Genomic DNA, 101,698 nt, shown 5'->3' with positions numbered 1-101,698 from the left:
ATCCGATTCGTGTTCGTTCACTCGTGTCAATCATTTGCATCTTGGATAGGTATGAACCCGTTGTTTTCTAGCTAATTGTGTTGTTATTCAAATCGTTTATACAGTAGTACTATTAAAACAAGTGTCCAGGTGACCGTCTAAATCGAGCAATAAACTATTCCAGTCAACAATGCACTATTCTTTCGTGGGCCAAAACTGTCAGTTATAAAATCACAAATTTATCCACTGTAGATAGACATCAGCCGTAAGCATTAACGATCAAAGGTCAGTTATAGTTTAGACTACATTCAAACACTTCAATACTCCTTTCTACAAAAATTTCTTATGTGCCAATATTTATTATTACAATATTATCAATAAGCATTACAAGAAGGAAGTTACAAAAATCTTTTGATTAATTTGTTTGATAATTAACCTACTTCTGAGACATACCTTATGAAAATATTGACAGTTTCAATGATGTGACTAATTACTGTACAATTTTTATAGCTGATTTAACATAAAGTACAACAGATCCTCTAAATGTCCCAAACAAAGGATATGAAACACACATTATCAATGTCGTCAGATTTGCTGCCACTTTCTTAATTGACATAAAAAATGAAAACTTTTTCATTTTATTTATATGAGTTCATTGTCCAATAAATCTCTGAAATGTTCAAAATGTTAAGTGATCAAAACATTTGTATAACTAAGAATAGACAGCTTTCAAAAATCTTCAGACATATTTGGGAAAAAGTTGGTTTTATTTATCAATACATGATAACTTGGGTGTTTGGAGATGAAATGGCAGTCTTAAACGTCAGTATCTACCCTACTAAATATGAGCAAACATATACATTCAACAATTACAAAATAATAAGATACAAAACACTGCTTTGAAAGTTTTTTAACTTATTGGTGACTAGAAAGGGTAAAATGAGAACCTTTGTAGCACCAAAAAGAGTGATTATCAAATACGAAACTTGGTTCTGTATCTATTTTTGGCATTGAATTTTATTTAAAATTGTTTATTATAAAGTTTCCATCAAACCCTTTTTGCTTGGTATCCTAAAATAGGGGACAGGAACAATCGTAGATTTCTGTTCAAACATAAATTAAAACAAAATACAAAGAGATCATGAAAAATAAATTGCTTTACCACATCATTCTGGTTTTAGCTCAAAAGAATAATATAGTTTCTCTCAGTGTTTAAGCATTTTTACTTTACACATTTTGTACACAAAACTAAATTTAAAGTAATATAGTCAAAACCAGTCTCTGTGCCAAAATGTAACTTACTTCATGAGGCAATCACGACAAAATAGTCACTTATGTACATCTCCAAGCACCCACATAAATAATTTATGATACAAGTAAGGTAGTAAACAATAATAATAATTATTATTACCTTGCATGTATCATGAAGATGCTAAAAAAAATTAACTTTGTGCAAAACCCTTTCATCTCCAAGAAGGCAAAACACAAGAAAAAATCTCTACTTGGATTTTCTAAAATGATGACAGAAAATGAATCAATGTGAAAAACTACTCTGAAGGAGTGTCATTTGAATGACAACAGCCTGGGATTTTTTCCACATCAACTCGTGTTCCCATTTATATTATTTACTTTTCAATGCAAGGGTTGAAGATTGTGATGGTAGCTAGCATCCCAAAAAACTTACAAGGTCCTTACATATAGCACCAGTTTTTTTAGTTAAATATGAAATGCCTCATTTTCTATACCCATGTGTCCTTCTAAGTAGAGAGTAGCTGTAGCTTGTGTGGCAGAAATTTGAAAGGAAAGGGGATTCCAGGTGCACAAGAAGCTGTGACAAACGGCTCCCTTCTCCCTTGCTCCATCGTGCCTGGTCTTGCATCAAAATTCCCTTCCCGTTCCCTTTCAAACACCTGCCAGAAAGGCTAGAGTAGCTGTTACAATGGTAACAGAATTCATAGACTGCTGGCAGTTCCATGTTGGTCCGTTGAGAGTGAAAATTGTGACAGATATTACAAGAAGGAACGATCAAGAAGAAGATACTAATCCTCAGGAACTACTAGTAGTGTACAGAATTCATTGTGGGTTATTGTTTCCTTAATTCTACTAACCTTACAAACTGTCTGAGTACAACACTGAAAGGTTGTTGGATAATCTGCTGCTGATTATTTTATAAATGGTTTAAAAACTATGTCTTATGCTTCATTCCTATTTAATATTCTAAGAAATAATTTACATAGTAATAGCAATTAATTGAAAATGCATTTCACAACACTGATACATTTTAAGCAACTGAACACAGTTTGAATGGATTTGATAACTTGGCTCAGCAAGTCAACAGATAATATAAATATCTGTTACAACAATGAAAGCACTGTGGGATGATCAGTAATGTTTTAAAAATGTCCTTTTCCAAACTTACAGCTTATTTTATACCAGAACAAAACAGAGCTCAAGCGTGGTGTGCAATATATCGTAGAAAAACAATGAAAGTCATAAAGTACTTATTATTATTTGAACATGTACCAAAAATTTAAGCTTGATGACACTTTGTACAAGTTTTATCACCTCACCATATCATAACAAAACTGCAATGAAAATGCCTGACTTTTGAATAAAAACAAACAGAACTCCAATGATTTATTTTAAACAGAGAAAACTTAAATAATTCAGAACCGAAGTCTTTAGTGACAACCTTGTTGATTGGTAGACCTTTGCCGAAGTCGCCTCTAATATTCATGGTTCAGAATAATCTCAATCACATTCGCTTCAGGGGACATACATGTATATGTCACTTGGAATACAACAAAATGACTCCGATAGCCTCACAATCAATGTTGTCATCTTTTATTTGAGGCTTAGGAGAAATATAAAAAACTGTTGAACTTTTGCTGGATATCACAGATATGCAAGTGCAAAAGCAACATAACTACAGTTAAATGAATAAATAGCAAAACTTTACATGTTCCAAAGATAAAGTTCCCTGCTAGCAGAGTCGATCCCTTTTATTGCCTTCTAGACAAGTAGAAAATAATGAGACTGCTTTGACTAATAACTGCTGTCTGTGATTGTGGGTGGAATTAGGCAGTACAATACTTTGTTACGGCAAGAGAGTAGGACCCACCACTTAAAAAGGAACCAAAAAAGAGAAAGTTTCAACATTCACTTGTAATATTACTAAAGACAGCCAAAGAAGATAAGTAATCTATTTTGTGGATACCAGTGAAGATAGCCTTTCAACACGTTCAGATTGTAGAGCACAGCAATCAGATGGTGGCCTGGGATTGAGTGAAATCGTACATGGGGAAAACAAGGGGAGACTTTTCTCTCTAGCCTCACCTCATTTTTCTTTTCGTATCAATTTTTTGCCTGCGCTCTACTATCTGAACACCTGGAACAGGCTACAGTGAAGGTTACATTATTGGTAGATTTTACCATTTAAACTGACAGGAAACATACACAAATGTACATGTAGCACTACCACATGCTCAACACCACAAATAGAATGAGACAGAGGACAGTCTCCTTTTCTACTCATCCAAAAGAGATTCTGCAAGCAGGAAATTATAAGTTGCATGTCTATGTTTAAAGCCAATAAAATGAATCCCTCTAATAAATTAATGTTGCTTGAAGAGTGATGTTTGTCACAAATTTTATATTGTAGCAAAAAAATTAATTCTAAATTTTTTCCCTGGCTAAGTACTTCTCTGTTAACTTTTAAGACGGAATCCACCAGGAAATTGAGTAATGTTAATTTTCAGTAGACAAAAACCTTGTACCAGAATAATTTAAACAGTACTGCATTCTTTTCTCTACACTTCTCAAGGGCTAATCTAGAGACATAATTAGTTATCTGTAATAGCACCAAAGACAATTACTCATGGAAACCCGAGAAAATAAATGTCAAATTACACAAAAATTGTGAAAACACAGGTAAAATTCAGCAAATTTCATGTGTACGATATCATTTTGATGGCCTCCGTCTTAAACTCTTAGCTGTGACCTTCCTGGACACTATAAAGTTAGAGTTAAAATCTGAATTTTACTTTTTCTTCTAAAATGTATGATTAAGTAAAAATAATGGATTGCACAGTACTTCTATAGTTTCTCTAATTTTCTGAGAATTGCAGATCTTGTATTCTGTGAAGAGAAATGCAATATTATCAGTCTGCATAACATAATGTGATCGTATAAATAGACCTATGTATCCGACTAAGCACATGTTGATTGGTTGAAACTAGGTAAAAGATAAACAAAATGCAATAACAGAAGAAAAGTGGGCAGGGAAAAAAAGGGAGGAAGTAAGGTCGTGAGGGAGGAGGAGGAGACTCTACTCTCTCCCTCTTCGTTTCTTCCACTTTTTCCCCCGCTTCATCATACTGACATATAATTGAAAAGGCTTTATATCTATATCTTACATTTACAAGCTTTTATTAAACCTTTTCAACTTATGTATTCTGAAAACAAAAAACGGGATTCGGGAAAGTGGTGAAAACAGTGTGGGATGCAAGATTTTTATGAAAAAGGAATGGGAATGTGAGATAAGGAAAATGGTCATACCACTAAAAAGGGACAATAAGACTAGTGACTTTAGTTGCTCACATTTTGCATGAAATGCAGTGTGCTACACACGGTCCACTTGCTTTCATTAAAATCATTTCCAGGAAATGCATACAAACTGTAATTATCTTAGCTCATTACTGATGATCATTATTGTAAAAATAAGAAAATGCTGTTTTTCATAGGAATCTTTCTTTATCATTTTTTGACTCAATTTAGTGTCCCAAAATGTTGAAAATGGCATTTTGGGGCTTCAAAAATGTCAAAATTTTCTGGGAGAGCACACCCTCAGACTCCTCTCATTGATACCCTGGGTTACTCTAATTCACCTGCTGCCATGCTACTTCAATTTTTATTGAAAACAAGGAAGTAATAATGATATTTTCAACCTTTACTTACCCTCTCAGATTTTAAAAATAGCTTTTTGCCAGGAGCCACTTGGCACCCAACTACAGTATAATATACATGGATTTCAAGCTTGCGGGCAACTGTAGTTCCAAAAGTTAACCACTAGTCTCTTTTAAGGAACAAATAACATAGTTTTACCACTACTTTAAGAGTTTGCCCCTCCAGAATTTTTAGTTTTTGTCCTGCATGATTCAGCAAATAGCATACTTTACTAACACCTGATACTTATCTTCAAGGTGGTATATAATTATCAGGATTTCCATGGTGACCAATACCAAAAACTTTATGCATTTTACTGCAAAACCACAGAACACGATTTCAGGGTTTTTTTTTTTCATTGAATGACTCACCTATGGATCCAACTTCTTGTAATTAGGCTCTGTTGAGACAAAGTAGTCCTCTAATATTGATTGAAGATAATCAAATGTTGGTCTTTCCCACTCATTCTTCTTCCAACAATCAAGCATAATTTGGTAAAGAGCATCTGGGGTGTTCATGGGCTGAGGCATCCTGTATCCCCGCTCCACCTGGGCCAGCACCTCGGCATTTGTCATACCAGGGTAAGGATTCCGACCATGCGTAACCAATTCTACCAGCAGCACGCCAAACGACCACACATCAGATTTTATGGTAAACTTTTGGTAAAGAGCAGCTTCAGGAGCTGTCCATTTGATTGGAAATTTGGCTCCTTGGTGAGCGTTATACTCATCATCTTCGATCAGTCTTGCTAGGCCAAAGTCAGCAACTTTGCAGATATTCCCCTCACCAACTAAGATATTTCTTGCAGCTAAATCACGATGGATGTAATTCATCCGTTCCAAGTAGGCCATTCCAGCAGCGACTTGTGCCCCCATGTCAATCAATTCTGGTAGCTTGAGATCTTTCCCTTCTCCCTTCAAATATTCTAGCAAGCTTCCATGCCTCATAAGCTCTGTTACAATGTAAATTGGCTCCTCCTGGGTACAAACTGCATAAAGCTGTAAATGCAAGTACAGTGTAACTGGCATAAGTATTTTAAAGCACAAAAGGTTTAAAATTAATTCTTTATGATCAAAACAGTTTATAGGCAACAAGCCCAGGGACAAATCATGCTACATTGCAGCAACAATTTTTATCTTTGTGTGTAGTGGAGAACTTTTGTGAAAATCTTTTTCTCCAACAGAATTTTTTGTCGCTGCAACAAGTTACACAAATTCAGTCTGATTTAATAATAATAGTCTTTATTAATTTATAAGATAAACACTACATAATTATCTTGTATCTTATGAGGTTCTACAGCATTATCATAGAACTGAAGGCTCAGTAGCCCACAACATTAAATTTTGGCCACACCACAACTACATGTCAGGGTTGTCATTAATAGCCAGGGGCCGGGGATTTTCCCCAGCTACTAAGAGAGTGGCCCCCAGCTACATTTATTGGAAAATAGAAGAAAAATAGAACCAAAAGAAATCCCTAGCCGTTTGATTCCCTGTCTACTTGTTGTATTTACCCAGCAACTTGAAATCTTAGTGACAACCCTGCATGTAGTTTCCCCATGAAATGAAATCAGGGGAACAAAATTAATGCAGAAATTCCACTCATTCCACATTAGTGTATCTACCCCGATTGTTTGCATTTCATTCTTCCTTAAATGAGATTAAATGAGAAACAGGATTAAACAAAAATTTATGTTCCCATCAACATCTGTTGAATTCTCATTATATAAAAATCTACGTAGGAATACTTCAGGTAATAAAAGCTGGGAACATCTGATTATAATAGCTTTTATGAGCATTTTATTAATGTGGTAAGCAGTGTTTCTATAAAATTTAAAGTATGCAGCCAGTTTGAGCAGACTAAAGGATAACTGACTTTATCTACAAGGTTTGAAAGAATTTTTCTGTTGGATATGAACTCAATTTGTGACCAGATGTTTGTAACCCAAAGTATTGTAGCACAAGACAGTAACACCAGATTGACACCTGTCCATCTATTGCATCAGCCCACATCATGGTATACTGTGTGCATGAACGTTTTGGTTGGAATAAAAACTAACCTGTGCTGTGACTTAAAGTTGGTCGTATCCACCGAAGAACTATGGCAACATTTGCAACACTTGCTTTAATATTACCACAATTTAGGGAAAATGGTCTCTGACATCTCTGAGTGAAGTAAAAAATACCTATCACTGGCCAAGTTGTTTTTCATACATTTGATGTTTTCATAAATGCAACAACAATTAAATATCAAAACCAATATTAGGACAACCATTTCATGACATACCTGTATAAGATTTTGATGTCTCAATTTCTTCATGATGGCTGCTTCAGTTAAAAATGCCTGCGGTGACATAGTTCCTGGTTTAAGAGTTTTCACAGCAACTGGAGTTGTTCCATTCCAAAGCCCAGCCCACACTTCGCCAAACTGTCCAGCTCCCAGTTTGCTCTGGAGAGCAATTGAATGCCGCGAAATTTCCCAAGCATCTTTAGTATTGTAAGAAAGCCCTGAAGTAGCTGGCTTCTCTGCACGACATGCATAGACAAGTCGACAACACAGGCCATCAGCATCCAGACTGTAGTGCTCCACCAACTCTGACAGGCTTGTGAAAGGTGCTCTTGTTGTGATATAGTAGCCTCCATTGTCTAGCTTGCGTATACGATAATGTCTCACACTGTCACCATCTCGTATAGACAGTGAATAATTTCCAGGCATTGTTTCTGAATCACGAATGAGATAGGTACCAGAGGGGCTTCCTGGCGCCAGCAGTTTCTTTTCAGCTTCAGCACGCTTAATCTTGCCAAAGAACCAGCTGAGATAAAATATAGCAAATAGGATTTTAAAACTGTTAGGCATTTTCAACATGTGAAGTTCTTTAGAGAATCCTTTTCCACGGTCTTGCTCAGTAAGTCTCTGATTTAGCTGATGGCCAAAAGATGATTTGAGGGCTCAGAAGCTTTAAAAGCTGCTGACTCTAGACTTGACAGTCATATTATTCAAGATAGCACCTTACAAATTGTTAGTATTTAAAATGGGTAGGGTCAATAAAACTTATCAAACATGGACACAGAGATTAAACCTGAAGAGGTTTTGCCAGCCAATCACATTATCTGATGTATCATCATTTGCATACACATGGGAATCAACTGATAGCACTTGGCTACACGTACAATAGTTTCACAATTAAGTAGACTATTAACATGCCATGGAATTTCACCAAAGTAACATTTCAAACAAATAACTTCTTGAAACATGCATGCAAATACTACCATTTTCACATTCATTACTATCATAAGCTACATACACCAGATTGGTATTTCATTTTGTGCATACTTGATTTTGCGATTTTGGCAAGAAAGTATTTCACAGGGGTTTTATTTTCATGATTTCTTAGGTAAATATGAAAAAAGGGCATTGCATTTTGCAATTCAAGAGTTGTCAACTGTTAAGTGTATTGTTACTTGGATACACATTGTCTCAGTATGTACAAGTACTTTGCAACAATATCTCTAAACATAATCTAAAATTTATTTAATATTGAATATCTTCGATTCTTCAGGTGGCACTAGTTATTACATACAAATTTTTTTCTGTGACTTGAACTGTCTGTATGAGTACACACCTGCGTGGAAGGCTAAGTCAAACCTCGCTTTACGGACACCACCTCAATACAGACACTCTCTGCGGCCATCTTAGAGTCTGTGTTAATGGGATTTGACGGTATTTTATTTCCCGTGTTTGAATTTCATGAGAATTTTTATTTGCAGGTCTTAATTTTGTGATTTTGAAAATTATTAAAGACATGTGAAATTAGTACCAATAAGATAGTAGCTTGGACTATTTGCATGAAACTACAAGAGACAGCCAAATGACATCAGGTGACAGCAATCAAAAAATGGAGTTAAGGCAGATGTTATCAGTACAAGAAAATAAATAAAACTTACTAGCAAGTCTGACCCAAAATACAAAAAAATATATAAGAAATTTTAAAATATTCAGGATGTATCAGTTACATTTGTGCCAAACTGATAATTTCTTAAAAGAACATATCGCCAGTAGTCTTGACGGGGTTTAGTTTCATGAATAGGAAAACAAGATTGTCAATTTAAAGAGAACGGGAAAAAGTTGAAAGTCCGGAAGAAAATATTTATTTGTCTGAAACACAAACATTCGTCCAAGAAAAAGGTTAACGCTTCGCACAAGTTACCTCCCTAAACAAAAAAAGCCTCGTCTGAGGAAAAGTGAACTTTGAATTTCAAAACCACAGGCATTCTATTCGTTTGATTTGCATTACAAAATAAAAAAAGGCGAAGAAATTAAACTTTGAAATGACAACACGCATTTCATCCCGGAAGTGAAAGCCATAAATAGTTGGGCAGACGATTAAAGATCGGAAAAGTATAAGATATAACTCGATCAAAACAAAACTTGTCCAGCAACGAGCTAGAAGGTCGATAGTACAGATCAGGAAAATCGAAAATAAAAACGAACTTTTCACTATCGCACGCGTGAATCAACTGGATTGATATAAATTCCTCCCCACGCGCAAGCTTTGTAGCATTCCATGCTTCAAGCTTTAGTTTTAAAGGAACAAACATCTCCGGATTTATTCCCCCGATTTATTTAAAATAAATCAGCTACATTATTCACGTGAAATGAGTAAAAATTGTTCGCTCGGAAACAAACTAGCGGAAGTGTCAGAATGAAGCTCCAAAGATCATTAATTTAGTACGCGACCGACCGAACGAGAATTCAACTATTAAAGTTATATAAATATCTTTCCGGTGATGTTTAGCACACAGACTACGCTGTAAAATAGAAAATATTTACTTACTCTTGGGCATGAACACTTAGTTCAGGTGCTACATAGTTGCTCGGTATGTACCCCTCATTGAATGTGGTCAAAGATTTAGCCAGCCACCAGTCGGTATCCGTGTTATCGATAACTTGAAGTCGCTCGCCTTTCCGAAAGCTCAAGTCTTCTTTGGTCCGCGCATCGTAATCATACAGGGCAATGAACACCGTTATGCCTTTAGATGGCTGCATCATCGAGTGACTCGACATAATGGACGAGGGTTGGTGAGCATTTAAACCGTCCATCGGACTAGAAACCCGCTTTGGTTCCATTTGTCGATCATTCGCTTGACCGTTCGGTGGCAAGTTTCTGCCGCCGGGTTCGTCGTTGGCTGCATACTTGTCTTTCTTCGACTTAGCACAACAGCAACCCATGGTTGCCTTGCGAATTGGGAAAGAAAAACTAGCTCTTTCCCGTTTCAAATCACGATTTATCTGCTGACTAAGAGGCTAAGCTGAAGGAGAGAGAGCTGAAATGACTTTTTCTCGCAGTGTTGATCTCGAGGGAGGAAACCGAAGGCGAACGCGCAGAACGAGTCTGGGAGGGGAACTAGTCACCAGCTCATCTCTGCCTGATATGGGCAGTTGTCGCCTGGGCAAGAAAACACAGGTCTACCATGCGAGGTGCTCCTAACCATATTTGCAATTTTTTTACTTTTCGGAGGTTGAGTTTTTTTTGTTTTGTTATGATGCGATTATTGTTAAAAAAAGAAGGTCTCCAAAAAATTGCGGTGGACGAAAAAACGTTCACTAAAATCTTTTAATGAAATACGGCTACTCGATGTCCTCGGAACATTCGACCGGACCCGTCTAGGTGACTAACAGTTTCGGATGAGACGAAAAAGTCACCAAAGACTTTCGAGACGACCAAAGTTCCTTTAAGACTTCTGAACAGAGACAGTTTTTAGGGTAGCTCCAAATTAACGACACAGACTTCTAAAGCATAGAGAACACCATCTGAGACACTCCTGACGTACTTCACGCTGTGGCCCGTCAGGCGGGAAGGGTCTTAAAAAAACTAAATGCCAACATTCGACCGTTGGGCGCCCCTGAAGTTATTAAATAGGGACCTTAAGAAGCCACGACGACGACGACAACGAGAACGTCAAGAAAGCGATAGGTTAAATAGTCAAGACAACAACGCTGCACGTGCATCACGCTTTTTTGTACATTTCTTTGCCGTCACTGCACGACCACGAGGGGAAAATGCCTAATTTCACGTTTTATCATGGACGTAAACAAGCAACGGCTAAATTTTCTTTCTCTTTCTGAACTTGATATGGTTCTTAGGAATTCGGCTCAAAGGGGTTCGCTTGCATTTGACAAAGTAAATGATTTGGAGTAATTGCGATAGAAATTGAAAGAACGCAGATTCACTTTTCAAGCGACGTTTTCGTGGCTGTCGCCGTGGTGATATAAAAAATTCCCTTCTTCAACTGGAAGTGGACTTTGTCATTCTTCAGCGGTATTTTTGCCAAAATTTTTGGTCAAAAAGCAATACAAATTTGGTAGCGTCAACAAGCGCGTAGGTGGGGTTTAATGGGAACTATTTGCTAAACGCTGAAAATTAACAGCTTTTATTTGTAGTCATCCATCATTGACTTGCAAAGGGGGTTCGTTCGAACCCCTCGAAACCCCCCCCCCCCCCCCCTCCTTCGCGCCTGGTCAAGGTGATTTAAAATGAAAAAGATCTCACTTTCGGTTGACGTGCGTCGGTCAAAAACGCCTTTGCTTAAGCTCCCTATTTCATGCGTTCGAGACTTCAGTATATTTTTGTTGGAGTTTTTTCGGTCGGATGAAAAACAAGGTAAGAATTGTCATGAAATATATATTCATGTCATTCATCGTTGTCTGATTTTTTGTCTCTTGTTGATGGCGATGTTTCAAAAGCGTACTTATGGCCAGTCTGAGTGCACCGCGCGCTCACACGCGCTCTGTTAGACAAGAATGGCGCGCACGCTGGCTTCCGCCTCCTGTTAAAAAGTGAAACTTCCTTAATCAAGGAAATCTTGAGAAAAAAGGTCAAGGAGTTTCAACCAGTGGACTGAGAAGCTCTTCTTCAAAACGTCAATGTCTGTCGTGTTAAGAAAAGACTTCAAAATGAGTAGGTCATTTTGCTTACTATCTTTTGACCAAACATTTTGCGGAGAAAAGGCTGAAAATACCGTAAAATTCGGAGAATATGCCCCTCCATTTATAAGGCCCTCCAAATATAAGCCCCCCAAACCGGTAACGCAAAAAACCCTCCGTTAAATCGGCCCTCCAAATATAAGCTCCCCGGGGGCTTGTACTTGGAAAATTGCCCTCAGATACAAAGTAAAACAAAGCAAAAACGGTAAAGTTAGTTCCAACTTTAAGGCTAGCCCAATCGATTTTGAAACGCAGTTAAGCCCCTCCAAAAATAAGCCCCTCAAAAAGGGCCTTTGAACAATATAAGCCCCAGGGCTTATTTTCGGAATCAGTTACGGTAGCATTCCAGAGCATCCCTATATAAAATTTGAAGAGAGGGAAATACTGGGTATCCTTCAGGAGCCCATAACCCTTATGGGCTCTTGGTTACGTGGTATCCATTTTAATTTGGTGCTCAAACTGTACCTAAAGCAAGTTAGGGACGTAAGTCACGTAAGTGCCTCTACGTACATACCTGAAAAGATTCCGCAGGGACCGCGGAGGGGGAGGGGCTGGTAGGGCCGCGGCCCCACCACTTTTTTGCGCCCCCGCCCCCACTTCTTGCGCTAAAAAGAAAAATAATAATAGTACAAGTTTTTTTCCGTCTATATTCCGCTATATTCTCTGTATTTTCTTTAATTTCAAACGCCAGGCATTTTGTGGGGCTCCTGTGCTTTTCGCGGTAATTGTGCCCTGGGGCCGACTTGCCCCTTGATCAAACGCCATGCCTTGGCCACCCCTTCGCTTCGTTCGGCAGCGTGTTTTGTACTTCCAGCTCCGGCAGAGTTTTTTTTTGGTCAGATTTATCAGACGAAATAAAGAAAATGACTAGCTTTTTCAGGCCAAACGAAGCTGAGTAGTTGTTTTGAGTTGATAAAAGTTTTATATTTTGTCTTTCTCCTTTCGAATCAATGAAATATTCGATGGCAAGAACAATTACATTACTTGAACAGTGAACACTAAACGGCCATAGTTAGAAATTTTTGAGATCACTTCAGTGTAGTATTTTCTATACTAAAATTGTAATCGCGTCTTTTCTTGCATTGAATCTGAACTGACCGTGTATGTTGGTCGTTTATTGAAAAATTATTTTCAATTGTCAGCCCTCCCACTTTTCACCTTGCTCCGCGGTCCCTGTTCCGAAGTTGATAAAAATATAACAAACAAAAATATATAAGTCAGAAACAAGTACTGATGGCAAAAGAAGAGTGCACTGAAGCTCAACAGTCAAAACTGCCAGTTATAGGTGATTTTCGAAAGAAGAGCAACACAGAAAAGAAAAGAGAAACTTTTGCGGTGAATTTTGGGGAAATTTGCGAAGGATAGTACTTCATGTAACCAGCTGCGGCGCGTGCAGCGTCGCACCCACAGGATTGACGTCCTGTGCAAGTCCGAGAAGGCCTGGTTATAGGCTGGAGGAGGGCGCAATCCCGGAACTGGTAAAAGAAGATTGCTGAAGTTTGAGCACTTCTTTAAACCTTCGATCTTTAGGTGGTCGTGTCACGATATAATCAGCCTTTTAGCAACTCTTCTTAGCTCCTTCTACGTCATGGGTTGCTGCTTGGGAAAGAAATCCCATGCAGGCGCAAACGACACCGTTAAGAAAGGAGAAAACATCGATGTGAAGGACATAAATGCCGAAATCATTGAACATTCGCAGACACAGGGATCGAACAGATATGTACCTGAACCGCCAACTTCTCCGGTTCCAACAACTCCAACCGTGTTAAGATTGACTTACATCGCTCTTTATGACTATGATGCTCGAACACAAGAAGATCTCAGCTTCAAAAAGGGTGAAATTCTCGAGGTAAATAAGGAAGACTTGGAAAACGATTGGTGGAGAGCTCGTTCTCGCGAGACCGGTGTGGAAGGTTTTATCCCCAGTAACTACGTTGCTCCTCAATTATCACTAGAAGCTGAAGAGTAAGTTAAATTTTTCTTGTATTGTTAAAGGGTAGTCAGTCATGGTGAATAAATGCGATAAGAACCTTGTCAAATCAAAATTACTGGGTTTGGAATTTGCTCATTTCTGGATTGGCCAAGAGGTCAGGTTCGAAGTCGTGGAATGCATGTTGAAGCTCGAATCAGCTTTATTGTTAGTGTCGTGCTAAAAGCGATAATTTATTTCTTTGATTTAGCATTGCTTTAAGAATGTTCTTTGGCAAACGCGCAATGAGGGAATTATGAAATGCTCACTGAAAGGGAAAATGCAGTTGGTATTTAATATTTCTTAATCTTTGTCTTACTCAGCACCCGGAAACTACTGAAACTTGCCTTGAGCAGCATTTGTTTTGTTACGCATTTTACGTTATCCATTATTCGTGTTACTTCTTTGTTTTGGAGTGCTTTTCTTCAAGTCCAGCTTAGGTGTTATAATAGTTATAAATGACTACTTACCAAGTGTCATAACTTTAAAACTACTTTGATCGGTATCAGAAAAATGAAATAAATATCTTCTTCCTCTTTGAAAATTGATAATCTGAAACATGACTTGGGATCAAATAACAATACTTGGATTTATGGTTGCTCAATATGTACATTGCCAGTGCTCATTGATAAATGCCTTTTTTTAAAAAAAAGTATTGACAACAACAAAATAGTATAATTAAGTTTACTTCATTTTTCTCTGATCTGTGATCAAGTATCTCATATACATTTTTCTTCCAATGTTTCATGGTTTCTCTTGGAAATTACTGTATAAGCCTAAGCTCTGATGGCCGTAATAAAGCATGTTGATAACACTTTTTTTAGCCTGCCTAGCAAGCATTTCCAATCGAGTCATTGCGTGAAAGTTAGAGCGGGAGCAAAAAATAAGGTGAAAGAGGGACGGGAGGGGAGAAGAGGAAACGCTTGTCCGCAAACCCCACGATTCTGGAAAACGCCCTTTGATACTTCACGGTCGGTTCATTTGTAAATTGACAGCTTGTCAAAATAGAAAATAGTGTCGAAACGTTCTCTACAATACATGCCGCTAAATTTCCAATAAACAAAAAGAATCTTTTCATTTCAAAAAGCTTACAAATCGCTTGTCCATGGCGGCTTTAGCTAGTGTCAAGTGCCAATGTTCTGATCTATGTTGATGTCATCTCCAATAATTCCAGTGAGATCCGCATGCCATCATCCTCAATAAATTGGCCTTCCCTAGTCTCCACTGCTCGATCTCCAATTATACTTTGAAGACTCTGATCTCATAAACCTTCGTACAAACACGATTCAAATAAATATCAGTCCAAAGCATTTGTAATGTGTGACCACAAATCAGATCTTTGTCGCACGTATCAAAACAAAGCATACCTGGTGTGATTGATGTTTCGGGTGCTTAGTAATCAACACTACCTGACCGCACCAATCAGAAGCTGCATGCGTGGGCGAACACAGTTTTTCAAAATCTTAGGGTTTGCAGGCAAACGTTTCCTTCTTTCCCCTCCCCCTCCCCCGTCATTCATTCTTTTCTTTGCTCTTGTGTCAACATTCTCGACGAACTCACAAGGAAACGCTTGCTATGCAGGCTACACTTTTTTTTCTGCTCTACTCTTGTTAGTTTCTTCAAGAAAAAAATCTTGATAACCTTTTCAAGAAGAAAGCAAAGAAACATTTTTTTATTTTGTATTAAACAATCCTTGAGGTTGACTGGCATCTCTGTGGGGGTTGTATCAGGCCTTTAATGGTCTAACAAAATGTAGAGCCATGATAGTAGCTTAAGTTTATTAATATAAGATCTTGTTCAACTGAAATATTAAGTGTTAATGAACACTGAGATTCTGACCAGCTGAGCAAAGCCACACAAAGAGGCACACATATAAGCTGGACCATCCTTTTTATTGGTATCGATGTCTTGTAGAGGCGGGGTGGGGGATGGGGTACTATTTCTGTGTAACCAGGTGGCACAAGCAGTCCAACCCCACCAACGGCCAGAGGCCAAAGAGCAATGGCACAATGACATAAATCCTTTAGAGGCAAGGAGCAGGCTAAGCGGCTGATCAATTTAAAAATGGATGATTATTTTTTAAAAAGCAAAATCCTGTTACAAGAAAACTGACTGTAAAGCAAAGTAAAAGCTAATCTAAAGTGAATCAACACTAATATGGCACAAATTAAAACAAGGAAATAAGGCCAATTTATTTTTACCTCATGTATTTAACTAAACTGAAGAAGCTTGTATATATGCAATGATAAACACAATAGTTACTTGACAGGGGATGAGTAAAGAATAGTTAGTTGACATCCTGATTGTAAAAATAAACGCCCAGGCTCTTCCTAACTGGCAAATAATAGGTGGTGAAAGAGGGATTAGAGAGAACGAATAATATAAACCATGCACAGGAAAACAAACCTGTGAAATACCAATCCTACTCATAACTAAAAGATAACTAAATGTAAGACAACAGAAAAATATGTGATTAAACCTAGCAATAGAACAGGAAATTGGCACTAAACAATAACTGGAATGAGACCAAATTGCACAATAAGCTAAAATAGTCAATAGAAATTAGAAAAGTGAGGCCAAGTGACCTGCTCACATCTATTTTACCAGGATTTTAAAAAATTGAAAGTTTTGTCTGGATAATGTAACTATTATTGCCTTTCAGAGGGATCCATGTTTTTCATAAGAAGGAATGTACTATACCTGCCAACTTTCTTTGTTTCAAATGCGGGAGATTTTTTGCCTTGTCATGAATGGGATTTCCAAAAAACCTCACAGCAACTTCCAAAGATTTTGAATGATTTTCCAAAGACTTCTCAATTGCCGAAAATGTCCAGAGATGTTCTGACGATGTTTGTTCACCTCCAAAGCTATTTGAAAGACGACAATTTTAGTGTGTTTTAATTTCATTAGGACACAAAGCCATCATTCATCATTAAATTGAATTTTCATTATTAACCATGTGTAAAAGAGGAATTTGTCCAGATTTGTGAATGAGGGGTGAGGAATTGTCCTTAATGTGTGAGATTGATGTCTTTAATCTGCATGCATGAGACTCACGCATAGTGCATGAGATTTGGCAGGTATAATGTTGTGGCTGAATTTGTTGCCCTCTTACGTTGTAGCTGGTACTTTGGTGAAATAAAGCGTCCAGAGGCAGAGAAGATCCTGAAGACAAAACCAAATGAGCATGGAGCATTTCTGGTGCGTGAAAGTGACAAAGGGGGATTTGCTCTTTCCATGAGAGATGGAGACACGGTCAAACACTACAAAATTCGCACATCAGATGAAAAAACCTTCTTTATAGCCCACAACAATCAATTTGAGTCTCTTGTTGAACTGATTCATCATTATTCTCAAAACGCAGATGGTTTATGTGATGTTCTAAAGGTTCCTTGTGTCAAGGTAGGTTTTGACCGATCGCAAATGACTTGAGGTGCTTCCTGTTATGATAAAATTTCCCAAATTTCAGTAGCCTGTGTAGCAAGCGTTTCCGTTTGGTTTCGGAGCAAAGAAAGACCGAGGAATGGCATTTTTGGTTTTGGCCATACGAAAAATGGAACGAGAGCTTACTTGCGCCATTTTTCATGCAGTCTTTGACTCGTGCTGGTCATTCTTTGCTCCAAAACAGCACTGAAACACTAAAATTTCAGTTGAAGCGTGAATGTTGAGGGGTTGAAAAGCTGTACCTGTACACCAGTACACATGTGAGTACTTGAAAAACAATCAAAGATAAATTAAAACAAAATTTAAAAAAGAAACAAGCAATGGAACAAAAGCTAAAGGATTGCTGGAAAGCAGAACAACATTACTGTGTATATTTATACTGCCCTAAATGTAACTGCTTTCAGATAATTTTGTCAAAACAAAGTGTTGTGTTTTTCCCACACACAAAAGCCATAACTCTTGCCTAAAATGTTCCAAGATCGAGTGAGATGATTGCCTCAGCATACTGATAAGAAATTTAACTTAATTAAGTAACCTGCGAGAAAACAATTTGGGAGATGAGGTTGGGTTGATTTGGAAAAATGTGCATACCTCTGGGAAATTTATAGCTACGTCCTTGATGGTTTTCATGGATAAAGATGGTCTACACTCTTTGACCAGTTTATTTTTTATTATTATTTTTTTAAGTTGAAGTTTATTTCTGTCATCAGTTGTTTTGGTTCAACCAAAAGTTACCAAACTTACCGTACAATTTTCATCTTGCTTTACTGAGAAGCAACCAGTACTTTAATCAAAGTATGAATGTTATTATTATACTTCAGTCCAAGGGCAAGTGTTCTTTTGATTAGACAAGGTTAAGTTCCCTTTTTCCTTGGTTAATTCCATTGGTCTCTGACTGGTCAGCCTGGCGTTATAAATATTATTGAACACACCCTTGGGTTCTACATGGATCTTTTGAGTTTATGGGAAAAATCCTCTTGTGTAAAAAAACAATGTTAAGGCTTGTATTGAGCTCTTTGATCCTAAGAATTTTTATGAGTGTGAGGGTTGACTAATATTGTTTATTGTTACCCTTTTGTGAAGTATAATGTTGGTCAGAGAAGAAACTCTGTTTGTGGCCAGGCAGTTAGAGTGCTAAAATGTTGTAATCTGAAGGTCATGAGTTCAATTGCTGCCCAAACTGCTAGCTGGATTTGTTCTTGGTAGTCCCAGGTTCAACTCGTCAGCAATGCTAGTAAATACCCAGGTTTGCCTCTGGACAGTTGGGTTTCTTAACTCGCTGGGCCACAATGAAAACTACTGGTAAATACCAGTAACTGTGTTACCCCTAGTCAGTCTTTTTTGTGAGGGTATCTCACTTTTTTGAAAAACACTCATATTCATGTTAGTGTTCATAGATATAGTTTACAAGGTCATTAACAAAATAATAAGTGAGTCACAAATCACAGAGCAGTTGTAATCAAGCCATTTCTTACAAAAATGTACCCTAATATAATTAAGTTGAATGTTACATATTCAGAGCTGCAAGTTATAGAATATATGATATGGGCTTTTGACAGTAAATAATTTTGTCTCTGACAAAATTCTACTTGTGATCCAACATAAGTCATTGTCTCAAATTCAGGCTACAACCTGATGACTTTCATTTTGAAGCTGAAGATTTTTATTCTTCACTTTGTGATTATAGAAATTTATTGTCAACACAGTATTCTAAACCCTCCAATAATGCATCTGGTTTGTCACACTCAATTGGTATCTTGGTCAAACAAATGCCTTTTTTGTCCTTTGCATCCATAAGATATGAAGGGAAGTTTGAAAGAGACCATAAATAGGTTTTTATTGTACAGTGGAACCCTGCCTTACGGCCACCTCAGTAATACAGTCGCCTTGTTATTACAGCCATGTTTTTTGGCTTGGCAAAACTGCCATACATTTTCGTACCAAAAAAAAACACTGTTATTGCAGTCACCTATTAATACAGTCAATGGACACGTTATGAAATCCCAAACAGTGGAATCTCTTATAATTGCACCCCATTTTTATGGCCACTGCTTGTGCATTTCAATAATAATTTCATTGAACTCTGTTATTTAGTAATCAAACAAGTGAGCTGGTTTGGGTTTTCTTTAGTCAAAGGGTAACGCTAACATGCAGATGCCCTTTTGCGATTGGCTGGAATGTAGAACAAGCCAGTCAAAGCTCACCAATGTTTTATTTTTTCACAATCCTGAACATTATTGCACGAAGTACCTGTAAAAAAAGTCAGAGAGCTCAGGACCTCCGTTTTCAGAAGCATATTATGCTGAGCCTGTATTTTCAACAGTTTAATAGCCAAAAGTGTTTTTTGTTCTAATTGAAGTTTCAGGCAGGGCAGTTTTTACAGTTACTGTTCTTAAATCTGCATTCCCGTTATAGAGTTGTTCATTATGGCCCTTGTTAAGTTGTGAAGTTTGACTTTGCCTAAAAAATAACAGCCACTCCATTAATACAGCCTGTTTTTTCACTTATTGGTGACGGTATTAATGGGGTTCCACTGTACTTAATCTTTCCACTATGTTTATGTCATAAGGTTGAGAAACCCCAGACTGTCGGTTTATCACATGACACTGTTGATGCCTGGGAAATACCACGAGAAACACTCAGACTTGTCAAGCGTCTTGGGCAAGGCAACTTTGGAGAGGTGTGGGAGGGTGTGTGGAATGATACCACTGCTGTTGCAATAAAGACATTGAAGCCAGACACAATGAATCCAAAGGCATTTCTGGAGGAGGCAGAGCTGATGAAAAAATTAATCCATCCCAAATTGGTGCAGCTCTATGCAATTTGCTCCAAAGAAGAGCCTATTTACATTGTGACGGAACTGATGCAAAAAGGAAGCCTACTTGAGTACCTGCGAAGTGACGAGGGGCGGAAGTTGAAAGAAGCAGATCTAATTGACATGGCTGCCCAGATTGCTTCAGGCATGGCTTATCTCGAAAAGCACAACTATGTCCATAGAGATTTGGCAGCAAGAAATATTCTGGTTGGAGAAAATAACAGTGTCAAGGTAGCAGATTTTGGCCTGTCACGTGCCGTAGAAGACTTCTACGAAGCACATGAAGGAGCAAAGTTCCCCATAAAATGGACAGCTCCAGAGGCCTGCCTTAAGAACCAGTTCTCCATTAAATCTGATGTGTGGGCATTTGGAATCCTGTTGACAGAGTTGGTGACATATGGTAGAGTGCCTTATGCTGGAATGAACAACAAACAGGTGAGAAGAACATGCCCACACCTTAGGTTAATAAACCCTTCCACGTTATTTTTTTTTAACTTTTGATGAAGAGCAGTAAGCGAATATCCATCATCACTTCTAGAAAGAGGGCCTTAAAATAATGCCACTTATCAAGTTTAAAGGTGATCTAATGTTCCACAAAATTGCACAATTTTTTATTGATGTTTTTTTATGCTGGGAGCACAAACTTGCCCCCAACCTTACTAGCCTCAGCTGTAAAATTCTGCAATTTTGGGGAACTTTATCTTCATATATTTTTATTGCCTAAAGCTCTTCTTTTTACATGGTAATCCTGGATAAGTATTGGACTACCTTTCAGCTCATGATGGTTTAAGAGTCTAACCTATCCTAAATATGCATAAAATTTAATAGACAAATCAGGGGCACCCAACAACAATTTTCGGAAAATATCTGTTCAGAAGACGATTTGAGATCTAGAATTTTTGGAACATTTTTTCCAAATTTCTTGCTTGTCTGCCTCTCCTAGGATTTTCGAACATCTAAAAAATGGTATAATTGCCCATTTTAAATGGATTTTTACCCTAAAAAGGTGACCTACTATTTTCAGGAGCCTTTTTTCTGGCTGAAATTTTCGAATCACTAGACTTTCAGCTAGGAAATCCAAACAGATGAAAAATTTTTAGGGGATAAAAATACGCCTATATCTACTGTTTTAATTCTAAAATACGTTTAACGGTGCTATGTTTAAGTGGTTTTGAACTATATTCTCGTTGGGTGCCCCTGATAAATGCTGTTGGTGAAAGTAATATGACTAGAATGGAGTTGAAATCATTCTTAAACACGTACAGCACTATAATTTTATTGTTGTTATTTCTTAGGTTGTTGAAGAAGTTGACCGAGGTTACAGAATGCCAAAACCATCCCTTTGTCCTGATAAGCTGTATGATCTAATGAAGGCATGTTGGAAAAGTGAACCACTCGAACGACCAACATTTGAAACTCTAACATGGATGCTGGAAGACTTTTATCAGAACGATTCAAAGCAGTATAAAGAATTGGCCAATTGAGTGTATCAAGGTGACCAATTTATACATTGTTCACGGAGTCAGTAAAACTCAATCATTTTTCCCTGTATCAATCACACATGCAGAAAGGTTGCATGATAACATTTTAGCTGTATAATTTAGAAAATAGTTGATAGCTTGCATTTTTAAAGCAATGATAGAGAGAAGTTTTCCCCAGAATTAAAATTTTTAAGGAGGTGCAGGTACAAAATTAAGGACTATTGGTAAACTAACAAGAAAAGGTGTTAAGTTTTATTGATAGCACCTCATAGTGGTTGCCCCAAGGAAAGAAAGCTCACATCTTACAGTGATGCCAGGTCAAGTGTCCCCCCTTAAATTCCATTAATGAATTGATTATGTTAAAAATCAAAACTGTTAGTCATGGCCACAACAAGTATGAAATGCAAATATGCATTCCTGCATTCGCAATGAGCAGTGAATTTTTGGCTACAACTTCTTAATATTTGGCACGATAAAATCTTTGAAAACATTTATATCAACTTCAAGAAAACTGAGCTGTCAGAAATTTTAGAACTACCTCAAATGTAAAATTAACTGCTCATTATGAATGCAGGAATGCAGATATGAATCTGAAATTTACAACTACTAATGGATTCAACTTTCAAATGATGCATTGATTAATGAAATGTTGGGGGTACGATTGACCTGGTTTGACTGTAATGTATTGTTATTCATTCAAAATAATAATATTATTTCCCAGTTTCTGAAATATGGCTTAATTTTGCTGATTTTTTAATAAGCCAATGGTGGTTAATTTTGAAAGTTTTTTTGTTGTTTATCCAATAACTGGAGTAATTATACATTGTTCTCATCATCTGTCTTCTCTTTGGCTAAGAGCCCAGAGATAATTTTATTTTGGAAATTAGTGCAACCTACAATACAGATTAGTCAGGTATCTGCTAAGAGATTACTGACTGATCTCTAGGTTGCGCACATAATGGATGATTTCCAAAAGCAATGTCAAACTGTTCCATGTGATGCCGTGTTTGTCCTTATTCTATTCAAAACAATATCTAAAAAATTGTTATTTGATTAGGTTTTTGTGAAATGTGGAATAATCAAGGTCTTTGTAAGTGTCATCAACCTCAGCCTTTGGCTCGGCTGATAACACTTTCTTCAACCTTGATTAGTCTGGATATCACAAAAACCAAATCCAATAATTTTTTTTCAAGTGCTCCAATTAATATTGAAGAGAGGCAAAGGGTTAGCTGTGAGCAGCAGTAAAGTAAGGCAAGAAGCTGGGAGAAGGGGAAAGGAGAGCTAGCCATGATTAGTAAACGATTCTTTTTTCAGTTATAACCATGAAAAAATATGACATCTGGAAGCTGGTTGTCAGATAGACACACTGCCAGTTAAGCACACTCAAATGGCAGCAGGCCATGTGGTCAGCTTTACCAATGTTGAAACCTCATTGTAACCTTGTTGTGAGGAGCCTTTTTTGAGATTTTTTTCTTTGAAGTGTAAGGTCAATTTTGCATGACAACTCAGTGCAGGTGGTATTATGTATGGCATACATTGGACTTGCTCTTTAAGCTTAGTCTCTTATGAACTTGCCTGGGAATAATTTTAATGAATAACTGAGCAATATTATAGTTCAGTCAATTTCTTGCCCTATTATTTTAGTGGTGTTAGATGGTTATATCTATGCTGCAGACTATTCAAACTATTTTTAATGAGCTGTATTCTAAATGTTAATGAAAGTAAGGAATCATGTTTAATACAAGAGTAACTTAATAGCCTTGGTTTGCATGGATACTCCACGTCCCATGTCGGCCAACTGAGGTGATTTTACATATTAGTCTTTAATGTAAATACATTGTACCAGTAAGGCATTTTTTTTTTTTACTTAAAGCATAAAATATAAGAATAAACTTAAAATTTCAGTTGCTTATTAAGCTTTTTTTTAGCAAAAATGTAGTTATTGTTAGTTAATAGAGATGAGTATTTTTTATTTCATATTTCAGTTATGCTGTTTCCAGTTACTGTTATAGTGATGTAATTCATGAAGTAATGCAATTTTTATTACTATCAAACTGATTGTTGTAGTTCAGGCAGTTTATTATATTTCTGGAAAATAAGAAAAACCAGATTGTCAATGAAGGCGAAAAAACTAATGTGCTATTTTCTTCCATACATGAAGAGCAAAAAAGCTTTTGAAGGATGGTATTATTTGTTTAAGTTTAAGACCAAGTGAATGCAGTTTGAGTTTGTATTGTTGGCTTATGTTTCTCCATTTTTAAAAGCTGTAGACTAATGCAAAATGAAGTATTTTTTGAAAATATTCCTAAGCATTCTATTCAGACATGAATTTAACACAGTACTGGGTATATTGTCAGTTTGCAAGGAACACAGTGTTTCAAGACATCATTACAGCTCTAAAATCGTGGTCAATTTGTTTGTTGCATGTAAGGAAAACGTTCAGCCCAGTTGTGTTTGTCCGAGTTGTACAAAAAAATGTGAGGTAGCGGATAGTTTTTGAATTTTTTTAGTTTGTCTTTTTGCTGTCTGTGATTCTAACAACTCTTTGAATTTAATTAACTAACCAACCATTTGAAGCTTTCATCTAGTACCATATGATGATGTCCTTATATGGTCGTCCTCCTAATGTTGTCAGTAAGATCATAAAATAATCAATAGATCAGTTAAAATGAGTTGGGCGACACAGTTATCACATGATTGAAGGAATTTTTGCTTACATATAGCAGTGTTTAAATAATGGAATATTGTGCATTTACTCGTATACTATAAATGTACGTTATTCTCAAAATGTCAGGAGTTTAGTTATAAGATTGTATACAACACAACCTTCATAAGTAAGTCATTAGAGGATCTATTGTTGTAATCATTTTACTTTCTTAAAGAAGTGCGTTGTCGCTTGTGTTTTTCAGTCACTCTGCAAAGACTTTCTTCTGCAGCAGAGGGGTAATGTTTTTTAGTGCCAGAGCTATAAATCTTGACAGTTTTCCCTGGCCTACATTTACAAAATTAGTAACAACTGGAACGACATTGTAGTGTAAGGGGATTTTGTTTAACTTGGTTGACCAGCTAAGTGTGTAGTGTTTCAAGAGGCATGGAAGGGCTTAAAAGTGACAAAAGGTTGTGCAATGTTCTTTGAAACACATTCAAGTATCACTGAGTTACAGAGTTCAAATTCTGTTATTACTTATGAGAATTTAGCAGTCAGTGCGAGTTCATTGGCATTCAGTGTTTCAGTGTTAGACCAAACTAGTTTTTGCACAGAAACCCATCATTGGGACTTGGCTTTTCAATTCCAGTGATAGTGAAACCAGAAAGATTCTTAAACATTAATTTTGATATGATATTAATAATTTTATTAGAATATGGTAGTAGGTGTTCCAGTGACTGACGCATTGCCAATTCCTGGTTTGCACGTGACGTCACGGCGGCCATGTTGGTGATCAGTAACAAAAGCATTTCTCTCCACTGGGAACTAAACTCTATTTTCAAGTAAGTCTTCGAAAAGAATTTTGTTGTAATGACCACCAACATTACTGCCATGTCGCGTGCTTGCAATCCAAGAATAGAACAATCTACAAAACGATTGATTTTATTGAATACTAAGACTTAAAGCTTTTAGCCCAATTTTAACATTTTCCATTGGAAATATGGACAGTCGAAAGACCACCTGGTCACAACTTATAGTTGACTAAAAAGTTGTTGCAAGGTGGTCAATTAGAGTGGTTTTCGTTTGAGTGTCGTAAAACCAAAACCAAAGTAATTACTCTGGCCAATCACATAGGACACAGACAATACATTGAACCAATCAAAACTCGAAGTAATTACATGTGGCTGACGCAAAGCGCGGGAAAATCGTGCGAACGCGTCACAATTGGCTTTGGTTTTACTTCTGATTGGATGAAAAGGTGACGCGAATCTTTTAAGCCAATCGCATCGTGTAGAAAGTGCCAAACCAATTACTTTTCGACACTCAAATGAAAACCGCTCTATTGTAAGTTTCAGACATTAATCCACAAGTGTCCAGCTTTAGTTCAATTGGGCCCAACTATATCAGCTGAATTGAAAAGCGGCACATAAGTTATGGTAGATTGCAGTTTAAATTTGACGGAAAGTAAAACCTGACAGGTTTTGGCCATGCAGTGCTAGTTGTCCGAAGCATCAGGGCCAAACCTGCTGACTATCTGTTAAACCTTTAAGCCCCAAGATCCTCATACAAATTTTCAGACTGATCAACATACGTTTTCTTTATGACTAGTTTAGAGAATTTGATAAAAGATCATAGCATTTTCCCTTTGATGATCACTTTGTTAATTCTTATTACCTTCTCTTTTGGTGACATGTTGATGTTGTTCGGAGAAGACTTACGTCGATCACTATGTCGATCACTCTTGGGACTTGAAGTCCCAAGAGTGATCGACATAAGTCTTCTCGGAACAACATCAACATAGTCCTCGGTATCACGAGGATCTTTTACCCCAGTTTAAGGATTAAAATGAACTTTTTCCTTCTAATATTAAAAATGATAAATATCTACTGATTTTTAATCAAGAGTGATTATGAGCGTAAGGGGTTAACTGAGCTATACGTGTACCTTGGTTGTAAAAACAATGTGCAAATATCTTACAACATACAGAAACAAATTATTGACCTGAATAGTGCGCTGGCTAAGTAAGAAGAGATACAGAAATTAGTTTTAATCCTTGGGATTTAAGCCTTTTACTTTAACGACAAGTATGCATTTTTGTGTTTACTTAGCTCAATGATTCATTCCAAGGGAATAATATCTTTGGAATTTTGTTTAGGAACATGGGGGATAACAGATATTTAGATGAGAAAGCTCATACCATGTCTAGGAAATAAGGTGAAGGCATATATGCTAGCAGATCATAGAAGAATAATTCAGCTTCACCGTTTTGTTAAATCAATATTGACTACGTACCATTTGTACACTTAGATACCTGTCTTTAAGATTTATATTTCAGTCAATGTATTTTTATATCACTTTGTAAATAAAAGAAAATTAGATCATGCTGCCAGAGTTGTATATTACATTTTGGATTGCTTTCCTGGCTTGTGTAAACGCCAGGAATCTTGCGCTTTCTAATTTTATTTAAAGCTTTGTGTGCTCGCCGCCTTTCTTAGCTCTGTTATTTTTCGCACCGTTAGTGCTGTTTCGGGTTCATTAGCCGTTTATCGTTTGCGTATTTTTTGCGTTAGATTTTTTTGTATATCGTATATTAAGCTTTGCTTGTAATTTTCGCGTCATTTGGTCGTTGTACTCAGTGGGCAATTTACAGTTTGTCTTTTTTGGCCTTTGCTCATCCGCGAGTTTCGTGTTAGTTTTCGCTATGGTCTAGTAAGTGCCTTTCTTGTTTTATTCGCATTTTCAGGTTGCCTTATTTCTTTCGTTCTGTTTCGTGAGTTGTTTTGTTTTATCTTGACTTTGTATTTGTTAATAATTATTTTCAGTGCCGCTTCCCCTCGTTTCGCTTCGTTTCCGTTCGCCGATATTAGAAAGTCTAGAAATAAAGTTTTTTGTTTGAAATAGCGCGTAAAGGATGCGACTACAACCTGCATTCCCGTCACTGGATAGAGCGTTTTCTTTTTTTCTCTCTCTCTTTTTTTTCTTTTTATTTTGTTACAAAAACAAAAACAAAAAAGATAGAGCGTTTTCACTCAAGTGGCCAGCATCTGTGCAAATTGCCGATTTCTCTAGCATCTGTGTCTTGCAAGATTATGCAATATAACTGTATATACCGGCACATCATAAATCATCTTGATTCAAATCCTATCATAATACATTATCTACACGGCTTCAGACAACGGCACTCTCGCGAAACCCAACTGATTGCAGTTCTTGAATCATTAGGAGGTAACCTTGACCTTGGTCAACAAAGTGATTTGTTGTTATTCGACATCTCAAAGGCATTCGACACTGTGCTCACCGACGATTGTTGAATAAATAAGATTTCTACGGAATTCATGGAAATCTCAAGACATGGTTCGAACAATGGCTAACCACCCGACATCAAGGAGTGCTTGTTAATGGTGTATCATCATCCGCTATTCCCGTGAGATCAGGTGTGCCCAAGGGGACCGGCTGTGTTCGGTCCACTCATGTTCTAGCCCGCGACCAAGCTCTCTTATTTGGGCGAGCAAAGCGAGCCTCGCGAGAGCCCCTTGCGGCTTCGCCGCTCGCTCGCGCGCTTTCGCGAGACTCGCTTCGCTCGCCCAAATAGGAGAGCTTGCTCGCAGGCTACTTATGTTCCTACGTTATCGACGAAAACACAAAGGCGCAAATTGGCCTTTTCGGGGACAGCGCGGTTTTGTATGGTGTAATCAAAGATGGTAATGATTCCAAGTCATTATGGCAAGACCTAAACACACTTGTACACTGGGCGGACACATGGCAAATGTCGTTTAATGCAAAGACGTGCACCATCCTAATAGTCTCATGCTCGAAATCTCTAGTTGAATACCAGTGCTCCATCCACAGAAAAGCTATTGATCACAACAAATAAATCTAAATTGGGATGTTCATATTGCTAGAATTATAGGCAAAGCCAACAGATCTCATGGCTTTATAAAAAGAAATCTAGATAACTGTCCAGAAAACGTAAAAGAGCAAGCCTAACATTCAAATAAAGATAAAGGGCATTGACAGTGTGCAGAGACGAGCGGCTCGTTTTGTTAAAAATGAATATAGCACCACTCCTGAACAGCCACGATAATTCTGAATGATTTGAAATGGCCAGCACTCGAGAAAAGAAGGAAAGTGGCACGACTCATAATGATGTTTAAAGTAGTTTCTAGTCTATCAGCTATACAATTTCTACCCTGCATATTGTTTAAAAGGCGACCGGGCACAAGGCAATCTCCTCCCTAAGAAATTCATTCAAGTTAGTGCAAAACAAACAAATAACAGCACAGTTTTATTGCACGTACAATCAGAGACTGGAACTCTTTGCCAAATAGTGTCATTGAAAAGCACTTAAGGGAGTCTTTCAAAATGGCCACCACGTGCCATCTTTAGAAACGCTGACCCAGGAGCTTTTGTTATTATTCTCATTTACTTAACACTCGCACCATGATTAAACTTTAACTTTGGCACATGCCCATTTGCACATCTGCCGTGACGGGATATACCCTTTTGCAGATTAAACAATTATAGTTAGAGCTAGGGCCTGTTTACATGGGGATTGGGGACCTCAGGTAGGCGAGGTAACCCGCTTAGGTGGGGTAACCCGCCTGTCCATATAATCTCTCATTTTAATTTGATCGCGTTTACATGATAGGTGGGGTGACCCGTCATATGTTACCTCACCTATTTGGGGTCCCCCACCTCCATGTAAACAGGCCTAAGAGTTTAAAAATTTATCGGAACAAAAGAAAGCGTTTACATAAGAAAAGAGATCAACTCCCACAGGACTGGTTTGGAACACCAATATGGCCGCCGTTTCGCTATTCTGGAACACCAATATGGTCGCTGGTGATGTCATGTGAGCTGAAGAAGAAAGATGAAACTGATAGATTGGTCGTTGATTTTGGAAGATTGAATTCAGTGACGCTTAAAGATTCTTATCCTCTTCCTCGAATAGACGACGCATTAGATGCTGTCAATGGTACTAAGTATTTTAGCTATATGGATCTGATGAATGGTTTCTGGCAGGTTGAAATGGAACCTTAATCGCCTGGCCGCACTGCTTTTATTGCTTATGGTGGGCTTAACGAGTTTGTAGAGCTTCCTTTTGGCCTCACTGGAGCCCCGTTTACTTACTAGCGATTAATGGAGTGTGTTTTACGAAATTTGACTTTCAAAAGTTGCTTGATTTAGCTAGATGGCATCCTCGTCTATTTCAAAACCTTTGAGGAACATTTGCATTTGATAGACTACGTCATGCAAACCTTAGACCAAAACCTTCAAAGTGTAAGTTTGCCTGTCCACAAGTTAAATATCTAGGACATGTAGTTTCTCCTGGAGGAATAGCCCCAGACGACGATAAAATCGCAGCCGTAAGACTGATTTTCCACATTTCACAACGTTAAAACAATGCGATCGTTTCTAGGTCTAGCTAACTATTACCGTCGCTTTATGATAGATTTTGCCAAAATTTGGTCACCTTTAAATTAATTATTGCGCAAGGACAGCAAATTTGTTTGGACTGATGCTTGTGAACGAGCATTCCGCAAAGCTTTAAAGGATGTACTTTTCAGTGCCCCTATTCTAGCATTTCCAGACTTCCAGGAAACATTTCATTTGTACATCGATGCATCTAACGAAGGCATAGGAGTCACCTTGGGCCACATTCAGAACGATGGCGAAGTAGCTATCACTATATTCCGTCTACTCGTATTTTTGTTTTGGGTCACCTACTTGGTCAGTTCCACAAACGTCTTAGGCGTCCCAAACGCTGCGCAATGAACCTAAAATTGAAAGAATTTCCTCTCCTTTTTCACAATCGTTTTATTTTATGTTTAAAAGCACTGCATTGTAAAAAGTATTAATATTCTGTGTGAGTTAGATAAAAATTTACTTGACTTGACTTGACTACAATTGTAGCTTCACCCCAGTGACTTTCTAAGACCTAGGGACAAAGTTTTTTTTTTATTTTGTTTTATTATCATTTTGCCATTTTAAATTAAATATATACATACAATTCAGAAAGATGAGGCAAGGAAGCCCAAGGAAGCCAATAAGTCTTACGAAAAGGATCATCTTTACAAATATATGACTTAATTAATAAATAAAATACTGGCATAGGCAAGACAATTTACCTGAACACATACAATTTCTTAAAAACAAAGACAACAATAATTACATAGGATAAAAATAGATAAGGCTGAACGTACAAGTGCAAAAGCAAAAAAGAAAAAGTAAGATAAGATAATGCAAAATTACGAGAAAAAAGCGAAAGAAGCGAAAAACTACATACAAGTATTAAGAGAAGTAAAGGTGCTTATACCAAGAAAAATGACTTTAGTTAAAAAGTAAACACAGCAATACTAGAGGCATTCTGAATTTCAGAGCTAAGGGAATTAAATACTTTGGGCCCTTGAAAACGAAGTGAAGATTTCCTAACATCTTCCTGTTTCTTACCATCTTACTGTTTCCTGCCGTATAAATGCCATTTTAGCAAGTTTTAATGTTTTGGTTTCCCCCCTACTAAGATGGCATTCACAGGGCAGGAAAAAGTAAGAAAGCAACACAGACACAACTCTTCATGAGGTATGTATACTTTAATAGTTGTTTGTGTACATTTTCACTGTTTTATCGATGTTATGATAAATTCCTATACAAATCCGTATAATTTGGCTTCCGGTAAGCTGAAGTGAGTCTGCGATCTCCGTGATGTCTGCTAAAGAACTTGAGAAATTACTTGTAAATGACAAAATCACTGCTTTGTGACAAAGAAACATATCCCCCAAGTATAGTGTTGGAAGGGCAACATTAGCCATCACCAGAAGCAGCAACTGTAAGACTGTGTTGACATCTTCAAATATGAACTCCTTCCATTTAATCAATGACCATTAAAGATCTACTGGAAGATGTGGACTTTAAAGTTCATAATGATAACTTAGGCCTTGGTCCCTCCGTAACTTTCACTTCCTGACAATCAGTAACAATCAGATTACTGTCCTTAATCAGACCATTTTTCCCAAATATTTACACTGGCATGGGTTGGTCCTGTCCTATTTCACTGTAAGTTGTTCTGACAGGAAATCTTTTCCTCTTTGGTTTGTAAACGAAGATTGCCATTCCAAGAAATAACACAAACAGTCCAATGCTAATTCCGACAGTTATGTCTGAAAATGAACAAATATCTTGTTAGGTTTCTAGTTAAATCATTGATTGTTTCAAATGTGGTAAACATCATTGTCAAAGTAATGCTAGCCTGAGAAAACTAATATTACTACTTACTGGGGTGAAGAAAATCGTTTGTTACACTGAGGACTTCATTATATAGAGGTTCGTTATATCGAGATATCGAGGTTCCACTGTATATCATTTAACTATTTCTGGGAATTTTTAAGCCTCGGAAATTCAGCATGGAATTTTTTGGGGGTTAATTGATCCAGGGATGTTTTGGGGTTTGGATCTTTGCCCCCATTCAATCATCCCCGACACTTGAAATCCATAGTACCCCCACCTCCAAATTGGGTAGTGCTTCTGATTGGTTGTGCTGCATGGGAAATTTGCTTCAAGCAATCAAGAAGCACTACCCAGATCTAGGTAGTGATGCATTATCAGTATGGAATTTCTGCACTCTTTTCTCAGACATCTATTTGCGGGGAAAACCAGTGGTGGCATCACCCAATTTCAGCTGTTTTCTTAGGCTACAGCAATGCACAAAGTTAGACACCTCGCCCCAGTTGTTCAAAAGGTGGATTGCGCTATCCTGCGAATAAATCTCTATCCAGTGGATAGTGCAATTGGTTTCCCTAATACTTACCCACTAGTGATTTATCCAGTGGATAGCGTTACCCACCTTTTGAACAACTGTATGGGGCCTGGGCTTTAGTCTGTAGTCCCTCATTTTCTCTCTTCATTTATCTCTGCACAATTCTGGGTGGTTATTTTTATATGCATTCAATCTACTATCCCTGAGGAAAGAGAGGGACAAATACTTGCAGTCTAGCGGGCTCTAACAAAACTGTCTAAAAGGCAGTATTAAGCATAACTAGAAGTAAAATGTCTAAAGAAGCCGGCCTGGGGATGGAGAGTGCTCTAGCCCTAGCCACAGCTGTTGAAAAAGTGGATTATGCTATCCAACTGGATAACACAATTGCTTTCCCAAATGTATCTGCATGATAATGTTTTATCTTGTGGACAGTGTTATCCACCTTTGAGCAACTGTGGCCTGAAACATAAATGCACCTATTAAAGTGTGGTTCAGACACTGTACTTTAGGTGGGCCAAATCAAATTCATTTAATTACGTTTATGTGAAGCACGGCATCTGAATCAGTTCAAAACAGCTAATTGAATTTGGTTTGGCTCAGATGTTCTCTACAGCTGGCTCAGCCGAGAATGACAGCTGTGGACCAGCTTTGATTCAGATGCCAAATCAAACATATAAATCTTTATAATGAAGTTTATTTTGTGATTTTTCCCTTTTGAAGTTAGTTCGGCTAGATTAAAGATCGGCTTCTGAATCAAGTCACCCAGCCTAAAGTAATCTGAGTCGGCTTAAATTTGAATTTGATTTGGTTCATGTGAAGTAAAGTGGTAAGATTTCCATACAACCCCATAGATTTATGGCACCGAAAATTCCAAGTGTGCCCATTCCCCCTTTGATCAGAATATTACAGATTTTCTATAAATATTCATAATGAAAGCATGGAGTTGTATGCCAGGGGGGTACTCCCTTATATGGCCTATACAGGGATGTGCTGCTGGACAGGGTTACGATATGGTTTTGACTTCTCTGTCCTAAACAGGGTATACAATTTCGAGTGAATCTGTCAACGTGGTATTGCCTGCACAATTGATTTGATTTGCTAGATGAATTATGTTTGTACTCCAAGTATACAAAGGCAATGACAATGACATGAATTTGCTCCACTGCAATTGCTAATAAATGGCTTTAAAACAAGATGGGATGCATTTTGTCCTTTGTTCTAAACAGGGTAATACAATTGAGGGCGTTGTCCTAAACAGGGAATGTGGTTTGGGAATATTTTGTCCTAAACGGGATCAGGGTTTCAAACCTTTAGCGGCTCATCTATACCCAAATATAGGTCGAGTACCCACGTGCGCACCCCCCACCCCCGCCCGCATCCCCACCTCCCCTCCCAGAGGTTGTACGGAACTCTTACCCTGTACATAAATTTTACAGCTCGTTTTTAGGATGAGGCTGTTGATAAGGGGCCTTGCCATGCTTAGAAAAAAAATACATGGCGCCGATGAAATAAAGTATCCAGCAAAACCCGTAAAGTGAGCTCAAGATCGATAGATTTTGTTGCCTTTCTTACCAAGTTTAGGCTTTCCCACTATGGTGTTAGTATCTGTTTGTGAACTTGAATCACCAGCAGTTCCTTGAATAAGACAAAAACAAAAGAAAATCTGAAATACAACGGACGAAACCTTCTCTCTAACCATTTTGTTCGCTCGGTTTCGTTTCGTTTGCTTTTGGAAGTCAACTCATCCCCAGTGCTTTCCCCGTGAGAAAGAGAGAGACTGGAACGAGATCCGGGATATCGAATCTAAAAGAGGAAAAGATGGCGGCTTCTCTCCGAGTATTGGCAAACGGAAAATTGTCGACCATGCAACCTACTTTGCGAGCTATAATCACCAGAACAAGCCCATTGGTTCTTTCTAGAGGAATCTCTGTAACAAGTGAGCTAAACCTTAGATTCTTGTGGTATATTTTCTGGTGGGAAATGAAAGACAAGGAGTTGAATCGCCTTGGCCTTGCAAAGCCGGGTGGTCATATTGCATTGCTACGTTATTGATCAGTTTTTTTAAAAAAAAAGTAAATTGTTGGTACTCTCAGTACAACTAAACTTAGTCCTCGGGATATTTTAAGCTTCATTGAAGTCCCTTGGCGTAAAAGCGATCGATTTATAATTTGCCACGCTTAAAATACCGGTAAGCCAAAGTACAGTATTTGTACATGAAGGAAGTCATGTGTAACTTCGTGTAGATTTTTGTAAGGAGACGTGATCTGATATAGACTTGGTGATATTTCTGTTCTTAAATTTGTGGCAATAAAGGGAAAGAAATCTCAGTTTTATCCAAAAAATAGACCAAAATTGAAATTGAACATGATCTGAAAACGCTCTGCAGTGAAGTTTAAGGTGCAAGTTTTGTTGATGCATAATTTGCACCTTTCAAACATTGGGAAATTTAGTGAAAGGCAGAGGTAGAGATTTGATAGAACGTATAAAATTTGATCAAGTTTTCATGGATGGGAACGTTTATGTTGATATTAAAACAGGGCTTCTGATATTTCGCGCGGTTGCGGACCCGCGAAATTCAGGTATTTCTGCGAAATCCCGCGAAATTCCCAAAACAACGCGAAATACCGCGAAATACGCCAGAAATATTTCCAAATACATGTCGGCAAAACATATTTAATACTTATCTTGACTATTAGACCTGTTTTATTCACCCCAAACGTTCAAATGTATCTTGAAACTTCGTCACTGCAACTAATAAACAATTTCCCAAAACTACCAGGCGTTTTTAGATGAACGTTGCGAAAAACTGGGCACTAACCATAATGTTAATGGCTTTAGCATTCGCTCATTTTTCGGAACGAACTGTTGTTGAAAGTGCAAATGATTATCCCTGTTAAAACAACGCTGGTCATATCAACGCAAAATTGATTGATTTTAGCAAAATTTGCCCAAAAAAATCCAGCGAAATCAGCTGTTTTTTTACTGATTATTTCTTGATGAAGTTTCCCCCCGAAATTCCCCTGAAATCGGCCGATTTTCTAAGAATTTGCCCCTGAAAATCCTTCGAAATTTGACTTTTTTCCCCTAAAATCCCGCGAGATCGGCTGATTTTTCTGTGAATTTTGACTTTTCTCCTGCGAAAATCCCGCAAAATCGGCCAATTTTTCTGCGAATTTTGACTTTTTTCCCGCGAAATCGGCCAATTTTTCCTCGAATTTGCCCCTGAAAATCCCACGAAAATTTGCTTTTTTTCCGCAAAATATCAGAAGCCCTGTTAAGAGGAAGTTTTTTACCTTTAAAAATAGAAACCGTATGCACTAGAAATATTACTGGAATATTTTTGTGCTGTTCAAGGAAAAAGCCAATCAGGCAAGAAAAAACTAAACTGCAACTAGCAGTGGTTGTTAGTTTGTTGTTGCTTGCTTGAGTGTCCTTATCTTTGTTGTGATTGGTCACTTTGCAATGAACATTCATGAAATATTTCAGATGTTTACAGCTACTGAGTTTGAAAGTTTAAATTATTTAAACTTTAACAATAATAGTATTTCAAAAGTAGGTTGAGTTTGATCGTCCAGGTGAATATAGTCCTGAATAGGACTGTTGTTGTTGACAGTGACTATGTTCACCCGGACGATCAAACTCAACCTACTTTTCAAATGACTCCTGGGTTCAAACCTTTCACAAAAATAGTATTTATAACCATTGGCCAGACATGTAGCTTAGTTTAATCAAGTCCCCTTGGAAACATGTGCCATGCAACATTTTACTGTTCTTCATACAAAATATTATGTCAAATTATTAATTTGGCTTGGTATGTAAGTTACAGACTTATCAGGAAGTTAAACTTTTCCTACTTTTTTCAGTCTTGTGCATGTACAATGATTCATATTGGTACTCCTGCATGCTGCAATAATGTGCAGTTTACATCACTAATGTTCCTTTTTTACACCTTTTGCAGAATCAATAACCTTGCCTTGAAAACAAAGCTAAAATCTAACTTGTAAATGCTGAAAACCTTGCCTTGAAAACAAAGCTAAAATCTAACTTGTAAACGCTGAAAGAGTCCTTGATTACCTACAGGAATTTTTACTCAGGGGAATGTAAAAATAGGGACTTCGTCTGACAGTTGAAACAGGGTTTTGTGAAGGTGGCCATAAGTAGAGCTGTTTACTTATGACAGCATCCATTTAGAGAGCTTCCAGAACTGTAAAGATGTTCAGATAAATTTCATCAAATCCTACGAGTTGGAGGCCTTCACTGTTCCTTGAGAACATGGAACTTATCTAGTCATGACTTACCTACAAAAATCAAAGGGTACATATACCTTCTCAAAGGGCAACTTCAGCATTCCTAGTGCCTGCAAATAGCAGGAAAATCTATCAGCAATATATATATATGCATCTATCTATAATAAAGCAGTGTTTGTACCACATATAACAGGTACCAGACTTGGTCGTATTCCCACTGATGCAGAGCAAGCCACTGGTTTGGAGAGAAAGGAGTATGAGGCTATGGCAGCTGGGATTGAGGTAAGATAGTACTAAATCAAAGTGAATTGATTAGTTTAATTCATCAGTAGATTGAAAATCAGTGAGTGTAATCTTAAAAAAGGGGGTCACAGCAAAAGTACTGCTCGTCTTGAGTCATTCTGGATTGCTTTTCCTTTTGTTGAGTTAGCATGAATTTATTAACTGTGTTTTCTTTGTTTTTTACTGTCATTTATGTCTTTTAACTTGCTCACTAACCATGTTCATAATAACCACGTTGTTAATAATTTATTGCAGGATCCTTTCAACATGAAGCCACAACGAGGTCCTCCAGGAACTAAAGACAAACCTACAGAAGTTCTGTCTATATATGAAGACAGAATCATTGGATGTGTCTGTAAGTGTCCATGATGGGAATTTTAAGTACAAATTAAATTGAGTGTCAAGATATTGCACAAGCTGCAAGAGCATATATGTTAAAATTAGGTAACCTGTAAATTTTCAACCATATATCTCAAAAGTAGTGATTGCAATGGCTGCCGAAAATCAGAAGGACTCTTGCCCAGGGCTCAAAGTTAGCGACTAACTGGTCACGTATGCGACTGGATTTTTGGTTGTGCACCTAGAAATTCATGTGTAATCACACCTGTGCACGGTAAAACCCAAAGCACAGTGCGACTGACTTACTTCCAACCACATGTATACTAACTAACTCGAACTAGAAAGACAGTGTATGTTTAATAATTGGTCTTTTCTCCCAATGGATTCTACAAACTTGAATGTTCTTTTTCGTTTCGATGTTTTACTCCATCCCAGACTCTTCTGTTTTGTAATAAACACGGCTGGCACATGCAAATATATGCTACGAACGAAACACATACTTTTTGCGCAATGGATGATCATGTCGAACGTTCAGTTTTAACGTCAATCAAAGCAAAAACAGTGTGGATTAAGAGCCTTTTTTTTCCAGGTAAGAAAGTTTTTTAAGTCATATTCCAGTTACATGTAAGTCATTGCGCATTTAACAAATTCATCAAAGATTAATTTTCATTCGCGTTCAACACATTCATTGTTGTCAGTTTTGAATTGTTTTTCAAGTGTAAGTTTTCTTTAGTCACAACTGTACAGTCAAAAAGAGAAATTAATTTTAAAAATCACAACGGTATTACTGCGTAGCAAATCAGCTGTGGTTTATCAATCACAGGAGTGAAGTAAAAGTAACAAACTGAAGATGACAAATAAATGTGGCACTGTTAAGCTTTTTACTTTCTTTTGAAATAGATGCTCCTAACATTGTAAGCTGTACTCCTAAAATTTTCAGCTGTGCGCATAAAATTTCGGAAGTGCGCCTAAAAATTTACATCTGGTAGCACAAGTGCTCCCAAACTCAAATTTAAACTTTGAGCCCTGTTGCCACCCAGTCATACTTGAGTGGTCTCCCATACAACTCCTTGTAAATTCTGAAATTTTTAAACGGTTGTTAAATCTTTTTCTTATGCATTTAAGGGCTCAAAGTGCCTGTTATGAATTTAAAGGAGATTTGAGCCCCGTAATGCTTAAGGAAATATTTCACAATAAGGATTTGTATGAATATCATTCAAGCGTGACTTGGTGGCAAAAGTTGTTTTTCTCACACAAATCCTTCTAATTTTCGGCGGCTGTTGCAATTGTTTCTTTTGAGATATACAGTTTAAAATTGAGAGGTTACCTAATTTTAATATGCTCTTTCAGCTCCTGCTAACAAAATGTTTCGAAAGCGGACTGTTTTCGTGTTTGTCGAAAGTTGATCACATGATCAACTAATGCAAAAGGCCTATTGATACAAAAGAAATTCCAAGCTGTTTGATCCCCCACAGACTTGTTGTATACTTGGCAACTGGACATCAAAGTGAGATTCCTGTGCTTTCAAAGGAAATTTATTGCACAGAATAATATCAATCTGAGTTATAATACAAGCGCAGCTACATATGGATGTTGTCACTTCTGGTGCCCTTATCCATGGAATAAATGGTGAAGACTAGTACATAGTGTATACATTGGTCAATTGAAATTTAAATGTTGCATTCAAGGAGCAACTCTCCTGTTACCATTTTTTTTTCTATTTCAATAAAATTTTATTTTGTTTACAATAAATTCATGTAATTTACAATGTTTTACACATTGACTCTTATGAACACGAAAAAAAAAAACAAAAAAAAAACAAAAAACAAACATATTTACATCACACACACACACAATAAACATACTGATAAACACACCCAATTACATTTTTCTCTTTTTACATGAAAAATTAATAAATGAAGTAAGTGGTGAAAGAATTGTATGCTAATCTGATTTTACTCCATTTCATATTGTGGGTCTCCAACTTGTTGCGAGACTTAGCAATCATTGTTTCGAGTAAGAAAACTGTGTTAATTTTGGAATTAAGAACTCCAATGTAGGGTGAATATTTGTTCTGTCTACAAACTGTTACCATGGTTTGAGTAGTGTTCCCCCAAAAATGGTTGAAGTACCTTACAAGAGGTGAACATCCACAAGAGCACTTTAACTGGGAATATTTTGATGTTTTGGAGATCGCACGTGAAGGTCCAACATGTCATGTCATGTCTAATGAATATGGACAATTGAGTCTGGTATTTTCATGTAATTATTTTCTAATAACTACAAAATTAACCACAGGCGAAATGTTGTGTATATTTTGATGATAGGTGAACCAGATGCAACTTCTATTGTTTGGAGGAAGTTGAAGTTGAATGAGCTGACACGTTGTGACTGTGGTCACTATTTTATACTGAAGAAAGGAAATCCTATTAACATTCCTCTTGATGAACCTGCACATCATTAACAACACAAGACGCATAAAAAATTTTTGGAATTGTAACAAGAACAATCAGTATGGTGTGTTTATGGATTACTTTGTAACATTTTTGGCTTATTTTGTGATTTGCTCAGTAAAGCAATGTATTCATGTAAGCTGTTAAAAGTTCTTGATTGCCATTAAATTTAATTTTTGAACTTAGACTTTGAATGATTGTAAGTTTTTGTACCCATCAAGAACGGAGGCTCATTGTCATGAGTATAGGGTGCATGCCCGGGTGGGGGGAGGAGGGGGGGGGGGGTACTGCCATATATGGGCTATATAGGTATGTGCCACTGTGAAGGGTATGGTTTTCAAACAGTTTCTCAAGGATAGGGTATGTAAATCAGAGCGCTTGGGTCTAGAATAGGGTATTATTTTTCAGGAAACTGATCAGTTGGTTGAAGATTTTATCTAGACTAGAGATTGTGGTATAAGGTTTTGTTTTGACTAGACTGTGCTAGTGACCTCAGTAGTTTCTGGAAAACAGCTACTCTGGGATAGGGGGGATTTGGGGAGTTTACTCTAGTATAGGGTAGCAAAATTCAGCTGAACTAGCTCTGGTATAGGTTAAGGATTCCAGGGTCCCAGCAGCACATCCCAACCCAGAAATTCCTAAAGCACCCCCCCCCCCCCCCCGGGGGGTGCGTGAGTAAAAAACTGCCTGACCCATGTACTGTGATGAGCTTGGTGGGTAACCATGACAACCATCGCCATGGCAACAACTTAAGCACCATTTTACTAACACTATGCTCGATTTCTGCCCTTTCTGCTGGGTCCGGTTTTGTTCCTCCCCAAGAAAGAGCGGAGCGCTGGCTCATTTCCCGAATAGCAGCTGGTTATCAAGCCTACAGATTTTCGAGTTGCCGTAGGCCTCCTCATAAAAGCGAGGCAGGTACAAAACCATCCACGCAACCCCGTTCCCAGGTTCTCTCTCCTACCCGTTGCCATCCAGGTGAAGTCAAGCAGTGGGAAACTGAGTGAAACATAAAAATGACTGGTCAAACAAAAAAAAATGTGTAGATAACACAGCAAATACAATGAGATGAACGGCTGGACAATTGAAACGGACTACAATGGTTGCAGTTACAGTGGTTTTTGAAAACTTATTAGCCTAACAGTTTTCCAAAGTTCATTTCAATGTGACGCTTAGGAAACATGTTTCGTAAACGGAGCAAGTTACTTCTCTGTTAACTTGCGGAAAAAAAACGATTTTGTCAGTGTCAAAGAGAAGTGATCTGTTAAACAATTTCTGCAAAGAATGCTACTCGTCATGTGGATCCCGGTTTTGAGGAATTATAACATTCCGCAGGAAAGCAAAGCGGTCCATCCTCAACAAACCTCCACACCCATGGAGCCCCTCTACAACTGGTGAAATCTCCTCTCATTTTCTTTGGCCCCGACGCATAAAAATATCAGCAAGCAAACAACTGCGATTTGCCCCTCAGAATACTGGAAACCGAATTTTCGGGATAAAAATTTCAAAAATTTCTGATAGAGCGTGTCCCCGGACCCCCTAGATAAAGTCGATCGAACCCCACTTTACGTACACCCGCTTAATACTGCGGACAACTCGTAATTACGGACAGTTTTCTTTGAACCTGGGGAAAGTCCTTACATTTTCTCTAAATTCAACTGCGCTTAGTACGGACAACTTGTTTCTTGCCCAAAAGTTTTTTTTTTTTTAGATATTCCGTTGCCAACTGTGCCGCTGTAATAATCCTTTCCTTTTTGAAGGTGGTCGCTTACGGGAGGATAAGAAACAAATGAAAATTCTAAAACCGTCATCCGGAAAGTTTTGGTGTTTTGGAAAGGTGGTCGCTTACGAGAAGTGGTCGCCCATGAAGGTTCGACTGTAAAAACAAAATCTTCTCTTTCAAACTAAACCGCAACGTAACTTTGGGGGCGGGACTTGAACCCGGGGACTTCCGAATTGCAAATCAAACGAGTTAACAACTCGGACAAACTAAGTGCCTCCCTTGCTGTACGGCTAGTAGTGGCAAAATGCTAGTTAAAAAAAAAAAAAGCAATTTCTTCTGGTTTATGTTAGTCTTTATTCTGACTGTTTGAAATTATTGTAGAATTGTATACGGAGAAATTGGGAAGTTGGGTCCTCTTGAGAAGCAAATCAAAGATTACCCTAAGAGCGGTTCACTCCCCGAAAATGGCGGTCAGTAACCTCTGCTCACAGGTTAGTCAAAGATATAGCTTTAACAAAATAACCTGAACAACGCATGTATTTTGATCACAAGTGATCCACTGAAGTATAATTTCTTTATTTACTTGTTATTTCTGAACTCTAATTTGTAATATTTTTTGCGAACACATTTTTAGCTTAGAAGCATTAAGCCCATCGCTACCCAAAGACCCAAATAAAAAACTGAGAGTACGTCCAACGGCTTCTCTTATAAAGAAATTCCAATTTGCACAAAAGTGATTTTAAGGATTTCTTAATTTAAACTTTTATATTTACTATTTTTTTTGCTTAAAAGCCTTATCATTTATCAGTCAATTGGCAAAGGAGCTTCGATGCAAGACGTTTTCCCATCCCACAACCAAAACCAATTATTCACTTTCTTGTAAGAGAAGGTTCATATAGCTAGTTCGCTTTTGGCGTAACACATCGCAAAGAATCTTTTAAATAACTTTTAAATAGAAAATCGCGTTTTGTGCAAATCAGTTCTCTCTCTTTTTAAGCAGAAGTTCGGTGCATGAGGCGTTGATTCAGAAGAAGAAATGAAACCGTTTGTTAACCCTTGAAGTCCCAATATACAAATTCCCCCAGACTGATCTCCACACATTTTCTTAAAGAGTTAGTTGAGGTGGAATTTGTTAAAAAAATCAAAACACTTTCCCTTTGGTGATCATCCCATTGATTCTCATAACTTTTTATCTATACTCTGTACTGATTGTGTTAGGAGAAAATTGATGTTGATCACCGTTAGGACTTAAAAGGCTAAACTTTAAACTCTCAATCGAGAGTGTTTTAACACAAAATTTATGATAATTCCTAAACCAGAAAAAGGAATAGCCTTAAGCGCAAATGCAACCTACGATCACGCGAACAAATAAAATGTCATAGGGCCTGAGTGTGGGATCATAGCAAAGGATTATTCTCAATGTGCAAAGAAACCATTTTGATATATATATCACAAGAATGTTAAATAAATATTTTACAACGCAACAGCAAAATATTGATAGCAACTGGAATTTTAAAACATAACAAAAAGATAATTTCTTGGATCACTACACTCCTAAAAGGTTGCCGAGGGTTTGGACGAGGCCAACTTGTACCTGGAAATTGACCAAACGTTAAAAACTGTCCGCTGCGGATGAATATTGCACTGCTATAAAAGCTGGATGAAAAGTAACTAACTGCGAGCAAGCTCTCCGTGTCCGGCGAGGGAAGCGAGTCGCCAGAAAACGCGCGAGCGAGTGGTGAAACGTATCCTTTCTGTGCAGCTCACGAGAGACTTCTCGCGACTCCCCCAAATGCAGAGCTTGCTCGTAGGCCATGTGGAAAGCATACAAACTTACGATTCAGGTCCACACTAACGGATATTTTTCAGTCTTTAAAGTGGACTGCTCCAAGCCCTCAGTTCGTTAGGACGAGCGAAAAGAAGAGCGAACGCCCTGGGATCGGAAGAGCCCACAGTCCAACCCGCCTTCTCTTCCTCTTTCTCTTTTCTTTAAAATCTAGCTTTCTCATTTTTCTTTGTCTTGAGAGCATGGAACAAGCCATCCTTAGAATGGATAAGTTCTTAAGGAAACGTTTAAATTCATGCGAATTTACCAGCGTACAGTGCACGGACTCGAATGGAGGCAGCCTCAGTTGACTGAATGTTTAAGAATAGCTAAGAGTTTAACTGATTTATTACAAATAGCCACAAATATATTGTTTTCTGAGATTTAATTCCTGGGGGATTCCCCTTAGAAAGGGCGAGGATGCCCGTGGTCTTGTTTAGGAGTGCAAATTGCTTATTTTAGTTTCACTTAGAGTGTTCAAAACGCCAGTGGTTTTACCCACATGGGTTTTGCTTACGGCTGTGCGTCAGGAAATAAAGAAAGAAAAAGAAAAAATCAACAACTTCTTTACCGCAGTTAAGATTGCTATAGCTCTATTTGGCTCTCTCTTTTCGATTACTATCTTTTAGGAGAAACAATAAGTTTTAGGCACTCCCACAATGTTATCTTTTCGGGGTCTGATTCAAATTTCCCGACGAGTATCCCCGCATTTTCCACATGGGAGTTCCCCCTCCGGGGGGGATTTACCGACCCACCCGGTCACTCCTCTGTCCAGTCTATTACTGAATAGAGAAAGTAGCACATTTTTCTCTCTGTCGTTTATGATTATAATATATTCTATACATGTTTAAAGTCCGGGGACAGTGGCTTCGTATGCCAGTCGTTCTGCAATGTAATACACTATCTATGGGTACAAATTTAATTTCTTCTCTAAATGTACAGTAACTGTTGATAATATATAACATCCAATCAGGCCTCGCCATTTTTAACAATATTTTGATTTCTACCTCCAGTGTTTCCACTCGATGGGACGTTTCCTTCATGTAATTTAAGCAGTTCACCTAAGTATGCTTGGAAAGCATTCATGGCGGCATTAATAGCCGGCGACCCAAAACCGTGAGTCACGAGTCCAAACTGATTAAGGCTTCGTAAGATGGAGTCCGGTAGATTACTGTTGGGTAGCCTGGTCTTAGGGTAGGGGTCTTGTGCAAGAACGTCTTGAAGTTCTTTTGTCAATTGTCTGAAAGAAAGGAGATACATGAATACCAAACATTGAGAGAACTTAACGTTTATTTCAACATCGTATGGTGTAGTGTGACATAGCATTCAGTTCTCCAAATTTTCAAATAGAGAGAAGTAAAAAAAAAGGAATACCAGGGGCTGATCCAGGATTTTTTTTAGGAGGGGGTGCACTCGTCTCTTGCTCTACTTCAACACCAATAAACCACATAGCTTTTTTTTTTGCAGAATACCAGTTGTATTAGAAAACCGCAGGTCATCTCAGGGGAGCGCAGGGGGGGGGGGGGTGCGCACCCCCTGCACCCTCCCCCTAGATACGCCCTGAATACGAAGGCAAATGAAAGGAGTAAAACGGCAATGCGGAGATAGATGAGAAACAGAATTAGCGGGCATTTTGCATTCCTTTAGAACCTACATGAGAGCTTTTAACTAGAGAATCATACAGCGACTTAGGCTATTTGAACACTATACTGCATAGCTTTTGCGCCGCCTCGAAAATCAGACCCGCCGGATAAGGCTTCTGTTTACGCACAAGAACAGTTGGGGAGGCGCGATTTCTGTGACGGAGCGAAGCTACGCCGAACCGATCTCGAAAGTGGAGCGTCACATATCGGATAGATTTTGTGCCATACTTTCCTACAGTGTGAACACTGATCCATTCGGCCCGTCGCGGAAGTAAATAAGTTGGAGCGAGGACTAAAACCCACTGAGAGAGAAGTAAATATTAAGGAGTGAAGACTACAGTTTAGTGCTCCAAAGCCTCTCGGCCAACTGTGCCGGCACAATGTTCGATGTGTGTGAACCACTTGTGCGACCCCGGGCCGTTGTTGTTCATACCGTATGCCGGGTAGCTTTTCGTGGCGCCGGTATAGTGTGCAAATCCTTAGTTACTTTCTAATTAACTAAAGAAAGAAATACGTACTTGGCCGCGAGTATGGCGTTTTTCCTAGATTGTTGCTGGGATGGTTCTGCGTGTTGTCTGTACTGTCTCTCGGCCAGCTGTGCAGCAGGAAATTCAGATTCACATACGTAATCAAAATCTGCGGCTAAATGAGCTGCCTCGCCTACAATAAGATCAAACAAAACAGACATCAGGACTGACTTTATCGGAGTCATCGCCAAGTTCCAGACTAAATTTCACTTGAAAAAAACAACTTTTAAAGGACAGGAGTTTTTACTTCCAGGTACCTTGCAATTTAAACAGGGGTAAATAAAATCTTCTCTCCTATATTTAAATATTTAAAGGAAAAATTATCCAACAGCTTTCTTACAGGTGACTATAAAGGTTATTAAAATAACTCTGAAAGTAGTTACTGAAGAAATGGCGATAAAAAAACAAGAATGCAACGAGTCTCTTGCTGTAACTATACCACCTCCCTGCGAATAACCTCTTATGTCTATTTCATCAAAATTCACGGCTTATACCTGCTATACACCGCTACCAAACCCCCTAACAGAAATAACAGTTTCAATACTTACCTTCTACCAGTGATGTAAGTAGCGTGACTTGTGCTGCCTTCCTTCTCCCTGCCGGAAGTGACAGACCGATCTTCTCTAGCTTGTCACGCAAGCTTTTACCCCCATTCTTAGACTTGGCCCTGGCAAAGAAAGAAAACAATTCAGTTCCTTTTCTCTGTCGCAAGCTTGTCATCTGACGATTTTGATTTTTTTTTTCATCAATTGCCGTTGATCACGCACATACCTCCGAAGCACTCCACCCAGCAGCGAAGCATTCAGACACTCGGGGTGTGAGAGCCGCCTGCGGATTTCGCCAACTGTGACCTTGTACTTTGATGTAGAACTAAGAAGAGACAGCCTGCCCGGTACACAACAGAACACATCTGAAGGGTGAACGGGACCGTCCGAGTCGACTTCTTCACGAGAATCACGCTCCACGTGCTTCTGTTTGTGACCTATTACGAAACAAACATTTTTAATTTCGGAATACAATCTATTTTCGTTGAACGGTTTCTTTTTAAATGAACCACTCCTTGTGTAAATCACACCACTTAATACTGACCAGTTTTAACGACATCAAGTTCACAGTTTAGGTCGTACACGTAGGTAACATGCACCTAACTTTGGATCGTTCTCCATTGCCTCCACTTTAATAACGTTTGTTTAGGATACTTTTATTGTGCGGCCTGATACCTGTTCTTTTTATTGCCGTGCTCTATTTCTCATGTGCTTTCTTTGCACGGTTCAGGTTTTTTTTTTTTTTGAGGAATAACAGTGTGCATTTACTCGCTTTTTCGCCCCTTCGTGACTGAGGGCGTTTTTACTTAAACACCGAGCCTGTGCTTGTAAAAACAGCATTGGTGCTACCGTTGATTTCATTTGCCGAAAATTGCGGGATCTTGTCTGTCTTGAGAGGTATTTTCTACGACATGAGCTACAAAAACGGTTTCCGGCATGCTACTGATAAGTCGTCTGAACTGTGGTACTTATTCGCTCCGAGGAGCATCGAAAGGATGGTCAGAATATATAATCAAGTGACTTAACACAAAAGATGACCCACATCACCACACAAAGTCTTCACAAATAAAACTTTATACAAAACACGCAAAGCTATTTTAAAATTAACTGCATTGCTTAAATAAAGATGCTAAATTAACGAGAACTAGACAGATTTTAGAAAAATTTCAAAGAGGAACCTCTACCGGGAGAGCGCTGAGTACAGATTAACGTCTACATATGAAGTTCATACGACACAACTCAAGATTTAACTAAAAAGAGAAGTTTTTCAGGACCAGCACGTAACCCAAGTCATCTCTTATGCTAGAGTTGGATCCCAAAAGGAATTTTTACTTTTTTTTCAACTAAAGAAACTACAAATATAACCAAGGCGGTTAAAACGATCGCGCATTTCGAACAAAAGCTTGGTTTATATTTTTAGTTAAGTGGAGGAAAATTTGGCAAGAAACGAGTTGGCTCAGTCTAAAACCACACAGAAAGCAGCAAGATGCAAGAATTAACATGTACCACGTGAGCTTGTTGTCGGAACAACATTTCAAGGTACTTAAGAAAAAAAGACTGACATTGAACCTTATGCACGGAAATAACTTTTTACCAAAATAAAATGGCGAGAAAATGCAGCTGAAACCTTCAGTCGCTTAAAGCGAGCGACCTGGTCTTACACTAATCCATATAGGCCAGCATTATTAATTTTTCCTTTATTAAAGAGGAATTAATAAGTTAAGACGCTTTTGGCTTAGGGTTATCGCCCGCCCATTTGCAGCTTTTAAATCTGCCAAAATTTGCTAGCGGCATTTATATTAAAGGTTAAGCATCAACGCCTCTTTACATGCTTATAAACAGTTTGTCCTGATTTTAATAAAGTTCTCGACGCAATTACGGTTATGTTAAAGCATCTCGGCATCCAAACGACACTAAGTCCCTCGGAACCGGCAGATCAAGAACAGAGACAAAGTACAGAACTGAGGCCGAGATTTATCATGGCCTTGACAGACACTAAAAAGCTAAGATGCGGATATGAAAAAAGAGCTCTTTAAGGATTACTCTTTTAGAGATAAACAGACCTATTCGAATGACTAAATATTGTATTCTCATTTTTTTCAAAGACTTTGCACTTATGAGAAATGAAGTAAGATTACTATTTTTAATTTATACTATTTCTTTTCTCTTAATTAAAAAGGCTGCTGTTCTCAAGAAAAAAACGGATCTTTAAATTAAAGGACTTTCTGCAAAGCGAACCAAATTAATCGTCAACTTTCCCGTTCACTAACATCACTTACAAAAACGTTTTCGACCTCTCCTAACAAATAACTGTTGCTCAAAGATACAATTTATAGGAGCGAATTTATCTCAAGTTGGTTCATAAAATGTGTTTCTAACAAACAGTCATGTCAGAGAGTCAAATTGTAGCGAATTTTGTACAATAGAGGTTGAAGATGAGCATAAATGACGTTCTCTGTGTATTAAAGTAGCCGTGATTTGTAAGCTCGTGCCAAGTCTTACTCAAACAAATAAGGCCGGAACATGCGAATTAAATCAACCAACTTTCTCTCCTGTGTTTGGCAAGGGCATGTCACTCATTTCATTTTTTGGATTTTGGGAACCATTCTGAGTTACGCAAATACACCCGATAACTGACAGCAAATGTACATTTTAGCCTCAAAACTCTTTACCTTGAAGAACAGTCATCTCAACTTTTTTAATAACAGAGCGCGTATAACTGAACTCTCCAGACAAAAAACGGTCATGATAGCTGCGAGGCACAGACTACTATGGTTTAAAGCGAGGATTAAAAACTCTATCAATTTAGCCCGCGGAAAAGTTTCTGGTAGAATTGCGAAGAACAAATGGCGCGTGTTGAATAATGTTGGTTTAGTAATGTAGGCCCGCTCAAAGGTCCTGAAACAAACCACAACTCAGTCAAGCGTCAAACACTGCATAGATTCAATGGCTGGGACACTTATTACGTCCCTGGCAAAGTGCGCTTGTTGCAATTAACTTCACAAAATATAAACATAAATAAAGAAAATCAAAACAAGCAAGCTGTTTTAACTACATATTCACTCGCATTTGTAAGAAAACGTCCAACCAGGGCGGTCACAAACTGTGTGGTTTGCAAGATTCTCTTATATAGAATTGAAATAGACACTGTATTTTAAAGTTTTACACAGATAAACCGTTTGTTTTGTTTCGTGATGTTAAGGAAGAAAACTGCAATTTTTGAACGCCCATTTTCATGAGCGGGCCATTAGAGACATGAAACTGCTATGATAGATCTCAACTATAACGACAAAATTACCGATGCACAAAAGATGCCGACATCTTAAAGAATCTGAATAAACGTTAGGTTGGCGTCACTAAGATTAAGATGTTTTATTAGAGTATTTTTAGCGATGTATGGTTTGATGGTTCATAGAGTTTTCAAGTGACCCATTCTGATATCTGCTATATATATTTAACACAACTGAAGAAAGTTATGTCGCAAACAATTAAAATGGAAAGCAGATTTTCTTCGATATTTGCCAAACTACTATTACGTTTTTATCTGAGTCTGATGTTTTGGTCACAAAGTTACGAAATAAATTAGTTTCTGCTGAAGCATTTGCCACAGTCTTACGTAAACAGTTCCTTAAATAAGTAGTTTGATTCATTCTCGATGCGGTTCTGCAAGTATTCTTATTTTGCTGCCGTCGTAAACCGAACAACATATTTCTTACTTTGCACCCTTATTCTGCCGTAGATGACTTAAAAATATATCTTATCGAAGTTTATCTTCCGCATTTTTCAAAGTGAGAACAATCTTTAAGCAATCCGTTATGAGTAGGTGTCTACAGAGGTTTAGCGCATGTTTGTGTATGTTGACCCCTGCTGGGAAATATATTCACTTAAAAACTGTGTCATTGATATGATACTAGAAGTTGTGTTTTTCAGACCATATCAGACCGCGTGTCCGGTCAACAAATTCTTATAACAGAACAAAAATTATCACCTTAAAACAAGAAGGGTATTTGAATTTCAAAGAGAAATAAACATAATATTGCATGGTATAGGATTTCACGAGAACAAAAAGCTGTCATGACAGCAATAATCGCTGGAAACACGCCGTAAAGTTGGTGTACTTTTATCTTTTGTTTCCAATATCAATTCTGCCACCATATACTGCGGTTGATGACACTTATTGACTGACTGTATGTGAAGAACAAGCGGTATATGTATGTATGACTGCGTTCTGCTGGCTTCCCAATATTTCCTGTAAAACTACATTTTTTCATAAAACATTAACATAAGAAAAGCATTCACCTGCTCTTAGTAATTTGCACCTCAAGAACAGCCCTTTCAAGCTTTCTGCGTAACTTTTATAGCAGATGTTTTTTGTCGTCAGTAGAAATTAACATTAGAACGATAATAACAATGATGAAAAATAAATATCATAATACAAAGAAAAGTAACGAAAACAGTATAAAAACTGTGTCCGCCTGCCTGCAGAAACATCGGAAAAGCTAGAAAATAAACTACAATCGCTTCATTTTCAGAAAAACAGCCAGGTTTTGATCAGTGACATTTTTGTTCAAGGTAATCCTTTTTCTGACAGCATCATTTCCCCCATTTTCCAAAGCTTGATTCAAACCTACTGAAAGAACTTTATTTCCGAACAAAATTTTCCGAGACCGTTCAATTGATTAAAACGGCAGAACTGTTGACAGCTTAAAGAGTTAGTGTCAGAAATTTGAACTTTAGTCGAGCAAAATAGGTAAATAAATAAGCATAAACTAACGCGGAACAAATATCGTTAATAGCTATAAGCAATGTTAATGTGTAAATGTGGGAACACATATTATTGGGACTAAATAAGATATTGCTTAAGTCTTTCCAATATAGAACTTGTCCCCTGGAAAAGTACAGAGATATGTTTAAATTCAGGCTGAATGATGTTTGTCATTTTACAACAGATATTCTTTTAACAAAATGTAGAAAGAAAATATGAATTTAATGAAATATTACTTCCTCGTTTGACATTCGTAGTTTACTACAATTTTGAGTCAGCCAGAGGCATTTTCTAACAAGCCTAAACAAACTGTAATTTTCCAGTAGTTATTAAGTTGCCCTATCCAAGTACCCTGCGTAGCTGGTAAAGGCCATGAAATTAAATCTGTGCCGGCAACCCGTGGCCGAACATGTTCGTTTGCCCAAACAGTTGTCCTGGTCAGCAGGCTCGGGGCTAGAGTTCACTGCTGTGTAGTGAAACACAACCCACGAACACAAATGAGTGCAAGAAGTAATTATCGTAATAACAGTAACATGAAAATGGGCCAATTAAGCCTTTAAAGAACGAAGCAAACTTTCAAAATCAGTTACGTTTTCCAGCCTGAGGTGATATGAAATAAATTAAACGTTCTCTTCAACAAACACGATTTTTTCAGGTCAATAGATGGCTCATATTCCTTTATTTTTCTATATTTTTGTTAACAGACAACGAAAAAAAAAGAAAAAGAAATGGAAGAACACTGTTGGATAAGAATTGTACTCACAATAATGCACGGCTTCAAATGAACAGTAAAACAAAGAGGAAACCACACAAATCTTATTCTTTATTGCAATTTGAATTTCGTTGAATTGTTTTGTGACATGGCCAGTTATATATTTCAGTTCTTTCCATTTATTGTCAAAGGCAGATTGATGACTCGAGCAAAATATTGTCTCTCCACTAATGATGGAAAAGATAAATAACTTATGCACATTTGCTCAATTGAAAATTCTATATGATCCTTCTTTGTCAGACAAGGTACATACGATGTACTCATGGTAGAAAAATTGATTAGTGAAGCCATTTTGCACCGATACATCACCCCAATTTTAATCACCTACAAACGAAACCTAGTTTCTCTACACTTTTAAAGGAAAAATTCATGAAGTAGAGGTTTAAGCTCTTCGCCTTTGTTTGGGTTTTAAATCCTTCTTTAATTACGAGAATAGGACGAACGCGCTAAGTACTGACGCAAAGAGATAAATCTTTCCGTTTCCTCTCTTTTTTATCAAATAAGAACTCGCAGAACGCTTTAATGATTTGAAATCGAGTAAGATTATTCGTTTTTTTTTTCACTATACATGTGAAAAGCGGCTTAACTCTGGCATACTATACTTTTTTTATTTGGCAGGGTGAATGAATTGCTGTTCACTGCCAATATCATTGACTGACTATTCAAAGTTTAGCTGGTGTTCAGAAAAAGGAAATGTCTATTTCTAGAACAACCACGCTAAATGTCTGCTGACTATGAAGATCTTTTACACACCTGCAGTAAAAGCTTTTCTCGGCGATTTTATTAGAAAATAAGGTGATAAGGTTTTGCCCTCTGACTAAAGTAAATTAGATATTTTCTTGTCTTCATAAACACGATAAGAGCTGATTTGAAAAGTTGGAAAGTTACAGGGGATTCAGTCTTTGGCGAACTGCTCGTAATCCTTATTACATTCCCCTCTTAAGATAATGACGTTTATGGATACAAACTAGAAGTGTGAACTCATGATTCTAATGAAAATCGTTGAGTTGTACTTTCCTGTAGTGCTGATGTTATATTACGCAACATGGATCTAAAGTTTTATTTTCTGGATCAAAACATCAACTGTGACTAAAGAAAACTAGAAGACAAAGCCTTTGCATGTTGTGTCCCTTTAAGCTACATTTTTAAACAGAACAGAGTCGTTCAAACGAAAAATTATAAAGTTCTTCACTTACCGTCTCGTACACTGTGGTGATTAGGTGTTTCTCCATTTTTATTGTTTAATCCAGATCGATGATTCTGTAAGCGCAAAGAAAAAAAGATAATAATGAATGCTAGATAAATATTTAGGTGTCTTTGTATGGCGTAGCAATCATTTCATTCGACATTTTTTAAGAGACAAAGAACACATCCTTGTTTAAAAGTCGGCCAACGAAATTTTCTTTCTAATACTGTTGGCTATTCTTTTGTTTCAAAGGGATCGTTTGAATTGAAAGCACCCAAGCTGTGAAGGTGTAATCTATATACTATGGAACAAGTAGTCGACGAAAGATGCAAAAAAATTCACCAAATTATCAAAGAACAAATGTGTTGTTGTGGGCTTCGAAATGGTTTTGCTAATCGCTACGTTTTTATTTCAAAGCCGCAGATCTATTTAATGCCTTCCGCCCTTTCATTGTAATTTTTGCTAGCGAGGGTTGGCTTGACGCCCGACAGTTGAAATTTCTGTTGGCTAATTATCGCGAAGCGAAGAAACTCTTAGTCGGGCCTGTTGTCAAAGGGTTGATCAATAAACGCCTTGGCTAAGTCGCGTGTTTGAAAATCACTTTGAAATCTTAAAGTAAACTAAGCAAATGAGATTAGGAAACCTGGAGTGTTTTACACCTTTACCAATAGGCTGTAAAGTGCTCTGGGGTCAACATTGATCCGCCGTGAAAAGAAACGTGAAGATAAACCGTTAAATACAGCCGTACGATCGTAAACACTGGCAAAGAGACTGAATTTTTTGATGAAAAGTTCCTAGAGGAGTTTTTCCAGAAAATACAACTTGGGGAAAACGTCAGTGTTATCGGATACAATGAATAGAATGTTCGACGGAGCGAGCCACTCTGTGGTTGTTTTATAATTGCTCCCTACTGAGAGCTCAAAAAGGAAGACGTCTAAACACAGAAGACCACGATATATTGATGTATTGCCTATTCAAAAATCTAGGCGCCTCGGCAAGCGGCTTCTTGCGATTGCCAAAAAAAAGTCATTAAATGCAGTAGAAAGGATTCAATGTATTGTTGAGGTGCATTTTAACTTCAATTTCCTACCAACAGACATCAACCCTCTCGCTTCCAACTTTTCATGATAGTAACAGCGACTTGTGGTCAATGAGGCGAAAATGAGAAGTGTTTGTATATATACTGCGACCGACTCGTCATCACCTTTTTTCGTCGACTGTAAGATTTTGTAATTGAAAAACTCTCTTTTCTCACGAAGAATGCCCTTTACGGTCCACCTTTCATAATGTTTAGATCTCACTGTGGTATAAGAGTATTGATAGACGAATGTTTCGAATTTATTTATGTCTTCTGCTCCACATGGGGTGTTTGAAAACTTCAAAATGGAATGATTTAAGCTTTGTTAAAACACCTATTCTTCATAAATAGGTAACCCGTTTCCCAAACACTAAAACGCTAGGAAGTCATGAAGAAGGTGTCGATGGTAATTTTTATGTGTTTAGCTCAACGCCTATAAATTTTCACCTGGAGTGACACTTTCCCTTGCAAATGATTTGTTCGGTTTTTGTTAAGAAAGTAGTTAGCATTTTGAACTCTTTGTTTCCCGTATAAAATAGCCCGGACAACCGTTATTCATTAACTTCAACAGGGTAGTCTAGAAAGCATTGTTAAAAAAGCTAGAAAAGAGATATTAGTAGAAGTCTTCCGTTTCAAACCGCAACACCTCACGCTACTCAAGCGCTTTTTGTCTTAGGGCTTAAGGAATCCATTGTCATACGTCGCGCTATCGTGACTTTTTCTCGTATTTTCATGTTATTGATGTGGGCAACTGTTCCACAAAAACACACACATTGTTCAAAATTGTAGGGAGCAAACTTCCTAGTTATCAACGGCGCCGGTTAAAACTTGAAAACAAACCACTTCGCGCCACATGACTTTGCGATCGATTTTCGGCTTTGCTCCGAAGGAAGACTTGATAAGGCAAATAAAGGCAGGGTGGTATATTGCCGCGGACTTGAAAGGCAGTTGAATGGAAAGGAAATTTAGCTTGAGTGTTAGCTATAAACAGCACTAGGTATAACGCTACAGGCTTTAAAGATAATATTGACCGGAGAACTCAAAATTGTCACTTGTGACCTTGAAGATTGGCGTATCTTAAGATTTAGTTTGCTCACACGCTCTATAAGGAGGGTGTCAGTCAGCACCTGAATTTCAATGATCACAGATGTTTAAGACCCACAACGGATGCTCGTGGTTATCTCAAAAACCGTAACTGGCATTACCGACTGCTTCATGCCTGAAAGGATAAAAAAGCGGCTTCCTCTGATATTTTCTCTACAGTTTTATTTGTTCTTTCGTTCTGCCCTCGCACGTTGTGATGCCGTTGCGTCGCATCCCTAGCGCGTGCAAATGGCGGAGAAGAAACCGAAGCTCTCTGAAAAGTTCGAATTTTTTTGGCTTCAATTTTAGAAGAACAGCACACTGTGACAACTAAGGAAAAGAGCAAAATTTGTGTCATTTACCTGCGCGTCCGGTATATTGGTCGTTGATAACATATCGAACATATCAGGCCTACGTACGGCTGAATACACCTCTCTTCTCCTCGCGTGTTCCATGGCCGCTCCAGCAAACTGATGATTTATGTGCGCTTGTTGCAAAGCTTCCACATCGGACGGCCGTGTTCGGAGAACAGGATGGCGTGCTTGATGCTGCGACACAGGCTGTGGATGATTAGGCCCGGCCATAGATTGATGAGGCGCCCCGGTAGTTGGGTGAAAGCCTGTTGGTCCATTGCTGTATTGCTGTGAATGCGCTGTTTGAAACGGCTCTAGCGGATGCGAAAAGTCGAACCTTGGAGGTTGCTGCTGTTGAAAGTGTAACGGATTATACTGCGGAGCGTAGTATTGATGAGCTTGAGGTTGCATCGATGAGGCGAGAACCTCACGGAAGTCGTGAGGTGGAGTATGAGACAGACGAGGTGCACACGACACTATACCTGCACTTGTAACATTGGCGGATGGCGACGATACGACGCCCGATCCACTGACTGTGCTTACTCCATGGAGCCCAAGGACTCGTTCCTATCAAATGAAAAGGCATATGGAGTTAATAACCCTATTATCTTACGAAAGGTAGCATGCGCTGTGGTATACCGGTGTGACACACTCTCACAACATCGATACCGTCAAAACTGGCAGCGATGATTTTCAAAGTTATGCAAGGACTTGGCGAATTTTAGCCTACCGCCATATATGACGAAACGTCAGGTTGTTGAGTCGATCACTTAGCTGAACGAGCGACTTAAACGCGCTAAAGGATCAAGTGTATTGTGACAAGTGCAGACAGTGATCGGTTCACTACTTGACTTGGTTTACAATGTACTTATATGCTTACCTCGGCTTCGATCAGCTCGAAGGCGGATGTTGAAGTCTCACTTCGTTTTGAATGAGATGCGGATGGAGATAGAGGAGTCAATGGAGGCGACAAGTCACGAGTTTGTGATCGCTTTCTTTTACTACCTGATTGTCTCTGTACTGGTTGAGTTGAAGTGTTCGTCCCTAAAGGGCCCAACTGGGACGTCATAATTAAGCTTAATTCACGGTCGGTGCTAAATGTTTTATAACCCCGGGCTCTCTACCAGTCGGTGGCGCAAAACGTTATTCAGTCACGGCAGTTTTTGTTTTGCTTGGCCTTACTCCACTCCTCTGCGGTAGAAATGGTCGAGTTGCACAAATGATCGCCGCAGGGAGATACGAAGGTGGTACTCCACGTTGCACTTCAAGCGTACACGGTTTAAATTTCGTGCAGCGGCAGGGCTTTGAGCTTCGTCAGGTCGCAGCGATCACTTTTCAAAAGATGCTTCTGGGAATTGACAAGACTTGAGTGGCAAGCCAGACAGTTTTTAATTATTTTCTGTCGAATTAAAGTTTCCAATTATTTGCAAATCAATTGAGGCCCCCCGATGGTTTATAGTACTTGTGTACTCTTCACCTTGTTGGCGATTGGCAGATTAAGAAAGCAAATCGTATAATAATGCTATCGAACACCCAATAATCTATGGTATATAAACAGGCAGGCGGAGCTCTGTCACAATTTTCACTGAGCCTTTTGTGTGTTCGCTCCCTTTGTTTGCCCAAAGTAGTGGGCGTGAGGTTTCGATCAAAAACGTCTTCCGTGGCATTTGTCTACCCTGACTTTGGCCCTCCGTTTTCAAGTGGTCATAACTGTTAAGAAAATCTTTAGATTTGACGTCTAAATACAAGAAAAAAAATTCGCGAGATTCGAAATTTGAATCGACCACGCGTGATCGGTTTGGAAAATGAAAAGCGACAAATGCTTCCTGAATCGTGACTAAACGGACGGGAATGGTTTGTGCTCTAAATTATACCAGATTAGATGGCGGTTCCCTTTGAAGTTTCTTTGCGCATCACAACAAGATAAAAGAAAGCTCTGAAACTTTTAAACGCGGGTCACAGTAAATTGAAAAGGCCCCATAAAAACGCCCACAAAAGGCCCTTTACCACATGTTTATAGGAGTTTAAAACGATCGTTTGTTTTAGACCTTTGAAGGGCTAATGCAATGTTTATACGAGCAATACCGAGGTACGCGTGTGGCGCGCGATCAAACCTAAGATCTACATGAGGTCAGCTATCTGTTGTATCTTTATTTTGAAGTGTTTGTAAACAAGAACGGTACTTGAGCTGGAAGGTACAGTATGCTTCTCTAACTTCCAGTCTAAATGTCCAACAGATTTGATTAATTATTCATTAAATAGCTTCTCTTATTTCATTATGTCACCAAGATGTCTTAATGACTTCTACACTCAATGCAAGAAAAAGCGCAAACTGTAAGATAATCAAATTCTCCGAAAGGGAGAAAACCACGAAATCCGGCCTGATGTTCTAGTTGTTCGCGTGGTTAGAAAACAAACATCTGTCGCAGACTCTAAAAATGAAGCCCAACTTGCTCTTTTACGATTACACTTGAACCAAAGAAAGCGCTCGGGCAAGTTTACTGCTTGATCACACAATAATTGTTTCTTGTTTACATGTACTTAGAATTTGGAAAGCCGAGAAAATTGCTCGATATAATTAACACCGAGGCGTGAGCCGGATATTTTCAACAAAAAAAAGGATCAATATTGAACTGAAGATCGCCAATATTTGAGATTGTGTTTAGTTCGGCGCAATGCCATTGTTTGCCAACATTCACTTAAGTGATTTTTTCAGTAAACATTTTTAAAAACCTTTCAGCGATTTCGCGCGTTTTGAAGATGTTTCGCGCGAAAACTTCTATAACAACAAAAGGCGCGCGGAAAGCAATAATTGACGAGCCACTTGCGTGTTATTCAAATTCTTTATGTATATTCAAAGAACCCTGCAGATGTCGGTCTTTGTCTTGAACCTGCAAGATCATGTTATTTATGTTTTAAGTCATGTAAGGGAATGAACGTCATGCTGTTGAATGGTGGCTACATTAAATTCTCCAACAAACTCACGCCACACTAACTTCCAAGAGATAACTCTTTCCGCCAAGGTCGTAAAAAATTCGTTCGCTTTTGTTCCTCTCCCGTTATAGAAAATTACAAAGCGGCAAAGTTTCGTAAAAAATCATTTATATGCTAATTTCACATTTTCGTTTGGCTACATCGTTTGCCTAAGTCACGAAACCTGATACAGGCGTTTGAGGGGCATTTTTCAATAAGTCTGATTGACAAATGGCAATAAAGAATTGATCGCAAAGTACTTCTGAGAAAAACTAAAATGAGAAAGCAGTTTAGTATTTGAGAAATCTCGCATTTTCGAACCTCGGTTTTGTTATATTTGCATACGTCTCCGACACAAAGACAATAACTAAAATGTTTGGGCTTTTCTCACAGAAGCTGGTACAAAAAGAATTCAAAAATGCTTTTAGTCCCCAGTTTTAAGAGACTATTTTTTTGGTTTTATACGATTTACAAGGTTGATTTCTCTTCGCTCAGGGAAAATAGAGAATAATGATAATAATAAAAACGAAGAGCCTACACTTTTCAAAAAAGCGACCACCATTGTTGATATCGCCTTCATCAGGAAACTCGTCAACTAACGGTCCGTTTACACTGTATCAATCGCCACATGGACCACAGGATAATATATTATAAAAATAAATTTTAGCAAACCTTTCTTTATAGAAACAAGTCATGGATCATGTTATTTATGTAACAGTCCAGTCTGTGAATTACTGAAATTCTGCGGTCGATGTATGGCTATGGCTATTCAACTAAAAGGTTTTTAGATCGATGTGCATAGTGTGACAGTAGTGTTAGTACTTTGTAAGAGTTATTGAGAAAGTGAAATTTTACACAGCTTTTTGTGTTAATTTTCAAGTGCTCGAAGCTGTAGGACTGGTTTGCCGTGATGATTTATGTTAATTGTTTTTTATAGTCAATCCTCTTACGCGACAATAACACTTGAAAAGAACCTTCGGGTCGAAAACCGCTTAAGCTGAATTGCAACCATGTGCGCTGCGCCGGATTCTCAGAGTAATTGATACTTTACTGTATTTTACTGGGCCCAAGCATAAACATACAAACGAGTCTTTCAAAGAAAGAGGTGACGGACTATCACCTTTCGACAAGTTGTCTTTCATCAAGCCTCTTAAGTTTCAATCACGCTGTCATGCCATTTGCCATATAGAACGCTTCGCTGACTTGCATTATGAGCGGCCAGTTTTAATGCACATTTGTAAAACCAAGGCGATAATATGTATCGGCTTTTATTGCTTGTTCCTGATCGTTACACAAACAAAGGCTTAGCTGATACCTGTCGCAGGAAGAGGGGGTTACTAGGTTAATAGTATCATATTTCACCGAGTGTTTTCGCCGTATTGTTTGCCTAACACTTGTTGGCACTTTGTAATGATTATACAACAAAACAACGAGAAAATAATCGAGCGCAAATTATGTGAGAAAAGTCAACGTGGCGCGCACTAAAGCGCGAAAATTATGAAACTTGCGCAACGAAAAAATAAAGATATATCTTTCAAATTTTCGCTACGAATCTAAGGTATTTGAATACCAGTCAAAGATAGAAAATTCTGGTAGCTGGTAATCTATATGGAAATAAGGCGCTTTCCCTAAGCGACAGAGATACTAAAGTAATATGTGTAATTTGTCTTCCGAGAAATCGTTGCCCAAGACAACGGTAACCTACACTGAACAATTTGTATATTTAACTGAAAAAAAAAAACACGTTTGTATGAAGTGATTATCTAGCTGTTGATTTAAGAGGAAAAAATATTTCGAACGACGAATGGTGCGAAGAATGAAAAAGTAATCATTATTTTCGTTCATGTGAAGGTTCGATTACGGGATTGATCCATTCGTTTACACAGTGTTAATAAAATCAAACATACTTTAGAATATTTTCATGGCTTGAATAAGAATAGTAAATTCAAGTCCAAGTGAAATGGGTATGTACCTGTTGCTAGAGTAGTTTCGGAAGCTTGTTTGATTTATCTTTCGCATAGAAGTCTTTGTCAATCTACAACTCTGCGGCCGTCAGTCAGTCATGTAGAGTACGAAGGTTAAAAGGTCTTTTTCAACATTTCATTGATCTTTCCTCCATCAAACGCTTCGAAGACGCTGGTTTATTTTTATAGTTAGAGACCACAAGAAAACTTCAATATTACCTATTAAAGCGCGCCATAAACTTGGTTGTCTAGCCGTATCCACGCTAATCAAGATCCTAGCAACAACGGTTTTCGGATTAGGGTTGGGTTAGGGTTAGTCGACACCGAATTTCAACGGAAATCAAGATCACTCAGACTCTTTGTTTAAATAGCTGCCGCAAATCCACTTTTTATTCGGCCTTGACATAGTTGCGGTTAAAAACACTCATAAATTATGCTTCTATTGAGTCATGGCATGGAAAAAAGTTTCGTTAGATGAGTTATTTCTTTGTCGGCATCAACTAGTAACTCAAAGAATTTCCAAACTGAATAGTCTTGTCATTTGCAAAACGTTTTAAATTCTATCCAGAGGTCGAAAACTTGAAATCGAATCCCTCTCCAGGCCTTTCTTTCGTAGTTTAAGTAACTTGATTGTTAATAGACACCCGGAAAACACAATACTGCGTGACCAACCAAATAACTTAAATTCTATCGCCTCGAAGGCATTTTAGGCTTGAAACTATCGATGAATGAACAAGAGTTCTCCATCAATATTTACCCAGGGAATAGTATTTGCCGGCCAAGGTGAATAATCCGCAAATGCCACAGAGTTTGTTCTTTGGCTGTTGGCACTCGCCAACTAGACAAGTCATGAATAGGGAGTCGGTTTACCAGGTCCGACAATACATGATAAGTATACGTAAGCCTTACATGAGCAGATTAAAAGGGACACGATATTATACGCTTGCAAGTGACCGCCAAAAGGAAACATTTCCCGTATTTTTTAAGGCTGTAAAACGACAGAATCATTTTTCAAAGGTTTTCTATCAGCACTAACCTTTGTCGGGATCTTCGAAGCTTTCATCGACAGCCAACTCTCAGCGGTGCCAGTATCGCAGGCTCTTCGTACACTTTCAAACATATCTTCCAGCTGAAACAAGAAGTGATGATTGATAACAATTGCGACTGAGTTCTCGCATATGCATCTACTTTAATGGGGCTACCTTTTGAGGATGTTGCTGTTTACTGTCAATTCTGCGCTGAAGTCATTTTTCTTGCCTTTATTCATATACCAAAATGTTCCTGTACAGTTATAAAGAGGATATACAACAAATTTCAACAGGGAGCGCTAACAATATTAATAGCGTTTTGGTGAAGGATATAAGTAAATTTTGAAAAGGTTAGCCCAACTTTTTCAAGTTTTAATAAATGTCCATTCTAGCCATCGGTGGCAACAGACAGCAGGAAACACCTTCAACACCAAGCTTTAGTCTTAAATAACAAAGCTGTACCAAAATTTTTGGATTTCACTTAACGCAAAAAAGTTTTATCTTTTTAGAAAGATAGCAAATAGCGTAACCGACATAGTTCCTTTAACCCTAATATTACCTGCTAAGTGAGTTTTACTTTACCACACGTGAGCCAACATGCCTTCACTAAGGAATCAAAAGATACTGAAAAATTAACACCGACAAATATATAAAAATGCTTTCAACTGGTGCCCGTCATGAAGTAAAATAATGGTATCATTTTTCATGCATGTTTATCTCGTCATCTATCTGGTTCCTTCCTACACAGGTGCCGTTAATCTTACGGAATTGATGCAGTTCAATAGTTAACGCCTTCATTCAGTCATTCTTTTGAATCCCTTGTTTGTAAGGGCTGCATCCGACATCAGGTTCCGTTATCCAACAATATGATGTGACTCTACAAAGAGTCAGAATTTCCTCATCCCCGTCAAAGAGGAGGAGAGAACAATCGTTTCCAAGCTCCGCCTTCCAAATACCCTCTTCAGTTAAGAAAGTAGTTAACACATCCTTTGCACAGTTTCCTTGGACTTATTTGTTGTTAGTAAGAAATAACATGCAAACTGCGGACATAACGTTAGTAAAACGTATAACGGAAAAAAATATAACTTTTAACTTGACGTTTCGTATGCATCAACATAAATCTTCAGAAGTAACCGTACATGGAAGTAACAATAAAATTCAAACGGTTAACTCTGAAGATGTATGTTGGAGCATACGAAAAGTCAAGTTAAAAGTTCTATTTTTTTCCCGCCATAGGTTTTTTTTCAATATTTCTTTCATTACAGTTTCTGCAGTTTGCGCGTTACACGTATTTTGTTATCAAACTACAACGGCCAAGGAGCAAGAGTATTTACTAGTTGGTGGTTCCAGGAAGAAACGTTTTTAACAGCACTTCAGCCTTATGTGATAACAGTACAATATAAACTATCAAGATTTCTGAACTGCCAGCTCATTACCACTGAACTATACACAATTCACGGCCATGAAACTACGCGATTTCCCCCTAAATACTCTTAAAACCTTTTTTTTTTCTATCCCGAGCTTTTGGATCTCTAGAAATACCTTTAAGCGGCGATATAAAACTATGTATTTGTTCGACCTTGTTCAGTCATCCTGGGGCAACATGAGCCTCTTTGAATTTACAAGGGGGGGGGGGGGGGGTTAGTATTATTTTCCCGAAAATTTTAGAAGCAATTTAAGCTTAACGAAGGTGGGAAATGGTTTCCTGATTCCCGCTCTCTTCATCACATCTGCCCTGCGGATCCGAAAATTTAAGGTTTCCTTTTCTTGCGAATAATAGCTAAACCAATAGGAAGGAAGTATCATCAAACATCATCTTCGGAAAATAGGAGGGAATTTACTAGATGAGCTTCGAAAATTGTTCATGAATGGAACGCTCATTGAGATGTTTTAAACCGTCCTCAAGCTATAGAAAATTCTAGGCAATATTTGCGTCTTTGAAGCCCATATTCTACAGAAAGCAGTCGTTGCGTGCCCCTGACGAAAGTTCATTAGCTCACTGATGTGCTGTCGGTTGGACAAAAGGTTTAGAACGCAGGTATTTTTCAGTCGAGATTTTGTCATGTATTAAAAATTCATCCGAGTAGATATCTAAGAAATTGTGTGAACTTGAAGCAGTATAATTCTATCTGTACAAACTGAAATTTGCCTTATATTTTCTTTGAAAGTTTATTGTGGACATAAAATACGTTTTGCTGCTGCTGTCGTTGCTACTGTAATGCGCATCACCCGTGTCAGTATTTGTGAGAAGGTTTGGAGACCTCTAGTTCATGTCGGATTCACTGGCGAATAAACGCAATTGTTTGCAGCGGTAGAATGAACCATCGAAATAGTCCAGTCTACGGGCCAAGGTGCGTTAATTCCTGCCAAATCCTGGCTCTCATAAGCTACTCATGACACTGATTTCCGTCTGCTTGGTCAGCCTGCAAAGTTTGGGCGGTTGAACGAGTCAAATAAGTTAATACAAGAAACTTTTTAGCAAATATGGTTTTGCCTTTTCTTTCTTAGTTCTGGTTCGGTTTTGGTCAGGTAACACACAAACCTTCATTAAATCGCTTTGCTCATACTGCAAGGAAAAGTAAGTTTTAAGAGATGCTGTGTTTTCGTGTGGCTGGGCATTTATGTACTTGAATGTCAACTGATACAATTGAGGTATCCTGTTAGTCCTGAGAAAAGAGCCGACGCTACCACTAGTTTCCCCGCCAAATAACGTTTGAGAAAAAAGGGCAGAAATTCCATCCTGATGACGGGTCACCATCCAGATCTAGGTATTGGTAGTGCTTCTAATTGGTTAAATCACATTTCCCACGCGGCACGACCAATCAGAAGCACTATCCAGATCTAGGTAGTGACTAGCCTGCGAGCAAGCTCTCCAGGAGAGCTTGCTCGCAGGCTAGGTAGTGACGCGTCATCAGTATGGAATTTCTGCGTTCGTTTCTCAGACGTCATTTGGCGGGGAAACCAGTGGTAGCGTCGCCAAATGTCGGCTGTTTTCTCAGGCTAGTATCCTATCAAAGGGGGTGTTTACATGACACCGGGGCGACTTTCGCTCCTGAGCGAGTTCACTCCGGTTCCCTCTCATGGCTCTATATTTGTTTACATGATACCACCACAAAATGTTATGCCGCCGCGAGTCACCCCGGTTCTCGTACCGGAGCGAGAATTTCACTCCGATACGAAATCTCGCAACGGTATCATGTAAAGCCCGAAACGACCAAACGTTTCGGTGTGAAATCGGTCTGCCGGTAATGTTTACGATTTTGAATCTTACGTGTATTTTATCAACATGAAGTGAACCTTTAAATAACGAGATATGAAATGACCCAGTCATAATGTAAACGCGATACGAAATTAAAAAAGTTATCCAGGTATGAAACTCACGCCGTTGCGAGTTTTCTCATGTAAACACCCCCTAAGAATCAAAATATATAAAATATCAGCAAGTCCACAGAGACAAAACCACTGGGTGGCGCCGGATCTCCCAGTTGTAAATATATATTTTTTGTTTAATTCTTTTGTTTACTTCCTCATCGCCTTGCAGTAAGGATCAGTTTGCCGTTTCATGTTTATCTAAGGATCACTCAAGGAACACAATACCAACAAAGGTAAAAATGATACCTTATTTAAGTACGTAGACCCTCAAAAGCAATAGCCTATCGGGAAGCACATACCTAACTATCCCATATATGGGAGTACCACTCCCCTCCCCCCCTCCCCTCCCGCCGTAAGGGAGTATTAGTTAAACGTAACTTGAATACCCGAATAGCAGAAAAACCATGCGGTGTACAAAAGTTAGAGAAAAATAATACTAGTAAGCATAAGAACGAAAAGGTTTACATAATGATGCAGGAACTCGGGTTGTATCAAAACAAGGAGTACTCCAGCTTCGTTTTCATTTGTAACTGTAAAAGGGGTTATTCACCGCAAAAAGCAGCTAACATCCCTTTTTTTGGCATCACTCTTAACTGAAACTACTCAGAATAAATTAAGGAATTGACATTGAAATGATCCGGCCAAAAGCAGAATATCGAATTTTTAGGGAAATTAAAGAAAAGTCTGGCGAACAGCTGGGAGAACTGAATACAGCTAAACAGGTTCATATGACATTGGCAAGGCAGGTTACATACAATAAGGACCCGTCTGACTTACGTTATCTTTATTTTTGAAAATACATTTAGTATTTTTGAAAAACTGACTGAGGTCACCGCACCCAGCCGAGTTAACTTAGCGCGTGTTCGATTGACTGTATTCCTAAATAGGAATAAATGGAATATAAACTCTAGAAGTCAGTTGTTTTGGCATTCATTGCACTGCAATATTTAGCAATCTGCTTGAAATAAAATTTTCTGATGTAAGTATCGTTTACGAAGTCCAAAGATTACGGTACAAGAGAATTATGGTAACAAAACTTTTTCGTGTTCTTATACCCTAAATACGATCAATCTAACACACCCATAAAAACACCCAACAAACCCCTCTGCCCGATACAACAGCTCTCTGCCGGGTATACCCGGCTGGGTGAGGGAAAGTGTTTATACCTTTTTTATATGGAGAAACTTTGGCTCGGCTAGGAGGATGATCCTCCTTTCAAAAAGGGAGACCCGCTTCTATCGGAGCCAACCTTTTGTTTCTCATGTTACCGATTTGCCAAGTTTTGCAAGGTGGGGAAAGGTGACTCGCACATGGTAGCTCAGGAAGGCTAGGGACCCTTCTACCAGGACGAAGTTTTCTCTATGGCTTGCAATTTGATAATATATTTATTGTTGACCCAGTCAAGATCTACCTATCAAACTCTTCATATTTATCTTATCATGATATTAATATTCATTTTATTGATCACGTTTTTGTTTGGTTTCATTAGCTAGTCTGAAGTGCAGGCTTTTTCTGGGGGCACGATCGTAATTCGCTGGACAGGTGGTGGACAAGTCACCTAATGATCGCATTTTCTGCTCTTCCAATCTTCTACGGTTTTTAAAATCTGAAAATTGGAGACCAATGTCTCCCTTTGATTTGAGCTCTGGTGACTCTTCCTTTATGTGAAGAAATTCATAAGACACAATTTCCTTTGAGGGGTATTATACCAAATCTCGCCTCGTAAAATGGAGATTAGTTCATTTTGGTGTGATAATGACTGTATAACATGTTACTTTTTCACCCTCTCGCTCATTAACTAGAAATTCCCTTACTTACCTACTTACGTATATAACAACCTACAGACTTCGTCAGTTGTATTTTTTTGTGTGTGATAAATTATCTAGCGGTCCTTTTTTGCGTTTTTAAGCTTCTCAGAGGCTGTCTCGTCAGTTTAATACGATTTTTTGCGTATTTTCAGTGGTTTACTGCATAGATTACAAACGGTCCGTTAGCTCCTGCATCATGACTTATAAACCCTAAGGGTCCGGATGGTGGAATGATGACTTGACTTCTTGTGCGCATGTTTACTTTTGGTTACTTTAGCGTGGGATGGAATTCTGTATGAAAAACAAACCAGAGAGACAACTTTGAATTAACATACGAAGTAAAAATGCCTCAAGGGGGCATTCTGGTTGTTTTTTTGGGGGGAAATGATGTTGTTTTGAGAAGGAAATAAGTTAGAGTAGAAAGGTTATACACATAAACCATTTACAATAAAACCTCGATTTCACGAAGGGCCAGGAGACTGGCAAAATCGAGGTTCTTTTTCATGCATTTTACTATTCGGCTGGGGTAAAGAAAATTGTTCGTTATACCGAGGACTTTGTTAAATAGCTATAGAGGTTGCAATGTATCCGGCCAATAGCCTATGGGCTCAGGTCCTCGTTGTTGTTGTGGTGGACTATATGGTATTTGTCTACCTAACTTGCTACACAGAAAGGAAAGAAGTCGAGGCAAGGGTTTAAGGTCACACCTGGGAATTGGACGGCTCGAGACCTCTCGCACAGAAGGTAATACACTTACCGACTGTTCTAATCCTTTGCGCTTGAAAAAATATTTACAGCTATTTTGATCCACTAACCTGTTTTTCTTGAGTGTGGTCCCAGGCTGCGGACTGGTCCCTGTATTTCCCGTGTAGCTTTGAACCGACACCTCAGGGGTCACAACTCCCTTCAAGAACAAAGAGCCGAGAAATAAATGGAGAACTTTATTTATCTAATAAATATGGATTTTCATGCTGCAAGTACTAGAGTAGCCTAAGAAAACAGCCGACATTTTGCAACGCCACCATTGGTGTGATCACGAAATGATACCTGAAGCTACTTCCACACGAATCCGCCAGGACATTTTTGAAACCGCACACCTTTTTGCACGAATCGGCCTTCCATCTACACGAAACCAGTGAACCCGGGCACCGAAACCGCATTGTTTTGAAACCGCTCTCCAGAGCGGTTTAAGGCCCCGTTCACACAAATCGGGATAAAAAAAATATGCGATTTATAAAATGTCCAGGTTCTTGTGGACATGGCCCGATAAACGCGCGCAGAAATTTCATACCCAGATCTGGGTAGTACGTATGATTGGTTAGAGAAAATTTCCCGCCAATCCGACGCACTAGCAAGATCTGGGTAGTGCCTCGCCATCAATATCCATGGAATTTCTGCGCTCGTTTTTCAGACGTCATTTGGCGTGGAAACCAGTGGTGGCGTCGCAGAATGTCGGCTGTTTTCTCAGGTTAGTACTAGAATGGTCAAATGAAATAAGCTTTTGCTGTAGACAGTAAAATATATTTGCAAGAAATATTTATGAGACAATTCAAAAGTGTCTTGTTACGTAATGGAAAACTGCAGTTCATTTTCCAAATCATTTTAGTTGTTCCCAGGTTCTTATTTTCCACTCTGGTAGTCGTAAATTGCAAATTGTAAATATTTTATTATCTACTCCCCTCACGGCTTTTCAGGGATAATTTACAACACTGGTTGGGGGACTTTGCCAGACTGCTTAGGTGCAGTTTGCAAGTAATGAAGGAATGAGTAACGATGCCCCCACACATGAGTGTGAAAGTGAGATAGACCACTACACCGGGCACTACGTGCCCTACTCTTTACGAAGAGTGTGTGGGTTCTTTAATGTCCCACAGATTTATTACATGTGCAAGGGCTTGTGAGACGGGGCCTACGGTTTATCGTCCTTATCCGAGAAGACTAGAAAGTCTAACCATATGCAGATGTTATTATAAAGGCAGCACTTTCTCCTCAGTTATTTAAAGACCCTGAGTGTTGGTCCGGCCGGGGTTTGAACCCGCGACCTTCCGCTCAGCCGACCGGCGCTTATCCCATTGAGCTAACCGGGCGGTGGTATGGAATGCATATCGGTTATGTTGTTTTAGAAACATAAGAAAGCTTCACAGGTATTTTTCGTTTTCAGAGAGCGAAGAGTTGTTTATCGTTTGTTGCAGAACATTTCTCCAACAACAATTCATCTCAACGACATTCAATTATATTTTCACCAATTCCTTTTACCCAGTCTTCATTAAGAGTAAAAATATTCACTGCCCTAGCTTTCTCACCTGAATGTTTATTTGTCCATTTCCTTCAACGAATGTTCCAGGCGCTTCCAGTGTGCTCTGAACAGTGACACCAAGAGGCGAGGAAAAACTGGCGGAAGCAGGTGACTCTGTTAGGGATCCCCAAAGGACCTGGGGCGTTCCCGCGGGAACAGCCGGTGCGGGCGCGGGCTGACCTTGAACCGGAGCAGAAACTGGCGAAGGGGCAGGCTGTGTAACGGGCGTAGAGGGCTGGGGTAAAGGCTTATTAAAGCCCCGTGGCGGAACTGGGATAGCGGGTTGACCTTGGCCAGGAGCAGGGACGGCCGACGCAGTTGCCTTAGGGGGCTGTGCTGGTGTTATCTGAGGTCCCTGAGGTTGCCCTGCTGGTGCGGTTTGACCTTGTCCAGGAACTGGAATAACCGGCGGAACAGGTTTAGATGGTTGTTGTACTGGTGCTTTAGACACTTGGGCGGGTTTGGCTTGTCCAGCGACCGGCGCTGCAGGTGCGACAGCTTTGGGTGGCTGCTGAGCTGCTGTAGTTGTCCCTTGGGATGGGGCTGTTTGTCCAGGAGTCTGGGAACCAGCTTGTTTCTGTTTTTCCTTAACGTACGTTTCAATGGCAATTACACGTTGGATCAGGAGTTTAAGTTCGTTTGATTCACACTGTAAAAAAAAATCAAAAATGAAACTTTATATTTAATACTCGAAAATGTGATCATTTTGACGGCGGCTGTATGTGAAACCACTGAAGAATGTTAACCGTAATTAGGGTAAAAAGAGTAAACCGTAAAAAGCATTTGTTCCCAAGATTTCCTAATTTTAGCGAAGGTGCTAAACTCACTTATGACCAGTGTGAAAAAGAAAATGTCTGTGATAACTAGGGGATCATAATGCTTCAAGTGTTACCGTAGTTACTGCTGATCAATTGCCGGAGCTGTTAGTCACATTGGGGCAATATGTTTGTCATAGAATGACACTAAACATCTCGGCAAATTGTTTGACTTGCATTTCGAGTACATGTAGTTGAACAAAAATGAAAGTGTTATAATTCCAACTCAACGTGAATATCACTAGAAAATTTGTATATACCCTCACTAGAGCCTCGATTCGCCTTGAGTGCAAACTAGAATCGGTTTGCAACCCAGAAAACACATCATAGTAGTTGTTACAACTTTTTCCGGGAAACCATGGTAAAATCTTTTCACCTGTTCTTTGGTGCAAAACCCTGGTGCTCCTTGAAGACCCTGTGCAATATTTAAAGAATATGTTTGATAAGTTAACTTGATGATGCCAATGGAGATTAAATTTCGAAGGGAAAAAAAATTCGACGATTACACTAGACTTCAAAATCGATGTTATTCACTCGGAAATAAATTATCTGATGCTGCCATATGCACTAAATGTGGTAAATAGTTAACAATTATCCTTCTCAGTCTATATATTTGTTTGCTTACTGTATTCATTGGAATCTTACCATTTGCTATAGCCAACAAGCTATTTTATTTACATGATCCATGAATAGACCATTTGCCAAAGTTTTTCCAAAATGCTACCATTCTGGTTTACTTACTGAAATTTACAGAGACTAGCTGGAATTTCATTACAGTGCTTTTAGGAAACCAATACATTTCTTACCGCTGGTCCAGGTGGCCCAGGGTAACCAGGCGCTCCAGGATCACCCTAAGTAAACAACATCACTCTGCATTAGAAAAAATACAACCCTGACACAGCACGATTACTAGCGAAAATGCCAGTTTTCCGACAAATTTCCTTGGCTGGCAACACTGCCTGCCCGGAAATTACATCAGCAGGTTTTGTGCGTCTTCTCAGATAAAACAGTTGTCATAGAAGATACTTACGGCTCGCTGGTAACTGAGGGCAAACACTTAGTAAAACGTATTGTTTGTTTACAAACGTGTAAGACTATAGCATATTTTCTATCCAAAACTGAACACATTTTATTGGCAAGGTATTAATATAATTATAAGTTCTGGCCCGAGTAGATTCACCTGTTTTTGCATAAAACGAAGAGAAAAATGGTAAAATAACCCGGCGACTCGATCTTTGTGGCGGCAAACCACAACTTTTTAAGACACAAAAAAGACGTCTTGAATCACAGCACTTATACCACTTATACTGCCATGTAAAAATAACATACCCGTGAACCATTTTGTCCAGCTACTCCGTCTTGACCTTTCATCACCACCATCATACTATCCTAAATAGAACAGACCAACTTTCACAAGCTCTGAGCACTTACCAAAAACCAGAAGACATAATTAGCCTGCGTGCAGTTCTCCATTTACGGCGAGTGAAGCGAGTCGAGAGAGAACGCACGATCGAGCTTCAAAATCGCGAGCGGCTTGGGGCTTCTAGCGACTCCATCAAATGGAAAGCTTGTTCCTCCAAATGGATCATAAGCCACCAATGAAATCTAGGTAGCAGCTTAACTCTTCAACTTTTCGCAAACTGATACTACCGCCTTTAGCTTAAACTGCTGACCGCTTTAGGCCTATCATCTACCATAATCAAAACAACCACTAGTTGTGGTTTGACAACTAACAACTATCCTTGCTTTCCTTTCTAGAACAAATATGCATATATTTTCTAGCTTTTTCTTCCTGGACTTCCCCTTGATCAAAAAGAAGAGCTAATTCACGAGTTAAGACCGCTTTTTTTGAATTGGCTTGTCAAATTCATTTGCTGTTTTGGATCTCTTGTCCCTTGTCCCATTGGAAGGTGTTTTTTTCTGTCCTGTTCTCCACAAGTTGTGTATTATAAGAGAAGTACTCCTATATATAAAATTATTCGGACAAAAATAGGATTGTGGTCCCGCGTGACGCAGATTGGGCTTTACTGCTTTTCAAAAGTGCGGTTTGTTGTGTAAGGCGGAAAAAAAACCTGCCGTTGGAGATTACCTTGACTCTATCTTTCACTCGATCTAAAGCCTTTCATATAAATAAGGGAAAATGAAGGAAGGGAGCGAATCCCTGTGCCCCCTGCGGATTATTTGAAATCCAATTTTGGTTCGCGCCGAAGGGGCGTGAATAATTTTTGTCTGCTGTTCCCATGACCACGCGGTCTGCTTCACGCGAACATGTTTTTCCACCAAACATTTGACGTTTGACAGCCGTTAAAGTTTACGTTGTGGGTATACTATTTCCTAGTCCCAAGGCCCCATTATTCCACGCCTCGGATACGTCACCAAAGTGAATTGACCGAGAAGGCCTGAGAAAACGCCATACAGGAACTTGGCAAGATATGTAAATCACCATCGAGTTCCGCTTATTATTCAAGAATTGTCGAAATCCTTTGACTTTCATGAAACTGATACCACATTCGCATGTCATGCGTATTGATTGCTGTGTGATCGGCTGTGGAATGAGAAATCCGCCAGGTTTAAAATTACACGACGTCATTCTCGCCGACCAATAAGGTGTATAATGGCTTTGAGGTATGACCAGAAACTGATATGACACAAAACCAAAATTAGATTGAAAAAAAATTTAATAGCAAGTATCATAAGAGGAGGGCCATGTATGGAGGATTCGCTCTCTTCCCTCATTCTCTCTTGGTGGATTAATTAAATACCTCACTACTGGGGTGTGTCAAGATATTGAACTTCTTCGCTGAATGGTCAACTTTCAAATGCTGCTTGTGAAGGGCATGCTTTTTGTGCGATAAACAGCTGACCACAACAAGAAGGACAACCACTAGTCTGAACATCGCCCTAAGAAAGTTCATTTATAACTTTTTTACAAACATCTTCTCATGGGTACCAAGGCCAGGAGGCAGTTAGCTCTGTTATCCGATATGAACCATCAAAGTAATTTTCAGATAAAACTGCAATGCACAACTAGAAGTAGTCAGTCTCCCTCCTGCTTAGGATTGCTGTTGTTGTTGTTGTTGTTTTTATAGAACTTTTGTGCTATGTATTGATACGTAGTTTCCTTGTATCCGGCCCTTAGACGTTAAACATAGGTTTATGATAACTTTTCAACAAAACTTGTTGACAAATAACTAGACCATTTCCGGGTTCCAAAACTCTCACTTTCAAAACTAGGCTAAGTGCAAAACCTTCCTTGTGAAAATGAGTTTTATTTGCATGAGAATAAAAAATTATTTTCATATCAATAGCTTAGCACTTAGCCTCGCTTCGAAACAGAGGCTGGGAGCAACTTGGAGATGGCCTATTGTTTCTTTTGTGACGTCACCAGTCGCTAAGGAAATAGTAGGTCTTTCGGCCCACGTGACCTTTCGGGTCACAGACAAACCGACTGGCAGGTGACGAGCAGGTGGAATTTAAAGCAAAATAAAAATGGCGACAAACTTCTATGAATGAAACACAGCTCATGGCAGCTGACTTTGCGATATGATAGTAATGACAAATGCTTCTTTTATTTAAACGCACTTGGATTTAAAGATCAAAAGTTTAGCTTAATCTGCTACGAGTTGTTATTAGTTCAAATTTGATTTACATGATCGATCAATCAATGCGGGTAAACTCCGGAACAAACAAACTACATTGGCTACACAGTGCAGTTAAAAGAATTTGGACTGGCTACAGTTTAGATTATTCCCGAAAATCGAATAACTGACTGAACAAAAAATATCATACTAGGCCCATGTCTTATCATAGATATCCTGCAAGATCCTCCTTTCCTCGTCAGCAAAGTTTATGAATACACTGGTTGCGTTTTTAACATTGGTATCTTTCGCTGAAGTTTAAACATTGTTTTAACTAAATTCCTTTTAATCACTTACCTCTCGTTATCGAGCATTTTGAAAGTAATTTCCTAAAATGCGCAAACCATACCTCCAAATAATAGTTATATTACCACGCAAAACTCCAGTCAATCTTTGTTGAATCTTCCAATGATAGAAATCACTTGTGGTCATGTGATCAGCTCACCGCGATTAAACTTGATACAGCCTCGTTTTGATTTCTTAACACTGGGCGAGATGATAGTAAAGGAATTTATACCATACAACGGAAGCAGTTCAGAGTACATGGCTTTTTTTGCTACGAAAAGTAAAGCACTTTTTGCTAAGGCCCAATATTATTTGAGGGTATTTTAAGTTAAAAAGGGCCTTGCTTCACACAGTGAACTCGCCATTTTATATGTATAACTTTAACCAGTTTAACCATAGGCCTGATTTCCAGCCATTTGAGGGAACGTCGGTTGGAATGGTAAAGGAAGCCTTAAGTTTTTAAGATTTTGTGAAACACATGCAATACGCCTGACTGATTCATATGTTTACTTTGAGAACCAGTTCCAAAAGTTTCAGCTGAAAAAAATCGAGATGATGAAGATTAGCTAATATAGCAGCATTTTTACTGAAATTGAATACTATACACTTGAAACACCACTAGTCCGACACTCTCAGAATGAAAGTAGAAAAATTGTTCGCAATGGAGCCGGCGGTCACGGGAATAATCTCTTTTAGCGGGCGCTAGCAAGATAAGAGACAGGGGACAACTTTTTATTATCATATGCAATACAGGAAAGAAAAAAAATAACTGTATTGTATACCACGACAAGCTCTTAAGACAAGACAACAAAAAACAAGATTTATTTTTAATTCTATGCGAATCCGCTCATGGGAGTTTAGGAACAAAACAATAGTTTACATCATACCCATCGCAAGTGTCCGCGGCCGCTTACGGGGACTGTGTATAAATGCAGAATTCGCGTGGGAGTTCATACGGGGATTTGTGAGGGCTGCTGACTGTGACCTAAGTCGAACCGTCCGCTTACAAAAGTGTCTCTTAGAAGCGCTTGGACTTTTCACCACTATATACCTGTAGTCGAGTCACTTGTTAGCGCTCTTGTATTGAGCGTTCAGAAAAACTGGAGTTCTATGAACATCAAAACCGTGCGTCGGACTTTCTGTACAGGGTCAACTACCACAGCTACGTGAAATCGCAATTAAACATAAATTCTCTGAGTGGGACGAGGTGGAAGATTTTCATCCTGATTTACAAAGTCCATAGTCACTTCCTCATTTTTTTCTTCCTCTGAATTCCTTGATATACCATCGCAAAGTTCTTGTTCTATTTTCCCCTTGTAGCAGTCAATATATTTGTCTATGTAACTTTCAAGATAGCTCAAAGGAGCCGAGCCCTGACGCAGAAGCTGATAATGGAACTCCCGCAAGTCAAAATCTTTACCCAGTGCCTTCTTGACCTTCTTACGCATGTTCACTAGTGCTAGTCTCCCTAGCATGTAAGCGGTTGCCTGACCAGGGTTACTCTGGTACCTGGTAACCTCTTTGATTGCGAAATCTGTTTTATCCCAAGTATAGTCTTCAAAGTATTTGAGTGCTTGAGACCTAGCAAAAAAAGAAAATGTAAAATTTAGCAGAAGGTTAATGTCTCTTTGCCCAATAAACCGCTTTCCCTAATTTACGTGTAGCAGAAAAAATGCCTTTGTTCACTAAGGAAACTCTGATCGCTGGCTTTGTGCAGGTACTGATTCATGTAAGAAGACTTATTATGAATAAATGATCATAACTCTACTGCGCATGACTAATGGCAAGCCCGCGAGGCCCTTGTGACGAAATTAACAAATTTTTTTTGTTATTCTCGATGTAAACAGTAGTACAATTTCTGGCTCACAAAAGATGGCCATCAGTAAAAATATTAGTTTAAAGCGAACTGAAGCGGGACGAATGGGAACTTTGCTTTTCGGGGTGTGGGGAAGGGGGCGGAGGAGGGGGGGTTGAGGCGTGTGTGGCCGAGCGGTTAACACCTGGATCTAGAGGTCAGGGTTCAAGCCTCGCCCGTCGCATTGTTTCCTTAGACAAGAAACTTTACTTCACTTCGTCTCTCTTCACCCATGTGCATATATGGGGATCGGCGACATACTGCTGGGGGGTAACCCTGCGATGGACTAGCATCTCGTCTAGGGGGGAGTAGTAATAATTTTTATCTTATTTCGTTTTGCTTGAGACAAAAATAATTACAAAAATAGTTACAAATACATGTTCTTTTATCTATTTAAGGGATACTCCTTGGCATGCTTCATGCTACGGAAACCCGTATAAGCTCCGGTCGTGTGGGCCTATGGTTCGTGTGCGCCTTTACCTTTAAAGAAAAGCCCGCGAGGCTCTAGTGCTCTAGTGACGAAATTAACTTTCTTGTTTTTGGTTTGCCCAGTGGGAACAGTAGTATAATGTCTGGCTCACAAAAGCTGGCCATCAGTTAGAAAATTAGTTTGAAGCGAACTGAACCGAGACAAACTTTTGCTTTTCGGGGCAGGAGGGGGGTTATAACCGGATGTATTGTTTTGGGCTTTCAGGTAGATGGAGCATTGAATGGGTGGGGGGAGGGGGGAGGAGCTTATAATCGGAACAGGGGAGTTTACGGTACTGAAAGTATAAATCCACCACAGCCAGAGGCAGCCAACTTAATTGTTCGACCGAATCAGAAACAAACAACCTCACGTGCGTAGAATAGTGCAACAGGCTCCTTAAGTTGAAGGGTGTTTCTAAAAACTCTATAAAATATCACACGGGGAAGTTTATAAGCACGATCAGTGAAGTGCAAGAAACACAGCTATTACCTTGTCATTCCTCTGTAATGCAGCCCAGTATCAACAACCAGCCTTACGGCACGCCATACCTAAGAAAACAAGTCAGTGAGGAAAAAATGCACATACTTAGCAGAAAGCATCCGATATGTCGTTCTCGAACGGCTTACCCCCTTCTTCAATTAAGAAGGTCAGTGAGAATACTGATTGCAAACTCCATACATTGCACTTGAACTGTAGACGGTGCGAATGGAAATTCGTTATGAATAAAGTTTTAAGATTTGTGCTTTACAATGTAAGCCTAAGACATATTGATAAGCAAAAGCTTATAAGAAATATGGATTGGGACTATCTATTCTTTCACACGTCGTTAACCAAGTTCAGTGTCTCTAGCCTTCTCCGACTCTTGTTTGTATCTTGGCTCGCTCTCTACGCAAAGAAGGTGTTTACTTAGAGAAAGCAGTTTTTCTTCCTGTTAGTACTGAGCATACCTGCCATTTTACCATACCATACTTCTGAAGAAGATCGTCTTTGTACAGATTAGTATCATCGGAAAGTAGCGGGTTCTCGGCATAAAGGGCCCAGCCCTCTTGGAAAGCTACATACGACGTCTCCTTGTCAAGCCACCTAGGGACGCCATCACACTTGTCACGAAAATTTTCCACCAGACCTGGTAAACAAAGAAGTCATGATATCACCCAGGGCGCTTAACAGAGACTTTAGCTCCCCAGAGGCCACGATAAGTATGTACTTGCTACCGGTCGTTTCGATAAACGTTTAATCAGTGGAGGTGTAAATAGTTTCGCGTACTTAGCTTAAAAAACGAAGAACATTTACCCCAAATGTTTTACTTGTTCACGCGCGAACTATACTTAATGTGATCGAAATTTTTGTGTGATTGCAGTGCCTCTTCATATAACTCAACTCAGTGCACTAAATGCTGCTGACGAATTAACCACGTTATTATCTTATTTGTTATTTCGTTGGCTTTTTTGGCGGAAATTGTAACCGTTGTAAAGCTTAATGCTGACAAGTGAACAGTTCTGTAACTGAGAATAAGACGCTCATTAGTCACCTTGCATCTGGGTGTGGTGCCCTGGTCGCGACTCGTGCCCGATCACCGACCACTCCTGAAACTTAGGGCCATATTCCTTCAGAAAAAACGGAAGCCCGAAGTAAGTCGGGTTTGTGCAATTAGCGTTGCTTGGCGAGAAGAACATGGCACCATTTGAAGGATTGTAATGCGGCTTCATTTGAATAGGACAGTTAGCAGCAGTGGTCTTGGGACCAGCGAAGTAAAACAGCGGTTGAATCTTGGGATAGATCATACTCATGACCGTCTGTATGTACTTGCTCCAGCTTTGAATGGCGGCCCAACGACGCGGACAGTAGACTTTGGCAGAGGATGGACTCTTGCATTTCTTGTGCGCGTTCTCGTCACTCTCGTTGGCGGGAAATGGAGCTGTATTATGCCATTGGTCGGAGGAATTCAGACGAATTTTAAAAGCTCCTACCGCTTTAGCTCTCTTGTTTATGCCTGTAACGAGCTTTGCGATTTTATACACCTACCAAAAAAGGGAAAAAATTGAATAAAACGATCAGAAATCGCTTAGGTTGTGTTCACACTGTATAGGATAGATTATCACGCCGAAATCATCGTTTTTCTGTGTGAACAGAGGCCCTACCCGGTCTGGGTTTCATGCTGGCGCACAGAAAAACCCCAGCCTCGTTCCCAGTTGTCCTCGGCGATTTCGGATGTGACGTCACGGCTGACGTCACCTGTCAAGCTTGTCGGGAAAATTCGCCTAGCGCGCTCGGTTTCAAGCCTCCTCTGGTCACTCGGATAGCGCAACAGGCCTGGGTACGAGGCTGGAAAAACCCTAGTTTGTCATTTACTTGTTTAATGCATAGCTTTTTAGGTGTTTTTACCAAGTTTAAAGTAAAAACTAAAAGCCTAACTTTGGAATTCTTTGCTAAAATGAGAATAATTTACACAACTAGCATAATTATCGGAATTCGGAAGCTGTGAATATCAAACCTACCAGAGGCATAAAGTTATCGAGCTGTGCTTTTCCCTCTTTGTATAACTCTTCAGCTGTTATATTAATGGTTGTGAAGAAGGATAAAATCTGACGGTAAGTTTCCATTCCATTTAGCCTCTTTCTAGTTCCAGGTAGAACCTTGGTTGTCCTGTTCTTTTTATCAGGAATACCATCAGTATACACGAAGTCAACGGGTAAATTAGCCAGACCACTGGCCACGTCATCAGGCAGGCAGTGACGACTATGCTCCTTTTCCAGCCATCGAATCAAGTTCAGTAAAGGCTTTCCCAAGCCTTTTACCAAAGCTTGCTTTATGGATTTTGTTACATTCTGGCCTCCATGTTCTTTCTGCCAGCGCTTATTCACTCCTCGTTCAAGCCTTGCTAGGTATTGTGGTTGTAAATAAAGTTTAGTGTACCACTCCTCCAGAACACTCTCGGGGGTATCTCCATGGGCAACTTTTGGGTACTTTTCCTTAAAAGCGTCCAGGCCTGCTTTACAGTCAATAGATGAACGAACCATACCAGCTTGGACACCAAGGGCAATGTTATCTCTGAGGGGAAAAAAACAAACAAATTTTACACCTGTTATCCATAACAAAAGCTTAACAGTCAAATAACAAACTCAAAAAAACATGAAACAAAGAGAGATGTTGAATTTTAAGCTCGGCAAATATATCTCATTGAATGATCACATCTTTTAAAATTTACCATCCTTCTCTTTTTCATATAATACGCTCTCGACATTGCTGATCCTAAAAAATGGGGAAATTAGGTTCGAGCTAAAGGGAGGGAATCGCATCCAAATTCGAACAGAGAAAGTAAAATTCTATGGCCTTGCCACTCCCGTTTTCAAGTAACCCTAAAATTTGGTTATTTCACGACGTAGTTATGCAGGGACGATAAAGAAATTAACAAAAAAGCGTGGTACAAGTGCAATGTTGTTGTTTCGCTTCCTAAACCTATTGCGTTCTGGGCATTCCTGTTGCCGTCGTAGTTTCGTAAGATCCCTAAAGACATCCTTAGGCCTGACAAAATCTGCTTTTGGGCTTTTATCATATTGTAATTCTGATGTTTGGTGTATGATAAGGTCATAGGCCAAAAAACCTTATTGTAGCAAGAAAAAAACTGAGCAGGAAGATGTTGTGAACCATCTGAAAGGCGACAAACCTGTATCGTTCTATAGTTTCCTTGTGTTTCATGATTTTGTCAATCACGTGCTGCACATCCGAGTAAGTGTGCGGCTTCACGTGCCACGCGAATGCATTAATGCCATAAGCCATGTAACATATTGGTTGCCAGCAGAAGTAGTTTGGTCCCATCAACCAGTCACCAGCGTAATAGTTGACGTCATAAGGCCAGCCAAATACGTGCTGCAGAAAGTGCTTTGCCTGTTGGAATGAAGGGTAAAACCAAAGCATAAAGCTCTGAGAGGAATAGATAACAAAAGAGGCAGTCTCCATGACTCCATCAGCATTAAAAGAGGGTGTCAAGAGTCTGTGCTATTAAAACTTTGATAGTGACTTGTTTATTCAAATCATCCTCCGCTTTTTTTTTCAAACACCAATATATCTCTCTCCTTGGCCAAACAAAAGTGAAAACATTTCCTTTAAGTGGTTATGTCACGAAGATATTGTGGTTGTAGGTCAAGTTTGAGCTGAAGCAATTTCTTAGTGTCTTTACCCGTACACAAATGCTCCTGTAAATTTTTGAAGATGATATTAAAAAAAAGCACTTTATTTGAGTGTCAAGGTATTTAACACGAAAGCACTAATTGGGGACACTATTTTTACGTCTCTTCTTACTGGAGAAGGGACCGCCATTTTACGTGGTCATCCGAGCCACGCGAAGGTCTGGCAGCTTGCAGTACAAAGGTAGTACCTTCTTTTTTCAGTTATTTTAAGACCCTGAGTATTGGTCCGGCCCCGGGAATAAAACCCGCTATCTCCCGCTCTGCAGTTACACGCTCTACCGACTGAGCTAACACTGCCGCGGTTAATTTATAACAAATTTCACCAGGGAGCACTAACCAAAATATTTTCTTTGGGTGATTTTTGTAGGCATAGCATTAAAACTCGAAAACGTTAGCCCATTCTTTTCAAGTTTCAATCTATGTCCATCTTTTCCATCCGTTGCAACTGACGACAGGAAACAGTTTCAATACCTAACTATAGTCGTAAATAAGAAAAGTATACCATTATTCCCTTAGAATTCAATTGATTCGAGCAAAGTCTTAGCTTTTTAAAAAGACAGCAAATTATAGCGTGGCTTAGCCCCTTTAAGTCTCCAATACGGCAGAGAATCTTCGATCTGTGGTGTTGTTTCTATAGAAAACAATTTGCAGTCTTCGTTCCAACATCAACAGTTGGTGTGCCATTGATAAGCGACATACTTGCTAATAAATACAGATAACTTCTAATATGCTATCATAAGTGAAATCCCCCGGGTTTATCTTATCCTCACAGCGGCACACACCACTATAAACTGAGATAAGAGAACGCTCTACTATTTCAAGCGGTTGTTTGCACGCTCGACCCTGGACTTGAGTACAAGTTCGGAGAGAAAGTTTATAAAGTTTATATTTCATTTTAACGAAATTATTTGATCATTGTTATCATTGATCGCTCACTATTGTACCTATGAAACTCAACCGTTCGATTCGTGTTCGGTCATCAAACAAAGCGAAAGTTCGATTAAGTTCGTTCAGTCGTTCATTTGTTCCATTTTCCATTTTTTTCATTTTCCAGTTCATTGACTGTTTTAGAGAACCCGCGAAAATAAGACAAGAAGTCTGCTAACTGCTGCCTCTGAGACAATTATCAGTGAATAACGTGGCGGTACAAATTGGATATTGACGATCTTCCATGCAGAAGTTGTAAGTTTCCAGCCGATGACAAAAACTTTGAAGGGGGTGTTTGGTGCTTGCTGTGAAAGGGTACTAAAACGGAAAAGCACTAAAAAAAATTTTAAACGACAACAACAAAAAATTGAAGATCTTTCCTCTCCACACGCTGTCCATTTCTAGCGGGTACTGACAAAACTTTTAATGGGGTGTTTGCAATTGGTGCTAGCTGTGAAAGGATCTTCAAAGTCTACTAAAATAGAGAGCGGAGCTGTTATTTTCTTCTCGACTCCAGAAGCCCACGGAAAGTGATTAATCATCGATGATTGTTTTACCGTACCTGCGATAAGGCTTTTCCTTCTCTTGGTTTCAGCTTTGTGGCATTCACTTGAAGATTTTGTAGTTTGTCCAAAAGAGCAAAAGAAGCGTCTGTCATGCGCTTGAGGGCTGCTGGCGCTGGATCATAAGGGGCATACCTGTGGAAAAGCAGGTTCCAAAAAATCATCACGGGCTAAATAGCTCAGTTTTATTATGTTTTACTGTAACAACGACGACGGCGACGGCAACGAGAACTTCAAAAAATAGGTCAAAAAAGCCATATGTTTATTAAGCAAAGCAACAACTTTGCCCTTGCATCAAGCATTTCTTTGTCGTCACTGCACGACTACGACATGAAAATACCTAATTTCACGTTTTATAGAGGACGTAAACAAGCGACGACGAATTTTTCTTTTCTTTCCTAACTTGAATGCGGTCACCGAGAAATCAACTCTAGGAAAAATCGCCTACATCTGACAAGGCCTTTATTAAGCGAGCGTCCACTGGGAATAGATTACTATTGTCACACACGTCACGAGCGGGCGGGGACATACAAAAGGCCCGCGTGATTTTTTTTTATTTAGCATCACTACAACTCTTCCGTTCTCTCAACCCTTCATCAACCTCTTATTTCCGAAACGGATCATTCTTGCATGTGGGAAATCCGACCACCCCTAAGCTCGTTAGATCTTCCATTAGAGATATTGTAATCGTAGCCTTAAGTTGTGCAAACAAAGAAGAGACGAACACGCAAACTTATAACCAGCTTGTTACCACATACTCTATTCCTGTCAGTTGTCCGCGAATACAGCGCGTTTTCGTGCTAGTCTTTTCTGCTTGGGTTTGAACGTCGATTTGTTTATATAAGTAGCTCACTGTCGGGGAGCCCCGGTCACAGATGCCCAGGGTTTTGGGCTTAAGGGTATACATATTTTTTCTTTTAACTTGGGTATAAGGTATCTTACAGCTCTGAGTAGTATTATGATCTCTTGCCAATACTGAGTTTGGATATACGATCAACTTACAATAGACTGGCCCGCAAAACAGCAATTGCTAATCTAGGCGGCCCAATTAAAAGAAAAATAAAATGAGAGGAAAGGAAGGAAAATAAAATATTCTTAAATTTCTTATAAGTCAAAAACATTTTGGGAATTTGGGGTATATTGGCTGATCCTTTTCGGATATTAGTACTAGAATTCCAAAGTTTAAACTTAAAACAGTAAACTGATCCCTACGACAGGAAAAGTGAAAAAAACAAACAAACAAAAACAAAAAGAGAACAAAAATAAAGTGGTCACCACTTTATTTTTGGTTCTTTCTTTATTTTTTCTATCACTTTTCCTGCCGTAAGGATCAGTTTACTGTTTTAAGTTTAAAATTTGGTACTCAAGATTTTACCCGCACTGGTTTGTCGTTGTGGTTTTGCTTTCACAGGGTTTCTGGTACTAGAATTCCCCCAGGCTAATCCAAAGGGAAGAAACGGGGGTGGCAGGCTGAGAGGCTTTAGCACCCCTACTTTTTTTCCGAACAAATGAAGACTTTGCTCCTGGCCTTATAGAAAAATAGACAGCAGAGCTTACTCAGCCTCCCTTTGGAAAACTGTTCTGCGGTCCCTGGCGGCGAGGAGCTAGGAAAAACGGCTGTATTCGCAGGCTAATTTCTTAGCCCATTCTCTCTTGACATTATTTATGGCTAAGGGGAAGAAGGGGCAGTGTTTAGAACGGGGAGGGGTAAAGTTTTTAAAAACTCGTGTCCCCCTCCCCCCCTAAGCAATAAATAACGTACAGTCCGTAAGCAGCCGCCCTGAAGTCCTTTAAAAGTTCTTCTCGCTATCACGATCTCCCAAAGCTGTTAACAATACAGTGGAACTTTCACCGACGCCACTTTTGTTGGCGGACAGTCCATACATTGGCTCTTGTTTAAACCCCTCTACAATGGCCACTTTCTTCTGTCCCCAAGGTGGCCATTGTCGATAGGTTAAACTGTAATGTTTTCGTCGCAAGGGTTCAATTGCAGTCAGCCGGGAGTGACGAAAAGCTCTACAAGGTGAATGAAAGAAGGGTGGGTCAAAAAAACAACTGCGACCCGTTTCTCATCGCTTGCGTTTCAATCTTTTCATCTGTTGCAACAGAATTTTTTCCTACAAACCGCATCACTTTTCTTGATGCTAATACGATAGTGAAATCCGATTTTCCGTATCACTTTGATCTGCTTTCTTTCTCTTCACAAGGAAACGGCTTTGACATCGATCACTTAAGCTGCCAACAGCGCGCTCAACATGTCTCACCTTTCGTCCGCAAGAAAATAATTCTTTGCCTTACCAATAAGATATTAAAGTCACAGTTTTTATCTTCAAAGCCATTAATATGAAATATAGTAAAACCATCTTTGTGAAAGATAAAGTTTTGCATTTATACACAGTGTAGGGTTTACTCGTTATAAACTCGGCAAAATGTCAAATTATAATTGGATGTGGAGAGCCTAAAGACGCAAGTCAATGAGCTGTCACCTCACAGATCATAAACGGAACATTGTTTCGCTCCCTGTAATAGCAAACAAATTAAAATTTAAAGGGAGCAATGCTACATTTAGTAATGGCAACATGAATTTGGGGATTAACGCGGGGTTTCACCGACCTATAAAATATCAGTGTGATTTGCCATAATCAGTAGGTAATGAGTTACATTTTCTACATCATCGATATCCACACACCTTGTTTTCACATATTCGACGACTTCGACAATTCCTCCTCTGCGTTTATCAGGGTGCCACGCAACATTATTAGGATTGTATTCAAAGTATGCCTTTTTCACTTCTTCCAGTAACCCAGGCAAACCAACGCGCACGGCTTCAGCGGAGTATTTGCAAGTTCCTTTCTGTGTCGACGGCAAAGTTCTACGCGCAGCGGTAGGATCTTCTTGGCCGCATCGTTTTTTCGCAGACTGTAACCTCACGGATCCTACAACAACCAACACCACACCAATTAAAATACATAGTAAACCAATCACGAACGAAATAGTATAACTGCAGGTGGAAGAGTTGTCTTCTCTTTGTCCGTTGTGACGCTGGTTTGCCATTGTTTTTAGTGCGCGTGTGCTTGGCAGTTCTATGTATTTTTGTGGTTGTAAAACGAGATTGTTAATGGCGGTGACACCAAAGATGACAAGGTCATGTCAGTTAATGTCAAATGTATATGCGTCCATTACTGTCTGAACAATTTCAGCCGAGGAAAAAACCCTGGCAGAATCACCAATTGCCTATACTATGTATGGAGGATGTATTGTAACCCGACTGGTAACTCTAACAAGAGCGAGCGTGTAACCGTCAGGAGGGCCGACAAAGAATCTACTTCCCTCTTCGTTTGATATTCCGAGAAGAAAACCGATATACAACGGAGAAAACATTTTAAAAATTAAATCATCAAATCCATAAAAAAATTTTTGTCTAAACACTTGCAACTCACGTAAGATGATAGTTAATAGGCTGTCAGAAGACTAATGCACAAAATGGACTGTTAAACGATAACTTGAGTAAACTAAAAGAGGATGTATTTATCAAGAAACTAATTAAAACACTTATGGACGCGCTTACAAGTGAAAAAAAAAAAACCTCATGTTTTATGATCTTTTGAGTGCGTCTAAATTAACTGTCAGATGTTCTGCAGATGTCAGATGTTATATTTCCAAATTTAAATAAAGTTGAAGTTAACGTTGAAATAAAGCAAAACAGGATACTGTTCTTTTCCACAGTAAGGCTACAAGACCTTATTAAAAGAAACTTTCAAAGGTTTCTTGATTTCTAGATTAGCTATCTAATTGTTGGGAAAGCGAAGGATAAATTGTCACTTTGGGTAGTTATTCGGCCTTTTAGTTCGAGACATCTCGTCTCCAGAGATCAGAGAAGTTTCCCTTTTTTAAAAGGCCTTTTAAAACGCTTTTTAGAATCTTTTATTCGTTCTGTTGGCTTGGCGCACGCTACTGGTGTACACGGCTAAGAATCTCACATCGTTTGGCTCTTATGAACTTATTAAAACTCAGATCGCATCGATATTTGGCAAGAAGTTTAAGTTTATAAACAGCTTTTCATTGAATATTTTTTTTCTGGCTGTAAGACCAAAATAAAATTAAAATATGAAAAATATGGTTCAAAATGGGACCATTTTTGAACAGCTCGCGTAACATTTACAGTCTAACCACGTATATTGTCGGATTTCTCTGTTTCTGTTAATGGTACTTTGTTAAGAGAAGAAATAATAATTTTTGGAATGCTCATAAGTTAAACCTTCCTTATAGACTAACTGTTAAGACTTCGGGAAACCCATTTTTACGCTAAGATCAAATATCTAAGGTTAGAAAGCATTTTTTAACGTGAAAATTCGTAAACCGTGCGTTGGACCGAAAATCGGATTCTAGAGTGTGCTTTGGCACAAAGATTTTGTGCCTAAAATGTGCCTAAGATGTGCATAAAGTGTGCATTTTAGTTTTGAAAAACGTGCCTAAGCCGTGCCTAAGTTGTGCCCAAACTGTGCCTAATCTGTGCACAAGTTGTGCCAAAATATTGAGTCACTCAAAAAAGCGTGGGAGCCTATCGAGCTCCACAGCGAAAGAAAAGTGAGCACGACAATTATGTCAGTTTTAACGTTTACGAAGTCTAGAAACACGGTCTGACGACCTTTTTATCCCCTTATGAGAAATAACATGACTCAGAATACGGTTAGAGACTGAGCAGGGAAAGCCCCGACAAACAGGAAAATGGAATCTTAAACAGGTTAGCGTATTTAAAATAAGTGCTCAGCTCAATTACATGTTGATATAATTTCATCGATTCAAGAAGTTCACTGATGTTAAAAAATTTCCAAGTGGGTTTCTTCTCCCCTTCTTAACGGAGCGTTAAGTTGGAACGATATATTTGTTTTCGCAGGAGGGCAGATTTGTATTCAAAAAAAGAATTTGATATGACTTATAAAATGAAAACGAACAAATTGATTGCACGCCGATGTTTTGAAGCAAATTGGCACGTCTCATCGATTATTATACGATCAAAGCTTAATTTGCTAACAGAGCCAGAAAACAAAAACAAACAAGCAGCTTGAATTACTTTACTACTAAGTGTAAATTCTACCTTTTTAGTTAGAGAAATATTTTTAAAAAGCAGCGGCATTTTGTATTAAAAAAAAAACATGCGTTGCAATGAAGGTTTCAAATTACCACTTTTCATGTTGTTATGCAAATTCAGGCCAATTTTACCGCGATCGCAAAAAGTGTTTTCTACGACTTTTATCGGCTATTTTTGTGCCTTACTTCTTTAGGGTCCGTGCACACTTCGGCCAATCAAATTTTCTATTTTTCCAACGAAACGGAAAAAGGAAATATTACTTATCCTTATCATATTTGCATATTTCAAAGTACAGAAAAAAAGAGAAAAAAAGAAAATGGTCGGGAAAATCGATCATTTTTTTCATTTTTCTAATTTTGAAGTTAAATTCAAAACTACAAAAAATACTGTTAACGGCTAAAAGCAATATTTTGCTATTTTTACTTTCTTGATATTGTTAGAAAGCAGGAGCCCATTTGATAGGAGCCCATCAAATGGAGCCTCCATCTCCATTAATTTCTTGAGTCAACCCTTTCCCGAGTAGATTTATAAATAGAACGGCTTGTTTCCCGCGAAAAGTGTCATATTTCCGTGAGTCTCGTATGTCACCGTGAAAAAAATGAAGTTGGATGAAGTCGAACTCAGAAGCCCGTCTTTCGACCGTTTTCCTTTTTTACTATACGTCCATTTTTACAGTTTTACAGCCGCTGGGATCTGGGATGAAATAAAAGTTAATGAATTACCCGACTGAGACTGAGCATTAAGCGATGGGACAAAGGCAGCGAACTGAGGATCACGGAAAGGTTCTTTGCGAGTGTTTGTTTTTGTTTTTTTTTTTGCCGTCATACATCCCACATTTAAGCATGCACCTTGAAAAGAGTCGACGATTAAGCGTTCTGTGGACGATTTGAAACTCTTCGATGATCAGCGCCGAAAAAGTGCCAGGATCATTTGATTTTTGTTATTGCCGTGGAGTGGATTTCGCCAGTTAAGCACCGCGTGCAAAAGCGATGACCTAAGTAGCAACCAAGGAGGAATGCTTCAGAAAAATTGCAGTCTTCCTTTACAACTGACTTGTATCACCATGAGAGTTGCCTGATAAAACGAGCACTTGGAAAGTTGAACAGAAGACAACAGTTGCCCGACCGTGAAGCTAAATCAACAGTAATTTGCTATTAAACGGTGGAATTTGTGACATCGCGCTCCAGTCCAAAGACCCTCTTATCTCAAGAAAAACAAAATGGATTGTGTCTGCGCCCAAAGAATTATGACTGACTAACAGGAGAATTCTCAGCAATTAATGTAGAAGTTTAGGCCAATTCTTTCCTTCGAATTCGCATCTGTAGATCACTTTTTTGCGAGAAAACAATGGCTGGGCTCGGCGTTACAAAACATAGCAGGGAATCATCACACTAACTGACGGACAAAACAACCACAGTATTTATTCACACAAACGCATTTCGGAGAAAAACTTGAAAAACTAGAAATTTGATTAATACTGAGTCATTTAGCCGAAATAAGAACCTTAACGCTCAAAAAAATTGGCTAAAGAAAACGAATCCTGTCAGAACTACAGACTGCAGGTAGTAGTTAATCATTACGCATGTAACAGACCAGCTTCATGGCCTCTTATAAATGTGAGACAAGCAACCAAAATTAAGATTAACATAGTCAGAGTTTAAAACTCTCCACAGTATAATCTACCCGCTAGAAAGAAAAGAAAGAAAATCTCTGAGGGATGAAAACGCAAGTCACGTTTCACTAGCTTACGATTTTGTTTGGCCTGTCAGCACCGGATTTCCATCTGTTTCATGAAGTACAATAGCAGTGTCATTTAGTCGTTGTGATTGGCTCTTCCCACCGTCGGCGCGCGAAGTCTCCCCTGGGAACCGTTCTAATTATAAATCTACTCGGGAAAGGGTTGACTCCAAGGGCTTGTATGGGAGATGGAGGCTCCATTTGATAGGCTCCTGTAGAAAGTGAGAAAAATAAAATAATCTCCGAGTCCTAGATCATTTTTTGATTTTTCCGTTTTTCCCCCAAAAAATCGAAAAACAGAAAAATGAAAAAATGATATTCATTCGAACCATTTTTTCATTTTTTCCATTTTGTTCAAAAAATGAAAAAATAGAAAAATGGCATACCTATCGCCTAATTTTCCATAATTCCATTTTAACAAGAAAAATGAAAAAAATGACAAGTGTTGCGAATAATTTTTCCATTTTTTCAATAAATAGAAAACAAACAAACAAAAACGGACAATTTTTCATCTTTTGTTTTAATGAAAAATAGCAAAGAAAAATGATAAATCATAAACATTTACCAATAAAGAAAAGAAAAACCTAATCCACTTTAGACTCACTAGTTTTGTTAGACGATTTACACGGGGTTGGCGGGAGACGTGGGATGCGGAGGGCGGGTGGGGGCGCTTTAGTTCTCAGAATGCGAACGTAGTTTCATTCACTTTTGGATTTGATTAGCTGATTCCTTTACCTCATTACTTAGGACTCACTCTGTGACCTGTTCTAACACTGCGTCACCATAAAGTGTCCCTGTGCCATTCAAACTGTAGAACGTTTCCCCATACTTTTCGCATGGGTTTCCCGACATTAGCGATCTTTGCTCTCGTCTTTCCAGGGCTGAGTTGCTTAAAAGGTGGATAACGCTATCCGCTAAATAAATAACTATCCAGTAGATAACGCAATTGGTTTCCCTAAAATTAGATACATAAAAAATTATCAGGCGGCTGGGTAGTGGCCTATCCGGTGGATAGTCGCTATCCAACGTTTAAACAAATGTATGAGCAAATGTATGGGGCCAGATCATTAAGATGTTCTCTCCCGCGAGCGTATACTAGCCGCCTCGTTATGTTTCTCCTCCATAATATTAATTCAATATACTTTACTCTTGCAATCCTAAAAGACCCGTTCTGTGGCAAGATCCGTTATTTCGACCTGGTAAGCAGTCTACTTTTGAGCATCTATTTCATTTAAAAGCGTCTGACCGCTTCACTGGCGTGCTCTTTATTTATTTTGTGCATGTGACTGTTCAACGACCTTCTTCTTAACTCCTTCCCCTTAATCTCTCTCACGAACCGCTTTTTTTTTGCTGGGACCATAGTGTTGCTGGCATGAACACCGTTGGGTTACCCCACCCCCTTTTCCCGTACCAATTTTCACGCCTTCTCCTCCCCCCTCGTACCCTTTCTAATATTCTTCATTTCCACGGCCGGTACGGTACGGTTTTCCCGCCGCTTTCATCCACAGTCGACCCCCGACAACTCAAACCTTCGGGGAAATCGAGATCAAAAGTGAATGGAACTACGTCCGCATCTCTAAAACTAAGCCGCCCCCCCTCCCCCAAATTCCCCCACATCTCCGCCGACTCTGTGTAAATCTTCTAACCAAATTAGTGAATAGTGGATACGAATTAGGTTTTTCCTTTCTTCACCGTTAAAATATTCATAACTTCTCACTTTTCTGCACCATTTTTCAATAAAATAAAAAAATGAAAAACTGTCTGAAAGGGTGTATCGTTAAAGTTTTTCTATTTATCCAAAAAAAAGGAAAAATGGAAAATTGCTCACAACACTTGTCATATTTTCATTTTTCTTGTTAAAATGGAATTATGGAAAATTAGGCGATAGGTATGCTATTCTTCTATTTTTTCATTTTTTGAACAAAATGGAAAAAATGAAAAAATGGTGCGAATAAATAGGATTTTTTCATTTTTCCGTTTTTCTATTTTTTGCGAAAAACGAAAAAATAGAAAAATTATTTAAGAATCGGAGATAATTTCATTTTTCTCATTTTCTAACAATAGCAAGAAAATAAAAAAATAGCAAAATATCGCTTTTAGCCGTATACAGTATTTTATGAATTTTTGAAGCGGACTTCAAAATTAGAAAAATGAAAAAATGATCAATTTTCCTGACCATTTTCTTTTTTTCTATTTTTTTCTGTACTTTAAAATATGTAAATATTATAAGGATAAGTAATATTTCCTTTTTCCGTTCTTGTTGGAAAAATAGAAAATTAGATTGGCCGAAGTGTGCACGGACCCTTTAGCTTTGCTTTTGTTATTATGGCTTCGACTTTCTTTCACGATTTCTTTTAGAAACGAAAGGAAGCTCAGTCTAAAAAATTGCATCGTAATCGAAAGTCTCGAAAAGGTTCAGACCGCATATATCGCGTGTGAATTTCCACTTTACCGTCGGAGTAAACACGGACTGTCGAAGAATACTTTAATCTTCCCGACTTTCGCCGTGGCTCAAAACTTACACTTCCTATACTTCTAACTGTATCGTGTTAGATCTGAATTATTTTTGAAATTCGTACCAAGTTTGTTCTTTTTTGAAAGTCGGGTTACAAAGATTTTCAAAAAAGTGCCCAGCGTTGAATATTTGTGCGTAAACTGTGCCTAAACCGTGCCAAAACTGTGCCCAAACTGTGCCTAAAATGTGCCTTAGCAATATTTAAAACGTGCCTTAACTGTGCCTAAAGTGTTCCTAATCTGTGCCTTTGCATGTTTTTTTCCCGTGCTTTGGCACAAAAACCGTGCCTTTTCTTGAGCGCGAATCGTGCATAAGGCACGGTGTTACGCTCGTGTACACCAGTAGCGTGCGCCAAGCCTGTTTGGTAAATTTTGCTCCCTTAATCTTAAATTGCATTATTGTTTTTATTAATGATCATTATAGAGAGTTGATGACTTCGTTGTCAAGTGAATTTAAAACTGTCTTGTATCCTTGAAAAAACTCAGTCTGAGAAGTTCTTACTGTTTGCTTGACAGGGGTAGACAGTAGGACTGGAATTTCTAGTATCGTAAGAGTGAAATTGTTGCTTTAGGTGAATTGTTTTTAAACCTTGGAGGGGGCAAGAATAAATTTTTGCAATTGAAGATATAAATTGGCCCTGATGAAGCAAATGAAGTCTTGTTCACCAAGTTCCTTCACGGATGCGATTTAAATTGTGATTTATTTTGTGATTTTAATAGGCGCTTTTGCAGAATAAAGAGACGGCGGAGGTTAGTTTGATAGGTTGAGGCCCAACTTATAATACAGTAGTAAAAATATGAATACATTAAGGAATAGAACAAAAACGGGATCTTGTTTACTGTGGGTAATGTCGACCGAGATATCGGTCGATATAGCGGTCGATATAGCGGCCGACACTCGGTCGATAGTCGGTCGACACTCGATCGACAGTCGGTCGATACTCGGTCGACGCTCGGTCGACAGTCGGTCGATATAGCGGTCGATAGTCGGTCGATAGTCGGTCGATAGTAGGTCGACACTCGGTCGAGACACGATCGATAGTCGTTCCAGATGTGTCACGGCCGATATAGCTTTTCGTTCACCGACACTTCGCCGACTTTTCGCCGACACTTCGCCGACATTACACCGACATTTCGCCGACACTTCGCCGATAGTTGGTCGATAGTTGGTCGATACTTGACCGATGTATCGGTCAGTAATTGGTCGACACTCCGTCGATGGTCGGTTGACACTTAGCATTTCCTACATTTTCTAGCTTGGAAAACAAGAAATTAGAAAGCATTTTCTAGCTTGGACCTAACTGTTTTTTTAAATTGTGTTTCTGCTTTTTTAATTTCAAACTTCAATGTACTTAGCCAAAATTCCGGAATAATAGCTATTAGTCATTTATCTAGCCATTTCTTTTAATTCATGTGAACGGCATTTAGCCTATCTGTATCGATGCCCACCACCTTTTCGCAGACGTTTCCTCCCCTCGTTTTTTTTTTCAGGGGTGGGAGTCTCGCTACGCGTAGCCGGCTAGAATTGAATCATGAAGAAGTCCGCTAAGTGAGAATGATAGGCCTTCAGCTTCTTGTTATGTGATTTATTCCCATCGTGTAAGGCCTATATCTGGCTGATTTTTCCTATGCCGAGAATTTTTCAACCAACTCAGAACTACATTGATGAAAAAATGTATTTACAGTTCATTTTTTTAAACTTGTTTTTCCTTAACAAGTTAAGATAATATTAATGTTAACGCGGCGCATACTGTTTCCTTTTATTGGATGAACAAACGTGACTTACAATTCAATATTAATTTCTGTATACGGATGGTCGTCTTTATTTTGAACAAAATATAAATATAAAGCGAAAGGACAGAGGAAAAGGACAGGATAATGTAATGAGAACGTAGCGTATCCCACAATAAATGAATGTGTTCAGTCTACTGGATATTTTTGTCACCTTCCTCGGCGCATTATCAGCGCGTTTTATCAATAACTGATCGTTAAACAAAGGACTGTTCCCGTCTTCAATGCAGAAATATATAACTTTAATTTGTGGTCTCTGCACAAGCGAGAACTTGGCGTGATGAAGCAGGTCAAAGCCCGATAATAAAAGATGTGTATTCCTCGCTCTTAAAGCATGTCATGAACAGTAATTAATGACGTCTTTGCTTAAAACAAAAAAAAGCCATTGGACTCACCTGATAAATTAACACACGACTGATATTCGAACGACAGTTAACCGATATACCATCGACAGTTGACCGATATACCACTGATATACCACCGACAGTTGACTGATATACCACCGACAGTTGACCGATATATCACTGACATATGACCGATAGCAAGTCGAGGTGCGTCGTCGAAATATCGACCGATACTCGGCCGATGGTCTATCTCACTATCGACCGACTATCGACCGACTATCGACCAACTATCGACCGACTATCGACCGACCATCGACCGACTGTCGACCGACTATCCACCGACTGTCGACCGACTATCGACCGACTGTCGACAGACTATCGACCGACTGTCGACTGCTATATCGACCGCTATGTCGACCGATATCTCGGTCGACATTACCCACAGTAAACAAGGTCCCAAAAACGTAGGGAAGTTCCAGGAAGGTAGAAGCTGCATTTAAATATTATACCGATTGACTTCGCAAAACCGTTTGCGACATGCGATATCTCCGACTTCTAATTTAGGTTTTCGTCGAAAACAAATTCAAATTTGTTCGATATATTGATTATCAAAATTTATTTGAAAATCACAATCCGTACGTTTTTGAAGTTGGTTTGAAGACCATAAATTTAGTATTTTTTTCAGATTTAGGGACAGTTTGTTTACTTTAAGCCTTAAGTTCCCATGTCATGACTGAGACGAGGATGCTCGATCGGTGGAAACTTAGAAATAAACTCCTTCAGGAGACCAATCTGTGCATAGCCTGGAGAATTTGCGTGTACTCAGGAAATAAAATTCTCATTTACCAGACACAATATGTACTGTAAAATCCTTATTTTAACTACATATATATTTTCAAGAAAAAAATTCCTAGGCCGGAGTGTGATACAGATTAATCCTTTACACATAAAGAAGCTAAAAGATGATGATGGATGAGGTTCGTCTTGCGCTTTATGACCAAAGCGAGGCAAACGCTGTATTTCGTGCTAAGCGGGGAGAAGAGCGCGAATCGCGAGGTGAGGGAAGGAGAAAAATAAAACAGAAAAAGAATATGTACAAAGAAAAACAGAAAACAGCTATGCCGGCAGTCGAACCAAGTTCATCTGCACATGCAAGCAACTACTTGACCACTCCACCACGGTGCCACTCAGTTTTGTCAGTTTTTAGTGAAGTAAATTTGTTACATGAAAACCATTTTCAAGTTTCACTGCAGTCGCCACAGTTTGAAGCTGATGGAGCTGTATTTATCGTGAATTCAGAGATATATTTGTGGAAAAATTAGCTTAAGCACACATTTCAAGGCTATTTCGCATTATTGCCGATCGATGTAGAACATCGAACGAACTAGCTGTACTGAATTTCGTGGAGACTGAGAAATATACAGAGGCCCACATTCGAAAAGGGATTGATATGAAGTACGGTCGATTCAATCAGCGAAAGAATACATGGGATGTAAAAGTGTGTAACCTCTGAATCGAACCTCCTATTCTGGAGACGAGACGCTGCGTATTTTAAGGCAAAAAAGGGACTAATTTTTCATGATCTTGCTGGTCTCGTAAAGATGTCGTTCCCGCAACACGGCCAGCGGCACAAATTACGGACACAAAATACAAGGCGGTTTACACAAGTATGATCAAATAAGCGATGTATAACAATGGCTGCGGTCACATCTGGGCTACTAGGGAGCTTTAGCAACGATGACGGCGACGGCAACGAGGACGTCAAAAAAGCAATAGGTTTGTTACGCAAAACAGAAACTTTGCACGGGCATCACGCATTTTTGTACATTTCTTTACCGTCCCTGCACGACTACGACGTGAAAATGCCTAACTGCAAGTTTTACGGAGGACGTAAACAAAGCGACGACGAATTTCTTTTTCTCTCCCTAAACTTGAGTGTGGTCCTCAAGAAATCTACTCCAGGGAAATTCACCTACATGTGCCATTTTCAGCCAATTGGAATAAACGTGACAACGATTGAAAAAACGGGAATTCATTTTAAAACTGACGTTTTCGCTGCTGTTGCCGTCGTCGATGCTAAGGCTCCCTACTAATTATAGTTAAGGCGGGGATAACTCAGTATAGTTAGCTATTTCGGTAATGTGACCACTTATCTGTTCGCTGTAACTAATTTACGGCTCGGTGATCCAAACAATACAGACTAACTATAGTTATACCCAAGCAGGGTTCGTGGGTTAGTCTTAAGTTAGCCTGCAGTGCAGGTGTTTTCTTTGAGCGCGCAATTGGCTCGCGAAATTTCCGACTCTCCCCAATCTTCCACTGCCATAAAATCAAAGATGGCGGCTACAACAATACTACGAACACGAACAAGGTTTCGCCCACCCAAAATACGCCTACATTGCAGGCTAGTCTTAAGCCTAACAAACAAACAACTAATCAGAATGTGACACTTCTTTTCGCATATAAAAATATGCAAAATAAAAACCAATCGCGAAGCGAGGGGGAAAGCAAAAACAACAAACAAAAAATTTAACTAATTAACAATTATTCTTTGAAATCGAGGTGAATAGTGGCTAAATATTTGCCGAGCCGCGAAAGCGGAGAGGTGAATATTCCCAAAGCCACTATTCACCGAGATTGAAAAGAATATTTGTTTTAGTATATACACACGAAGTGATCTCAACAAAATCAGAGAGGAAACCATTAAAAAGTACAACTTGATTGACAGGTCAAATCACGCGCAAGTTTAAAAATAGATCTTTGCAGAATTTTCAAACATTGCAATTCACAAGTTTATCATTTCGCAAACAACAGCGTAATGGCTTAAATGGAACCGCTAAAAGTTTGAACTGTTTCCTTACCTGAGAAGAAAAGAGGAGCTTTGTTGTTTTCTGTTGACTCGCGAAGTTTATAGCCAAAAAGGCTTGTTGTGTCGTTCTTCGCATGAAGTGCTGACAAAAATGGCCGGCTCAGTTGCTCGAGGTAAGACGTCGTCTTCCTGTATCATTCTTTTTCCTGTTTACTTGAAACGTAGAATTTCTGCAAACATTTCCTTTCAAATTTGTTTGTCATAAATAAACTTCGATTTTTGAGCCAAATTTTCTTGTTGGAAAACGCTGAGTTCACGAAACGGCTTCCTCTACGCGAATACACGGGAGTTGTAAACAATCCATTGAGCACAAAACTCAGCTACAGTAAATTGAAAAACGCCGTATTGAATCCTTCCAAGTCTTTTCTTGCCTTAAAAAAAGTCAGTGCTTGGATTTTGTCGACTTTTAAAAGATCGTTCTCTCAAAAAATGGGGAAAACACCGATCTCGCACATTATCCACTCGCTAGGAGGTGAATATTGTTGAATAGTCCGAGATAGCGAACCAATCAGATTGCTTAAATCACCAAGATCACTGCGTGTGTATATACTAACTGTTGTTAACTGCTTGGTGTGACCGCAATGTCGACCGAAAGCACCAACTATAGTTAGGTATGACATCACGTAACTTGACACTAACTTAAGTTAAACTTTAGTTACGTCGTAGATGTGACCGCAGAGCTTTTTTATGGTGTCCCTTGCAAATTTGCACGTGCAACCCGAGGCTCTCGCCCGATATCATGTGACGATACACTGGCGGTGATGAATCGGTCACGGACAAACACATGAAAACAATAGAGATGGCCCCTCCCTCCTGGTAGCCTGCAAAAACAGCCGGACCGAAGGGAAACGGCTGTTTTCGCACGCTAGGATTTGACTAAGACTCTGGATTTGACTGGAAAAATAGGTATTTTGAATGGTTGCGGGTCCCCTACGAGAGGTGTTCGCACATGGAGGTTTAGAGGTTCGACTCTAGTTACTAATACGATCTAATACCGGGCGACAAGAGGAGCTCGCAATCCTAATCTCCAGGTTGTTATTCAGCATGCGTCGCATGTATGTAGCCAGCATTCGTTTGGACTTCCCACTAAGAATGAATGGAATGCACAGAATGCAGTTTGATCACGTGCGTTTGGACCTTCTTCCCCTTGTAATCTGAACACGCGTGTTTTGACTATCTGTCACGTGAAACTTTCGCAAAGAACAGGGTTGGAGCAAAAGCGTTTGGATTTCCGATCGTTGTCGTCCACACTCCCTAACCTTTGGTTATTACTAGTAAAATTGGTGTCTGATTTACGTAAATGATAAAAGTACCAAAATGGCCCTAAAAAGCGAAAGTTGGCCATTAAATAGACCCCCTACTCAATGCACTATTTTAATCACGTCAATTAATCATTGGTTTGTTATGAACAAAAACGCTCCAATGCTTTCTCCTGTCTACTTTCAAAGTCACGAGAAATTACCAATTCGTCTTGTAAACTTGTATAAAGTAAACGAATGCAAAAAGAATTGAGAAAAACGGTTTCAAAGAAACAAAGATTGTTAGATTCATTAACTTGGCTAACCTTTACGCGTCTTGTAATTCATAAACTGATCAAGATGTTTTAAAATTCCTCATAGTGTTTTCTAGTATCTTTGTAACGAACCCTGGCATTAGCAGTACAGCAGGGCTACATTGAACTTTAGTAAAGTTCTTTTTTATACTTACTGACTAACAAAGATCCTGGCCACAATATGACGGATAATAAAGCTAAAAGGACGTTACATTCCATTCCACAAGCCGCAGTATATAAACACCAGTGCCGGTAACCTAATAAAATAGTAGCAGGTACTAAAAAAAAAAGCACCTGTGAAAACAATTCTAAGGAAGGCTCTATTATAGGATATTAAAAGCATGATGCGAATTTCAAAAATCCGCGCTCAAAAATTAGCGAAAAAGATAACGTCTTGATATCGCCAGGGCATAATTATCAAAGTGACAAGATCAAAAAACTGTAATCTGAAGTAGTATGTATGTACGGCGTGAGGTGACAAAATAAACTCGAGAACAAAAGTAACATGTTTACCCTTGTAAATGAAACGAAAATAGGTTCAACAAGCAGTTTTGCCAGGATGGAATCCGATTGTGCATGTGTTTAAGTTTGGTTTCTTCTCTTAAATAAAAAGCATTTTGTAAATCAGACAAATTAATTTTCCATTGCACTTCTTGAGCACGGAGAAGTTAGTACTATGATCGCCTATGGTTTTTAGGCCGTAGCCGTTGCGTTAAACTCTTTTCGCAAATTTTTATTCTTAAGTATTTAACAAAATTCAAATTCTCCATATCCTTTTTTAGACATTCCAGGCACCTTGGAATAAGCATTATTTCATCAGCGTGGATCAGCGCGGAGGAGTAGTGACACGCACCACGGTAGAAGGCATTTCCCTTGGTAAAGGTGTCTCGTGTGATTGTACCGTGTGAGCGCACCAGTTCTTGGTTTGCACCACGTGATAAGGCGGCCATGTTGGGGTTCAATCAATAGAATTTTTTCTCGAAGAATTTACATGAACGTACATGAAAATGGAGAGTTCCCAGAGGGGAGAAATGTTTTCGTTCTTGACCACTAATATAGCCGTCGTGACGTCACGCGCAGATAGAGTCCTAAAGTGTGACGTCATAAGAAAATAGAATTTGAGAAATTATGGGATTTTTCGGGCTACTTGCCAACAATAAGTATTCCAGGGCAAATTGTCTTTGTGATATTTATGCTCTGATTACTCCAAACAAATTCTTCTAAATTGGACTCAGTTCATAACATTAGGAACCGAGTCAAATTTAGAAGGATTTGTATGGAGTTACCGAACAAAACGAGACTCAGAAGTATCTGCGAGACAATTTGCCCCACAGTGCTCGTTTTTGGCAAGTAGGCCTTTCAGATATCTTCTTTCAAAACATCTCAACAAATCCAATAATTTCTTATGACGTCATCACTTTAGAACTCTATTGCTCAGGCGAAGTGGCGACATTTCTTGCATTTCGATTCTTGCTCTCAAGATTAAGATACAGTTGTTCCTATTGCCTCAACCACATTTGTTTCTAACTCACGAACGTCGCGTTAAGTTTCTTTATTTTGAAATTTTATCCCCTCCTTTGCGTTTCTTTAATTTAATTCGCCTTGGTTTAAGATACCTTAATTTTCCTGTTATATAGTTTTCGAGTCAGAACTTTACAAGAACTGGAACAGGTCTGCTAAGAACATCAAGGCATCCTATTGAGATTTCTGTCGGTCCACAGCCTGCGAGCAAGCCCTCCCTGGAGTACAGGGGTGGGGTAGGAAAGACGGCAAGGGAGCCGGCACAAGAGCGTCCCAGTGGACTTGCTCAAAGGCTAGCCAGTCCAATGTAGCCTGATCGTGATCGCCGCTCCCGCTAGGAGGAGGAGTTCGTTCATTTGCTGACTTGTTTCACTTATTAATCGGATAGCAGGTACTCAGTAAGTTTGCTCCAAAGCGATGAGCTTTGACAATAACATCGTAGTCATCAAGCTCAATACGGTCGATACGCCCATCTCCTTCCCAAGCCAGGAAACAAACTGTACACAGCGCCATTTCAAATTCAGGGCTAGTGCCAATGAAGCTGCCGCCAATCCGTTTTAAATCACCTTTCCAATTGAACCGCACAGTAAGCGGCTTATTCGAATTCATGCTCCAATCTTCTCTTGTTATGTGCTTTTCCTGTCAGGAAAAAACAAGACAATTGAGTTGTATTATTACTGTTTTAATATCATTACAAAAAACACTAACAGATCAGGGGCACCCAACGACTGTTTTCTGTAAAACATCTGTTCGGAGAAGCGAATATTGCCAAGAATAATTTTTAATTTCTATTACTTGAGGACGGCTAATAATTTCTAGATGGCCATTCCATTCAGGTACAATTTCGAAGCTTATCTAATAAATTCCCTACGATTTTCTGAACCTTTAATTTATCACATTTCACTGCCCAAATTAGGATATTTATCGGACAAAAAACGAATCGCGCCTAAAATTTTGGATTCAAAAATGTGGAGAGAGGAATCAGAAAACTTCTCACTTTCGTAATATGTTAAATTGCATCTAAAATTTTCGGGAAAAAAATACTGAAGCCTTTGCAATTTCGAAAAGACTCAAGTTCCCCCAGGACGACAGAAAAGATACAAAAGCTATAGCGCCGCTAAGAATGCATCTCTGGAAATCTTTAAGTCTGACCCTGGAAAGCCTACAAGTGTTTTCAACGTATTTAGGAGGAAACCGTAGTTGGGTGCCGCTGACAGATTTCCACAGCTAATTTCATGTCTTACCTAATGCTATTAAGTTTAGGCATGAAATAAAACGTGGTATTAGCTATTCACCAAAATGACCATGTAGCCCAACAGATGAGAAATTGTCTGGAAAGAGTATGAAAAAATTACATTTGGCCAAGAATGAAAGTTTTCTGGACATTTCTCGGACAAATTGTAGGCATCACCATGAAAAGTACCATCAATCTGGAATTAAAGAGACTATACATACAGTTTGATTCACTTGAATAAATAGACTCTATTTACTGAGTGAAGAGAGCTTCAAGTTTACAAAAACATTTTTCATCGACATTAAAACGTTCAGAGTCATTTACAAAAAGTTCATATTTTCTGTATAGTCGAACGTCCCGTAAGCGACGACCCAAAATACGCAGTCGTCGGTTATGGGAGGTGCCACTTACGAGAGTCGAACTGCAGCGAGCCGTCTACGAGGAGAAGCCCGAACTGACCTCTAGTTTTTGGACAGAACGTATTGCATGCACCTGGTAGCTGTTACAATATATGTAAGTCTGTGTTGTTTCTAATAGTTCTTCTCATACGCTTACAAATGGTGGTCGTTTGCGAGAGTTTCATCTGTAAGGCTTTGACTCGGAAAATGTTGGTGTTTTGGATAGGTGGTCGCTTATTTACGAGAGGTGGTCGCACATAGGGGTACGACTTTTTTTTGATGTCCTTATCCTTGAATATACTACAATGAGAGATTAGCTATCATGACATGAACAGAGAATGGTACGGTTTTGTAGTGACATTTAAATACTTACTCTCCGACTTGGATAGAAGCCTTTATAGTCAAGTAAGCCTTTTTTCTCTTGCAGGTGGAATTGAATCCAGTTATGAAAGCCAGCCACGTTAGCCCTTCTTTTCTGTGACTCCCCCACAAATTCATGCTCAAAGCCAGATTAATCTTTAATGCTACTGAAAAGATTTTTTATTTGTTACTACAGGTAAAATGGCCTATACATTCCGACCAAAAAATTTTTGATTCCGACCGAAAGCGGTGTTTTTTTGATTATTTCAAGTTTTCGAAATTTGCCGCCATTTTCTTCCACCATGTGCATTAGTCTTCTCTCGCCGTGACGTAGCTTCAAGAACTCTTATTCCTCCTAAGCCAAGTGATTTGGTTGAATGTATCTTTCTCGATCGGTATGTGCTGGATACCTTTCTTTTGAATAAGACTCAACTTCATTTTATGAGACCGGAAAATTAAATTTAGCAGTTGACTGCAGGGGAGATGGAATTCAGCTTCCATATTATCAAGTCGTTTGTTATGTGGCAAAAATCTCGTCGCGATGCGTTCAACAGGACCAAACCGGATTGCATGGTGATAAGAAAAATTCCTGTAACTAAGCCACTGCATCAAACGTACACGGTCAAGAATGAGTCTGTTTGCACGGAGAAGAGGCAAGCATTAAAATGATAGCCCATGTAGCTGATGCAGTAGAAAACTGGTTCACTAGTCAACCATGATTCGAAATTAAGCGCTTTTTTTCGCTCCGTTTTCCCCACTATCTTGGAGCCTGACACAGGCTTATTTATACTTGAAGGAATTTTGAGTGTCCTATGGGACAGGGAATATCCTACCCACACTCTTTCCAAAAGCCTTTGGTCCATCTAACTCGACATTTCTCCTTGTGTTCTATGCCTTAACAGTCTGTGATGCTGCTTCCTTCTCCGCTGGTCATAGAATTGCCATTAAAAGGAAGAACTGTTATTATTAAAATAATGAAGAAAAATAAGGGTCACCGGTAGAGCTGCAGATAGAGCGCACCACCTGCATATCTTGCGAATTTTGAGGGAGGATTGGGGTGAGTTTCAAAGCGGCATTTACTTGGAAGGTGGAAGAAAGCATTGAAAAATTCGATATTATGGAATTTACATCGAGATACAGCAATTAGTACATAATGTGATAAAGATGAAGCTCAAAAGTCATGAAAATGGTTCAGCACAACATCCACTATCGAAGGCCTTGGTGAGGAACTTTAACTCAGTAACACCCATACCGCTTACGTGAGGC

The 101,698-nt window shown here is 38.9% G+C and overlaps 6 protein-coding genes across 8 annotated transcripts; 2 read left to right on the top strand and 4 right to left on the bottom strand.

Moving 5' to 3' along the window:
- Nucleotides 1-306: 306 nt before the first annotated feature.
- LOC140951411 (tyrosine-protein kinase STK-like) lies at nucleotides 307-10,314 on the bottom strand. The gene is made up of 4 exons (XM_073400659.1): nucleotides 9,758-10,314; nucleotides 7,210-7,735; nucleotides 5,295-5,921; nucleotides 307-4,116 (listed from the first exon to the last, which is right to left on the bottom strand). The coding sequence occupies exons 1-3, from the start codon at nucleotides 10,150-10,152 to the stop codon at nucleotides 5,295-5,297; spliced, it is 1,548 nt and encodes a 515-aa protein (XP_073256760.1). The 5' UTR covers nucleotides 10,153-10,314; the 3' UTR covers nucleotides 307-4,116.
- A 3,056-nt stretch (nucleotides 10,315-13,370) lies between these two features.
- LOC140951414 (tyrosine-protein kinase Src42A-like) lies at nucleotides 13,371-26,644 on the top strand. Its single transcript, XM_073400661.1, has 4 exons — nucleotides 13,371-13,872; nucleotides 16,999-17,278; nucleotides 19,890-20,570; nucleotides 21,431-26,644. Exons 1-4 carry the CDS (start codon nucleotides 13,496-13,498, stop codon nucleotides 21,617-21,619), a joined length of 1,527 nt encoding a protein of 508 aa, XP_073256762.1. The 5' UTR covers nucleotides 13,371-13,495; the 3' UTR covers nucleotides 21,620-26,644.
- Nucleotides 26,645-33,809: 7,165 nt separating this feature from the next.
- On the top strand, nucleotides 33,810-39,522 carry LOC140951436 (cytochrome c oxidase subunit 5B, mitochondrial-like). The gene is made up of 4 exons (XM_073400687.1): nucleotides 33,810-33,952; nucleotides 36,457-36,545; nucleotides 36,801-36,900; nucleotides 39,212-39,522. Exons 1-4 carry the CDS (start codon nucleotides 33,835-33,837, stop codon nucleotides 39,346-39,348), a joined length of 444 nt encoding a protein of 147 aa, XP_073256788.1. The 5' UTR covers nucleotides 33,810-33,834; the 3' UTR covers nucleotides 39,349-39,522.
- Nucleotides 39,523-41,615: 2,093 nt separating this feature from the next.
- Nucleotides 41,616-60,867, bottom strand: LOC140951410 (uncharacterized). Of its 3 annotated transcripts, none has more exons than XM_073400657.1 (7): nucleotides 60,811-60,867; nucleotides 54,847-55,404; nucleotides 52,334-52,397; nucleotides 45,827-46,037; nucleotides 45,604-45,722; nucleotides 45,047-45,188; nucleotides 41,616-44,125 (listed from the first exon to the last, which is right to left on the bottom strand). In XM_073400657.1, exons 1-7 carry the CDS (start codon nucleotides 60,835-60,837, stop codon nucleotides 43,855-43,857), a joined length of 1,392 nt encoding a protein of 463 aa, XP_073256758.1. In that variant the 5' UTR covers nucleotides 60,838-60,867; the 3' UTR covers nucleotides 41,616-43,854. The 3 variants fall into 3 exon arrangements, with proteins under 3 accessions (XP_073256758.1, XP_073256757.1, XP_073256759.1); XM_073400656.1 differs by lacking the exon at nucleotides 60,811-60,867 and adding an exon at nucleotides 55,718-56,360; XM_073400658.1 differs by lacking the exon at nucleotides 60,811-60,867 and adding an exon at nucleotides 55,568-55,861.
- Nucleotides 60,868-65,614: 4,747 nt separating this feature from the next.
- On the bottom strand, nucleotides 65,615-73,155 carry LOC140951424 (uncharacterized). The gene is made up of 8 exons (XM_073400674.1): nucleotides 73,029-73,155; nucleotides 71,856-71,994; nucleotides 70,423-70,482; nucleotides 69,900-69,944; nucleotides 69,470-69,508; nucleotides 68,286-68,927; nucleotides 66,798-66,886; nucleotides 65,615-66,273 (listed from the first exon to the last, which is right to left on the bottom strand). The coding sequence occupies exons 1-8, from the start codon at nucleotides 73,043-73,045 to the stop codon at nucleotides 66,177-66,179; spliced, it is 1,128 nt and encodes a 375-aa protein (XP_073256775.1). The 5' UTR covers nucleotides 73,046-73,155; the 3' UTR covers nucleotides 65,615-66,176.
- A 655-nt stretch (nucleotides 73,156-73,810) lies between these two features.
- Nucleotides 73,811-84,324, bottom strand: LOC140951405 (uncharacterized). Its single transcript, XM_073400647.1, has 8 exons — nucleotides 83,710-84,324; nucleotides 81,020-81,155; nucleotides 79,008-79,228; nucleotides 77,839-78,391; nucleotides 76,872-77,361; nucleotides 76,288-76,466; nucleotides 75,830-75,888; nucleotides 73,811-74,597 (listed from the first exon to the last, which is right to left on the bottom strand). The coding sequence occupies exons 1-8, from the start codon at nucleotides 84,072-84,074 to the stop codon at nucleotides 74,195-74,197; spliced, it is 2,406 nt and encodes an 801-aa protein (XP_073256748.1). The 5' UTR covers nucleotides 84,075-84,324; the 3' UTR covers nucleotides 73,811-74,194.
- Between the last annotated feature and the right edge of the window lie 17,374 nt (nucleotides 84,325-101,698).

Source organism: Porites lutea, chromosome 11, assembly GCF_958299795.1.
Source record: "Porites lutea chromosome 11, jaPorLute2.1, whole genome shotgun sequence".
Lineage (NCBI taxonomy): Eukaryota > Metazoa > Cnidaria > Anthozoa > Scleractinia > Poritidae > Porites > Porites lutea.
This window is presented reverse-complemented; position numbering and strand designations above follow the sequence as displayed.

What these genes read in the sequence shown, in the direction of transcription:
- LOC140951410 (XM_073400656.1), bottom strand. Translation starts at nt 55,906, where the DNA reads ATGACGTCCCAGTTGGGCCCTTTAGGGACGAACACTTCAACTCAACCA. An exon ending in TCGAGCTGATCGAAGCCGAG is followed by an intron (nt 55,405 to 55,717) that starts GTAAGCATATAA and finishes TTCATTTGATAG; the next exon opens with GAACGAGTCCTTGGGCTCCA. An exon ending in ACTTACATCACTGGTAGAAG is followed by an intron (nt 45,189 to 45,603) that starts GTAAGTATTGAA and finishes ATCTTATTGTAG; the next exon opens with GCGAGGCAGCTCATTTAGCC.
- LOC140951436 (XM_073400687.1), top strand. Translation starts at nt 33,835, where the DNA reads ATGGCGGCTTCTCTCCGAGTATTGGCAAACGGAAAATTGTCGACCATG. An exon ending in TAGAGGAATCTCTGTAACAA is followed by an intron (nt 33,953 to 36,456) that starts GTGAGCTAAACC and finishes CACATATAACAG; the next exon opens with GTACCAGACTTGGTCGTATT. An exon ending in CAGAATCATTGGATGTGTCT is followed by an intron (nt 36,901 to 39,211) that starts GTAAGTGTCCAT and finishes TTTTGATGATAG; the next exon opens with GTGAACCAGATGCAACTTCT.
- LOC140951414 (XM_073400661.1), top strand. Translation starts at nt 13,496, where the DNA reads ATGGGTTGCTGCTTGGGAAAGAAATCCCATGCAGGCGCAAACGACACC. An exon ending in TTATCACTAGAAGCTGAAGA is followed by an intron (nt 13,873 to 16,998) that starts GTAAGTTAAATT and finishes CTTACGTTGTAG; the next exon opens with CTGGTACTTTGGTGAAATAA. An exon ending in CTGGAATGAACAACAAACAG is followed by an intron (nt 20,571 to 21,430) that starts GTGAGAAGAACA and finishes GTTATTTCTTAG; the next exon opens with GTTGTTGAAGAAGTTGACCG.
- LOC140951411 (XM_073400659.1), bottom strand. Translation starts at nt 10,152, where the DNA reads ATGGGTTGCTGTTGTGCTAAGTCGAAGAAAGACAAGTATGCAGCCAAC. An exon ending in CTAAGTGTTCATGCCCAAGA is followed by an intron (nt 7,736 to 9,757) that starts GTAAGTAAATAT and finishes ATTTTATCTCAG; the next exon opens with CTGGTTCTTTGGCAAGATTA. An exon ending in GACATCAAAATCTTATACAG is followed by an intron (nt 5,922 to 7,209) that starts GTATGTCATGAA and finishes TTGCATTTACAG; the next exon opens with CTTTATGCAGTTTGTACCCA.
- LOC140951405 (XM_073400647.1), bottom strand. Translation starts at nt 84,074, where the DNA reads ATGGCAAACCAGCGTCACAACGGACAAAGAGAAGACAACTCTTCCACC. An exon ending in GAAACTATAGAACGATACAG is followed by an intron (nt 78,392 to 79,007) that starts GTTTGTCGCCTT and finishes TTTTCCCCTCAG; the next exon opens with AGATAACATTGCCCTTGGTG. An exon ending in ATGGTATGGTAAAATGGCAG is followed by an intron (nt 75,889 to 76,287) that starts GTATGCTCAGTA and finishes TTGTTTTCTTAG; the next exon opens with GTATGGCGTGCCGTAAGGCT.
- LOC140951424 (XM_073400674.1), bottom strand. An exon ending in ATGGACAAATAAACATTCAG is followed by an intron (nt 66,887 to 68,285) that starts GTGAGAAAGCTA and finishes TTGTTCTTGAAG; the next exon opens with GGAGTTGTGACCCCTGAGGT. An exon ending in ACCACACTCAAGAAAAACAG is followed by an intron (nt 66,274 to 66,797) that starts GTTAGTGGATCA and finishes TTTTTCATACAG; the next exon opens with AATTCCATCCCACGCTAAAG.